We start from the raw sequence: 125,619 nt of genomic DNA, 5'->3' as shown, positions 1-125,619 counted from the left end.
AGACGTTGCTTCTCCAAGAAGCCGATCGACTTTGCTTTTTCAAACTCTTTTGTCAAACAAAGTTAGCCCTACGTTCAGGTTTTCAATCTTTTTATCCACAACTCTCAACTAGCCCTCACATTTCATGCTCAATGTATAGTTGCCTTCCAAACGTGTCCAAATCAAAGCTTTGTATGATTACCAACAAAAAATCTGAATTACATTATTTCAACACAACTCGGCCACTCACGATAACGATAGAAATCTTTTTTGTTTATCTTAATTTAAGGAATTTGTTTAGATTTGAAATTATTCAAATCACTGGTCAATACTAACTCTATAAAATAAAGAAAAGATGTAACGTGTGAATGTAGGCCATAAGCCGAAACTCGTAATTTCTGTATCTTTATAGCTATGCGCGCTTTTCATCTCTTTACTTTGTTATGAAATTCTTAAAGCTTTTAAGCTAATTTGCTAAGGCAATTTGGTGAAAACATACAAAAATTACGCCCATCAGCTTCACTAACTACTATAATAAAAAATATCATTAAATTCATTCTCTCTCTCCATTTTTTTTTTTAATTTTTTAATTTTTTTGTTTTTCTCCCACACAGCCCCTTTCTCTTCGGTCTTCTCCTTTTTCTTTTTCTTCTGCGTTTCTCTCCCACACAACCTCTATTTCTTCGTTCTTCTCCCATTTAATCAATACTTTAACACTCTCTCTTATGTGTGAGCTCAAACTTAAACTCCCTTTTAATAGGTAAGGCCCAGCACGTGGAATATTTGATTGAAATGAGAGGTAAATTAATGAAGTAGACAATGTTCGAACTCAGGACATCTACTCTAATACCATATTAAATTACCACTTATCCCAAAAGCTTAAGCTAATAGGAATAGGTAAATTTAATAATTTAATCAATACTTTAACACTCCCCCTCACAAGTCACGTGTAGTGGAGATTTAACATGGTATCAGAATCAAAGATCCTAAGTTCGAATCTTGACTCTATCAATTTACTCCAATTTCAGTTAAATATTCTACGTGTTGAGCTTCCCCTATTAAAATGGAAATTGAGCCAACACGTAAGAGATACTATTAAAGTATTGATTAAAAAATTAAATTTATTTTTTCCTATTGACTTAAACTTTTAAAATAAGTGATAATTTAACACTGAACAACCAAATGAAAATGTCTTATTTTTGGTAAAGCTACTCAGCATGCTCAAGTCAATTGAGGCTGCCATTGCAGTGGTTTGAGGGGTCACCTTCTTTTAACTTGAAAGCTATTTCAAAATCCATAGCTTAGATTCCGATTACGATTGATAGAAATAATCAACGGGAAATTATTATTTATTTATTTTATTTTTATTTTTTTATAGACGCAAAATACACACAACCACACTATCAATCTATCATGTGAGGTTAAGAACATGTCAAGACTTCAATGGTGCCAACCCTGGAACCATTTCAAAAACCAAAAACAAAGGAAAAACGGCAACTAATTTAAAATTAAAATAACATTTCTATCTTTTTTCAGTTCAGATTGACAAATTTACATTTTGTGTTGAAAAAGAAGAATTTTTTTATTTTTTATTTTTTATTTTTTTTATTTTTTATTTTTAATTTGTGTTCAAAAAAGAAAAGAAAGAAATCTATCGGCAAAGAATATTTCGTTGTTTCCGGAGTTGAGATATGTGAAGGTATAACCAATTAATAAAGATTTAGTGGTGTTTGATAAACTTATTATTAAGATGTGTTTTTTGTGTATTGGTTGACGGTGTTTTGATGCGACGTAAATGTGAAAATAGTTTTGAATTTTTTGTGCGAGAAAAGTTATTTGCTAATATTTTGACTTTTTATGTAAAAGGGAAAAAGGAAAGATAAATGGGTTCGCAAATAATCGTCAAAAATCAAGGGTGACTTCTTCCTTGTGTTCGTTATCAACTATATAAAGACTTTAACATGACATTTTGTCCGCAGAAACTAATATTTCTCTTGGCATCAACATTCTTAAAAATGTGATGCCTGAGAATCTGGATTTTCAAGAATATGACGAAACTCACGTTTGAAAATGATTAAAAATTATGGTAGAATTTTCGAGAATATGAAATTCTCATGTTTGGTTTACTCATAGACATCTTATATCAATTATTTATTCTTCCGAAAATATCTTTATGTTTCTGCTAAATTATGATTGCAAAAATAATTTGGAGGGTAAGTAAAGTTTTCCAGAAAAAAGAAGTAAAAATAAGAAAACGAGAAAATGAAAAACTGGCCATGTTTTTAAAGCATATCGCTAATATGTTATAGTATTTATACAAGCAATAACTATAGCTTAGCCCACCAAGCAAGCAGTCAAAAGTTGCTGGTTTCCTGCTACCATTGATGCATAGGATAAACGAATAAATAGTGAAAATTAAGTATGTTGGTTTCCATTAGGCTACCAAGAAAATTTTGTGTGCTAAATTTTGCTGCAGAACGTTTTAAACTGCTATATGCATGATCAAAATGAACACAACGCTAAAAGGATGAGGGATCTTGGAAAAATCTAAAAATTCATTACCTGACCAACATGAACCCTAGAGAACGTAATGCTAAAAGGGAAACGGATCATCTCCAATTCAATTGAACTAGAGAGTATTCGGTCTTTGAAAAAATAAGGGCATAATTGTCCTTTTAACATTTTGTTGGACAATTATGCCCTTATTTTTTCAAAGACTGGATACTTTCCAGTTTAGCTAAAGATGAACCCTAGAGAAAATAATGCGAAAAGGGAAACGGATCTTCTCCAGTTCAACTGAACTAGAGAGTATTCAGTCTTTGAAAAAACAATGGCATAATTGTCCTTTCACATTTTGTTAGAAAATTATGCCCTTATTTTTTCAAAGACTGTATACTCTCCAATTCAACTGAACTAGAAAGGATCCAAATACTACTAAAATGGGGTTAAAGACTGAGACTAATATAGCATAAAGAGTTGGGCTAGCTAGCGAACCTGTAATATGTTAAGATATATGATTTACTAATTTCTTAATTTTAATTCAAATCGATTATGGGAGGAAACCAACAAAAAGCTGTCTCTAACTACATTAAAGATGCTATTAGTATAAAACATCTGGAAGTTAGAATATATAAAGGTAACCAGAGGTGTAGCACTCCCAAACAAAAACTGCAACATTCACTCTGTAGGCAGGCTTTGATTCCTTTCGGGCTTCCCTAAACAAGATGAAGATGTTCTTTGTCATTGAAGACAAATTTAAGAACTCTCAGCTTTGTAAGATCCTGAAAAGAAAACCAAAGTGTAAGATATTAGATTATTTGAATCTACCATGAACTTAAACATGTATGGGTGTATCATGTATGCTCACCTTAAATGTACAGAGGACTTGTAGAAAAATGTTGTAGAAATCAATGATACTTAGATTTAAGTTGAGTGTCTAATACTATCAACCCTTCTCCTTTTCTTTATATCCCAACTCAAGTAATCTCCACTTTTCTTTATATTCCTATTTTTCTAAAGTTGTAATTTTATTTGATACCAATTTTCAAATCAATTCATCCATGTTCTTAAGCTTTTTCCAGTGTAAATGCCCCAACTGCATGCCCTTCTCTTAACTATGTACTCACCTTGCCAAATAGCTGCATCTGTAACCAAAAAACAAAAAAACAGTTTCAGAACTTAAGCATAGTAAAAACAAGGAGAAAGCTTTCTCTCTAATCATCAAGAAGGACAAATACTACAAACAAGCGGTAGAGGGGGGAGCTGTTCATGCTTTGAAATAAATCAATGATAGATAACTTCAACTTAACCAACGCAAAGGGTATAAGACTAGCATCCCCCCCAAAAAAAGATCTATATCACATGATCACTACAAGGGAAGTAATGTATAAGAAGAAAATATATGTTTTTCTTACATGACCCTCGACTACTGCCTCGACATATGCATTTCTCAGCAACTGGTGCACCTTCTGTCGCATGATGAGACTATGCTTATCAAGTCAGAGTAAGGCAACCTTGATAAAATAAACCTGCAAATAATGACAAGTTTCACAGCATAAGATAGACAAATAAAAACATTTACAGCTGTTAATATTAATTTGTGTATACATGGAGAATAGATTTTGATATTACATGATGAACGCCAAATATTGTGTATTTAGACCACTTAATTTGTATTTACTAGACCTTTAGTTTTGTTATTTTCTAATATTTTTAGTTAGTTTTGGTGTCTTGGTGTTTACAGGTCATTAGGAGAAAATGATGTTATTTTTGTCAAATTACAAAAAAGTGGGGAAAAACAAATTTTTAAAAACCACCTCATCATGACGTAGCCGTGCATGAGTTTGTTTTTATAAATTTCTTTCCAGAAAGGTGCTGTGCCATATAGAGAATTAAGTTGAGAATATTTTATTTGAGCCATGAGTTAGTTTTGGCTTTACACTATTTCTCTCCATTTATGAGACACCGAACAGAACAAAACATGGAAAGTTAGAGACCTGAACGTGTGACGCAAGCTTGAAGAGACACGATTTTTTTTCCATGCACAATGAGACAGCACAGACCTGTGGAGACCGAATCTACTAATTCTTTCCAAGACCTGGGCGGCTATTCAATGAATGCAAGGGTTTTTCTTTCCAAGACAAGCGATCTTCCTTCCATAAAAAAACACGTGTTTCTTTCCATACCTGGTCATTCAATGCATGATCTCCTTCTATAATGGGCAGCAAGTTGGCAACAAAAACGCGCTCTTTAGTTTTTGGAGGCACCGAACCCTAGGACTTGCCTATAAATATCATGCTTTTCTCTTGTAAAAAGGGGGAGGAAGGGAAGAGCCAAGGAGCATAGAAGAGCATAGAGGCGCAGAGTTTGATTTTTTATTTTCTTTGTTTTTAATTTATGTTTAGTGCTTTGATTATGGAATTTATTTTCATAAACATGAGTAGCTAAATCTCTACCTAGGGCTAGAGGTGAAGCCTAGTATTTTTATTATGTCTTTTTGGGACTATTTGTTTTTCATAGATGAATGATTAAATTTTGGGAATGATTTTTATTTGAGAGTAATTTAATGAGACAAGTTTATTTTGATTCCTTATGATTTTTGTTTATATCAAATGCTTACTTTGTTTGATAAAATACTAGGTGGATCCTTGAAACCCTAGTGTTTTTCAATATTATCTTCCAAATCAAATTTATTTATTTTAGTTTCATAGTTTACTTTTTAATTTAAAGGGTTAAATACCTTTAAGGTCCCTGAGTTTTGACAACTTTATTTTTTAATCCCTGAGTTTCAATTCGCATCACAGATGATACATCAATTTTGGGAAATGACCAAATTAGTACCTCGGTTAACTTCTCCGTCCAAAAATTAACGGTCCGCCACGTGTCAACCTCAGAAGTTGACACGTGGCACTATATAAAAAAATAAAAAATCTTTAAAAATTAATTAAAAAATTTTAAAAAAAATTGAAAAAACAAAAAAAAAAGGGGGTGGCCGGCCGGTCTGGGGTGGCCGAACCACCCCCATGTGGTGGTTCGGCCACCCCCTGGACAGAAAAAAAAAAAAAAAAAAATTGGGTTTAGGGTTTTGCCCTTGGGGGTGGCCGAACCACCCCCAAGGGGCACGGGGGTGGTTCGGCCACCCCAAGGGCAAAACGGAAAATTTTTTTTTAGGGTTTATTTTTCCTGTTTTGCCCTTGGGGTGGCCGAACCACCCCCAAGGGCCACGGGGGTGGTTCGGCCACCCCCAAGGGCAAAACCCTAAACCCAATTTTTTTTTTTTTTTTTTTTTTTTTTTTTTTTTTTTTTTTTTTCTGTCCAGGGGGTGGCCGAACCACCACATGGGGGTGGTTCGGCCACCCCAGACCGGCCGGCCACCTCCCTGGCCAAAATGGGGGTGGCCGGCCACCCCTTTTTTTTTTTTTTAGTTTTTTCAATTTTTTTTAAAATTTTTTAATTAATTTTTAAAGATTTTTTATTTTTTATTTTTTTATATAGTGCCACGTGTCAACTTCTGAGGTTGACACGTGGCGAACCGTTAATTTTTGGACGGAGAAGTTAACCGGGGTACTAATTTGGTCATTTCCCAAAATTGATGTATCATCTGTGATGTGAATTGAAACTCAGGGACTAAAAAATAAAGTTGTCAAAACTCAGGGACCTTAAAGGTATTTAACCCTAATTTAAATTATATTCCTTTGCTCCACTTTCAAGTGGAAGCCATAAGCAAAATTCCTATTTTTTTTTTCTTTTCTGCATAATAATAAAAGTTATTCTCTTGTGTCTAATCATTTCTTGTGGATCGACCTCGGACTTACCGTGATTTATTACTTGCGAAAACCTACACTTGGGTTTGAACCCTTTGTGGTCCAACAAGTTTTTGGCGCCGTTGCCGGAGAATGCATTTAAGACACTGAGTTTAATTATTATTATTATTTTTATTTTATTTTTTAAAAAATAATTAATTTTGTTTTATTTATTTATTTTTTACAGGTACCAACTGTCTAATCATTATAGCTGAGAAATTCAAGGGAGATTTATTTCTGGAAAAGTGCGAAGGCATCATAAATTCTTCAGGTGATATTGTTCTACTTTGTAGCATATTGAGTTAATTTTTTGTGTATGAGCGTTTGGCAACGGGATCCAAACGGGATTACACAAAAAGGCTTAGTAGGGTAGAATTTGATATTTTCCCTGTAGAGTTGCATAATTCTGAGTTAGAGTTTTTTTAACAATTTTATAGATATGGCTGATGATGAAGGAAGTAACCATGAGGATGAATTTGAAAACCAAGCTAACCAACCTGTCAAAAGCCTTAAAGATTATTTGCAACCCACTAGGTCAAGTACCCCTTCCTGCGTGGCAGTCCCCGCCAATACATGAAATTTTGACATTAAACTTGGAGTAGTCCAATTGTTACCTAAGTTTCATAGGTTTGATTCTGAAAATCCTTAAATGCGTCTCAAGGAATTTGATATGGTTTGTGCTATGCATCTTAGTAATCTTGATGATGTTGTTAAGCTGACATTGTTCCCATTTTCTTTGACCGAGAAAGCTAGATATTGGCTACACACCATAAGGCCTAGAATAATAGGGACATGGCAAGAGATGACCAGGGAATTTTTAAAAAAGTTTTTTCCGACTCATAAGACTAATACATTGAGAAGGAACATCATCTATTTTGCCATGAAAGAAAATGAACCATTTTTTCAATGTTGGGAACGATTTAAAGAACTTTTACTCTCATGCCCACATCATGGATTTGAAACATGGCGGGTAATAAGTTTTTTTTATGATGGTTTGACTTGCAACATGAGGCAATTTGTGGAAATGATGTGTAATGGTGAGTTTATGAACATAGCACCCGATGAAGCTTGGGATTATTTTGATCTCTTGGCCGAAAATGCCAAAGTCTGGGACACCACAGAGAGGACTGATAAGGCAAAACCTGAACCTAGTTCTAGGGGAGGTTTATATCACATTAAAGCAGATGAGGATATGAGTGCTCGTATTGCTACATTGACAAGGAAGGTGGAGGCATTAGAGCTGAGCAAAGTGGGTGTGACTACGAGTACTAAACCAATTGAGATTAGTTGCGAGATTTGTGAGGCTAATGTGCATTTGACCAAGGATTGTCCCACAATCCCTGCTTTCAAAGAGGTGTTGCTTGAATAGGCCAATGCGGCCAATGCATATCAAAGACCATTCAGTTCACCCTATTCTGAGACGTATAATCCTAACTAGCGGAATCACCCGAATTTTAGTTGGAGAAATGGTTAATCTGCAAATGAACCTCAAGGATCTTCTTCTCATGCGCCTTATGTGCCACCACATAAGCAAACCTTGGAGGAAACATTGCAAGCTTTCATACAAAGCCAAAATCAGATCAACCAAGAAGTAAAAAACTCAATTGGTAGAATTGAGTCTCAATTGAATGTGAGAGAGAAAGGAAAGTTTCCAGCCCAACCTGAACCTAACCCAAGGACTCGAGCTGGGGTAAATGAAGTCAGCAATACTCAAGTGGAACATGCCAAGTCTGTCACTATCCTTAGGAGTGGAAAGGTGGTTAATAAAGAGGTCCGAACAAAAGTTTCACCACCTAAGGGAGATTTCGAAACCAAGGAAGATGGCAAGCCTAATGAGGGTGGAGATGTTGTGGAGAAAGTGTATGAGCCTATTGCCACATTTCCCCAAAGGTTGCTTGCACCTAAAAAGGGAACAGAAAATCAAGATATTTTGGAAGTGTTCAAGTAAGTGAAAATAAACATTCTTTTGTTAGATGCCATCAAACAAATTCCTTCATATGCAAATTTTTTTAAAGATCTCTGCACGGTAAAGCGAAAGCTTTTTGTTCACAAGAAGGCATGTTTAACAGAGCAGGTAAGTGCTATAATTCAGCAGAAAATTCCTTTGAAGCAGAAAGACCCTGGATCACCAACTATCCCATGCATCATTGGCAGTGATAAAGCATTAATGGATTTAGGAGCAGGTGTAAATCTACTACCCTACACAGTTTATGAGCAGTTGGCCCTGGAGAGTTAAAATCCACCAAAGTTGTTCTTCAACTTGCCGACCTATCTGTTGTTATACCGAAAGGGGTAGTAGAGGATGTTTTGGTGCAAGTGGATAAATTTTACTTTCCTGTGGATTTCATTGTTTTAGATACAAAGCCTATTTCACATCTAGCACTGATGTTCCTGTCATTTTGGGACGACCATTTTTGGCTACTTCTAACGCTTTGATTTATTGCAGGAATGGAATCATGAAGCTTACATTTGGAAATATGACCGTTGAGTTGAACATCTTCAACAATTGTAAACAACCTGGCATTGATGATGATACGGAGATTCTTGAGGTGGACATGATCCAAACCTTGGTGGAAGATAAGTTTTCTCACTCTATGTTTTCTGATCCTATAGATGCATGTTTACTAAATCCCATGAGTGATGATATAGAATTGGAAAAAGCTCATGTTGTTCTAGATGTTGATCCAGTGATGGACACTAATGGATGTAACTTATGTTTTAAGGACTTGCATGCACCCATTAAAACTCATTCATCAAGTGTCAAAGCACCCAAAATTGAAAACTCCAAAATTGGTAGTGTTTCTAAAGAAAAATATTTGAAACCATTTTATGAAGATTTTGAGCCGATAGATGAGTTTAGTAATTTGGAGGATCCTGTTTATTGGGATCTGCGAAACACATGAACTCAATTTGTCATTATAATCGAAATGTATGTGTCGTAGTTTAGGTTGTTTTTGTTTTGTTTTGTTTTTTTTTTTTGTGTGTTTTGTTTTTCTGATTTTTGCAGGGAATACGTTTAATTTGTTTTCATTACTTCAAGGTACTCTTCCTAATCTCTACTTCTTTACTTTATTTTGTTACATTAGAGACAATGTAAGTTTTAGGTTGGGGGGAGGAGCTTGATGCTTGATGCTTGTCATTGTTTTTATGTTGTTTTGTTTATTTTATATTTCATAAAAAAAAAATTAAATAAAAAAGTCAAGTTTGAGTTAAATCATAGCTGTGGTTTGCATTTTATTGGCTTGCTTAAAGTTTTGAACACATCATGTCATTAGGAATCTAAGTCTTTTGACTTATTTTTGGGCTAGTAAAACTTTACTTGTTTGAGTTGAATTATCACGAGCACATTAGCATGCAATCTGTGGGGTATGAATTTGTGTTTAATCATTGTGTATTTTGAGAATTGTTGGATGACCTATTGATAAATAACCTTGGCTTGCAAGATATATTTACATTTATTAAAAGAAGAAGAAGAAGAAGAAGAAGAAGATCATTTTGAGTTTTTCATTGAGTGACCGGGCCTCTTGCCTCACTAAGCATTGAATGTTTGCGTCAAAATGTGAAAATTTCAATTTGGTTGATTGTATGACTAGTTTGGCTTTGTAGCTTTTTTGACTTGAGTAATTAAGCCCTTAGGGATGTTTATACATCTAGTGCCCTAAGACCATCTGGTTTGGGTGTCACTGACCCAACACTTGTTACATGGGTCAATTAGAAAGCTTAAGGGAGTCGAGCATTGCACAGCCTAGAAAAAAAAGAAAAGAAAAAGAAAAGAAAAAAAGAATATATATATATATATATATAAAATAAAATAAAATAATATCTTGCCTTGGTTGGTTCATTTGATAGGAATTCCAACGATTTTTGAGGTACTTATCTTGAGATTAAAATGAAACCTCATGATTGTATGTTAACTTCACTCTACACTTTTGAGATTATGTGATGTCTTAATTGTCCATTTATGAGTAATTTGATGTTGGATCCCTTGTTGATATTGATGATGGTGTTTGTCTTTTTAAGCATGCTAATGATGTATGAACCATGGTTTGTGTAAAAATTCTTTCTTGTCGGCAACATAGTGTTTCAATGTTTGTGGGTATCATTTCTGACAAACCCCCACGAGACTTCACTCGTCCTCTAGGGAGTCCTAGGGGTTTAAAAGGCTTGTTGCATACGCTAAATGCAATCATCCCTCCCACGAAAGCAGATTTATGTTTCATGCTTTGATTTTATTTTCTATTTTTAGATTGTTTTGCTAATGGACTAGCAAAATGTAAGTTGGGGGGTATGATGAGCGCCAAATATTGTGTATTTAGACCCCTTAATTTGTATTTACTAGACCTTTAGTTTTGTTATTTTCTAACATTTTTAGTTAGTTTTGGTGTCTTGATGTTTTACAAGTCATTAGGAGAAAATGATGTTCTTTTTGTCAAATTACAAAGAAGTGGGGAAAAACAAATTTTAAAGCCCTCCTCATCATGATGTAGTTGTGCATGAGTTTGTTTTTATAAATTTCTTTACAGGAAGGTGCTGCACCATATAGAGAATTAAGTTGAGAATATTTTATTTAAGCCATGAGTTAGTTTTGGCTTTACACTATTTCTCTTCATTTATGAGACACCGAACAGAACAAAACATGGAAAGTTAGAGACTTGAACGTGTGGCGCAAGCTTGAAGAGACACGATTTTTTTTCCATGCACAATGAGACAGCACAGACCTGTGGAGACCGAATATACTAATTCTTTCCAAGACTTGGGCGGCTATTCAATGAATGCAAGGGTTTTTCTTTCCAAGACAAGCGATCTTCCTTCCATAAAAAAACATGCGTTTCTTTCCATACTTGGGCATTCAATGCATGATCTCCTTCTATAATGGGCAGCAAGTTGGCAACAAAAACGCACTCTTTAGTTTTTGGAGACACCGAACCCTAGGACTTGCCTATAAATATCATGCTTTTCTCTTGTAAAAAGGGGGAGGAAGGGAAGAGCCAAGGAGCATAGAAGAGCATAGAGGCCCCAGAGTTTGATTTTTATTTTCTTTGTTTTTAATTTATGTTTAGTACTTTGATTATGTAATTTATTTTCATAAACATGAGTAGCTAAACCTCTACTTAGGGCTAGAGGTGAAGCCTAGTATTTTTATTATGTCTTCTTGGGACTATTTGTTTTTCATAGATGAATGATTAAATTTTGGGGATGATTTTTATTTGAGAGTAATTTAATGAGACATGTTTATTTTGATTCCTTATGATTTTTGTTTATATCAAATGCTTACTTTATTTGATTTGATATGATTCGAAAATATATGGAATGCTTAATTTATTGTTTCGTGTTTTTGAAATCAAATTCTCAATCAACCCATGTTTGATCTATTTTATATTTTTTTATGTCTCATGAATACGTAATAAAATACTAGGTGGATCCTTGAAACCCTTGTATTTTCCAATATTATCTTCCAAATCAAATTTATTTATTTTAGTTTCATAGTTTACTTTTTAATTTAAATTATATTCCTTTGCTTCACTTTCGAGTGGAAACCATAAGCAAAATTTCTATTTTTTTTTTCTTTTCTGTAATAATAAAAATTATTCTCTCGTGTCTAATCAATACTTGCGAAAACCTACACTTGGGTTTGCACCATTTGTCGTCCAACATTACACATTTACACATCCTACCAACCACATGGAAATTTCAATAAGAGGAGAAGGGCTTAGCGCACCCCCCCCCCCCCCCCCCCCCCCCCCCTTTTTGGGTTTCAATGACACATTTGAGATTTTGACATTGAACTTTGACTTAAATTCTTTTGCAATTCCAAACCCCTTTTTGGTAGCCTGAAATTACAACTTTCATGCCAGTATCTGTGTAAGTCAACAGTAAGTCAGATGATTGGGTGCATCCTAGGGATTTGTCTTCACTCAAATAGGTGATGGATACCTAGTGCATTTCAAAGATTTAAAACAAAAACAAAACAAAACAAAAGGTATATTTGCAATGACTTCAAAACCTTCTGTCTCCCCTGTTTGTTTGTTTTTTATGTAATCGATCAATTTTATAAAAAAGTGAGGCGCCCCTAAGTACACATGGAGCATACAAAATAAAACACCTAACTAGAAAAAGCAAAATACACCCCCAAAACCCCAAGGCAAGTGACACCAACTGAGCCAACCAGCCAAGGCAAAACCCTACAAGAAATATAGCCAAGTAAAACCCCACCCACTCACCTAACTTTGTCCCCACCCTTGCTGAAGCCCCACTAGATGACACCCCCATGAAACAAAAGCATGGTTAGGCCAGACCAAAATATTCTTAGAGCCCCTAAGAATCACCACTGAAAGCCTAAAAGAAAGGGGATCCAAATCCACCACCTCCCTAGCGAAACCTATAGAGAGGGGAGCTGGGATCCCACAAGTCGTCGGTTACAAGACTGGAGTAACTGTCATGGAGACGTTGGGTAGGTTGATCTTTGTTGCTATGAGTGGAGGTTTGTTGTCAAGCTTCTTTGTGGGGACAAAAATTGACATCTCTCACCATCTGTTTGCTAATGATACCTTGATTTTTTTGTGGGACCACCCTAATCAGCTTCATAATCTGTGGGGCTTATTCTTCTGCTTTGAAGCTCTGTCGGGTTTGAAGGCAAATTTAGCCAAGTTAGAATTGGTTCCTGTTGAAAGCGTTGATAATGTGTTTGAGCTAGCTGGGATTCTAGGCTGTGGGGCTGTGTCTTTGCCTTTGAAATATCTTATTCATCTGTTGGGGGCTTCCCATAAGGCCAAGCATATTTGGGATAATGTTATTGAGAAGATAAAACATCGATTGGCTAGTTGGAAAAGGTTGTATCTGTCTAACTGTGGTATGCTTACCCTTATCAGGATCACCATTTTCAATTTACCTATGTACTTTATGTTCCTTTTTCCTATCCCTACGGGTGTTGCAAACCATATTGAGAAGCTTCAACACGATATCTTATGGGAAGGACTAGCTGAAGAGTTCAAATACCACTTGGTGATGGTCTACGATGTGTTTGCCGATCTCTAAGGGAGGGTTGGAGATTAGAAACTTGTTGAGGTTCAATTATGCTCTTAAGTAAATGGCTTTGACACTATGGACTTGAGAGAGAGGCTTCGTGGAGAGTGGTGGTGGACGCTAAATATGGGAGTTCTTGGGGAGGTTCGTGCTCTAGGGAGCCTGTTAAGGTGTATAGGGTGGGAATATGGAAGAATATTATGTGGGTTGGGGGAAGTCTTCAAGTCTTACTAGATTTGAGGTGTGAGATGGCTCTAAGGTTAGATTATGACATGATCTATGGTGTGGGGATATAGGTTTATTTGGTATTGAGTGCACAAAAGATGCTTTTGTTGCGAATCACATGGAATTTCCTGGACGTTTCATTCAGTGGAATGTGAGCTTTGCTAGAGGGGTTCATGACTAGGAGGTGAATGTCTTAGTCTTGTTCTTTTGGTTGTTGTATTTAGGGAGAATGAGATGGGAAGGCGAAGACAAGCTGTGGTGAGTCCCTTCCAAAAGAAGGTTATTTTGTGTTAAATCCTTTTACAGTGTCATGACTTGTAGTGACTGTTTTTGCTTCCCTTGGAAGAGTGTTTGGCAGACTAGGGTTCTGTTTAGGGTGGTCTTTTTCGCTTGGTTGGCGGCCCTACAAAAGATCCTTACTATGGACAATCTCCAGAAATGGCGCGTCATTGCGATGGATAGGTGTTGCCGCCTACACTCAAAATGCTGCTGTGTAATAACCCCGACCCTCTTTTGAGGGTAGAATAGTCTTTACCACCTATGAGAATGGATAACTAGACAGGATTAATAAACACCTGATTTTACATATGAATTTTTATTTCTTGATATTAATTCATATTTCTTAATATTAAATAACCACTCCTATATTTTCTTAAAACACATACTTTTAAATTTAATAAATTTATATCAATTTAAGTTCCACTTTTATATTTTATATTTATATTAAAATATGAGGATCAGATTTTATATTAAAAATATTAGATATCTGATTTATTATTATTAAAATACCTATTTTAGTATATATAAAACCCTACCAGCCAAATAATGAAACCCTACTCCCATAAATAAATATTTGAGCCGTCGCTCTCTTCTCCCGTCTCAGAAGAGTTTTCAAGCCTCCTCTCCCTTGTACAGTTTTCAGCTCTGTGGACAAGGTACCATCTTACCTCCTATTTCTTCTCCTTAGTTCTCTTTTTCTGGTGAAACCGTAGCATTCATTTGTTGATATAACCATTGTTTATTGTATTTTGTCTTGTTGTATATCATGTCAGCATAACAATCAAGAAAAAGGATTGCTACTTTTTCTTTTAGACTCCTTCCTCTCAAAACGTGTGCCTCATGTTCAATATATATATATATATATATATATATATATATATATATATATATATATATATATATATTTTCTTCTCTTTTCTAACCATGAGATGCAGCATCAATTGTCCTTTTTCTCTCTCCTTTGTCTTTCTCCAAATACCAACGTCACATGCCTTATTGTATTGTCTTCCTTTTCTTTTGTTTTTTTTCCCCTATTCTTTCCTTTTTCTAATACCACCAAGAGGTATATAGATATATATATGTATATATTTTTTTTTCTTCTCTTTGTCTTGGCAGAACTCAATTCAGAATTGTTGGATTATGAAATCCTCTTACTTTTCAATTCAGCCAGGCTATTTTGGGAGAAATGATAAATTGTTGTTTATTTTCTTTTGTTTATTTTCTTTTTACTTTTATGTACAGATTTGGGTTTACCCTAAATTCTTCCACAAAAAGATATATAGTCCTAAAAATTCTATTTTTGGTACAAAGTAGTTTAATGTAAACATTCAAACCTTCTTGTAAATTCCTCAAAAATCATGGATCATTTTTATAAATTACTTTATTTAAGGGTATAGTTTGTGATATCGAAATTTATTAAATTCTATAATTATAAAATAAAATATTTAATATGACAATTACCTTATGGAGTCGTATTTCTAATGTCAATAAAAGAAAATGTGTTATTACTTATTTAATGATTTAATTATTATTAGAATAATTAATGTTGTTAAACATATCTAAGGAATCCATTCTCAGTAGGTTAGCAAGACAAATCCTAGTGGTGTTAGTGTGTAGTTTAGTGCATAGCACGAGATATTGATTTATTTAAACCTGTATCAGGTGACTAGTTAGCAGTTGAGATAGTTCAGCGACTTACTGCAATCAGAGAGGTAAGGGACCCTCTACCCCTTCTCAAATTGTTTTATGTCATATTACTTTATCCTTTCTTTTTAAGCATATTTGCAATTAATTGTTCTTGTTCTATATTTCAAATTATATTGATGCAGAAAGGACTGTTTTAAAAATAGTTTTTGAAATGAAAGTTGACGGTATAAATGTTATTCTTGAAATTACAGTTTTTAAGAGAAGCTTTGGGTTATAAAGGATTTTTTAATTATTAGTAAATTGTTTAGTTGATTCCCGAGACGGGAAGTTACAGCTTTTTGAAATTAATGAGAAAAGGAGAGTAAAAACCCTCCCACACGTTGCCTCAAGAGTTATCAAAGCAATAAGAATAATTTATGAGAACGAGATTTTTATAGATGAGACACGTGTGTGGAGGAGATTATTATTTTGGCCCCAAGGATATTCACAGAGATTTACAGATTTTAAGCTCGGTACCGTTGCTTGGATGGAAGTGCAACCGCTCAAGGACTTAGAGAAAGCGGATCCATCCCTATGTCATGCTAAGTGCACTTCAATTAATTAGCTGACGGGGCAGGGCCTGTGGCCACAGTTTACCTGCCTGAGGTCTCAGTAGACCGCGCAACCCTAGTACACAGGGCGTAATAGTGTACATGGGCCATACATATGAGAAATTTATTTATCAACCAATAATTTTATATGTTAAGTAAAATGCCGAATTTTTATTTGTATTCTAGAAATTTAGATTTCAAGTGTATTTTAATAATTGTTTTAAAGAAAATGAAGTTAACTCAACCGTTTTATGGTTGAGGGTTACCTTACTGGGCATTTCTCGCTCACCCTTTATTTTGTTTTGTTTTCAGGATATGATCAGAGAGACCTAGGCGGCCGGGATGGGATCTAGGCTAGCAGTAGGATATTATTTTTCTGTTACCTTAATAAGTGCACTTGCACAATAAATCCAGTTCCTTTGCATTTCAATTATTGTATTAAACATTATTACTCTTTTTAAAATAATCGTTTCCGCATTTATTGAAGCTCTGAGTTTTAAAATTAATTTCTAGTAATTTACTTAATTCAACATATTAGTTAGGTTACCTAGTAGACCTTATGAATCTTTGCGGTTTGGTGTTTGAAAATGGACGAACCTAACCCTTAGCGGTTTGGGGGCGTTACATGCTGTGTGGAAGATGGTACATTTGTGGTTTTTATGGTGTCTTTAGAGAGAAATGAATGATAAAAATTTCAGAAGACCATGAGAGGACTTTGGAAGAGATTAAATCTTTATTTTTCAACATCCTGTATCTTTGGACAGTTGCTTTTGTTTCTCTATTGGTGATTAATTTTCATTAGTTTCTTGTTCTTTTTGCTTCTTCTAGTTAGGTGGCTTTTCTTGTATTCTCCATGTGTACCTATATGCGTCTTACAATTTTAATGATATCTTGATTACTTGTCAAAAATAATTTGGTCCTTTAATTGAGGAATTTTCATAAATTACTAGCAAACCAAGACCAATCATGTGATCTGCATGTGACAATTAGCATTTACTGATGGGGTTCTAGAGTTCTACACCAATAATTTTGTCCTCGATAGTTAAAAAGCCATTATTGATGACTCAACACAATATATATATATATATATATAAACTATATACATGTAAAAGTTGCATGCATATTACATAAGGTCTTGTGTTTATCACAAAGGATTTCAACTAAGTAGCTCAAGGGGGGGGGGGAATCGAGTAATTGACAAAAATTCGTGAAAAACCTTTTAAAGTCAAGAGGGAAATGTAAAGTTCAAAAAGGTGAAATGTAAAACCCCTTTCTTGCACTGAAAAGATTTGAATCTAGGACATTTAACCCTAAACCACCAGTAGTCACTTGAGCCAAAGCGCAAGGGCTAATAAGTTGTCACATTTAGAGATTTTTTTTTTTTCTTCTGTTCGTTTCCATTTAGAAGAATCTGCTCTCAACCCCACCAAAAATCATGTCTACATAGATTCTAGTTTCATGGAGAACATCCATAAATTCTCTATTGTTCTTATAGTATTGAGTTGTGAGACCATAAATAGTTGCCTAAGGTGTCTATACTCTAAAAATAATCAGCAGCCCAACAAAAAATCAGCGGACTTATCTTGTTTAGATCCCAAGTAACTTTAGTTTTTTAAGTAATCAAGCTATCATTAAAAGCCACACAAAAAGTATACTAGAGAAAACACCTAATTAGAAGGAGAAAAAAAGAACAAAGAAATCATGATAACTAAGTATTAAACATCAAAGAAGAAACAAGTGCAGCTGTATAAAGATGCAGAGTATTGAAGAACAAAGACATAAGGTCCTCCAAAGTCTTCTCATAATCTTCAAATTTTTTTTCATTTATTTCCCTTCATAAACACCACAAAAGGCACGAAGGCACCATTTTCTATATAGCAATACTTTTGAGTGTTGACGGCAATCAACCAACAAGCATACAAGTCAATAACTTGTCTATGAATAACCCATGACAGCCAAAAGTAATTGAAAAAAAATTCTATAAGGCAAAAACAACCTCACAGTGGAAAAGAAGATGGTCCATAGACTCCTTATTTCTTCTACACATACAAAACCTATCTATCATAATGACATGCCGCTTCCTAATATTGTCCATAGTAAGAATCTTTCCCAAGGTTGCCGTTTAAGCAAAAAGGCCACCTTCAAAGGAACCTTAGTCCCGCATACATTATTCAAAGGAAAAAGTAAGTCATCATTACAACCCAAGTAACTTAAGCATTTTACTTCAGCAATACATTTAAGTTTCCATAAACTTATCTTGTTTAGATTCAAGTAACTTAAGTATTTCAATTCTCATAGTTGAATTTTAGTTTTGCATTCATCTCTTTTCAGCCTTTCAACCAATGTAAAACAGCGACCAGACAAGAAGTTATGACTCCAATGTGGAATATATGACTCCAATGCTTACTCCTTTCATGCTCAACTAATTAATTCTAATTCAGTCACCATCCCCACTGTGACCTTGTTCTTCTAGGGATGTCCCCCCATTGATGTCAATGCATTTACGCCGAACTAATTCTCTAACATTTAAAAACAAAAAGCAAAAAAAAAAATAAAAATGTTTTATTGGTATGTTGCACATGCACCTAGTCAGTCACCCTCTACTTTTTATTCAGAGAGAAGGTGCCATATTTATATATTGCCTCCAACCAAGTTCATAACAAGCAAGTTCAATTTACTTATTGTGAGCTTGCCCAAGGAAACTTAAGCCTATTGCCAAAAAGTTTACAAAGCAATGAGAAAACTTAAAGGAATTTTTATTACAAACAGTATGGAGAATCAAGCCTACAACATGTGAGAATCTAACCTAAAGGAACTTTTACCACAATTCTCATATGAATTATCCCATTCTTAAATATCATGTACACTGCACAGAATGCCCACAGCCACAGGGATACATGGGGAAGCCAGAATGCAAAAGAAACTCAACTTAAAATTATTTATTTCTATCAATTTGGTTTTCAAAATTCTCATTATACAAACCTAGAACAAGCTATCATATTTAATGGCCCTCATATATTTTAAAGTTGAACTTTTCTCACTAAAATTAAGTAGAGTTCGCACTAGGATTAAAGCCAATGTATCTCCTAATCCTACTCCAAATGGAGGTTTAGGATAAAAACTAAATCAAATGCAGAAGCCTAGTCCACATAAGCAGGATCTGCTTAAACAAACTTTCCTAAACATTCTACAATGTGGTTTACTTTCCTGAAATTTCTTTCTTGGGTTAAATACACTTAAATCCTTTGAACTAACAACCATTTTCAAAAAAGCCCTACGAACTAACATGTGTGACACTTAGATACATCAAACTACAATTTTGTTGTAATTAAGCCACTTTTCTGTCATCCTTTTAAAAAAAAACCTGATTTTCTTTTAAAAAAAATAAAAAAGTAATTGAATTTATATATTATAAAAAAAATGATTAAATACTAAAATACATAGAGTAAGGTTTGATTAGCATAGAAAGAATTCGCATGAAATTTTGATTTTTGATTTTTCGTGTTTTTTTTTTAAAAAAAAAAGAAAAAGAAAAAGAAAAAGAAAATAAAGGTATTTTTGGAAGAATGACACAAAAGTGGCTTAGGGTCCGTTTGGGTTTGCGATTTCAAAAAGCGCGATTTAAAATAACGATTTTAAAATGTGCGATTTGAAAAAAGTGATTTTTAAAAACGCAGTTAAGTGTTTGGCAAAATCGCAATTTAGCCTTTAAAATCGCGAATTTACCTTTAAAATTCTGCGTTTTCAAAAAAGCACCATCTTATCTGCGATTTGAAAAAGCAGATTTTCTGCATTTTCAAATCGCAATTTTTAAAAACGCAGTTCCCAAACGATCTATGTTCTGCGATTTGGTTTAAAATCGCACTTATTGTCTATGAAATCCCAATCCCAAACGCACCCTTAATTGCAACAAAATGATAGTTTGATGTATTTAAGTGTCACATCGGTCAGTACGTGAGGCTTCTTTCAAAATGGTTGCTAGTTGTTTTTTTAAAAAAAAAGAAAAAAAAGAAAAAAAAGTGTATTTTTAGAAGAATGACAAAAAAGTGGCTTTATTGCAACAAAATGATAGTTTGATTTATCAAAGTGTCACACCTATCAATACGTGGGGCTTTTTTCAAAATGGCCGTTTGTTTAGGGGCTTAAGCATATTTAACCCTTCTTTCTTTCTATCTTTTTCTTCTTCTTATTTTCTTTTCCAAAATCTCTATGTTTCTTCCGCAAGCATTTCCTTTCTTCTCTTCACCATATTTCTAACTAAACTATTCAACCGGATCATATTGTGCTTTGAGCTACTAATGTACTTTTCCAATCCCAATTGCCCCATTCAAGAGCGTGTCGACATCGACCACTTGGTAAACAAATCAAATATAAAATGGGTATGGAAGAAAAAACCAAAAGAAGGGCAAAATACCTCCACAATTGAAAAAAAAAAAAAAAAAACACAACCAAAGAAACATACACAATAAGTTGTTCTTCGCACCTTGTCCTTGACATTAGCGAAATTAAGTCTTTTATTGTATATGATATCACCTTTCAGAGCTTCATAAGGCTGGTTCCCAACCTAAGAACATCATTCAAAACCAAAATATCACCCATCAGACCACATTACTAAAGCAAAAGACATAATTTACTAAATCATTAAAGAAAACTAAGAAACAAACATAGCTTAAGACCCAGAAAGTTATTTCCTTCCCCCCCCCCCCCCCCCCCCAAAGAAAAAAAAAAACATACATAGAAGAAAACGAAGGGCTGGAAAGACTGGCGGGGTTCCTTCTTCTTCTCCTTCACCACCCACCTAGGAGGGTCGTTAAATTTGAAGCCCAATATAGCCTTTTCCCTTTCCATCTTGAGATCAAAGCAAGGAATTAATATAGTGGGATTGGCCTAGTCCCTTTCGATCTGGGTTGAGTGGCATAGTGAGGGAGAGGGAGTTGGGGTTTGAGTCGTTGAAGATGAGAGAGGAGGGACGTGCCGTGGTGGGTAAGCGTCGTCAAGCAGCGTCTTGAGGCCAATCCCAATGCCAAAGCCAATGCCAAGCCGGATGAATTGCTTGCGGTTCAAGTGAGAGAGGGGTTTTAATAGAGAGGGTTTATACTTTAAGCAAGGACGGGGCTAAAATTCCTTGCATTCATAGTAGCCTTAACAATTTTTCAAAGCATGCCATCATTCCATCAGTTTCTTCTCAAAATATCCCAAAATCAATTTCTTCTCCCTTACATTTTCAACCCCATCAACACAGAACCCCCAAAGAAAAACTCAAAATAGTTGTTCAAATCGGTCGGGGCGTCCTTCTTGTGGTCATCAAGCTAGAGCTAGTGGGATTTGGAGACATAGCTAAGGAGTTGGAAGGTGGGGGAGCCGTGCTAGATGACGAGCATGTAGGGGCAGAAATTGATGACAGCGGAAGAAATCCCCACCACGTCCCTCACCGTTCCTCTTCTTCTCTAGTACCCACTCTATCTCTCTAATCAAATCGTATTCGTTGGTAAAATATTTAAACTTTAGCGGGACTTGACTGAGCCAATGACGACGGCCTGGTGAACGGCGGAGAGGTTGGTGTGGATGATGCCGAGGTCGCCCAGGGATGCCATGGGGAGGAGAGGACCGGTGACAGTTACTACTAAAATTTCAAGAATTATTGACGGTTTTTTTTAAACCGTTCAAAAAATGTTTAATATGGACGGTTTGATTAAATTGTTTAGAAAATTACAAACGGTTTGAACAGAACCGTCTGAAAATACAAATTTTTAGATTGTTTTATTTAAACCATCTCTAAGTTTATAGACGGTTTGGACCAAACCGTCTAGAAATTTACATTTCCAAACGGTTTGGTTCAAACCGTCTGTAATTTTCTGAACGGTTTAATCAAGCCGTCTGAAAAATTAATTGCAGATCTAATTTAGTACTCCTTTCTTGATCGATTCGGCCACTTTTGCCCTTTCTCTCTCTCTCTCTCTCTCTCTCCTCTCCTTCGACCGGGGACATCGTCTTCCTCCTTTCGAATTTGCTTTTGGCCGGGGACACCAACATACACTGACACCCTCCGACACACACTCTCTCTCTCTCTCTCTCTCTCTCTCTCTCTCTCTCCCCTCTGCTCTGGCCAGCGACATCGACTCCCTTCGTGACTCTGCTCCGACAGCTGACACCGACTCCCTCTAACGACACCATAGCACCGCTGCCCTCATCACCGGTATCTTATTTTTATTTTTTTATTTTTTGGTTTTATTTTTTATTATATTTGAGGTAAATTTCTTATTCGTGCTATAATTATGCTTCCTTTCTTGGGTAATTATGCCTTTTTTACTTATAGAAGAATTTCTTGGGTCCTTGTGTTAGTCTTGGTTATGTTGATTTTTTTTTTTTTTCCTTTGGTTTTAGGAAATTTTAGTTAGAACAATTGTATTTGATGATTTTTTTTTTAGATACCCACTTCCTGGTTTTCTTGTGTAATTTATAATTTGGTTTGTGAAATTTTAATTTGCTCTTTGTTCAATATTCTGTTGAAAATGAACCTAATGATTGCGTCTAACACCCTGAATAAGAAAATAATGCTGCATAAAGTGATTTTGGGCTCAAACTTGGCTCGGGAATTGCTTATGGTTTTCCCATCCATAGGCTTTGCCTGAATTCTATGTGAAGCTAACTAACCAGAGTAAGAATTACCATGACAAAGGACAATTTATGTATGTTTGTTAATGTGATTTGGGAGGTATTTTTTGTTTTTGATTCAAAAAAGTATTTTGATGTAACATAAAGGTAAAAGTTACTTTTAAAAAAGTATTTTGATGTGACATAAAATTGTTTGGTTTGTTAATATGGTTGTTTTGATAACATAAAAAACTGATGTCCCCAAAGAATAGCTCAATTGACTGAGGATCACGCCTCATGAAGCGGGAGTTACTAGTTCAAATTTCTTCTCCCCTCTTGTGCGGACATATCAAAAAAAGAAAAGAAAAGAAAAAATAGATAACATAAAAAATTGGCAAATAACAAAAAGGGGGTATCATCTTTGACAGCCTGCAACTCCTACAAGTGGAAAATGGTAACTAGTTAATGAAAAACTCAGGAGTAGTGCTCATTAAATGACTGAAAATTCAATCCAACCCAGTCATGTGCTGCTTTTTTACTTGCATTTCTTTCCTTCCTTCCAAAATAAAAATAAAAATGGTATTTAATCAACCTAGCAATGGTAAAGAGAATTGTAATAGTTCAGATAGCAATTTTTCAAGTGGCTTCGACTAAAGTGTAATCGTAGCAAAGTGATCGAAATAGCCTTTTTAGTTTTTCATTGAATAATGAATTAACCAATTGAAAAAAATAAAATAAAATAAAGGTTTTAAAGCTATTATATATAAACATGCTCCCTGAAATAGTGTTATTCTTTTCTTAAATAGATGACCTTAGTTGGCGCTTCATGGCTCATGTAGGATCATGAAATCCTACATGATGAAAGAGTAAAAACACCACTTGAAGTAGATTTTAAAAACAATAATAAAAGCTTTAATCAAAGTAGAAATTTTAGAGACTTGGCACAACCAACGAAGAGTAACACATAGATTCCTAATCATGCGACTTAAGCCCTAATTATCCATTTAAAACACTGATTGTTCCTCTATGACCTTCATCTATCGTTTGGCATCTAGGGTCGAGCGTTCGATGATGAACATAATGAATGGTAAACTACATACTTCAATCCCAACCAATTCTCAAGCTTATCCTCGAATCCTAATGATCATCATAAAAGACTTAACAACATAAACCAATGTATTATAACATGCAAAATACAAACAAGCTTAACCCTTTCCAAAAATATACTAACCCATGCATGAATGGGCATAAAATCCTAAGATGGCAAACCTAGATACGTAGATCTACAAGATGATTGCTAAACCACTAAAACAGTACGTAGCTTAACAATAGAATAGAAGGCTAAAAACATCAAAAGAAACGGTATATGGCTTTAGGATTTACCTTCTCTTGAAGTCGAAGTTCCAAGAGTCGCATTATCTCTCCTTAGAATTTTCTCTCTACTTTATTTCAAAATGTGGAGAGAGACAGAAAAGGAGTTACCTTTAAACAAAAAAAAAAAAAAAAAAAATTACCCGACCTAAGGCTCTTAATCTCTTTTTTCTTTTTCTTTTTTCAAATATCCTTTGTTTTTACGATGCGAAAATTGAGATTTACGAGAATTTCACATGACTTTAAAATGTTAATATAAATATTATCGTGTTCTCACACACACACATATATATAAAAGAAAGATTTGTTTAATGTTATTCTCTTTCACATTTTTATTTAAAAATTATTATTAAATTTGTAAAATCTACGTGTAATTTCACATAATTTTACGGTTAATTTTCATAACTATAAACTCTTATATGAAAATGAAAAAAAGACAAAAAGAAAAAAAAAAAGGAAGCAGTCTGACCATAACAGCAACTACGTACGGAAGGCCTAGAATGTTGTGATCAAATCCCATGACTAATGAGATATTTATTCTGCTAAAATTTAAAACAGTGGGCCCGGTTCCGGTGAGAGTGAGTTGACCTTATCCATCGTTGATTGGCCATCCAACAGTTGAGACTTGAGAGGCCATAGAGTTGGTCCAACACTCCAACATCCCACTTTTAGCAATTTCTACAAAATTCGATGCCCTTTTGGCTTGCTTCCCACGTTTGGGTTCTATCTAGGTCATCCCCCCACTCCTCACTTTTGCTTCCCATTTTCCAACTCTACTAACGTAAGATCCGCGGTTCGCATTAGATAAGGAACATTCCATTGTTCCTTAATCTCGGAAACATCGTAGCCGTCAAGTAAATACGGTTTTTTTTTTTTTCTTTCTTGATATTATCTCATTTGATAGGCCCCACTGATGATTAAATAATTATCACCTTTGTGGTCACAAATATAACAAAATATAATATATAGCGAAAGTAAGAGATAAAGAGAATACAAAAAATTTGGGTATACGTCTATTGTTGAAAAAAGTTTGATAGGATTATATCTTTATTAATTAAATGACCTAGATATATATATCATTTTTTTATTATTTTAAAATTACAATTATATCAAAATTTAAATTTAATAATAATTTTAAAGTAAAAAAAAAAATAAGTAGCATTATTCTAATTTTGTGATGAATCCAACAGTTAAAAAAACACAAAAATCATAATGAGTGTGGGATTTAAAACATTGAGAGAGAGGACTTCAATCTTGTAAAAAATGAAAAATGTTAAAAAAAAACTTATTTGATGGAGGGCTTTGATCATGATTGTTCATCACATTTTGTTGAGATGGCAATGTTTCATTGCGGATGCAAGGGTCTGAAGAAGAAGTGACCGTAGAGGAACGAGGCAACTAGATGGATTAACAAATTACAATGACCAGTGGTCGCTTAGAGTAGTCTTGAGAGTGGTAAGATGGAAATTAATGAGCCAAACCGGGGCATTTATTGAGAAGGGCAAAAAACTCCCGGTTTCAGCGTAGCCTATGCTCATCTCCTTGTCAAGGCGCGAAGCCGCAAAGCCAAACTCTCTCTCCAATCAGAAATATCCACGGAGCAGAGAAAAACCAAAATCCATATCTGATTTCGTTTCGAGTCGAGTCGCTGAGCCGCCAGCCATTCTCCAGCGCGCAGTTTCGTCTCTGTCTATAAGAAGCTGATCGATGGAGCCGCCGTCGTTAGCCAAATACCTACCCAAGATTTCCAAGTCTGTGTTTCAGTGTCTCTCTTGCTTTTCACTTTCTTTTTAAAACTCTCCGTCTCCATCTTTCTCTCTCTCTCTCTCAATATTTTAGCCAACTTTCTCTAAGTTTCCCTCAATTTCTCGCTGTCCAAACAGGAAACAAGCGTTATCCGAGAACAGCTCCGCGTTGATGGACCCCGACGTCGTCGAAATTCCGCCCCCGATTTTCCGTTCCTCGAAATTGCGCAGAAAGAAAGAGGTCCAAACAAAGCATATTCCTTTCCTTTACAACTCGATTCTCTGAAATTATTGGTCGATTTAATTTCCTCGATCACATGCCGTAATTTGCACGCTAAACGAATCCTTGAAAAAGAATTAATCTTTTAAGTTTTTCCTTTTCGGTTATTGATCGTACCCTTTGGATTGCTGAAATTTCTTGTTTGGATTAGTGTTCTACTGCAAGAGGTATTAGTTAGCTTAATCTTGCTGTAAGTAGTTTTAAATTGCTTCGAATTGATAAGGTTTGTGCGTCTTGATTGTGAGAGAGTAGAATCCTGCTTGTTTTGCGATATTGGGGATTTAAAATGCCTAACCTAGTGCAATTTTCCGGTTTTAGGTTGTTTTTTTTTGCTAAATTTGTAAGTCTTTTTATTTTTATTTTTTTTTATACTTGTTTTGGAAATTTTCATTTACAAGGAGTTTAGAGGTACTTTAAACAGTTTACTAGTAGTGTTTTGGTATCATATACAATGTACTATAATGAATCTTGGTATAAACTAAAGAAGAGTTTGAGATTGATATGGGTTTTCGCTACTAAAATGATAATTATTTGTATACCATGTTATCCCGTATAAGTTTTATATTTTGTTGTTATTTACCAAATGTTGAAGCCATTGAGGTAGTCAATTAAATTGGATTAACAATCGGAATGGGGTATTTAACTTTCAGTGAATCGCTACACGATCCTTCAGTTGAATCCTACACAATGTTTCGTTGGAAACACCATCCTTTCAGTCAGAATGGTTGCGAATCTATTTGACCAAAATCATGGAGTGTTTTTTTTTTTTTTTTTTTTAATTTTTAATTTTTATTCCCAGCTGGTTTTATGCCCATAATTTTTGAAAGGGAAATGTTTTGCACATTTCATTCAAAATTAAAAGAAATTCTGTTTCTTGATTTGAGGAAGGTACTAGGAAACCCTCCCTCATGCACATCTCTTCACGTTCACAGCAGGACCTCTGTGGTGCAGTGGAATCTGTCTCTGGCTCCACACTTTTACTTCTAGGACTTTGCTGTTGTTTGAGCTAGCTCACTCACCATTTGAGCTTTTGCATGGTTTCTCCATCTGGATTCACTGGACCTTTCCACTCTTTCAAAAGTTGAGAAGAATTAACATATATTTAGCAAATGAAATGTTTCTGCATTTTCTAAACCCAGCTGTCATGGTATCTAGACCCTTATTCTCTTGAGAAAGTTGATTTTTTTTTTTTTAAAGGGGAGTTGGCATCCTTTTTATGTCACCATTTGGTTATGGTTCTAGGCGGAATTCTTATAGTCGTGTGTAAGTACCACATAATCTGGGATCATTGCGCAGTATTTCAACTGACTTTAAAACGTATATAACAAATAACCTTCATACATCTTTGTTTGATACTATCAGGCATGCAGTGATGCATGCTCAGTTAGTAATGACAATTGAGGCGGCAGAGTATCTGCTCTCAAACTAGAGTTGGCACTTTCTGGGGAGTTCATTGCCAATTCACAAATTAAAAAAGTAGAAATTGCAGTTGAGATGCTTATAGCATGAAAACTTGTTCATAAGATGCTGACAGAGATTTTGTATAAAATGTTTGAAAACCTTGGTAAAGGCTCAGACATCCAGATTTTTATGTAAAAAAATGCATGTGAATGTTAATCTTTCCTTTTGAATTTTTTTCTCCTGGTCAAATGCATCTTCACCTGTGAGTATGCTTCTTCCTCTTTCTTTCTTTCTTTTCCTTGCTTAACTTTATTTTCTGTCTCGTTGAACACTTTGAGGCAGATGAAATAGAATAGGATAGCATGTTCATTTAGAACGAAATGTAGTTGTTCTCTCATATGATTTGATTTTTAACGTTCTCTGTCTCTTATAAATTTTCTTCATTATCACTTAATGAAGGTAGTTGGCAATTTGCTTTTGTCCCTTTCTAGGTCATTCTGCATGATGTGATTGATATAGATAAAGATGGAGATTCTGCTGATGTCATATTGATTGATGAAAAAGTTGACACAAGTAACAAAGGGAAGGCAGTAGGAGATGTTTTTGATGATTATGATGATCTTCAACCTCAGGTTTGTGATTAAAATTTTAAATATGAGCTAGCTGTTGACATTTATGAATACAACAAACATCCAAGGTAGCCATGCTGTTTCTGATTCTTGTTCTTAATTTATTTTATTTTACTTATCAGGAAGCTTTGGCCAATTATTTTTTTCCTCCTGGTGTGGAAACCCTTGGATCAGTGAATGGGGTTGAATCCTCTGGGAGTTTTTCCCCAGTCTCACATAATTTAGTCAACCTCGATGGTCATATATCTGATCTCTCTTATGATGATAATAATGAGTATTTTGATAGTTATCCTGATGATTTCATGGATGCTGATGATTATGCCATTGTGCAAGACCATCTTGATAAGATGGACATTCCTCCTGGAATAGAGGCAGCGATTCCTTGGTTGCCAGATTTCACTCAATGTAAGAAAAATCCAATTACTGGAAGTAGTTCACAATATGCGGGGACTGAAATGCACTTGGATGTTGTTGGTCTCCATGGCTTAGACTCATCACTGCCTTCATGGTCATCAAAGCCTGCTCACGTCAGCATGAAGCCAACTTCAGTGGGTAATTCAAGTATGCAAACCCAAATGGATACTGTGATTCACCCTCCTGAAATGGATCTGTCTTCATCTTGTTATCATTCACAAGTTGCCCAAAATAAAAAGAAATCATCTGCTTCAAAGCATAGAGGGAGTGCTCTGAATCTCCCTGTTGGGAAAGAATCATCTAAATCACGATGGTTTTTGGAGCCTTTTAAAAGTAAGAAGAAGCCAGTTGCTTCAAGTGGTTCAACTAATCATAGTTATGTAAATCAATTGGAGCCAGTGCCACCCTCTCATGGAGTTGATTCATCTATTTGGGGACATTCTATTTCCAAGAATGCAAAGAAGCAAGTTGGTGTAAGCAGTACATATTATCCAAATTATACAGATGCATTACATTATCCTCATGGATCAGATCCATCCACGCCCTTGTGGCAGGAGTCTTTTAAAGATAAAATGAAGGCATCTCTCACTAACCATACAATACAAGGTTTTTATGTTCCATTTCATGGTTTACCTGCTGCTGCTGAAGAAGTGGCTGATGTCCCCTGGGCTCAGGATTCTGCCCAAAATGAAAATAATGCAGCTGCTGATGGTAGTTCAACATTCCATGTTGAGGCTTTTGCTGGAGGGGTCAAAGAAGAAATTTTGAGGAAGTTCTGCCTTTTTAAACAGTTTGATACTGTCGAAGATCATTCGGACCATCACTATTCTGGCCATGGTTCCTCTATGAAGCAGGTGACTAGGTTCAGATGATGCATTGCATGCCTTCTTTTTTCAATCTCTAGTTATATACCTATGTAACTACATTTTTGTCACCCTCTTTCTTACAGCCATCAAAGAATTGGGCAAAGAAAATTCAGGAGGAGTGGAAGATCCTGGAGAAGGATTTACCAGGTGAGTTTTCATGATTTCTATTCATGTTATGTAATGGCTATGGCTTTATGAATAACATAGCCTTAATTTTTGTTGAACCTTACAAAAATGAATTTGTTGGTGATAATCGTATCTTGAAATCTTACTTTGCAATTAAAATTTAAAAATGAGTTTGCAGAACATAGCTGTAGAAATGTAGTGTGGGACAATAGTGGATTTGGTTTCTGCCACTCTGGGACCCACCTTTCTTTCCTGCAGGAATATGATTGTTCACTTTTTATTTAATGCATCTTTTTACCCTTTTGACAGAGACAATATTTGTTAGGGTTTATGAAACGAGGATGGATATTCTGCGGGCTGTCATCATTGGAGCAGAGGGCACTCCCTACCATGATGGTCTCTTCTTCTTTGATATTTCCTTCCCCAGTGGCTACCCTAATGTACCACCGGTATGTGATTGAGGCTTTGAATACAAGGCATTGTTTTTAAATCTTCTGCTTTACATCATAGGTTTTACAACTGAGGAACTTGCTTATGCCAGCATGTTTACTACCACTCTGGTGGTCTTCGACTGAATCCTAATTTGTACAATTGTGGGAAAGTATGCCTCAGTCTACTAAACACCTGGTCTGGCAAAAAGAATGAGAAGTGGATCCCAGGTGTATCAACCATTCTACAAGTTCTTGTATCCATCCAAGGGTTGATCTTGAATACAAAGCCCTATTTTAATGAGCCTGGATATGCATCTATGAGTGGCTCAGCCTCTGGTGAAATGAGGTCCCAGCAGTACAACGAAGATACATTTATCCTATCATTGAGGACAATGATCTACACAATGAGGAGGCCACCAAAGGTAAGTTTCCTTTGATGATACCTTGTTCCATCTTTTCATATTTTGAGTATTGTATCAGTTGTCTGCATCCTGAGATTGATATGCAAATTTAAATTTCAAGAAAAAATTTATAACCTCACTGGCTGACTTGCTGACTAAAGTTTCATTGTCGTGGTCCAGTACATCACTTCATGCAGATTCCTTAGTAGCTTTTAATATGCAATTGAATTAACTAAATATCAATGGAATGGAAAAATTCCTGAAGTCCTCGTCTACAACCATGTTATCTATTCAGTACGTAAGAACTTTGTGAAGAAGAATTACAGGGGTTCATAATTAACATTTCCCCAGTCAATATAATATTATGTAGTTCTCAAAATGCACACAAAAAGTGTCTGTTGTGTCTGTATGTGGCAAATGGATGTTAGGCACAAATGCTGTTTCTTCCTTCCTGAGGGTCCAGCAGCTAATTTTGAGTCATGTGGCTGCAGCATTTTGAGGACTTTGTACTGGGGCATTTCAGCAATCGTGCGCATGATATTCTGGTGGCATGTAAAGCATATATGGATGGTGCTCAAGTAGGATCTCTGGTGAAAGGTGGGGTGCAGGATGTCGATGTGGGTGACAAGAGCTGCTCAAAACGGTTTAAGGATTCTTTGGCTGGGTATGTAGATATGCTTGTGAAAGATTTTACCAAAATTGGAGCTGAGAACTGTGAGAAATTCCTATCACCTCCAATGAATGGGAACAAGCGGTTGTCTGATTTGCCTACGGCTGCAACACTCTCTTGCTGAAAGGCTGATTTAGACTTGAAACAAATTGTCTTACATCCATGACATGCAACTTAGGTTTCTGATTTGATTTTGAATAGTACAGAGTTAAATTATAGAGTATCTTATTGGCAGTGGGGACGTATAATTTTGGATGCTGTATATAGCGGTAGATATGGATGGGATTACAAAGTCTACTGATTGTTTAAGGATGGAGACGAACCCGTCTCTGTAAGTTACTTATTGATCTCAGTTTCCATCTTGAATAGACTTCAGTTCTCAAGTTCTGACACTCGATACTCTGAGGAAACTCATAATTTTATTTTTACACGTCTTTATATAGATAGGGCTGTTAAGTATGTCTAATTATCTAATTCTTGACTACTGTCCATGGAGGGTAAAAGATCTGTCACTTTTTTTTTTTTTTTTTTTTTTTTTTCGCGTTATATAACCCTTCAACTCATTTATACAGTTGCAAACTGAGATTGTTGTTTGGTTGTCAAGTCTTGTGTATCACTCGGCGAATTTGGTTCTTTTCATTGAGCTGTAGTTAAATTTGTAGCAACATCACTCTTCTGATTTCTTTCAAGATGTGTAAAAGGATGCGGGAAAGGTAATTTTCATTGACCATTTAATCGCAGTCATCATCCATGCACCTTTTTTATTTTTTATGATATGCTCTTCGAATTGCATCTTCCTCGGCCTGTTGGTCAAGGAACTATGGGATCGGATCTGTTTGGATTATTTTTCATTTTATTTGTAGGTTTTATTTCAAGCACTATAATGGCTATTTGTTGGGTCCCCCACCCCTCCTTTTGTAGTTTTATTTCGTTTTAATGTAAATAATGGTTATGTTGCTCTGAGGGAAAAAAAAGAAACTTTCAAAGATGCGCACTTTCATTTCATAAAGAAGCTTCAAGTCCATTTAGATTTACAAACCTAAGCTTAAAAACATTTTAAGGTGGATGATCAAATACCATTCAAGGGTTCTTTCCTGATATCAAATCCTGGACTCAAAAAAGAAGAAGAAGAAGAAGAAGAAGAATTTGGAATGCTGGATTAGATACTAAAGACAATTTATTCTAGAAACTCTTTACCTCTCTCTCTCTCTCTCTCTCTCTCCCCCCGTCACTTGCAGAGGTGTTGCATGAGGTTCTGGGTGTTGATTCGGCCTTTTCTTCTGCGATTGGGAGGCGATATGTATTAAAGGACCAACCATGGAGGTTGTGACTTGTGGGTGATGTCTTGGCTACCCTTATGAAATCCAGACAGACACTAAATTAGACAATAATTTGAGTTACTCTTACCTTTATTTCAATTCCAAAACTTTCATAAGTATAAGAGAAATACTAGATATTACATTTTTATCTTACAATTATTTTATATTGTTGACGTGACAGTCCAACCAACCCTTGAATTAATCATTATTTTTAAAAAATAAAAAATTCAATGGTTGGCTGAAATTGCCACTTTAGCATTTATAAATATTTAGGGGATAAAAATATGGTTAATAACATTTCTCATATTAAAATTAGCCATCCAAGTCAATAACCCTATCATCTAAACCCTTCAAATTCACGAATTAGTCCACCAATGTTGACTCTCCAAATTTAAAGTTGTCTTTACATTAATGTATATCAAGAGTACTGGACTAAATTTTCAAAACTATATATCACTAATAAAACGTAGAAAATTAGGCAACTAATATATATGACAAATGCTATTTAGCATATTGTTATAGGATTATCATATAACTTAATAATATGGTAATGAAAATTAGCCATTTGATTAGCACTTACAACTCAAAAAAATAAAATCAAAAACTAATTTTTACTTTCACGTTATTTCAATTGTATGGTGGTAGTTTAACAATCTATTAAATAACATTACTCCGTCCCCAAGAGGTATCTCAATCGGCTGGGGACCACGCCTCATGAAGCGGAGGTCACAAATTTGAATCCCTCCTCCCTCTTCCTGTGTGGACATGCAAAAAAAAAAAAAAAAAAACCATTATTCCTATTATATTAGCGCCTCATAACAGTTACATATGAAAAATCATACATAGTCCAGTCTTCATTCATCAGTACTGGTGCCCCCTGGTCTTGTTCATAGTTCTTTAGCACTGTTAGCTAAAGAAATAAAAACAGTAAGCTAAGCTACAAGACTAATAAAAGGTCTAGTAAATGAGTCATTTCTTTATCAAATAAGTCATGAAAGGATAATGATCATTATATCAACATAAGGGAGAATAACATAAGGAAAAAAAAACCAATAATGTTTCACAAAAAAATCCTCTACCACTGAAAATACCTTTTAGACATAATTATCCGCTTCTTTGCATAGGAGTGCCTATTTTCTGTTCTAACATAAACTTTAAACTTTGGTGTTCTATTTTGATGGTAAAGGGATAACCCAACAAATAAGGCCTCCACTTCTTTACTGTTGAAACCAAAGCTACCAATTCCTTCTCATAGGTAGACATTGACAAAAATCTCCCATTGAGAGTTTGGCTGAAAAAGGCTATCGGTCTTTGTTGTTGCATCAAAACTGCTCCAATACAGCAGCCTGAAGTATCACATTCAATTAGAAAGGGTTTAGCAAAATCTGGTAGAATGAGTACTGGAGGATTAATCACAACCCTTTTAAGCTCTGTAAAAGCTTCTTCATCCCCTTCACTCCAACGAAAAGCATTATTCTTTAACAAATTTGTTAAAGGAGCTGTAATTGAGCCATATCACTTGACAAATTTGTGGCAGTACCCTGTAAGACCAAGGAAACCCTGCAAAGCCTTTAAGAACTTAGGTCTAGGCCATTCCACCATATCAATCAACTTATTCCCATCAGCTTTGACTCCTTCGGCTGAAATGAGATGCATCAAGTAATCAATCTCAACACAACCAAACTTGCATTTACTCTTCTCGGCAAATAGCTGATGTGCCCTCAACATGTCTAAAGTGAGCTTGAGATGCTATAAGTGTTCCTACATATTACGACTATACACCAAAATACCATCAAAGAACACCAAAATAAATTTACTTAAGTAGGGCCGAAATATGTCATTCATCTCTAGAAAGTTGACAGAGCATTTGTTAAGCCAAAGGGCACAACTAAAAACTTGTTGTGTCCCTCATGTGTCCTAAATGCTGTCTTAAGAATATCTTCTGGTTTGACACGTATTTGATGATAATCAGATTGTAAATCAAGCTTAGAAAACACTTTAGAGCCATGCAACTCATCTAGGAGTTCATCAATTACCGGAATAGGGAATTTATCTTTTATTGTGAATCCATACACATACGCCATGATCCATCATGTTTCCGGACCAGCAAAACGGGAGAGGAAAATGAGCTTTGAGATGGTTTAATAACTCTTGATTCTAGTAACTCCCAAACAATTCTCTCAATTTCCTCCTTTTCGAAAATAGGGATAACAGTACGGTCGAACACACATTGGTTGTGCATCAGATTGTAACACAATAGCATGGTCATGTAACCTACAAGGAGGTAGACCCGTAGGTTCAGCAAAAGTGTCCGCAAATTCCCCCAAAATTTGTACTAATCCTGTGTCAACAAAGACCTTTGCAGAATCCCCAACATTCTCTAAAAGCTGTAACAATAACCCTTTTTTCCCTTCTAATTTAGAAGTAAAAAATTCAGTCTCCTTCCACAAGTGTGGGGCAACCAACCATTGTAACAGAATCGAACCAAGAGTTACTAACCATTTGAATACCTAAAACCATATCACATTCAGCTAATATGATTACATAAGAATCCACTCTAAAAGACATATTTCTGAGTTGTATTTGAAGTTCACTACACTTGCCTTCACTTAGTACTTCCTCCCCATTAGCTACCTTCACACGGATCTGACACTTTTTGTTAAGTAACAATATAGTTTTTTTACCACTGAGAATCCAGAAAATTATAAGTACTCCTACTGTCAAAGAGTATAACTAGATTCTAATTTTTGACCCTTCCCACTATTTTCATAGTCTTAGGATGGACACTGCCAATAATGGCTTGTAATGAGATTTCTGATTTGGCCTCACTATAACTAAACTCCATGAGGTCGAAACCCTACCCTTCTAACTCCAATTGAGATGACAAATCAAGTTTCTCAATAATCTCTTCACTATTCAGTAAAAACAGCTTAGGACTTTGAAACTTATGGCCAAATTTTTGCTTTGATACCAATTTGTAACAAGTATGTTACTGAGTTAGGTATTTGAGATGAATTTGTAAGAAATAGAGACTGAAAATGAGTGAATTGTATAACAGAAAGACTGATTACACTCTCAGAGATCAATCTGAGTTTGATCTAAACTCCTCTAGAATTATATCTGCTAAGCTAGTTGTATTAAATGAAAATACAATTGCCTAAATGAATGAATATACAAAATAGATTGGGCCTTTTATTCTATATCCCACTTGTATGCCAGCTCAGCCCAAGTGGTTAGTCCAATAGCTTTGACAACTCATTTCAGTTATAACAAACTAACAAAGCCTATGTGATTGAATTATTTGTACTTGCTTCAGATATACCCAAGTGCCTTTCTAGAATAGTCGGCCAATTGTGTGATTACTTGGCTTCTAAAATAGGATCTGACTTATGCGCTGTAGTAAAAGTAAAAACAATCAAAGATTGAGATTTAACCAAAAAAAATAAAATAAAATAAAATCAGACGTTGTCAATCTTAAACGTCCAAGCAAACGTTTGCTCAATCCATGACCTGACTCCATTCTCAATGGAAAATGGTGTAGTTGCTTTTTCGGGGGTTAATTCGTTCCATGCAGCAAGCATATTTTGGGGGAATGAGTTTGGTGGTGTGTTTTTGGAGCCAGGTCAAGTGGGTCAAGTTGGGACCTTTTAGGGTTTGGTGGGTGGTGACTTAGTGCTCGAGAAGGTGGTGACCCAGTCAGTGAAGCCAGACCAGAGTTTGGAAATGGGTGGCCTGAGTTGTGCAAGCTTGAGTTGGTTAATTTGGGGTTTGGGTCTGGTGGGTTGATGAGCGGGAGTACTACGGAGTTTGAGATGAATTGTGCCATTTCAAGGACTTCTACCTGCCCACCCACATTAACCCCAGCGACGTTCGAAGCCAAAGGCAAAGTGTCAGCGCCGGCGAAGAAGATGAGTTATGCCGTTGGGAGAGAGAGAGAGCTTCAAGAAGACGAAGGCAGACAAGGTACTGCAAAACACGGAGGTGGCTGGGCAGGGGCGGACCCATGTTGGTGGGTCCTCCCCCCAAAAATTTTGAAATTTCACCTAAAATATATAAAATTATTAATTTGTCCCCCCAAAATTATTTTTTTGTCTCCCTGAAAATTTTTCTTTATATTATAACCCCATATTTTGTCCCCCCATCCATTTTCTCCCCTCTGCACCAAGCCAGCCTTTTACTTTTTACAGACCCTTTCAGCTTTTTTTTTTTTTTTTTTTTTTTTTTTTTTTTTTTTTTTTTTTCCTTTTTTACCCCTCTCACCTCTAAAATAGCAACTACACCCATCTCTTTTTCCCCCTTTCCCACGCGTGGCATCCTTCCCCCAACGCCTCTCTCTACTAATATATTTTTTTTTACCCCTTTCACCTCTGCTTTGTTCCTTTTTGGGTTTTCTCTGGAAATTTCTCGCCAATACTCATGAAACTATCCTGTGCACTCTCGTGGTGCCAAAGACCCCATCGACACGTCCAAGTACAAGGAAGCTTTCTCTAGGCGAATGACCATGGCCGGCCTTAAAATCCACCACCGAATCGGTCAATCATTTTCTATTTTCATACCTGTTTGGTTCTTGTGAAAATGTAGGGGTAGATGGGAAAAAGATCGATTTTTAATTAAGTTTTTTCATGATAGTCGCTATTTAGGAGGATAGGAAACAAACGAAGGGTCTATTTAGGTTTGCGATTTCAAAAAGTGCGATTTAAAATTACGATTTTAAAATGTGCGATTTTAAAAAAATGATTTTTAAAAGCGTAGTTAAGCGTTTGGCAAAATCGCAGTTTAGTATTTAAAATCGCAAATTAGCCTTTAAAATTTTGCGTTTTTAAAAAAGCATCATCTTACCTGCGATTTGAAAAAGCAAATTTTTTGCGTTTTCAAATCGCAATTTTTAAAAACGCAGTTTCCAAACGATTTATATTCTGCGATTTGGTTTAAAATCGCACTTATTGTCTACGAAATCGCAATCACAAACGCATCCAAAACCCACTTGGTTAAGCTATGCCTTATTCAACCACGTTCCTTGGTTTAGTTATGGTTATAATTTTGACTCTTGGGCTATAATTTGGCCTAGTTAGTGAAATGTATTAATGTTTCTTTCTGTTCAATCTTTGGCCTCAGTTTGTCTTGTTTAGTTGTTTACATCAAGTTTTCCTATCAAAAAGAGAAAAAGGGTTTGTATCTTTTCTTAGTAAATTGTTGAATAAGAAAAAAGAAAACAGTTTTTTTAAATCCTAATTCGGTTTCCATCATTATTAGCATAGGAAGAAAAATCCATTTGACTGGCAGACTGAGAATTTTGTTGAGTGGCTGAAATTTGTTTCGTTGGTGTTTAGTTTTGGGAGTCTCTGGAGGCCCTGACAGTATGACACTGTGTTTTAATTGCTTCTGGAGCATTGAATAATTCTTTGAAAATCTAAAGGGTACTCGTGGTTATGGATGTTTTGGTAGGTGTGTTTTGTTGTATGTTGACAACCAGAGGAGATGAATCTGGGAAAGCTCGTTGAAGCTTTCAAGGCCTAGTGCCCTAAGCCCACTCTAGTGGGTTTGATAACTCTTCAAACCCACTCAAAGGTACTCTTTTTCTTTTTCTTCCACACTATAAATTGTGTTTAATTTATTTTACTAGTACTTTATACTATTGTGTGTTTGTAATGAAAATTTGAAATTATAATTTTGAATCGAATGAGTATTTTGATGTAAAAAAATTATACAAGTTTGTCTCCCTTATCAAAAACCCTGATTCCGCTCCTGTGGCTGGGTGTGTGGCTGGGTGTGTGTGTGCGCGGACGTGCTTTATTCACTTTTCAATACTCCGACCATCTTATTAGTAGTCTATACATGTTTTTATTTTATTCTTTTGATAAGTAAAAGAATGGATAGAAACAAAATAAACTTCTTCCAAATGGATTTTCCATCATGGATTCGGCCACTCCTTCTTAGGCACCTCTATACATCAAGAAACTCCACCTGTCCACCATCACAGAATACCCACTGGATTTCAAAATCCCACTTGCTTCACTGAACGAATTAGCCCATAAAAAAGCAACTGTACCATTTTTCCATTGAAAACGACGTCAAGTCACGGCTCGAGCAAACGTTTGCTTGGACATTTAAGAACGATGACGTTTGGTTAAAATTACTATCGGTAAAATCTCCAATCTTTGTTTGTTTTTACAGCAGATGTGCTATAGTTTTCACTAAAGCACGTTAGCCGGATCATCTAAAATAATCTGCCAGCTGTGAATTGTTTGGCTCAAGACTGCATTCTCCACGTTACATGAAAAGGCTGATGCTCTTTCCCAAGCTCACGCGTGCTCTACAACCAGATCGATCTGATTCTTTCTGATCAGATCTGTGATATAAAATTTTATTTTGCTGATTATTTTACAAACCCACTAAGATTGAATCCAGATTTTCGTCCATCACTCGCTCTCTCTCTCTTTTATTATTATTATTGTTCATCGGGTTTGATGACTCTTTGTTCTTCTATGCCGTGTTCAATGGTCTGAAAATTGTGGGGGAAGTGACTCTTGAGTGCCCAAAGTCTCCATTGACGTTGATTTAGTCTTTTCCACATTTAATCTTGACTTCGATATTCGAAGTCTTTTCGACAATTATGTCGGCAACATTTATGCCCGTGACTTGCTATTCATAAACTAGCAAAGACTTGGACGATGACCTGAGCAACGACTTTCAATTGTAAGGTGGAGAATTTCAGAACCTAATCCAACTTTTGGGGCAGAAGAAAGAGAGCACCAATTAATTTATCCACAAAAAGAAACGAAAGGACAAGGATACATAAATTAATTAATCCATTGAAATTTCACAATGATGTATTATTGTTTTTCTTCCTCTGCAAGACATGATTTTAAAATTATTTTTTAGTTTAATATTTTCTTCTTAAAAAATTTGAGTTACTCTTACCTTTATCGATCTCAATTTCAAAAATACTAAACTGAGAAATGCTATATATATATACTACATTACTATCATATGTTACTGAAATAGCAGCCCCAACAAACTCTTAGACTAATCATTATTTTAAAATAAAAAAATTAATGGTTAATTAAGACCGTTACGTTAGCATTGTAAAATTAAAATGTAATATATATCTTTACTCGTATTAAAATTAGCCATCTATATCAATAATCCTTTGGATTTGGCTTGCATGCTGTAGTTTTTTATAGTACCGTTTTCTATTGAACGGTACCCTTTTTCACTTAAAAAACGTCGTTTTAAAAACTAAATAATAAAAAACTTATTAAAACTTAAAAATTATAAAAAAGTAATTATTAAAAAGAAAAAAATATTAAAAGAAATTTAAGGCCACCTTCTTTTTTTTTTTCTTTTTTTTTTTTTAAGTTTTTAATATTTTTTGCTTTTTAATAATTATTATTTTTATAATTTTTAAGTGTTAATAAATTTTTTATTATTAAGAGGGCATGCTGCAGTGGAAAACACTTACAAGTCAGATCCTAACCATTCAAATTCATAAATTAGCCCACCAATGTTGACTCAAGGAGTCAAGGAGATTAAATGCAAAGGCCATCTTTTTTTTTTTTTTTATTTATTTTTTATATATATAGATAACAAGCCCTTCTTTCTTATTTAACATCTTTCTTTCCCTTACAAAAAAACATCTTCATTTCACCTTCAAGTGAAACAAAAAGAGATTTCTCTCTTCCTCTCACGTCTCTTACTCTCTTTAAAATCAAATATCATACTCTCCTCTTAAGCAAACAACAAAGGCGAAGGCGTGGAGGGTCTAAGGTGAAAGGGGCATTTTTCATATAATATGCTGGATTTCATGTAAGTAAACACTTGAAAACTTTTCTCAAATCCATTTTACTAAGTTTTTTTTATATATATATATATATGTCGGAATTAAATTTTCTAATTGATGCATGTATTTTTAATACTCTTCCGATAGGCGGCCCGAGTGGAATAAGTCCCCCACTAAAAAGGTTTGTAGAAAAAAAAAATATATTAAATAAGGCTTATGCAACTATTTTGACAAAAGACATGTCGTTCATTATCTCTACTTGAAGACTCTTAAATTTCAATAAAAAAACCAATAGTTAGAGACCCAAAAACACAACGATTAATATCATAAAAAAGAAAAAGAAAAAGAAAAAGAAAAAGAAAAGAAAAATCTCATCCTTTCAGAGACTCTAGAATGCCTGTATATATATTCAAACAAACCGTCATACCAAGAAGACATTTTCCTCTTCTTTTTTTATTTTATTTTTATTTTTATTTTTTTATGATAGGGGCTGGGGGAGGTATGTTGAGAGTTCGACCTGGCTGTTTTTATTTTTTATTTTTTTATTTTTCAGTAAGTAGATAATGTCTCTTACCTTGAAGGCAGCACCGCACCAAGAGATTGGCTGTGGAACATTATTTTTTATTTTTATTTTTTTTTCATCACTTATATCAGGTTATCATTTTTTGTCAACAAAAACTAAGTACTATTAAAAAAAAAAAAAACAAACACAAAAACTTATGTAGATCAATTGTGTTGTGCGTCTCAATGTAAGATAAGTCCAAAGAAATTCTCAACCATCAAAAGAAAATACTAAAAAAATCATGTTTTTGTTGAATAAAAAAATTGTAAAATAGTATTATGTTTTTTTTTTATTATTATTTAACTTTGCTTGTGTAGGTTGAGAGAATTAGATAATCTTGTTATTAAGTGAAGCTGAAAAAATATTTGACAAACCAGGTTCTATTCTTCTTTTATATCATAGATAATATTTCTTTTATTTACAAATACAAAATATTTTTTGGAGTTATAAATGTTTGCTAGAAATATGCATTTGAATATGTAAAAAAAATTTAGAAAAGATAAGAATAAACAAATTAATTGAAACTAAAAATAAATTATATAGATTTGATATTAGCAGTAAAACATTGAATTTCAAAAGTGAGAAAAATAATTTTTAAATAAAAATGTAATATAAAAACTAAAATAAAATGTATTTATATTTACTTAATATTTAAATATAAAAAACATTTCATTCAAAATTATCGTCTTTAAGCCCTCAAAATATATAGAGCCAACCTTGGACTCAATGATTTTATGTTTATAAAATATGTATGCGCATTGTGTTTTCCCATGGCACCATTATGATGATGTTATGATTGGTACCGGATATGTTATGAGTCAATTATATGATGTTTATGATGAATTGATAGCATGACAACCACACTTTACTGAATTTTTCCAATTTTTATTTTTTCTCCCCATTTGATTTTTTTTTGTTTCTTTCCTTGATATTACTAATCAGAGTATAGAAGGCCAGAGTAATCAGTAGTCAAGATGAGCCACGACAAGAAATTAAAAAGTGCTTGATGGCATATTAAGTAATTAATGGAATGTTTATTTCTCTGGATTTAATTAAAGACAATTTTATACTATGTATTTGAAAATAGGGGATTGATATTTGCGCAACAGGTTGTGCACAACCTGCAGCAAGCTTTTTCCTTGAAAATATTACAGAATCCATTTTGAAATTGGGGTGTGACAGGTGCCCCTTGGTCTTGTTCACAGGTCTTAGGAACTTGAAAGAAGCTATGGCTAAGGCAGTTCAGAACTCTTCTGCAATGACCACCTCTTCACAAACATGGCTTCTCATGTTTTCCCTCGTTTTCATCACCTTCCATTTGAACTGGGTCTCATCCTTAGCAACTCTACCCCCTTATTACTACGACCAATGTTCATCAACCGTCCCTTCATCAACCCCAGACAAGGGTCCCCCCACAAGCTTTCCTCTTCCGCGATCCCATGAAGGTTACTATGTCGGCGGCGAGCCAGTTCTGGAACCAAACCCCTTTGCGTACTCGTCGACTTTCCTAAACACCATCTTACTTAGCACCTTGTCTGTCTATGGCACTGATGTTCCAGGCTTGTTCAAGCTTGAAGGGCGTCTAACATTTCCAAACGGGAATAAGTACAACGAGATGCAAGATTACTCGTATGGCCGACAGTCGTACTATTCTACTGTCATGTATGCTACGCCGCAAAGAAGTTCGGTAAGTTTTAAGCTGGAGGGGTTCTGGTCAGAATCAAAGGGAAAACTTTGTATGGTTGGATCAGGTTCTGCTTACACTAAAGAAGGTACTTTGCTTAATCTTGCTGTTGTTCTTAAACTCCATAATCTCACAAATTCAAATAGTATTACTAGTTTGATTACTGGAACTATAGAGAGCTTGAGGACTTCTAACGATGATCCAAACTACTTTAAGCCAATTTCTGTAATTATGCTTCCTCAATTGAAGTATAAATACACATCATTTTTGGGAGATTTTAATAATGGAAATGATGATCTTCCACGTGGTTTGTCACTTAGTTCTCTTCCACAAAACAAATTATGCTCAGTAGCCTCAAGGGCAGTCAATCAGTTCAACTTGAGATATTCCAGAGACTGCGATTCTGCAAAGAACTGCAGTCTGTTTGATGCAGACATCGGATTTGTTCCTCGAATCATGTCCATGTATATGATTGGGTGTTCTGAGGAGAAAGAAAAGATGCGCGTTCTCTTGGAGTTTCCTAACACTAGCTACGTTGGTTTTTACCGGAGTTTCAATCCTCAAACGACTCTGGTCGGGGAAGGATCATGGGATGAGACAAAGCATCAGCTCTGCATCGTTGCTTGCCGAATTTCGGGCGTGGCGGTATCTTGGGATAATGCTCGTGTGGGTGATTGTTCAACGAAATTGAGCTTGAGATTTCCTGCAATCTGGTCAATCAAAGATGTTAGTGACATTGTGGGGAAAATTTGGACTAACAAAACCATGCAAGAGTCTGGTTATTTCGACAGAATCATGTTTCGAAGTTCTTGGAATCGTATGGTTGGAGTTCCTGACTTGAAGTATGAGTATACAAAAATTGATACTGCAATAAAGTTATGCCCAAAGTCTGAGAAGCCTGCTAGGAAAAATGGGGAAAGATACCCAAATGGGTCTTCTATTTCCGTCATGCAATTTGATTCCTCAGTGAAAAATTCTAAAGGAAGAATCGCATGGGGTTATTCAGTTCCCATCTCTGTTGATGCTATGCTTTATAAGTACTCGAGCTCCCAAGACTCTGAAGCAACGCCACCAAAATTCAAAAATAGTGGAACAGTCAATATCAGCTACTATATAACCCTTCATCCGTCCAATGGGATCTCTCCGTTTAACGCATCTTCAACATCATATGAGACCTTTGAGATTTTGGCTGAAGGGATATATGATGCTGAAACAGGGAGCTTGTGTATGGTAGGCTGCAGAAATCTTGGCTCTGACGATCAAATGCCAAGAAATAATTCTTGGGATTGTGAGATTCTTGTTAAATTTCAATTCCCTTCATTAAATTCAAGGCGTGGAGGTTACATCAAGGGAAGCATTAATAGCACACGGGACAAATCTCATCCACTTTTCTTTGAACGTTTAGACTTGTCTGCAACTTACGAGGATGGATATTCCATATGGAGGATGGATGTGGAGATTGTCATGGTACTTATCTCCACCACATTGTCATGTGTTTTTGTGGTACTGCAGATCTTTCATGTGAAAAAACACCCTGATGTGCTTCCCTTCATCTCCCTTGTCATGCTATCAGTTCTCACTTTAGGCCAGTTGGTGCCTCTTGTGCTGAACTTTGAAGCCTTGTTCTTGAAAAGTTCTTGGAGTCGGCGGAGCATATTGCGTGAAAGTGCCGGATGGCTTGAAGCAAACGAGGTAATGTTAAATCGTCACTTATTTCAAAAGTTTGCTTTAATACCTTGTTTAATCTCTACTCTTGTTATGACACCATGTTAAATCACTATTTATTCAAGAAGTTTAAGCTAATAAGAAAGAGTAAATTTATTAATTTAATCAATATTCTAACAGGTAATTGTTAGAGTGACTGGAATGGTAGCTTTCTTGCTGCAATTCCGTCTTTTGCAAAAAACGTGGTCAGCAAGATGGAGGGATGGAAATCAAAAGAGCTTGTGGTCTTCTGAGAGGAAGGTCCTCTTTGTGGCTTTACCATTATATCTAGCGGGGGCTTTAGTTCCTGTGGTGGTAAACTTGTGGAACAGTGAAAATGATCATTATGGAATGGTTTCAACTTCCTTTACTAGTTACCAACCACGTTCTCTTTGGGGGGACTTGAAATCTTATGCTGGTTTGGTCTTGGATGGTTTTTTGTTGCCTCAAATACTGCTCAACATGTTCTGGAACTCAAAAAAGAGTAGTCTTTCTCGTTCATTTTACATGGGGAACACTTTTGTCCGATTGCTACCACATGCATATGATCTTTACAGGGCTCACAGGTATGCTCATTACTATGATGGGTCATACATATATGCGAATCCTGGTGCAGATTTTTACTCCTCTACTTGGGATGTTGTTATTCCTCTTGGGGGTTTGCTTTTTGCCTTGATCATTTACTTGCAGCAGAGGTTTGGTGGTCGCTGCATCTTTCCTCGGAGGTTTAGAGAGTTGGGAGTATATGAAAGGGTGCCTATGTCTGTTGATCCATAATTGCCTGAGAAATATTACGCTTAAAAGGTGCCCATGTGTTATTCAGGACTGTTTGCTCGATGCTGATTATATAGAGAAAATGGCATCACTCCCTATTAATTAGTGGCTTTTTACATCGTTTTAGCATGTTGTAAGTTTGTATGTTAGCAGTATGATTTCTATGAATTATCATGCTTGTAATTTGTCCCTCTCTTAATACATGTACTAGGTGATATTTATCTGATGTTATATATCTCTATTTGGCCGGTGTTTTATTCTTCACACCCATTTTACATCCGTGCACGTGACATGTTTAAAGTCGCGTCTTAAGTCAGCAACTTCAAAAAACAAAGGAAAATTCACTCAAAACACGTCACAACAGCCGGCGTTAAACATAGAATTACCAAGTCTTTGCTAAACAGAGTGTTGTTTTGTAATTGGGGGATAATAACTTATGTTATTAGTATGTATGTAGTTAGTGTTATATTGTTGCATTGTGTTTTCATATGTTGAATTGTGGTGCCGTTTGCTGCCTGACTGTTGGTAGCTTGTTGCAGTTGCCTCTACTGTTAGCTTTATCTTTACTTTTTGCAGGTTTGTCCAGAAGTGTTGTGTATATATATATATATATCTGAGTGCATAACTATTAGTTTTTATATTTACCCTTTGGTCTCTATGAAGAATCAAGACACCCAGTCTCTCTACCTTGCTCCTTTTACTTGTATTTGTGATCCAATTAGGATACTTCAGCATGAAAAAACAATTAGCATAACAGGCCCCATGAATAAATAAAATGTTGAAAAAGTTGACTTTGGCAAACGAATTAGGATAGTTGGGATTATTTTCTCGAACAATTGCTGATATTCCTTTTGAAACGCTATTGGCATCTCACTTAGTGGTGTATTAATTTAACCAAAGCCAATCCAAGACTCTGTTGGCATTCTTTGCTGATTGCAGTTGATTGTGTCCCGCCTACCAATCTTGAAAATCTTCACAGGAATATATATATATATAAACCTTTATGGTGATAATGGGTTTTGATATCTACATGTACTAATAACGGTTACGTACAAATAGCATATATATGCGGGCGGTTATTATTCGGCTACATTTTCTCTCCTAGTAGTTTGTAGCATATATATATCCTTTCTACCCCAAATAAAAATTCATTAACTTGAAAAAGTTCGAAGACCGAACAACTAGAATAAAATTTTACGTATCTATGACTATGAGATGATAAATGTAATTAAATTTATAAATTGCCTCCTTTGAAGGGTCAAGCTGAATTTTTGGGTGCATAACCTTCTTGGCATTAAGATTCGATGCTATACAGTAGAGGTATTGTATCGGATCTTTATTTGCTTAGTTCTTGAGATTAGGAGGTTCGTTTACTAAAATTCTTTTTTTTTTTTTTTAATTTTTTTAAAATAATATTAACAAATAATTCAATCACAAAACATTGCTAAAAAACATAATAACAATTTTCACATATTGGAAAATTTACCACATGATTGCTTATACGCAAGACTAATGTTCTCTGCACGACAAATATATATTTTTTAAAATACAAAAAAAAAAAAAAAAAAAAAATTCGACGTGAAAAAAGGTGGTTGTGAGTACAGGGCTAACCCAGTGGCACGCTAGGATTGGGCATCATCACCGGTTGGTGATTTGCATGAGGGGAAATAATTCCCTCCATCTGAGAGTTTTTTGATCTCCTTGATTTGTATGACTACCCACCCATGATGGGCGGGAGATCCCCTGTGACCCCAGGGGGGGCAAGGGGCGTGCGACTCCGGACTTGACACCGGTGGCGGTGAACAAATCAACTGTAACAAATCCCCAACAGTAGGGGTGGGCAGCGGTTCGGTAGGCGGTTAAGTTAATTCGGTTAACCGGCCGGGTCGGTTAAGTTGGTTAATTCACCGACATCTAACCGACTAAGAATATTTTTGAAAAATTCGGTTAAGTCGGCATAGGCGGTTAAGTCGGTCGGTAGGCGGTCGAAATGCGGTTCGGTTAAAGCGGTTGGTATACGGTCGGTTAATTCGGTTAACACTCTTCAAATGGACTGGGCGGCTTGGGCCTAATTTTTTAAATCGGTAAAAAAAATACTTTTAAAAACAATTGGTCTTCATTTTTCAACATTTGCCAGCAGGCCCAACACCACCACAAGTCATTGGATCGTTGGCCTTCTAGCTTCTTCTTCAGTTGTTCTGCTTTTTGACATTTTTGTTCTGCTTCAACATTTGCCGTTCATTAATGCCGCATGATTTAGCATGAAGGCCTGAGACTAACTGCAATTGGCTAAGACAGTAAGTCAGTAACTAAGACTAAGAGAGAGAGAGAGAGAGAGAGCTACCGGACAGGCGGACAGTTTTCGAGTGGGAGGGGACGGCAGCGGTCCGCGGCTTGCGTCGAGTCTTTCGGAGTCCGAACTTCCAGGCCTTAAGGTTTGGTTAGCTGAGGATTGAGGAGAGGGGTAGGACCGTAGGGGAAGGCCGGGAGGCAACATCGGGCCTCAATTGCGTCGGCCGTCGGTGGGAGTCGGCCAGTTAGGGTTAGGGTTCAAGTGATTTGGAAAGAGGAGAGGATGGGTAGGTGGGGAGGCGGTTGGGGTGGGCAGTGCCGCAATGGGCTGGAATTGGTAGCCTGGAGGCTGGAATTGCCGAATAACCTAGGTCTTGAAGCGAATAGAAATGAATGTATAGTCTCAGAAAACGGTGTCGTTTCAAGTGTGATAAAACGACGCCGTTTTGATTTTTTAATAAAAAAAATAAGATGTAATGAAACGACGTCGTTTCGTTTCGACGGTTCGGTTAAAACAGTCAGTTAATTTTCGGTTAAGTGTCGGTTCGGTTCGGTAAGTCGGTTAACAGTACAACCGAACCGACTTTCGGTTAAAAATTCTCTACCGACTACCGAACCGAATTTTGTCGGTAGGCAGTTAATGTCGATTCAGTTGCGGTTGGTAGGCGAATAATTTGCCTACTCCTACCCAACAGGAAAACCCAAGCAACATCCAACCACCTCAGAGTTCAACAATTAGTGCTGTGCGTGCAGGAAGTTATAAGAAAGACAAATTTGTCGCATCTTCTCAGTGTGGGACAATATATAATGAACGCTCAAGTTTTATTTATTTCTTTTGGTCGACTACGTGGCGTGACATCCAGCATCGCAAAGAGGATTTTCATGCATGCTATATATCAGCTATAGCTCAAATATATAGGTTTTAGTCTTTGGCCTAGGCGTGCGCGCGCGCACACACATATATATATATATATATATAGGGGTGTGCAAAACCCGCAATCCCCCACCCCCCCCCCCCCCCCGCCCCGCCCCGCCCCGCAGCACCCATCCCACCCGCCTCGCAGAGGATTGGGTTTTCGAATTTTTTTGCGGGTTAGGATCTTAATTTGAGAAATTTATGTGGGGCGGGGCGGGTTGCGGGTTTAGCCTTTTAAAAAACGCGGGTCCCCGCCCCGCCCCGCCCCGCCCCGCACTGCACAAAGGGGAAGAAAAAAAAAAAAATAGCTCTATGGTTCAATTTCATTGTGTGAGAAATACAATTTTTATGGTTCAATTTCATGGAATATTAAAGTGTACACATTTTTAGTGTATTGTTATTTGAAATAATCTTTTCATTACTTTTGGAAAAGACAAGAAAATTGATTACATGGAATAGTGAAATATTATAACTTTTTATTCTTTACATTTATTCAATTATGCTTTGTTGATGGGAGAAAATAGAAATCATGTTTCTTAGAATTTTATCTTATAATTAATAGGGCTTTTAGTTTAAAAGGCTAATTCCATGAAAAATGTTCTTGAATGAAATATGAATTTAATTTTTTTATTTAAAAAACCATTATTTTTTTGAATTTTTATTTTTTACAAAATAAAATCAAAATTACGTAAATGCCACTCAAAATACCCGCCCCGCCCCACGCGAACCCGCCCTGCACGGTTAGTCTTTATCAAGTGCGGTTTGCGGGATGAAAATTTCCAACTCGCAAAGGTGCGGGGCAGGGCCAAAAAAGGCGGAAACCCGCACCGCCCCGCCATGCACACCCCTATATATAAAATCTGGTTTAAAAATGTCATCATTTGAGGTTGGTAGAAGTGACATCCTATTGTCACCACCTGTCAATGATGAAGAGGATGGTGAGATTTCATCTCACCCTGATGTGGAGTTCAATGAAGTTGACATGGTCAATCCAAATCTGAAGCTTAGAATGAAGTTCGCTAACATTCAACTATTTAGAGAAGCTGTTAAGCAATACAATGTGAGAAGAGGAAATGACATAAGGTTTGAGAAAAATGAAAGAGTCAAGTGTGTAGCAGTGTGTAGAGGTACAGGTTGTGGTTATGAAGTGTATGGTAGACAGATGGCGACTGAGGCATCATTCGAAATAAGGTCCTTAAGACCTAAACATTCTTGTACTCGAGTATACAAGAGCTCAATTGTCAATTTGAGGTGGATAACAGATAAACTTTATGATAAGTTTAAGGTTCAACTAGACATGCCACTGCGAGTGATACAAGATGAAGTCAAGAGGAAATGGAATGTTGAAGTCAGCAAGAGTCAAATATATAAGAGTAGGAAGATGATAGAAAAGAAGATATACAGTGGTCTGAGTGAACAGTATGGCAGGTTGTGGGATTACTGTGAGACTTTAAGGCGTACTAACCCGGGTAGCTGTGTAATGACGAAGGTTGAAAGAACAAACCCTAATTTACCTGCTAAGTTTCAGAGACTCTACTTGTCCCTTGCAGCCATGAAGAAAGGGTTCTTGGAAGGTTGTAAGCCTGTCATAGGCCTAGACGGGTGCTTTCTTAAAGGACCCTACAAGGGAATACTACTGGCTGCAATTCGTCGAGATGCCAACAACAACATGTACCCAATTGCAATCGCCGTTGTAGAATATGAGACAAAAGACAGTTGTACTTGGTTCCTGGAGTGCCTTGTTTCAGATCTTGGACATCATGAGAGGCACACTGCTCCTACATTCATTTCTGATCGGCAAAATGTTAGTTATAATACTTGCATAATTTTACATATTACTTTTTGCTATTTTTTTTTCTACATATAAACTTACCATTTTTTGCACATTGGATTAATGTAGGGTATTGTGCCAAGTTTTGATGTTGTTATACCAATGACGGATCACTGAATCTGTGTAAGGCATTTATATGCCAACTTTTGAGTTAAAGGATTTCGGGGGGTGGCCTTGAAGGAATTGTTGTGAAAGGCAGCATTGTCTTATACTGAGGTCGACTTCAAATTTCAGATGGAAGAGATTAAGAAAGCCAGTCCTGATGCTTTTGACTACCTAGACAAGATTGACCCCAGCGGATGGTCAAGAGCATGGTTCAGCGACTATCCTAAATGTGACTTCCTTGTCAACATGCAATATATGCGCGAGTGTTTCAACTCATACATCTTGAAGGCACGTGACAAGCCAATTCTAACAATTTTTGAGATGAGTAAGAAGCAACTCATGAGAAGGTACCAACTTAAAAGAGATGACATTAACAAATTGAAGGGCAAGTTGTGCCCTAGAATTGTTGAGAAGCTTGAGGACATTGGTGAGGATGCATCGAACTGCCTATCCTGTTTTGTTGGTGATAGCATATTTGAAGTAGAGCAGGGAAGAAGGCAATATGTTATGGATTTGAGGAGGAGGACATGTGGTTGCAGAAAGTGGGAGGTGACTGGGATTCCATGTGCACATGCACATTCTGCCATTACATTTCATAGGCATAAACCGGAAGATGTAGATCCATGTTATAGCATTGAGATGTACAAGAAGGCTTATGCTCCTATCGTATATCCAATGCCTAGTGAGGAACAGTGGGTAAATACTGCGCATGATGTATTGGATCCACCTAGATTGAGATCAATGCCAGGAAGACCTCGAAAGGCCAGAGTAAGAGGTCTTGATGTGTCGAGAGTTCCTCAGAATCCTTATAGAATGAGAAAGTTTGGATTGAAGGGTAGATGTGGGCTTTGCAAGCTGGTTGGACACAACAGCAGGACCTGTCCAAAGAAGAAGGAGCATGCATCTAATTATAGGCAGCCCTCGACAAAGTTGATTTGCCTACTCCACTCCCAGCTAGTTTGCCTACTCCACCCCCAACAAGTGTAAGTTTCACTAACCAATATAGTTGTATAATAGTAACAAGTGCTATTTTACTTGGGTATTGTATTATTTGATGTGTTATTAATGTTGGCCTTCAGACCCAAAGTATTGGATGTAGCAGTAGTACAAGGGGAGGTGTACAACCAGCCCCCAACAGTCGAAAGGGAGGTGCACAACCAGCCCTAAAAAGAGTAGGCAATTCATTACAAGCAAAAAATTCAGGTTAATTACTTACTTGGGGATGATACTGATTAATCACATGTTTGTTTTGGTTCTTAGAAGGATTTAAGGACAATTACTGGTGCTACACTGCAACCTACTGCCCCACCTATTACAACAGTTGAGAGAAATTTGGTACTTATCTTACTTTAGTTTAGTCTTTAAAATGCATCGTATTGTTTATTTATCAATCTCTCATATTTGAAACTTATGGCATGAAAATCCTGTTGAACTTAGACCACCTCCACCTACTGTAACAGTTGAGAGAGATTTGATACTTATATACTTTAAGTTTAATTTTTAAAATGCATCATATTGTTTATTTATCAATCTCTCATAGTTGAAACTTATGGCAGGAAAATCCTGTTGGACATAAAGTGCCCAGCTGGAACAGGTAACCGCCAGCACCCAAACCATGCATACCAGTTAGAAGAGTGTCTAAGCGAATCAGGGTCATGGTGCAGAGTGTTCCAATTGAAAAGGCTCCACCTGCTTGGATTGACCTCACAGCTAGGACTTGTACTGATGGAGGAGGGAGAATATTTAGGTTTACCCCAAGAACTCCACAATTGCAAAACATGGTGCGGCGGCAACATTCTCAACACCGGTGAAAGGAAAAAGGATCGCCCATACCATTGAAAAAGGATTACAAATTATGTAGTCAAAGCCGAAAAGTAAAAGACCAAAATGGAAGCATTGAAGTTTCTGATATTGGTCATGTTTTTGTTTTTTGGAATATAATGGCATTTTGTATATAGGAAAGGGTTGGACATGTAGTTTATGTAAGTTGGACACTTTTGGTTTGGCTTATGAAAATTGGACAGGTTTGGTTTATGGTGTAGTAAATGCATGGTTTTCGTATGTTTGGACATATTTGGTTTATGAATGCATGGTTTTGGTATGTTTGGACATATTTGGTTTATGGTGTAGTAAATTCATGATTTTGGTAAATGGGTTTGGACAGATTTTTGAGTGAATGCATGGTTTTGGTATGTATGGTATTGGTAAATGCATGGTTTTGGTAAATGGGTTTGGACATATTTGGTTTATGGTGTGGTAATTATGTTTAACACAAAATTAAAGTGCATATGCTTGGCTACAATATCATACAACCGAACTCAAATAGGTTCAACACACATACATTTTTCATTTCCAAAAACATCATCCATTACGTACCAATTATGGTCTACATAAAGTAACATTGAACACCACTCTAAACAACAACACCATAAACACATACAAAAAATGGATGATGTGTACAAAACAAAATCACCATAAACATCACCATAAACATCACCATAAACACATCACCCTAAATCTTCATGGTAACAGCATACGATCATGTTTAGAATTGAATACACCCTTCGATTCTGATCCAACCATAAACAGATACACAATCATCAATATCCATGTGCATACAATTATTGTCTTATAAATCTTCTTCATTATTTGGTAATTGATCCCCTGAATCTCGATTTCTTTACGAAGGGCGGCATTTTCAATCTCCATATTTGCCCTCGACTTTGCAACTTCAGCTTCAACTATAAGTCGGCATCGTTCGACTTCTTCTATCCCCATATTCGCCTTCAACTTTGCAACTTCTATTTCAACCATTGTATGACATCGTTCAGCTTCTTGAATCAAACTTACATGCCATTCATGCAAATGACATACCACTCTCTCTCTCTCTCTCTCTCTCTCTCTCTCTATGTGAACACATTTTGGGATCAACTCGTTGCCAAAAACCACAAGCTCGGTTTATCTGCAAAACGATAACAAAAAATAAATAAAAATAATAAAAATAAACAAACAGAAATAAAGGTTATTTCTGGTTTATGTTATTTTAAAATTAATCGTCATAGGTTATTTATGCACTTTTCCATAAAACTCATTGATATTCAGAAAATTATCAAAGGATAATACATGCACAAAAAAAAAATAAAAACAATTGTTTCCATAAATAAATCCTGTAAAAATGTACATTGTATCTCTTAGCAAAGTAACATTTTTAACTAAAAATTTGAAATGTTACTGCCAAATAAAAAACAACCCAATTCATTTTCTTTTTAATTTTTAATTTTTAATTTTTAATTTTTATATAAGTACAGTAAAAGGTAGAATTGAACTAAGCAGCATTGCTCTTCTTAAAAATTGCTGTAGATTTTCGGTTAACAGATATGCGACATACCCAGCTGAAAATATACACTTAAAAGTCTAAACCCTAAATTAACTTGTAATTCTGGCATTTTAGAAACCTTCTACCGAAAAAATTTTCAGTGTAGGAGGTTAACATACAAGCCGGACGCTCGCAATAACAGATCGGCTTTACTGCAGTAGTTGCCCCACTCCTTGTCGAATTCGGCTCCGTAGAAGCAGTGCCTGATGGTTGCATCTCCGGGAAACGGTGCGAAATTGGTCAGAAATGTCGAAAATCGGAAGCTTACTTTGAAAACCCTAGTTCCTAGTTCTTGCAGAGCCGTTGCGAAAACCGGTCCCTCTCATTTCGAAAAGTCTAACATGCATGGGGGTATAAAGGCTGGATGAGGCGGGGGTATTTTGGGGAGGCAATTCGTCTTAAACGGTCACGTGACTTGCAAGTGATCGACTTTCCGTCCAATCGGACGGGCAACTGGACAGAAGGTCGATTTTGTCACATGTTGGCAAGTTCGGGAGGCTCATGTACCAATTTTTGGTAAATCGCCACACCGTGGATAAATCAGGGGGGTTAAGTGTAATTATCCCCAAAAAAAGAAAGAAAAAAAAAAAAGAAAAAAAAAACTAAACCCTAGCCTGCCACTGTGGAGGGCCAGGGGTGGTCGCACCACCCCCGAAATGCCTGGGGGGGGGGGGGGGGGTGGTGCGACCACCCTCAGAGCAACTAGGGGTGGCACAGGCCACACCCAGTTCTCGTTGTGGGTGGCCTCTGGTTCAACAATGGGTGGTCGGCCACCCACCATTTTATTTCTTCTTTTTTTTTTTTGTTTTTTTTTAGTTTGATTTTTTTTTTTTTTAAAAAAAAATAATGTAGGGTTTCTTTAATAATTTTCTTTAAATTTCGATTAAAATGTGTGATTTATTACCAAACAAAAGAATATGAATAGTTATTCCATTCCACCACATTCTATTCACAGGAATAATTATTTATTTTCCTAATAGAATAGTCATTCCACGAACCAAACAAGGATATAAGATATCTACTTTTATGACTTTTATTACTTTTTTTTTTTTTTTTTTGAAACTTTCCTTTAATTTAGGAAAATGAACAAGTTATAGAGTGTCTCCTGGAAATGCTCTAAATCTCTTTTGCTTACAAAGGTTACATAGCCCAATAAGACACCGAAAACACTTTGCAAATTAGAAGCCGAGTTTTTTTCATTTGTGGTTTTTGCTTATAACACTTTTTTCAAAACAAAACACAAAACACTATTTCAGGAAATAAAAAAACTTTTAGAGAACCTCACTCACCTTATAAAATGTTTTGAACACACATGCTTACTTTCTCAGATGTGAAAATAAATAAATAAATTTGGAAGACAACTACAATCTCCAACTTTCATATTGACTATGTGGGCTAGCAAGACTAAAAAGTCAAGTGAATGAGTCATTTCTTTATCAAATTAGTCATGGAAGCATAATGACCAATATAACAAGATAAGGGAGAATACTTTTCAATTTTTCGTTTTGGAAAACACTTTTCAAAACATAAAATATAAAATTCTTTTAGGAAATTTTTCTCACCTTCATATAAGAATATTTTGAAAATACATGTATTGTTTTTAAATACAAGTGAAAACTCAAATTTAAAAATAAGGTTCAATTTTTCATGTACATGAACAAGTGGAGGCCAGCCTCCTTTACTTTAATTAACAAAATAAAAAATAAAGTGAAGATTGGCCTCTACAAGGTGGAGGTTGCCCCTTCACCAAAGATGGAGATGGGATGTGGATATCCTCTCTCCACCACTCACACTAACAAGGGGTGGCTTGTAGCCAACCTTACTGATAGAGGGATGGCTTGCGACTGCTCTTACTGTGAATGGCTAACATGCCAACTCCATTAACATGGTAAACTAGGCAGCACCGGTAAAGACCAAGAAAAATAAATAGAAAATTTTTCATCAAAAACGGCTTCGTCAAGTCACGGCTTGAGCAAACGTTTGCTTGGACATTAAAGAACGACGACGTTTGGTTAAAATTAGTAATGGTTAAATCTCAATCTTTGGTTGTCTGTAGTTTTAGATAAAGCACATTAGCAATAGCCGGACCCTCTAAAATAACCTGCCAGCTGTGAATTGCTTGGCTCATGACTGTCGTTACACGAAAAGGCTGATGCACGTCAGCATTGTGAGATATCTGTGAGATAAAAATATAGTACATAGCATTACTTGTATTAAAATTAGCCTTCTAAATCAATAACCCTTCGGATCTGGCTTGCATGCTCCACTATAAAGTTTTTCACTAAACGGTACCATTTTTCATTTTAAAAACTGAATAATAAAAAAATTATTAAAACTTAAAAATTATAAAAAAAAATTATTATTGAAAAGTAAAAAACATTTTTTTAAAAAAAAATAATATGGGGTGGCATTCCACCTTTTTTTTTTTTTTTTTTTTTTTCAGTTTTTAATATTTTTCTGCTTTTTAATAATTTTGAAGTTTTAACAAATTTTTTATTATTAAAAGGGCATGTTGTATACCATTTTCTACTACAGCATGCATGCGGTAGTTTTTACTACAGCATGCATGCGGTAGTTTTCACTACCGCATGCTTTAATATGGGGTGGTTGGCCACCCCTTTTTTTTTTTCTTTTTTTTTTTTTCTTTTTTTTAAGTTTTTAATATATTTTGCTTTTTAATAATTATTATTTTATATATATATATAATTTTTAAGTTTTGATAAATTTTTTATTATTAAGAAGGCATGCTGTTGGGGCTGATTGCATCTCACGACAAGCCCTTCTTTCTTATTTAACATCTTTCTTTCCCTTTCAAAAAAACATCTTTCTTTCACCTTCAAATGAAACAAAAAGAGATTTCTATCTTCCTCTCACGTCTCTTACTCTCTTTAAAATCAAATATCATATTCTCCTCTTAAGCAAACAACAAAGACGAAGGCATGGAGGGTCTAAGGTGAAAGGGGCATTTTTCATATAATATGCTGGATTTCATGTAAGTAAACACTTGAAAACTTTAATTTGACAAATGCATTTTACTAAGTTATATATATTATAAATGTCGGAAAATTTTCTAATTGATGCATGTATTTTTAATATTCTTCCACTAGGCAGCCCGAGTGGCAATAGTCCTCCACAAAAAAGGTTTGTAGAAAAAAAAGACATGTCGTTCATTATCTCAATTTGGAAACTCTTAAATTTTCATAAAAAAATCAATAGTTAGAAACCTAAAAATACAACGATTAATATCATAAAGAAGAAAAGAAAAGAAAAGAAAAATCTCACCCTTCCAGAGACTCTAGAACGCCCACATATACAAACAAACCGTCAAGCCAAGTCAGCCAAGAAGACACTTTTCTTTTTCTCTGAACCATCTTTCTCCAGAAAATTATCAAAACCACTCCAAATGCTCTAGAATCCTTCGGCAGTCAAGAAGTAGGAGGCCCAAGACAGCTCCTCAGTAAAGACACAACCACTAGTGAGACATACGTACACAAGAACAAAGATGAGGAAGGGAGAAAAAATCCTTTTTTTCTAACCATGGTCCTTCAATACAAGCTAACCTGCACTGCTCAAGGTTTAAGAAATGTGAAAATGGTCCAAGGGGTAAACATGTACACGAGATAAAGATGTTTATGAAAACAGGAACGAAATTTGTTCATGAAAAGCAAAATAAAAGATGTGATTTATTTTCAAGTCATAATGATTAATGATTAATGATTATTATGAAATTATGCTTCCAAAGTTTTTTAATTCTTATTGGAAGTTCCAAAGTAATGATGTTCATGAACTAATATGACTTGTAAATCATAATTTTTCTGCATGCAAATATTTCTTTTCCCAAATTTATTATATTTTTCTCCCCAATTTTATTTTATTATTATTTTTTTTAGTACTAAAAATATGGCTTCTCATGTTTTAGGAACAAGAAAGAATCTATGGCTAAGGCAGTTCTGAACTCTTCTGCAATGACCACCTCTTCACAAACATGGCTTCTCATGTTTTTCCTCCTTTTCATCACCTTCCATTTGAACTGGGTCTCATCCTTAGCAACTCAACCCCCTGACTACTACGATCATTGTTCTTCAACCGTCCCTTCATCCGCCTTAGACAAAACTCCCCTCACAGAGCTTCCTCTTCCGCGATCCCATGACGGTTACTATATCGGCGGCGAGCCAGTTCTGGAGCCAAACCCCTTTGCATACTGGTCGACTTTCTTAAACTCCATCTTACTTCGCACCTTGTCTGTCTATGGCACTGATGTTCCAGGCTTGTTCAGGCTTGAAGGGCGTCTAACATTTCCAAACGGGAATAAGTACAACGAGATGGAACATTTCTCGTATGGCCGACAGTCGTACAATTCTATGCCTCAAAGAAGGTCGGTAAGTTTTAAACTGGTGGGGTTCTGGTCAGAATCAAAGGGAAAACTGTGTATGGTTGGATCAGGTTCTGCTTACACTAAAGAAGGTACTTTGCTCAATCTTGCTGTTGTTCTTAAACTCCATAATCTCACAAATTCAAATAGTATTACTAGTTTGATTACTGGAACTTTAGAGAGCTTGAGTCCTACCGATGATCAAAACTACTTTGAGCCAATTTCTGTAATTATGCTTCCTCAAATGAAGTATAAATACACATCAGTTTTGGGAGATTTAAATAATGGAAATGATGATCTTCCACAAGGTTTATCACTTAGTGCTCTTCCAAAAAACAAATTATGCTCAGTAGCCTCAAGGGCAGTCAATCAGTTCAACTTGAGATATTCCAGAGACTGCGATTCTGCAAAGAACTGCAGTCTGTTTGATGCAGACGTCGGATTTGTTCCTCGTATCATGTCCATGTATATGATTGAGTGTTCTGAGGAGAAAGAAAGGATGCGGGTTCTCTTGGAGTTTCCTAACACTAGCTACGTTGGTTTTTACCGGAGTTTCAATCCTCAAACGACTCTGGTCGGGGAAGGATCATGGGATGAGACAAAGCATCAGCTATGCATCGTTGCTTGCCGAATTTCGGGCGTGGCGGGATCTTGGGATAATGCTCGTGTGGGTGATTGTTCAACAAAATTGAGCTTGAGGTTTCCTGCAATCTGGTCAATCAAAGATGTTAGTGACATTCTGGGGAAAATTTGGACTAACAAAACCATGCAAGAGTCTGGTTATTTCGACAGAATCATGTTTCGAAGTTCTCGGAATCGTATGACTGGAGTTCCTGACTTGAAGTATGAGTATACAAAAATTGATACTGCAATGAAGTCATGCCCCAAGTCTGAGAAGCCTGCTAGGAAAAATGGGTCTTCTATTTCTGTCATGCGATTTGATTCCGTAGTGAAAAATTCTAAAGGAAGAATCGCATGGGGTTATTCAGTTCCCATCTCTGTTGGTGACAAGTTTTATGAGTACTTAAGCTCCCAAGACTCTGAAGCGGCGCCACCAAATTTAAGCAATAGTGGACCAGTCAATATCAGCTACCATATAAGCCTTCAGTCGTACAATGGGATCTCTCCGTTTAACGTATCTTCAACATTATATGAGACCTTTGAGATTTTGGCTGAAGGGATATATGATGCTGAAACAGGGAGCTTGTGTATGGTAGGCTGCAGAAATCTTGGCTCTGACGATCAAATACCAAGAAATAATTCTTGGGATTGTGAGATTCTTGTTAAATTTCAATTCCCTTCATTAAATTCAAGGCGTGGAGGTTACATCAAGGGAAGCATTAATAGCACACGGGACAAATCTCATCCACTTTTCTTTGAACGTTTAGACTTGTCTGCAACTTACGTGGATGGATATTCCATATGGAGGATGGATGTGGAGATTGTCATGGTATTTATCTCCACCACATTGTCATGTGTTTTTGTGGTACTGCAGATCTTTCATGTGAAAAAACACCCTGATGTGCTTCCCTTCATCTCCCCTGTCATGCTATCAGTTCTCACTTTAGGCCAGTTGGGGCCTCTTGTGCTGAACTTTGAAGCCTTGTTCTTGAAAAGTTCTTGGAGTCGGCGGAGCATATCGCGTGAAAGTGCCGGATGGCTTGAAGCAAACGAGGTAATGTTAAATCGTCACTTATTTCAAAAGTTTGCTTTAATACCTTGTTTAATCTCTACTCTTGTTATGACACCATGTTAAATCACTATTTATTCAAGAAGTTTAAGCTAATAAGAAAGAGTAAATTTATTAATTTAATCAATATTCTAACAGGTAATTGTTAGAGTGACTGGAATGGTAGCTTTCTTGCTGCAATTCCGTCTTCTGCAAAAAACGTGGTCAGCAAGGTGGAGGGATGGAAATCAAAAGAGCTTGTGGTCTTCTGAGAGGAAGGTCCTCTTTGTGGCTTTACCATTATATCTAGCGGGGGCTTTAGTTCCTGTGGTGGTAAACTTGTGGAACAGTGAAAATGATCATTATGGGATGGTTTCAGCTTCCTTTACTAGTTACCAACCACGTTCTCTTTGGGGGGACTTGAAATCTTATGCTGGTTTGGTCTTGGATGGTTTTTTGTTGCCTCAAATACTGCTCAACATGTTCTGGAACTCAAAAAAGAGTAGTCTTTCTCGTTCATTCTACATGGGGAACACTTTTGTCCGATTGCTACCACATGCATATGATCTTTACAGGGCTCACAAGTATGCTCATTACTATGATGGGTCATACATATATGCGAATCCTGGTGCGGATTTTTACTCCTCTACTTGGGATGTTGTTATTCCTCTTGGGGGTTTGCTTTTTGCCTTGATCATTTACTTGCAGCAGAGGTTTGGTGGTCGCTGCATCTTTCCTTGGAGGTTTAGAGAGTTGGGAGTATATGAAAAGGTGCCTGTGTCAGTTGATCCATAATTGCCTGAGAAATATTACGCTTAAAAGGTGCCCATGTGTTATTCAGGACTGTTTGCTCGATGCTAATTATATAGAGAAAATGGCATCACTCCCTATTAATTAGTGGCTTTTTACATCGTTTTAGCATGTTGTAAGTTTGTATGTTAGCAGTATGATCTCTATGAATTATCATGCTTGTAATTTGTTCCTCTCTTAATACATGTACTAGGTGATATTTATCTGATGTTATATATCTCTATTTGGCCGGTGTTTTATTCTTCACACCCATTTTACATCCGTGCACGTGACATGTTTAAAGTCGCGTCTTAAGTCAGCAACTTCAAAAAAGAAAGGAAAATTCACTCAAAACACGTCATAACAGTCGGCGTTAAACATAGAATTACCAAGTCTTTGCTAAACAGAGTGTTGTTTTGTAATTGGGGGATAACAACTTATGTTATTAGTATGTATGTAGTTAGTGTTATATTGTTGCATTGTGTTTTCATATGTTGAATTGTGGTGCCGTTTGCTATCTGACTGTTGGTAGCTTGTTGCAGTTGCCTCTACTGTTAGCTTTATCTTTACTTGTTGCAGGTTTGTCCAGAAGTGTTGTGTATATATATATATATATATATATATATATATATATATCTGAGTGCATAACTATTAGTTTTTATATTTACCCTTTGGTCTCTATGAAGAATCAAGACACCCAGTCTCTCTACCTTGCTCCTTTTACTTGTATTTGTGATCCAATTAGGATACTTCAGCATGAAAAAACAATTAGCATAACAGGCCCCATGAATAAATAAAATGTTGAAAAAGTTGACTTTGGCAAACGAATTAGGATAATTGGGATTATTTTCTCGAACAATTGCTGATATTCCTTTTGAAACGCTATCGGCATCTCACTTAGTGGTGTATTAATTTAACCAAAGCCAATCCAAGACTCTGTTGGCATTCTTTGCTGATTGCAGTTGATTGTGTCCCGCCTACCAATCTTGAAAATCTTCAAAGGTATATATATATATAGAGTCTAACCCCTTTACGGGGATAATGGGTTTTGATATCCGCAGGTGCTGATAGCGGTTACGTACGAATAGTATATATATGCGGGCGGTTATTATATGGCTGCATTTTTACCCTTACTAGTTTGTAACATATTACATATATATCCTTTCTACCCCAAATAAAAATTCATGAACTTGAAAAAGTTCAAAGACCAAACAACTATAATAAAATTTTACGTATCTTTGACTATGAGAAGATAAATGTTTAAATGATATTAAATTTATAAACTGCCTCCTTTGAAGAGTCAAGCTGAATTTTTGGGTGCACTGTGGAGAAATAAGGTGTCCAAATATTAGGAACAACCGATTCTCAAGTAGTGCAACAAAGTTACACTAGCCCAAGGACTCACAACCAAAAGTAGAAGAAAGATCAAAACTAAATGGAAAATGTACTTCTTATTTATGAAATAATACAGTAATAGAAAAAACTTGGGTTGGACAACACTTGCACAAGATAGAAGAAAGTTTTGGTGGGATATGATGGAATGAGAGACTTGGAAGCATGCTTAGGGTATATATAAGGGTTAGGGAAGGGTTCTAGAGTATTCTTACACTTAACTTAAGAAGATAAGCATGACTGTTCATGTGACCAAGGAAGAACAACGAATTTGTACATGAAATGATAATAAAGTTCCTTGGGAAAGTATAAGATTGTATTGAAAGATGAAGTGGGTTGAATGAGGGTAGTGATGGTTAGATGACCAAGGTAGAAGATGGTAGGGTAGAAAGGTTAAGAAGGAGAGAATGACATGTGTCATCCATCATGTGCAAGTGAGTCCCTCCACATTTAAAATTACATTAATTCCTCACTACATCACTCAAAATAAGAAAATTAATAACTGTGGATTCTAGAAAATACACTTTAAAATTTAACATGCACAACCTTCTTGGCATTAAGATTCGATGCTATAGAGCAGAGGTCTTGCACCGGATCTTTTTTAATTTGCTTAGTTCTTGAGATTTGGAGGTTCGTTTATTAAAATTCTTATTTTTTATTTTCAAAAAAAAAAAATATTAACAAATAATTCAAACACAAAACATTGCTAAAAACACAATAACAATTTTCACATATTGGAAAATTTACCACATGATTGCTTATATATAGACGAGTAATGTTTGCTGCACAACAAATGTACATACTTTGTACAACAAAATTGACTCTAAAAATTTTTTTAAATATTTTTTTTAATTTTAAAAAAAATCTAATTTCCCCTCCATATCTGATTTGTCCAGATTTTTTTTTTTATTTTTTTTAATTTTCATGTTGACTTTGTTGTACAAAGTGTGTACATTTGTTATGCACCAAACATTACTCATATACAGACTTCTTGCCAAACATGATCTCTGGTCAGCTCAAAAAGATCGTAGAAGTACCAGCTCACATGCTTAACAAGATATGTATTTGCTCATCTGAAAAAAAAAAAAAAAAAAAAAAAAAAAAAAAAAAAAATGTGGTTGGGGGTATTACTGGCCAGCCCATGAGGCTGAAAATAGGATTTTCTATATTTCAAGTAAAACGAAGAAGAAGTCATTTCACTGAAATTATTTAATTACATCTAATGTTAGAGTTGGTAATTCGGGTCGGCGGGTCGGGTTCGTGTCGACCCGACTGACCCGATTACACAATCGGGTTCGACACGAACCCGACCCGATTATTAATCGGGTTGAGTTGCAGAACCTGAACACGACCCGGGTAACACGATTCACTGATTCAGCAATTTCAGGCTTTCAGCCGCTAGGTCTGGCCGTCTGGGACTCTGGGTCTTCCTTCTTCGTTGCCGACTCGCTGACGCTATTACCATCAAGGCTCAAGCACTGGGTCTTCCGTCTTCGTCGCTGTTACCATCAAGTGCTGCTGGGTCAGAGGGTCTTCCGTCAGAGGAAGAAAACTGGAAAAGGCCGAGTGGTTGGCAGTCGCGCCGGTCGGGCGTGCGGAGTGCGGTGGGCGGGCGGGCGGAGAGCGGGCCGACGGGAGTGCTACTGTGCTAGGGTTCCACCGTTTCGAACTTTCGGCCCTCTCTCTGTTTCTCACTTCTCGAATCTCACTTCTCACTTCTCACTGTTCTCAGTTCTCACTTCTCAGGAATCACCGAATCAGAAATTAGAATATCAGAGTCCAGAGATTCAGTTTTGAGTTTTGAGTTTTCTCACTTTTCTGAACTTTTTGATTTCAGGTTAGTCGGGTTAGTCGGGTTAGTCGGGTTAGCCGGGTTAGCGTGTTAGTGTTAGAGTTAGAATAGACTAGTTTTTTTTTTTTTTTAAAAAAAAACTTAACCGGGTCACATTCGTGTCATAATCGGGTTGACCCGATTATGACCCGAACCCGATTACAGTAAACCCTAACCTTATTTTCCCGTGTCGGGTTCGCGGGTCGTGTCAAAAATTGCCAACCCTATCTAATGTGTATACTAATTTTTAAATGATACATATGCGATGTAACTTTTAAAATTAAAATTTAATAATAATAATTATTATTGGGGTTTGGAAAAAGGTGGTTGTGAGTACAGGGGAAACCAGTGGCACGCTGGGATTGGGCGATTGGGCATCATCATCAGTTGATTTGCATGAGGGGAAATAATTCCCCCATCCGAGAGTTTTTTATCCTTGATTTGTATGACTACCCACCCGTGATGGGTGGGAGATCCCCTGTGACCCCAGGGGCAAGGGGCGTGCGACTCCAGACTTCACACCGGTGGTGGTGAACAAATCAACGGTCACCAATTCCCGACAGAGAAACCCAAGCAACGTCCAACCACCTCAGAGTCCCACTTGGTTACAAGCCCACGTTACCGAGCTCGACAATTGGTGTTGTGAGTATAGGAAGTTATAAGAAAGACAAATTTGTCGCATCTTCTCAACGTGGGACAATAGTGAACGCTCGAGTTTTAATTATTTCTTTTGGTCGACTACGTGGCATGACATCCAGCATCGTAAGAGGATTTTCATACATTCTATATATCAGCTATGAGAAATGATCCCTACACTCATTTTTCACAACAGCCCCACAACAAGCTGACGTGGCTGGTAATATTTTATTATTTTTTTACAAAAAGAAAAGAAAAGAAAACAAAAAAAATAATAAAATATTACCAGTCACGTCAGCTTGTTGTTACGCTGTTGTGAGAAATGAGAATAGGGATCATTTCTCATCAGCTATAGCTCAAATATAGTATTACACACACACACACACACACACACACACACACACACATATATATATATATAGGGGAGTGATCCTTACACTCACACTATACAACAATGACACAACACCAAGGCACAATGGAGTGGGGTCCATGTGTGGGCCCCACTCCGTTGTGCCTTAGTGTTGTGTCATTGTTGTGTAGTGTGAGTGTTTTAATCATTTCTCATATATATATAGCATTATCAAGATGTTTTATGTTTATAATTATAATTAATAAGATCTTTGTGGACAATTTAAAAAAGAAAGGAAAAGGAAAAAGGGTTTATCATGAAACACAGTCACATGTATCATTTTCGCATAATTTGGGTTATAGGAATTTCGTTAATTCAATATTTAAAAGTATCATTTGTCTTTTAAATATATAAGAAATACATGTTTTTATTTATTTGTTAATACTATTAAAAAAATATGTGACTTAAAAGGAACGAGGGGTTTCATGGAAGGGCATGGTCGAAGTGCAGTGGTGTCTTATGCCCACTCATTTTTTTTACTAGCTCACGGCTGGGCACTGCTGCGTCCTCTCCTTCGGCCACCCACAACGTACGGTATGCCTCTCTCTCTCTCTCTCTCTCTCTCTCTCTCTCTCTCTATTCGGCCAGCTTCCTCCCCTGTTGGTTTTGCTTCCGCCACCATTACCACCAACACTCCTCCACATTCTTGCCACCATAGTATTTCCATCTAGCTAGTTAAAAAGTTTAAATTGCTATTTTAGGTGTATTTGCATTTTAATTATATTTATGTTTTTGAATAATGTATTGTTGTGCATGCATATAGTATGTAAAATGCATGCATGCATGTTGCAGAAATTTCACATGTTAATTGACCAAAAATATTGCTTGTGTTAGATTGTTATTTTATATGCATGTATATTTGTATATATGTGCAATATAGATGAGGACTATCTAGATGTTAATGGAAAATTATCAAGAGCAAAAAAAAAATCTTGAGCAAGCTTAGAGTTTGTTGTTTAGGGTTTGTGGTTTGAAAAACATTTTTTAGTGTTTAACTCGAATGAAAAACCGCCAAATATTTATTATATTTTTATATAATCAAAGGAGTTACGAGAAACAAAAGACGGCGAAGAGAAGTTACGGAAGGAGAGAGAGTGTGTGTGATAATAAAATGCCTTAATTCGGGAGTGGGATTGAAATCCAGTGTAATTGCATGGTCATATTGCATGCATTTTGGACATGCAATTGTAAGAGAACATGCCAATTATTAGTTCATTTGTAATTGTTTAATATTTGATAATAAATTCATACAAATTATTAATTAATTAATTATTTTTAAGAATTTTTATTTGAGGCAATTAGATGAATTAATTCAAATCTTAAACAATCTAATCTATAGTATATATGTTTATTTGATAGTATGTATAGACAATGACAGAGGAAAGGGCCATGCCCCCCGCCCCCCTCCCCCCCCAAAAAAAAAAAAAAAATTATAAGGTTGCCCAAATTTTATATATATATATATACAAATGAAAAATAAAGAAAGAATAGAATAGACTAATTTGTGGAGAAGTTTTGTTTGGATTTGGGCAACCTGTAGTTGCTGCTATGGAATATTTGGGATAGACTGCCATACGTAATTTATACTAAAGAAGATAATGGCTGAAATTAATTTCTTAAAAAAGTCTAAAATAATAATAATAATAATAATAATAATTTTAAACCGTATGCCCTTCTCAACAAATTATGCTAGCCCTACTAATAAATTTTTTTGGCTATATTCACTAAATATTTTTGGCCTTACCCAATTTCAGCTAAGAATTTTTTTTGGCCCCTTCCCTTTTATCATATCTGCAACTGGTTTCATCTTATTTGGAACGATAGTTTTATTGTCAAAACTTTTTCCTTTAATATTTTATGGGTAGCAACAAACGTGTTTAAGAATGGTAACAATGGAATGAGCTTTACAAAATTATAAAGGTTTTGTTCAAACTAGATGAAATGGGTACTTCAGTAAAGCAGTGTATTGAAAAAAGAAAGGTGTGGACTTGATGAGTCACATGCCTAGCAAAGCTCGATTTTCTAAGGATGCATGACAAAAATATGTAAAATGAGGATTCATTTCAATATAGCCAGATGACATTAGAAAAGTCTAAAAGATATATGTTTCATTTATTTTGTGTTGTGTTTAACAGAATGTGTGTAACGACTTAAGGAAGAGCGCTAGGTACATCTGCGCTACACCCCAAAAGGATTAGTCAATTTAGAGTTCCCTTATAATTCCTTATAAAGCCAATTTCACCTAATAACTAGGCGATGTAGGACGTAGTATTCATGACTATCTTTATAAACCACCTACTCTATGTTGGCTACTTATCTTCCCAAGATGGAACCGGGGTGTTATAAACTCCTCCTCTTAAACTCTTGACGTCATCTCCAAGGTCACGTCATGCAGTACTCCAATACCACATGGCCTGCCATTACTAGGTAGCTCGGATACTATTTGTAACGACCCAAGGAAAAACGCTAGCCACATTTGCGCTATCACCCCAAAATGACTAGTCAATTTGGAGTTCCCTTAAAATTCATTATAAAACCCAATTTTACCTAATAATTAGGCGATGTGGGACTTAGTACTAATGACTATCTTTATAGACCACTCACTCTATGTACGCTACTTATTTTCCCAATATGGGATCGAAGTGTTACAATGTGTTTTGTGTAGAATAGAGTGTGTTTTGTATAACAGTTAGTGGGCTACTGTACGAGTTAGAGTATGGGTGTACAAGCGGTTATAACTGGCGGTTATTGGCTAAAACCGCTAACCGCTTAGCGGTCATTTTATTTTACCAACCGCAACCGCTAACCGCCTAGGCAGAGGCGGTTATTTTTATAACCGCCGGTTAGCGGTTATTTTTATAACCGCCGGTTAGCGGTTATAACCGGCGGTTTAAACCCGCTTTTTAATTCCGGTTTTGGGCCGGGTTTAGATCGATTTTGGGCTATGTTTACACCAGTTTTGGGCTAGGTTTACACCGGTTTTGGGCCGGTTTTTGTACATATTTTAATTTTTTCAAGAAAAATATTTAATACTTTTTGGACTTTTTGTCCTTTGGTACAAAATTAACAAATCTAAATACAAAATTACAAATCCAAAACACAAACATAACCAAATCCAAATCTAATTTTTCAAATCCAAATAACCAAATTCAAAACCAAACAAATCCAAATAACCAAATACTCAAAGACATTACAAATCCAAAACAACCAAATTCAAAACCAAAAAATTACAAAATTTTGGTTTTTTATTTTTATTTTATTTTAATATATATATATATATATATATATATATATATATATATATATATATATATATATATATATATAAGCGATTAGCGGTTATTTATAACCGTTTTTAAAACCCTATAACCGCTAACCGCCTCCGCCTAGGCGGTTAGCGGTTATTTATAACCACTTTTAAAAGCGGTTAGCGGTTATAACCGCTCCGTTTGAACACCCCTAAGTTAGAGTGGGCTGTTATAACAAAAAGAGCAAGAAAATGTTATCTTCAAAAGCCATATCATCCAGGTAAATCTTTACGATAATGCCGTGAAGCATACAATTTATCCAACTAAAACTTCTCGATTTTTTATTTTTTATTTTTCATTTTCTGAATCTTTGAACAACAGTTTTCTTTACTCTTTTTTATTTTTTATTTATTTTTTCCAAAAAAACTCGTTTCAATTTTTCTTATTGATTTTTAATTTGAAGGGAATAATAAAAATATCAAAATTGGGTTATGTTTAATTTACTTAAAATTTGCCTTCATAAATATATATATATTCTTTAACTCATACTTAAATAAATAAATTATTTGGCCCCCTCCCATTAAAATGTCTTGCTCCGTCCCTATGTAAAGATATACATTACACACATATATACATAACCCACTCATATAGACACATACACAAATAACTATATCAAGACTTACAATTTTAATATTTTTTTTTTTGTAAGTACAATTACAATAATTGAAGTATATCTATAACATTATGAAGAGAATATCTTTTTGTCCTTTTAAATACTTCAAATGTTTTCGTTACAAAATTAAAAATAATGCTAAAAAATTAATAAAAGTGAAATTATACAAACTTATACAAGTCGAAACAATTTTTTACAAGTTCTGTTCATCAAATAAACAGGCCTAAAAATTTGTTCAAACTCTATTCAATTAATATATGAACTAATCTCGAATCAATCTAATCCGAAACGAGCCAGAGCTTGTTTGCAAGACAGGCTGGAATCTGACACTAATCTGTTGGAATCCGGCAACCGAATTCCGGCCAATTTGGCCGGAATTCGATAAAAATGATCGGATTCTTGCAAAATTGGCCGAAATCAGACACAAATAAGCGGATTTCGCCGAAGGTTGCCGGAAGAAAGCCAATTTGCTGGAATCTAGTGAAAGTGGCCGGAAAATTACAAACGTGTCTCTTTCTCTGTAGAGTGTGTGTGGATGCATGTACACGCCACCATTTTGTTTGAAACATCATTTATTTTCTAAATAAATGGATATTTGATTTCGAGGATTCTTATTATAAAAAAAAAAAAAAAAAAAAACAAGTTCTTCTGGTTTGAAGAACAGGAACTGTGTCTAAATTTAGTAAAAAGAATAAATTAATTTATAGTAATAGGTATGAGAATTAGGCTTCCAGTTCCAGTTCTCGATTTTTATTAGGCACGTAATTAATGTAGTTGTTTTTGCTGAAATAAGTTGTACACATCAATGAGTTTGAATATACAACTAACTTATTCTTTATCCTATCATTTTTGTTAAGAGTTCTTGGACAGATGATGGGAATGTTTTTTAATATATTCTGGCGGCATTTTTTGTTTATTCTTTTCAAAAAAAAAATGTTTTGATGCGACGTAAAAATAAGAAAAAATAAAACAATAATATGTTTTAAAAAAAGGTTTTTGAAGTGAATTTTGTTTTAAATAATAATAAGAAACGATTGATGGAATTTGTATGAAAATGTGAAAAATGTTTGTTTTGTAGAAAAAAAATTGAAGAGGAATGCAAAATGTGTGCCAAACGCACCCATTAATATTTTTTGATTAGTGCCTAAAAATACAATTTTTAATATGAACGTTTTGCTACCGGTATTTGAGGAAAAATAGTAAAATACTATGCTTCTTAAAAAATTTATCTCAAATTTGTTTCTCAAATTATGTGTCACAATCCTACAATGTAGTGACATATTTTTTTAAAAAATGAATTACATAAGATTGTGACAAATTTAAAAAGTGTAGCATTTTTCATATATGAGATTAAGATGCGCCACTTGATTTGAAGTGGTTGCCTATAAGAGTGTACAAGCGGCGTGGTTATTAACCGCTAATAATCGATAACTGTTAATAACTGCCAACAACTGTTAACTGAAAAATTATTTATAAAATACAAATCCATTTTACTAATATATATATATGTCGGAATTAAATTTTCTAATTGATGCATGTATTTTTAATACTCTTCCGATAGGCGGCCGAGTGGAATAAGTCCCCCACTAAAAAGGTTTGTAGAAAAAAAAAATATATTAAATAAGGCTTATGCAACTATTTTGACAAAAGACATGTCGTTCATTATCTCTACTTGAAGACTCTTAAATTTCAATAAAAAAACCAATAGTTAGAGACCCAAAAACACAACGATTAATATCATAAAAAAGAAAAAGAAAAAGAAAAAGAAAAAGAAAAGAAAAATCTCATCCTTTCAGAGACTCTAGAATGCCTGTATATATATTCAAACAAACCGTCATACCAAGAAGACATTTTCCTCTTCTTTTTTTATTTTTATTTTTATTTTTATTTTTTTATGATAGGGGCTGGGGGAGGTATGTTGAGAGTTCGACCTGGCTGTTTTTATTTTTTATTTTTTTTATTTTTCAGTAAGTAGATAATGTCTCTTACCTTGAAGGCAGCACCGCACCAAGAGATTGGCTGTGGAACATTATTTTTTATTTTTATTTTTTTTTTCATCACTTATATCAGGTTATCATTTTTTGTCAACAAAAACTAAGTACTATTAAAAAAAAAAAAAAACAAACACAAAAACTTAAGTAGATCAATTGTGTTGTGCGTCTCAATCTAAGATAAGTCCGAAGAAATTCTCAACCATCAAAAGAAAATACTAAAAAAATCATGTTTTTGTTGAATAAAAAAATTGTAAAATAGTATTATGTTTTTTTTTTTTTATTATTTAACTTTGCTTGTGTAGGTTGAGAGAATTAGATAATCTTGTTATTAAGTGAAGCTGAAAAAATATTTGACAAACCAGGTTCTATTCTTCTTTTATATCATAGATAATATTTCTTTTATTTACAAATACAAAATATTTTTTGGAGTTATAAATGTTTGCTAGAAATATGCATTTGAATATGTAAAAAAAATTTAGAAAAGATAAGAATAAACAAATTAATTGAAACTAAAAATAAATTATATAGATTTGATATTAGCAGTAAAACATTGAATTTCAAAAGTGAGAAAAATAATTTTTAAATAAAAATATAATATAAAAACTAAAATAAAATGTATTTATATTTACTTAATATTTAAATATAAAAAACATTTCATTCAAAATTATCGTCTTTAAGCCCTCAAAATATATAGAGCCAACCTTGGACTCAATGATTTTATGTTTATAAAATATGTATGCGCATTGTGTTTTCCCATGGCACCATTATGATGATGTTATGATTGGTACCGGATATGTTATGAGTCAATTATATGATGTTTATGATGAATTGATAGCATGACAACCACACTTTACTGAATTTTTCCAATTTTTTTTTTCTCCCCATTTGTTTTTTTTTTGTTTCTTTCCTTGATATTACTAATCAAAGTATAGAAGGCCAGAGTAATCAGTAGTCAAGATGAGCCACGACAAGAAATTAAAAAGTGCTTGATGGCATATTAAGTAATTAATGGAATGTTTATTTCTCTGGATTTAATTAAAGACAATTTTATAAATTTTATACTATGTATTTGAAAATATTACAGAATCCTATTTGAAATTGGGGTGTGACAGGTGCCCCTTGGTCTTGTTCACAGGTCTTAGGAACTTGAAAGAAGCTATGGCTAAGGCAGTTCTGAACTCTTCTGCAATGACCACCTCTTCACAAACATGGCTTCTCATGTTTTCCCTCATTTTCATCACCTTCCATTTGAACTGGGTCTCATCCTTAGCAACTCTACACCCTAATTACTACGATAAATGTTCTTCAACCGTCCCTTCATCAACCCCAGACAAAGGTCCCCTCACAAGCTTTCCTCTTCCGCGATCCCATGACGGTTACTATATCGGCGGCAAGCCACTTCTGGAACCAAACCCCTTTGCATACTCGTCGACTTTCCTAAACTCCATCGTACTTCGCACCTTGTCTGTCTATGGCACTGATGTTCCAGGCTTGTTCAGGCTTGAAGGGCGTCTAACATTTCCAAACGGGAACAAGTACAACGAGATGGAAGATTACTCGTATGGCCGACAGTCGTACTATTCTACTGTCATGTATGCTAGGCCGCAAAGAAGTTCGGTAAGTTTTAAACTGGAGGGGTTCTGGTCAGAATCAAAGGGAAAACTTTGTATGGTTGGATCAGGTTCTGCTTACACTAAAGAAGGTACTTCGCTTAATCTTGCTGTTGTTCTTAAACTCCATAATCTCACAAATTCAAATAATATTACTAGTTTGATTACTGGAACTTTAGAGAGCTTTACTTCTACCGATGATCCAAACTACTTTGAGCCAATTTCTGTAATTATGCTTCCTCAATTGAAGTATAAATACACATCATTTTTGGGAGATTTTAATAATGGAAATGATGATCTTCCACGTGGTTTATCACTTAGTTCTCTTCCAAAAAACAAATTATGCTCAAGGGCAGTCAATCAGTTCAACTTGAGATATTCCAGAGACTGCGATTCTGCAAAGAACTGCAGTCTGTTTGATGCAGACATCGGATTTGTTCCTCGTATCATGTCCATGTATATGATTGGGTGTTCTGAGGAGAATGAAAAGATGCGGGTTCTCTTGGAGTTTCCTAACACTAGCTACGTTGGTTTTTACCGGAGTTTCAATCCTCAAACGACTCTGGTCGGGGAAGGATCATGGGATGAGACAAAGCATCAGCTCTGCATCGTTGCTTACCGAATTTCGGACGTGGCCGTATCTTGGGATAATGCTCGTGTGGGTGATTGTTCAACGAAATTGAGCTTGAGATTTCCTGCAATCTGGTCAATCAAAGATGTTAGTGACATTGTGGGGAAAATTTGGACTAACAAAACCATGCAAGAGTCTGGTTATTTCGACAGAATCATGTTTCGAAGTTCTTGGAATCGTATGGTTGGAGTTCCTGACTTGAAGTATGAGTATACAAAAATTGATACTGCAATAAAGTTATGCCCAAAGTCTGAGAAGCCTGCTAGGAAAAATGGGGAAAGATACCCAAATGGGTCTTCTATTTCCGTCATGCAATTTGATTCCTCAGTGAAAAATTCTAAAGGAAGAATCGCATGGGGTTATTCTGTTCCCATCTCTGTTGATGCTATGCTTTATAAGTACTCGAGCTCCCAAGACTCTGAAGCAACGCCACCAAAATTCAAAAATAGTGGAACAGTCAATATCAGCTACTATATAACCCTTCAACCGTCCAATGGGATCTCTCCGTTTAACGCATCTTCAACATCATATGAGACCTTTGAGATTTTGGCTGAAGGGATATATGATGCTGAAACAGGGAGCTTGTGTATGGTAGGCTGCAGAAATCTTGGCTCTGACGATCAAATGCCAAGAAATAATTCTTGGGATTGTGAGATTCTTGTTAAATTTCAATTCCCTTCATTAAATTCAAGGCGTGGAGGTTACATCAAGGGAAGCATTAATAGCACACGGGACAAATCTCATCCACTTTTCTTTGAACGTTTAGACTTGTCTGCAACTTACGAGGATGGATATTCCATATGGAGGATGGATGTGGAGATTGTCATGGTACTTATCTCCACCACATTGTCATGTGTTTTTGTGGTACTGCAGATCTTTCATGTGAAAAAACACCCTGATGTGCTTCCCTTCATCTCCCTTGTCATGCTATCAGTTCTCACTTTAGGCCAGTTGGTGCCTCTTGTGCTGAACTTTGAAGCCTTGTTCTTGAGAAGTTCTTGGAGTCGGGCGAGCATATTGCGTGAAAGTGCTGGATGGCTTGAAGCAAACGAGGTAATGTTAAATCGTCACTTATTTCAAAAGTTTGCTTTAATACCATGTTTAATCTATACTCTTGTTATGATACTATGTTAAATTACTACTTATTCAAAAAGCTTAAGTTGACAAGAAAGAGTAAATTTATTCATTTAATCAATATTATAACAGGTAATTGTTAGAGTGACTGGAATGGTAGCTTTCTTGCTGCAATTCCTCCTTCTGCAAAAAACGTGGTCAGCAAGATGGAGAGATGGAAATCAAAAGAGCTTGTGGTCTTCTGAGAGGAAGGTTCTCTTTGTGGCTTTACCATTATATCTAGCGGGGGCTTTAGTTCCTGTGGTGGTAAACTTGTGGAACAGCGAAAATGATGATTATGGGATGGTTTCGGCTTCCTTTACTAGTTACCAACCACGTTCTCTTTGGGGGGACTTGAAATCTTATGCTGGTTTGGTTTTGGATGGTTTTTTGTTGCCTCAAATACTGCTCAACATGTTCTGGAACTCAAAAAAGAGTAGTCTTTCTCGTTCATTCTACATGGGGAACACTTTTGTCCGATTGCTACCACATGCATATGATCTTTATAGGGCTCACAGGTATGCTCACCACTATGATGGGTCATACATATATGCGAATCCTGGTGCAGATTTTTACTCCTCTACTTGGGATGTTGTTATTCCTCTTGGGGGTTTGCTTTTTGCCTTGATCATTTACTTGCAGCAGAGGTTTGGTGGTCGCTGCATCTTTTCTCGGAGGTTTAGAGAGTTGGGAGTATATGAAAAGGTGCCTGTGTCAGTTAATCCATAATTGCCTGATAAATATTACACTTAAAAGGTGCCCATATGTTATTTAAGACTGTTTGCTCGATGCTGATTATATAGAGAAAATGGCGTCACTCCCTATTAGTGGCTTTTTACATCGTTTTTAGAATGTTGTAAGTTTGTATGATATCAGTATGATCTCTATGAATTATCATGCTTGTAATTTGTCCCTCTCTTAATACATGTACTAGTTGATATTTAACTGATGTTATTTATCTCTATTTGGCCGGTGTTTTATTCTTCACACCCATTTTACATCCGCGCACGTGACATGTTTAAAGTCGCGTCTTAAGTCAGCAACTTCAAAAAAGAAAGGAAAATTCACTCAAAACACGTCATAACAGCCGGCGTTAAACATAGAATTACCAAGTCTTTGCTAAACAGAGTGTTGTTTTGTAATTGGGGGATAACAACTTATGTTATTAGTATGTATGTAGTTAGTGTTATATTGTTGCATTGTGTTTTCATATGTTGAATTGTGGTGCCGTTTGCTACCTGACTGTTGGTAGCTTGTTGCAGTTGCCTCTACTGTTAGCTTTATCTTTACTTGTTACAGGTTTGTCCAGAAGTGTTGTGTATATATATATATATATCTGAGCGCATAACTATTAGTTTTTATATTTACCCTTTGGTCTCTATGAAGAATCAAGACACCCAGTCTCTCTACCTTGCTCCTTTTACTTGTATTTGTGATCCAATTAGGATACTTCAGCATGAAAAAACAATTAGCATAACAGGCCCCATGAATAAATAAAATGTTGAAAAAGTTGACTTTGGCAAACGAATTAGGATAGTTGGGATTATTTTCTCGAACAATTGCTGATATTCCTTTTGAAACGCTATCGGCATCTCACTTAGTGGTGTATTAATTTAACCAAAGCCAATCCAAGACTCTGTTGGCATTCTTTGCTGATTGCAGTTAGGGGTGTGCAAAACACACCCATACCCGCAAACCCGCCCCACCCCGCACCAACCCGCCCCTTCAATAACGGATATAAGACATTTCTAAAAAAGTGCGGATCCTAAATATGTCAACCCGTGATTTATGGGGCGGGTTGCGGTATTAAATTTTTTCTCACTCGCACACCCGCCCCGCCCCGCAATCTCTTTATACTCGTACCATTAAATTTTTCCCAAAAAAATTATAAAGACTCACGAATTACCCAGATTGTGTACCTTTGATTTCATTCAATTCTGCACTTTCCATTTCATCTCTATTCTTATTCCATTTTTATATACATTTTTATCTCAACATTCTCACATACACATACTCATTCAATTTACAATCACATAAAAGAATAAAAAAGTTATTCACAGTTAGGTTTGTTGGTAATTCTAGTTCTTTCTTCTTGTTATTGTTTGTTGGTGAAGTTTATTCAATAGGGATTTTCAAATTTTGAATTGGGTTAACAAGATTGTGAATTATTTTTTTGGTTTTGGGCCCATAAAAAAAAATAATAAAAAAAATACCCGAACCCGCATGAACCCGTCCCGATCCGCACTATCCAAGGCCCAGCGGGTTGACCATTCACTTTGCGGGTTGCGGATCTTGATTTTCAAATCCGTTCACTGCGGGGCGAGTTGTGGAAAACATGCAAATCCGGCCCAATCCGGCCTGCGCCCACCCCTAATTGCAGTTGATTGTGTCCCGCCTACCAATCTTGAAAATCTTCAAAGGAATATATATATATATATATATGAGTCTAACCCCTTTATGGGGATAATGGGTTTTGATATCCGCATGTGCTGATAGCGGTTACATACGAATAGTATATATATATGCGGGCGGTTATTATCCGGCTATATTTTTACCCCTACTAGTTTGTAACATATTACATATATATCCTTTCTACCCCAAATAAAAATTCATGAACTTGAAAAAGTTCAAAGACCAAACAACTATAATAAAATTTTACGTATCTATGACTATGAGAAGATAAATGTTTAAATGTAATTAAATTTATAAACTCCCTCCTTTGAAGGGTCAAGCTGAATTTTTGGGTGCACAGCCTTCTTGGCATTAAGATCCGATGCTATAGAGCAGAGGGCTTGCACCGGATCTTTATTAATTTGCTTAGTTCTTGAGATTAGGAGGTTCGTTTATTAAAATTCTTATTTTTTATTTTCCAAAAAAGAAAATATTAATAAATAATTCAAACACAAAGCATTGCTAAAAACACAATAACAGTTTTCACATATTAGAAAATTTACCACATGATTGCTTATATTCATACCAGTAATGTTTGTTGCACAACAAATGTACACATTTTGTATAACAAAACTGACTCTAAAAATTTTTTTCAATATTTTTTTTTAATTTAAAAAAAGTTCAAATTTTCCCTCCCCATCTGATTTGTCCAGGTTTTTTTTTTTTTTTTTTTTTTTTTTTTTTTTTTTTTTTTTTTTTTTTTTAATTTTCATGTTGACTTTGTTGTACAAAGTGTGTACATTTGTTATGCACCAAACATTACCATTTACCAAACATTACTCATATACAGACTTCTTGCCAAACATGATACATGATCTCTGGTCAGCTCAAAAAGATCGTAGAAGTACTACCAGCTCACATGCTTAACAAGATATGTATTTGCTCATCTAAAAAAAAAAAAAAAAAGGTGGTTGGGGGTATCACTGGCCAGCCCATGAGGCTGGAAATAGGATTTTCTATATTTCAAGTAAAACGAAGATGAGTCATTTCACTGAAATTATTTAATTACATCTAATGTGTATACTAATTTTTAAATGATATATGTGATGTAACTTTTAAAATTAAAATTTAATAATAATAATAATTATTGGGGTTTGGAAAAAGGTGGTTGTGAGTACAGGGTAAACCAGTGGCACGCTGGGATTGGGCATCATCATCAGTTGATTTGCATGAGGGGAAATAATTCCCCCATCCGAGAGTTTTTGATCCTTGATTTGTATGACTACCCACCCGTGATGGGTGGGAGATCCCCTGTGACCCCAGGGGCGAGGGGCGTGCGACTCCAGACTTCACACCGATGGCGGTGAACAAATCAACGGTCACCAATCCCCGACAGAGAAACCCAAGCAACGTCCAACCACCTCAGAGTCCCACTTGGTTACAAGCCCACGTTACCGAGCTCGACAATTGGTGTTGTGAGTGCAGGAAGTTATAAGAAAGACAAATTTGTCGCATCTTCTCAGTGTGGGACAATAATGAACGCTCGAGTTTTAATAATTTCTTTTGGTCAACTACGTGGCATGACATCCAGCATCGCAAGAGGATTTTCATGCATTCTACATATCAGCTATAACTCAAATATAGTATTACAGGAAAGGGTTTATCATGAAACACAGCCACATATATCATTTTCGCATAATTTGGTTTATAGGAATTTCTTTAATTCAATATTTAAAAGTATCATTTGTCTTTTAAATATATAAGAAATACATGTTTTTATTTATTTGTTAATACTATTAAAAAAAATATGTGACTTAAAGGAACGAGGGGTTTCACGGAAGGGCATGGTCGAAGTGCAGTGCTGTCTCATGCCCACTCATTTTTTTTTACTAGCTCACGGCCGGGCACTGTTGCGTCCTCTCCTTCGGCCATCCACAACGTACGGTATGCCTCTCTCTCTCTCTCTCTCTCTCTCTCTCTATTCGGCCAGCTTCCTCCCCTGTTGGTTTCGCTTCCGCCACCATTACCACCAACACTCCTCCACGTTCTTGCCACCACAGTATTTCCATCTAGCTAGGTAAAAAGTTTAAATTGCTATTTTAGGTGTATTTGCCTTTTAATTATATTTATGTTTTTGAATAATGTATTGTTGTGCATGCATATAGTATGTAAAATGCATGCATGCATGTTGTAGAAATTTCACATGTTAATTGACCAAAAATATTGCTTGTGTTAGATTGTTATTTTATATGCATGTATATTTGTATATATGTGCAATATAGATGAGGACTATCTAGATGTTAAGGGAAAATTATCAAGAGCAAAAAAAAATATTGTGCAAGCTTAGAGTTTGTTGTTTAGGGTTTGTGGTTTGAAAAACAATTTTTGGTGTTTAACTCGAATGAAAAATCGCCAAATATTTCTTATATTTTTATATAATCTAAGGAGTTACGAGAAACAAAGAGACGGCGAAAAGAAGTTACGGAAGGAGAGAGAGTGTGTGTGATAATAAAATGCCTTAATTCGGGGATGGGATTGAAATCCAATGCAATTGCATGGTCATATTGCATGCATTTTGGACATGCAATTGTAAGAGGACATGCCAATTATTATTTCATTTGTAATTGTTTAATATTTGATAATAAATTCATACAAATTATTAATTAATTAATTATTTTTAAGAATTTTTATTTGAGGCAATTAGATGAATTAATTCAAATCTTAAACAATCTAATCTCTTGTATATATGTTTATTTGATAGTATGTATAGACAATGACAGAGGAAAGGGCCATGCCCCCGCCCCCCAAAAAAAAAAAATTATAAGGTTGCCCAAATTTTATATATATATATACAAAAGAAAAAGAAAGAAAGAATAGAATAGACTAATTTGTGGAGAAGTTTTGTTTGGATTTGGGTAACCTGTAGTTGCTGCTATAGAATATTTGGGATAGACTGCCATACGTAATTTATACTAAAGAAGATAATGGCTGAAATTAATTTCTTAAAAAAGTCTAAAATAATAATAATAATAATAATAATAATAATTTTAAACCGTATGCCCTTCTTAACAAATTATGCTAGCCCTACTAATAAATTTTTTGGCTATATTCACTAAATATTTTTGGCCTTACCCAATTTCAGCCAAGAAATTTTTTTGGCCCCTTCCCTTTTATCATATCTTCAACTGGTTTCATCTTATTTGGAACGGTAGTTTTATTGTCAAAACTGTTTCCTTTAATATTTCACGGGTAGCAACAAACGTGTCTAAGAATGGTAACATTGGAAGGAGCTTTACAAAATTATAGAGGTTTTGTTCAAATTAAATGAAATGGGTACTTCAGTAAAGCAGTGTATTGAAAAAAGAAAGGTGTGGACTTGATGAGTCACATGCCTAGCAAAGCTCGATTTCCTAAGGATGCATGGCAAAAATATTTAAAATGAGGATTCATTTCAATATAGCTAGATGACATTAGAAAAGTCTAAAAGATATGTGTTTCATTTGTTTTGTGTTGTGTTTAACAGAAGGTGTGTAACGACTTAAGAAAGAGCGCTAGGTACATCTGCGCTACACCCCAAAAGGATTAGTCAATTTAGAGTTCCCTTATAATTCCTTATAAAGCCAAATTTTACCTAATAACTAGGCGATGTAGGACGTAGTATTCATGACTATCTTTATAAACCACCCACTCTATGTTGGCTACTTATCTTCCCAATATGGAACCGGGGTGTTACAAACTCCCCCTCTTAAACTCCTGACGTCATCTCTAAGGTCACGTCATGCAGTACTCCAATACCACATGGCCTGGCGTTACTAGGTAGCTCGGATACTATTTGTAATGACCCAAGGAAAAACGCTAGCCACATTTGCGCTATCACCCCAAAATGACTAGTCAATTTGGAGTTCTCTTAGAATTCCTTATAAAGCCCAAGTTTCACCTAATAACTAGGCGATGTGGGACTTGGTACTCATGACTATCTTTATAAACCACTCACTCTATGTAGGCTACTTATCTTCCCAATATGGGATCGAGGTGTTACAATGTGTTTTGTGTAGAATAAAGTGTGTTTTGTATAACAGTTAGTGGGCTACTGTATAAGTTAGAGTGGGTTGTTATAACAAAAAGAGCAAGAAAATGTTATCTTCAAAAGCCATGTCATCCAGGTAAATCCTTACGATAACGCCGTGAAGCATACAATTCATCAAACTAAAACTTCTCGATTTTTTATTTTTTATTTTTTATTTTCTGAATCTTTGAACAACAATTTTCTTTACTCTTTTTTATTTTTTATTTATTTTTTCCAAAAAAACCCGTTTCAATTTTTCTTATTGATTTTTAATTTGAAGGGAATAATAAAAATATCAAAACTGGGTTATGTTTAATTTACTTAAAATTTGCCTTTATAAATATATATATACTTTAACTCATACTTAAATAAATAAATTATTTGGCCCCCTCCCATTAAAATGTCTGGCTCCGTCCCTGTGTAAAGATATACATTACACACATATATACATAACCCACTCATATAGACACATACAGAAATAACTATATCAAGACTCACAATTTCAATAAATTTTTTTTTTTTTTTGGTAAGTACAATTACAATAATTGAAGTATATCTATTACATTATGAAGAGAATATCTTTTTGTCCTTTTAAATACTTCATATGCTTTCGTTACAAAATTAAAAATAATGCTAAAAAATTAATAAAAGTGAAATTATACAAACTTATACAAGTCGAAACAATTTTTTACAAGTTCTGTTCATCAAATAAACAAGCCTAAAAATTTGTTCAAACTCTATTCAATTAATATATGAACTAATCTCGAATCGATCTAATCCGAAACGAGCCAGAGCTTGTTTGCAAGACAGGTTGGAATCTGGCAGCCAAATTCCGGCTAATTTGGCCGAAATTCGATAAAAATGATCGGATTCTTGCAAAATTGGCCGAAATTCGACACAAATGGTCAGATTTCGCCGAAGGTCGCCGGAAGAAAGCCAGTTTGCCGGAATCTAGTGAAAGTGGCCGGAATATTGCCGGCCAGTGACGAAATCTCGTTACCGATGATTTTTCGTAATTAATGATTTTTTTGTATGAGCCAAACGGCGGAAAATATTTTTAGAAAAATCATTTTTTTTAAAAAAATAATTTCGCGGAAAATATTTTACAACAGAAAACATTTTGCGTCGAAACAAATGAAACATAAGTTTTCACGCTTATTTTGAAAAACCTCTCATCAATTTTTTTTTTTTTTTAACATTGAATCCTTTAGTTTTTCGCGAATTTGAAACCGGTCCCTCCATGAGTTTTTTTTGTCTATTTTTCTAACTTCTGTTAGGTTAACTCACCATTTGTCCACGTAGGCATTGACACTTGAGCTTAAAAATGACGCCGTTTTATTTTTTTTTTTTTCGTATTTTTTTATTTTTTTAAAAGATAAAAAATAAAAAAGATAGGGGTTTGGGGGACAACCACCCTCCCCTTGGGAGGGGATGGCTTGGCGCCGGCCACCTCTGGGGGTGGCTTGCAGGCCAGCCTCTAGGGCCGGGGGTTGGAAATTCTGACCACCCCAGCCGGCTCCAAGAAATCAAGGAGGCGCACCAGTTGTTCGATGAAATTCCTGAACCCAATGTAGTGTCGCTATCTTCGCTTATGGCGGGGTACGTCGATGCAGGTGAACCCAAACAACAATACCGAATGCTTACCCGCCATCGCACTTCCTCCAGCTTGGCTGGGATAACCAGCCCACCAGAAAGAAGAACCAGAACAACTGGTTTCTTAGCTACACTTGCTACACGATTGATCAGCTCCTGTTGCTTTCCAGGAAGCTCCATAGTGGAAGCAAAATATATTCAGCTTTAAGTAGAAGGCCACCAATTACCCAATCTGATTTTAACGAATTTAGAGGTTGATGAAGTGAAGCAGATGATGGTTGAGCGATGACGATCGGCGGGCCTCTGTAGAGGATCACCTGATTTTAACCAGTACTTCTACAGCTAAAGGAAGAGCAAATCACAGTGTAAATTGCTCTGCTGACATCTCTTATGCAACCATCAGGTCAGTGGTTGATTCGGGCGGACTAACCTGGCACAAAATGAACCAATGGAGAACAAAGAAATCACATCAAAGGCTTAGTTTTGTTCAGTGGAAATAGTTGCTGCGTATTTGTGAAATAGTTACTTTTGTTCAGATTTGGTCTCCTACATGATTTTGTCGACACTTGAAATAGGAGATGACTGCAGTTTAGGTTCCGTTTTTGAGCACTGTAATTTTTGTTTTGGGGGCTGTGTTGTAATTGGGAACCGAGGTCACCCCGCCCTCTCATTCTTCCCTGAAATTCGAGATACAAAAAGCAACTCCCTTCAACTTTATCAAAGGCAAACGGGGGTATTTTAATATTGGCCTATATAGGCCATTTGATCTTTTAACATATGAGGATATTTTTGGTAACTACTTGAGAGAGTGGCCGGGAAGAACCTGAAAAGGATGGCAAGTATGAAGGTGAAAGCTGGCACCAGGTTGCTGATGGCTGAAGCAAGTGTTGGAGCGCTGAAATTGATGCCTGTATACCCCATGATCTGAGATGAACTCCTCCTGCTCCCAACCCAACAAAAAAATTCAGATTGAAAATAGAAACCAGAAGAAACAAACAAGAATGAGAAAATTCTTGGGCTTTTACACTGACATATATAACGAAGATTAAAGCTTGACTGATCCTACAAAAATCATGGGTTTGTTCTGTATACCATCAGAGCTGCATGAGTTTAAAAAACTGAACCCTATGAGCCCAAGAAGGCCAATTTTGGACAGTATGGAAAAAGTAAGTGGAGGAAGCACTCTTGATCAGCAAAGGCATATATGAACAACTAATTTAGTGGTTTAATTAGTTGAAATTTGTAATAATAATAGTAGAGAGAGAGAGAGAGACCTTTGAGACTGAGAATGCTTACCCGCCATTAGTGGAAGCAAAATATATTCAGCTGTAAGTAGAAGGCCACCAATTACCCAATCTGATTTTAACGAGTTTAACAGCAATACCGAATGCTTACCCGCCATCGCACTTCCTCCAGCTTGGCCGGGATAACCAGCCCACAAGATCCTTACGATGTTCTTGTCATTCTTGGCTGAAGATATATCAGGAATTTCATCGAACAACTGGTGCGCATCCTTGATTTCTTGGATCCAGCTGGGGATGGTCAGAATTTCCATCCCCAGCCCGCCCTAGAGGGTGCCACGAGCCACCCCAAAGTGGTACCTTCTTTTTAAATTTTTTTTAAATAATAAAAATTAAAATATGAAAAATAATATAATAAAAAAATAAAACGGTATCATTTTTAAGCTGAAGTGTCGATGCTTATGAGGACAAACGATGACTCAGTCTAACAGAAGTTGCAAAAATAGATGGAAAACTCACGGAGGGATTAATTTCAAATTTGCCGAAAACTGAAGGATCCAATGTTAAAAAAAAAAAAAAAAGTGTGATGTTTTTCAAAATATGCGCTAAAACTCATGGATTTGTTTTATATTTACCCAATAAATAAATATAAAATCAGTCTTTGTGGTTGACTTAAATTATAAATCGTTCAATGTCGTATTAAAGAGAATTTTGTTAAAACATTTAACGGATTCTATTAGGTGCCACATTAACACCAATAAAATGACGACTCATGTCACTCTTTAAAAAAAAAATTTATTTTTTTAGTTTAATATATTTATATTTTTTTATTAAGAGTGATACGCGTTGTCATTTTATTGGTGCTAGCATGGTACCTAACGGAATCCGTTAAATATTTCAACAGAATTTGACTCTAGGGACAAATTAATTTTTTGGTATACCCGACCTTTGAATTCACTTTGATACAATATAAAATAATTTATAATTTAAGCCGCCGTAGATTGATTTTGTAATTATCCTTTTAACAAAAAAAAAAAAAAAAAAAAAAAAAACTCGTTAAGCGAAGAAAAAAAATAAAATAAAATCCCAAAAACCATATAAAAGCCTGCAACCCTCTTCGTTGCCTCTCCGTCCACAGAAAAACTAACCTCTGAACTGAAACACTCAACAGAGAAACGAACCATGATGTCTCTCAAACCCACCACTCTCCACCCTCATCTTCTGCCACTACAGCACACCCATTTCCCTCTTTCACTCCCGCAAAGCCACAAATTCCCAAAGCCACTCTTAACCAACAAGCGCGTGCCCATTCACCGGCTTCTCGTCTTAGCCAAATCTCCCAATTCGGACCGCTCCCCCCGGAAAACAGAGGAAGAGAAACTGACCCACGAAGGGTCAGTCACCGAGTCGCTCCCCAACGGCATGTTTCGGGTTCGCTTGGACAACCAAGACACGCTTATCGGTTACATTTCCGGTGCTATCCGAAAGAATTACATTCGTATACTCCCTGGTGATAGAGTCAGGGTCGAGGTCAGTCGCTACGACTCGTCCCGAGGCCGCATAACCTACAGACTCCGCAACACCAAAGATTAAAAGGTCTTCCTTTTTTGGGGGTTTTTGTATTCTCTTTGGTTTGTATTTATTTACATGCGTGGATTCCTCACTTCGTTATGTTAGCGCTTTTATCAATTCTGTCAATTATTCTCTTGCTGGTTATTGCTGGGTCTCTAATTTCATATAAATATATGTACCCTTCTGAATTTTTCTAGTATAAGCAGTAAGCTGGAAATGGAGAGTGTATTGCATAGGTATTGTGCATAGTTCCCGGTTCCATGGGTGTAGATTTTAATAAAACACTTCAACTTGAGGAAAAAAATGCCGACCCACTATCTCAAAATTCAACCTGATAATTTGAGCTTTGAAAAAATTAGTTGGGTAACATTTTTGGTGACTTAGGACAAAGTTGTCTGAGAATAGGCAGAATGTTTGCTTTTGTTTGAGATATATAGATGTGACATGAATTTCCTTCTGTTAGGGGATTGTTTCTTGTGTAAAATGCGTGAAGGCCAAATTTGGAATTTGGAAATTGGAAAATGATTAATGGTGTTGGAATTTATGAATATATGTGTGTCTGCATTGCTATTGCGTTCTTTTTGTTTTGTTTCCCATTGGTGGTTTACCTAAATTTTGGTCATTTGCCTCCTTAGTTTACTCTGTCCCGTGCATCTCCATTTTAGTAAAATGCTTGAATTTGACGAGAGAAATGAAGAACCACCATCTTATTGGTACATATTTGATGTTTTAAGCATTGAAAAAAGTAGGTGGATAATGTTCTCGGTGATGAAATAGCATAGACTGAATCTTAGCTTGTGTATAAGATATACAGATGCGACATCATCTCTTGTCCAGCTAGCCAAAATCTTTATTTTTTTAAGAAATTGAGGGGTGTTGAGATCGATATACAAAAGCTACAGAGTTGCCGGAAAGTTTGTTGAACTAGGATTGATGCAACTAATACAATGTAACCAATTTGAGTGATCTTATAATTCTTGTCAGTTTTTTTTATTCTGACTGGTTTTGATTTTGCTTTCAATGCCAACAATTATTATTATTATTTTTTAAATGTTTTATTATTAATATATTATACTTGCAGTCAATGGGTTTTGGATCCCCAACCTCACGCTCTACCTCCATTTTTATGGGGAAGGAACTGCCATTTGAAATATAGCTCATTGGTACAATGCAGAAATATATGATGGATTAGCATGTTTTATGATCTTATTTGCATGGTTAGATTAGATACAAGCTAACTTCCCAAGCCTGTTTCTTCATAAATTGTTTCTCATTTGGTTTGAAAGTCTTAAATCACAACTTCATCCAAAGTTTCCTAATTAATGTTATCATGTTATATGTCTGTTGTTCTCTGATTACTATTATGAATCAAGAAGTTAAAGCAGCAGTGTGAATTTGAAAGATTGTAACTTTCTTTTCTTAATGAAAACCTAGAGAAAGTCTTTCAAGTTGCTGTTGGTTCAGGAATCTGAGAATCTACTTAAGCAATTGTACAGTGTATACGTAGGTCTACACTGAAGCGGAACTATGGTACCTTGCATGGTTCCTTGGGAGGCTTTGCATGGTTCACATCTGATTTTCATGCTGTTGTCACCTCAGAACTCTTGAATGGATCATTGAGTTTCCAACTTCAAGGGTTCTGTTTAAATTACTACTATGAGCTTTGCATGGTTGTTTCTGGTTCCCATTGCTTGTAAGAAGGTAAACATTTTTAGTGTTGCACCTGATATTAAGCTAAACAAGGTTGAGAATTTGGGTACTAAAATCTTACCAATTTAGCCAGTGTTAGTTTTTGGAGGTGTTGAGTTCTGTTGATGATACTAACCATTTTGAAACAATTTACCTATTGGTGCTTTCTCAATTGGATTACAACTAGACTATGATTTTGGAAGAATATGATGTTGGGTATGCTGGTGTAGTTAATGCCCTCGAGAGTCTGGCATAGCTTAGAACGCTATGGGAATTAGAGTAGATTATGTGTTGCTTCATGGCTCTTGAACACTATGGATTTCTTTGGGCTAATGCTTGCATCGGAGATTGTTCAATTGGGTGGATCTTGAGATCTCTACAGTCTTGTCAGATTATTGCCAATCTCTAAATTTCTACACTTAATTAAAGAGTAGAGGTGAAGTGGTTTTTTTGTGCACTGTGCTATTTGGATTTTTGTTAGGTTTGGGTCAATTATATGTTTCCCCAAATGGTTTAGTATTAACAAAAAGGAGCTGATGAGCTCTAGTTCAAGGGGATTCCTCTTTGTATCCTTAGTACTCAACATAGTCACTTCACAGCAGATTGGAGAATTATCCAAACCCATCTCTAACACTCTTGGTCTCCTCAACAGCGACCAAGATTGATAGAACACTCACAACTTAGCACGATGGGCTGCTACCACCAAATTCTGTAGCAGCTTTCCCAACTCCATATTCCCGCTTTTGGATCTCCCTTTAAACAGCAGCAAAGACCTTACTTCTAAGAGCATCCCTAATGAGCTCTCCATTTCAAAATTTTCACCAAAATTTAGTGAATATCTCAAAAAAGCCCATTTCAACAAACTCTTTATAATTTCTTTATTTTAGTTCTTGTTAGAATATCTCCTCAAATTTAGCTCACAAATTCCATGAGCTATTCAATTTTTTATTATTTTCACTTTCAATTCTCTCTCTCTTACTCTCCCCTGCTTTTCATCAACCCCGTGAAAAACCTGTTGTTTCTCCATTGTAGCACCCCTAAAGCTGCTCTGTTTCTCCATGATCACCCGCAAAATTCCACTGACCTTACCAGAAAATCTCCATTGTAGCACTCCTAGATTTTTGATGTGCAGAAATAACCCATCTGACACTTCCACTGAATCTGAAAACCCAAAAACTGATTTCCACAAGTGACGGAAAAGGATTCAGCAGATCAGAAGCTCAAAACCAGACTTTTTTTCTGAGACCCACCATGAAGTGAAACTGAGAGAACATCATTATTAGAGAGTTTGTGATTGTGCTTGATCGTGTGTGTGTGATGGGTTGTGCTTTTTAACACACTCTCAAAACCAATAATAAATAATATTTAGTTAAAATAGAAAAATATTTATAGAGAGAGTATAGTGAGACCCTGATTTTTTTTAACAACATTATTTGTCTATCTAGACAAGGGTGGGATAAGAGTGTGATGATAGGGTACAACCAAACATTTTTTTAAATAAAATAATAAAAATAGATTGTTTAGCTAAAATTTAGAAAAAATTTAAAGAGCTCACTTGGAATGCTCCTAGTCAAGATCTTGTGTGGCCTTTAAAATTCTTCTATTAGATAATTATTTTCTGATACGGACTTGTGTTTTCCTTTCTTTCTTTCTTTTTTTTTTTTTTTTACTATTTTTTAAATCATAGAAGGTCGAAAGGGCATAAGAAAAAATAAAAAGGGTTAAATGCTATTTTGGCACCTATGCTTTGGACCATTATCAAATAACTATTTCGGTTTCAAAAAATTATCACATGTTGTACTTGAAATTGTCTAATTATCAGAGTTAGTTCCTTCGTCAATTTTCAATCTAATAACTTAATGACCCGCCACTTCAAATCTGTGAGTGTTGCATGTTCTATATACCAAATTAGCATGATTTAAAAATAAAAATTGGAAATAAAAAAGAGAATGGTATTTATTTTTGTGGGGATCCACCTCGCCACCCATGGGCGTTGGAATTCGCCCCCTGGTGGGTGTCGGGGTGGTTCTTCCCTACCCCCAAATTATCTTTTTTATTTATTTATTTTGTAATACACAATATATCTATATATAAAGACAAGTAACCAGTACTAATAGTTTTGACATCACGACATTAAGTTTTTTTAAAGGTATATATATATATATATATATATATATATATATATATATATATATATATATATATATATATATATATATATATATATATATATATATATAAAGAGTAATGATTCACTATCATCTAAATATTCAATTTTTTACCACTTTGTCTATGTGGCAAGGTGGTCTCTCACTTTAATTTATTTTTAAAAAATAAAAAAATTTAAAAAATAGTGGGGGACCACCTTGCCACATAGGCAAGGTGGTGAAAAGTTGTATATTTGAGTGGCATTGAATCATTATTCATATAAAAAAGACGGTAACAATTACTAATAGTTTTGATGTGACGATGTTAAGTTTTTTAAAGGAAAAATAGAGCGGAGGGATTAGGGTCTGTTTAGGTTTGTGATTTTAAAAAGTGCAATTTAAAAATAGTGATTTTAAAATGTGCGATTTGAAGAAGTGATTTTTTTATAAATGCAATTAAATGTTTAACAAAATCACATGTTAACATTTAAAATTTTGCATTTTTGAAAAAGCATCCCATTGCCTGTGATTTGAAAAAGCAGGTTTTTGAGTTTTCAAATCGCATTTTTTAAAAACGCAATTCTTAAACGATTTATTTTATGCGATTTGATTTAAAATTATATTTTTTGTCTACGAAATCGCAATCCCTAACGCGCTTACCCTAATTCTATTTCAAAACACACCTACAAAAAGTGAAGTTTTTTAAAGGAAAAATATAGTGGAGGGACTAACTCTTTCAAAACACATACACCTACCAAAATTATTTGTCCAAATTCTTTTAAATTTGGAGAAATAATTTGAGAGGAATCTAATTCTACCAAAAGTGATTATTTTATAATGTTCCAAATTAAACACACCTACCAAAATAACATTTTGTTAAAAATATATATATATATTAAAAAAAAAAATTAAAAAAATACGACACTTCACAAATAAACCTAAACCCTCCATTGCCTCTCTTGCAGTCGTGAGAGACATAAGGCGACATGTTGAACTTCTCCGCCGTAGTCAAACCATCGATGATGACAACGCAAGGAGTGGTTTCCTTTCAACACCCAATTTTCCATCCTCGTTCCGGCTCGGCTTCGGCACCAAAGAATCGCAGCTCCTATCATTTCCACGCTTCTCCACGTTATCAATCACTCGCTGCTCATTCGGCTCGTGCGGTTCAACGCGTCACTCCCAAATCTCTCTCAACCGATTTTCTCTGCAGCCCTTCTGAAGATACTACGCACAGGAACCGACGAGATTTGGACTGTCGCTACCTTCAAGAAAAACATCTCGAAGGAAAAAATAGTCATTCTGATGACTACTATGCTGCGTCCGAGCCCCGTTTCAATCAACTGGTCCGCGGTAATTCTGAACACAAGCGCCGTGTTGATGAGGGCGAGCCCGGAGTTGATGATCATGACCTTGTTGACGGCGATTCTGACGACGGCAGTGGCGTTGATGACCGTGATTCTGCAGCCGGCTGGAGTTTTGGCCTTGATGGCGACGATGACGGCCTTCGTCCTGGAAATAAGCCGGAGCCGCAGCCCAGTTTTGACGACCTTCTTGCCTTGTATAAGTTTTCACAATCGAATCTGCACCCTCAGTGATGAAAAGTGAGTGCATGTGGAATTCTTTTTCTTCGTGCTTTTCTGGAGTACAGGGTTTAAGAATATTGCTGATATGGTTTCTATTTGGTGCAACTTAATTTGAATATTCTTGATGCAGTTTTATTTAGATTATTAATTTTATTTGAAATTCAATAATGGGTTGACTTAAAGTTTTAATTTATTTTTGTAATTTAATAATGTGTTTGATCCAAAGTCGGTCATATTAGGGTTATAGTTAGAGTTTAGTCTTCTAGACTATTTAAGCATAATGTTCTATTGTAGTAGACAGTTTATAATGAATGAAAAGACATACGTTTTGTTTGATATTTGCTTTCTTTTCTCTTTTAGTGTTGAGACTGTCAAAGCCAGTAAAACTCTAATTCAACATATTCTTATAGTTATTTTGGTGGGACTCTGAATTAACGTAAGAATTATCTTTATTTTTTTTATTGTTTTACCTTCCGTCATGCTTCAATTCTAGTAGTTTCATTTTTCTCTATATCTCGTTTGTATATATGTGCTATCAAAATGCCGTCATCGAGGGGGTTCAATGGAAAGTGCAAATATATGTTGCCCTTGCTTGTATAGCAATATTCTCTCCTAGCTATTACATGCAAGAGCAGAAAAAAATGAAAATGGAAGGGGTTGTACGTAGCATATTAGGATGTCATTGTGCATGCTAAGCATCTATATGTCCTTCTTAGCCAGAGCATCCGCACATTCATTGGATTGTTGAAAATCATGTTGCATCCTTTCTCACAAGATGAATGCATTAGGGGCCTTCTAATGATTGTTCCATATATTGATATAGAATCTGGATTGTTGTAGAAAAAGAAAGGGCCTAGATTTAACGTAAAACTGTGTCATTCGTTCTTTTACCATACAGAACTCTCTTTTCTTTTTTAAGCAGACGTCGCTTTTTCAGTTAAGATGAAAAAATTGAAGGACAATAAGTATCTTGTTTCAATGAGTTAGGTTGCGCAAGACAAACTGCAGATCGAACGACCAACCGCTGCTCTGCTTGGGCTCTGATTAGCTGCCGATAAGATAGAATCTAGGGTACATGATACTGCTCAGGGCCGGGAGACGTAATCTTGGGTACATGGTCTTGCTTTGGAGCCCTGATACATAGGGGCAGCGTGCTCTTTTTGTTAAAACTTAATTTTTTAATAAAAAGAGCTAACATCAAAAGGACACTTTTTTATTAAAACTCATTTTCCCTTGCTTTGACCAATTGTCCAATGAGATATAATTTAGGGTATATGACCATGCTCTGACCAATGTAGTAAGGTACATGGTACATGACTGTACTCTGGGCAATTGCTCAATGAAGATATAATATAGGATGATACATGGTCATGCTCTGGGCAATTGAATTGCCGAAATGAGATATGATGTGGCGGGGTACAATGTCCATGACCATGTTCTAGCCAATTTCCCATCGAGATGTGATTTGGGGTACATTACCATGCTCCGGTAAATTTCCCAACAATGCTTGATCGGCCTCCAACGGTGGTGCCATGTTGAACAACAGTTTCCTCTGCAATGGCATAGTTGTTATTGGCACGGACCCTTAGCACTGGCACTTCGGGTGGGTTGCAAGTCTCCAACAAATGCATTCAACGGGATTGTGGTTGTTTAATTAGCAACAAACCTTTCAGAATAATGTAATATCAGTTTAGCATCGACCATATTTGTTGATCGACAGTGACGTGGTGAGGCCTTTTCGTTGACCCATTGAAGGGAACCTGGGGTACCTCTTGAATTGGGCCGTGTTGGTTTGCACAGAATGTGGGGTCGACACTCGATCATCGAGCCCCAAAAAATAGTCCTCAATAAATGTCTGCAACTAGAGGCGCCAAAGACGACAAAAAAGGTGATGCTTATAGGGCACATGACAACCCATGATCTAGTTTTGGTGGCAGAGAAAACTGGATTTGGATAAATCATATACTTTGACCCTAGTAATGAGGTTAGTTGGTGGAGAAACCTGTTCTAGTGTTCCAGATCTAGCGGTGACGTTTGGTGTTGGTGAGAGGGTTTTGCGAATTGGATAGCGGTGTGAGCATGTGGATAGTATATTTTTATTTGAAATGCGTGAAATCGAAGTTAGAATCTAGAAGGGGCACGTGTGGTAGTGTGCGACAGCTGGTGATGGCGGCATAAGCATGAGAAAGAAAAAGCTCATAGGAAGTGACTATGATATCATGTAGAATTTTGTGATAAAGTATTAAAGTATACAAAGAATAAGCAGAAGCAAGAGAGAGAAAATGACAATGGAGATTCCTCCCATTCGACTGGCACATTCTCCGTTCAAACGTGGTCACTTGGCTTTGCTTTTTCCTATCGCTACTACGTGTTGTAGATCTCCAATGGAATGGATTTTGACCGGCTATCGTGAACTTCATAGTAATTTGGTCGTAACTTAGGCTATGAGTATAGGAACTGCGCAAACGACCCCATTCCGGAAAGCTCTTTTCTATGCGCACCTCGTGGTCATGCTTGATAAGTGCATTTTCGAGCTCAAAATTCGTCATCCTAACCTCCAAAAGTCAATTTTGTTATGTACTTTATCTTATTTTGACCTTAGTGTATATTTTATGCATTTCGTTATTTCATTAACATTTCAAACACGCATTTTAATCTCTTGGGTGTTACAGGCGGGCACTATGAGCTCTCGATTAATGAATGACATTGGTTGTACATTGGGCTATGTTTGGGCATGGGGAACCTTTGACGTAGACAGGCCTTATGAGCCCATCAAAACTAGGTACACCAACATAAACATTAAAACTTTTATGACTAATTTGGTTCACAGAATGTGTTATTGGAATAGAATAGCTATTCATGTGGAATAGATACTATTTTATTTAGTTGCGTACCATTCTTAGGAGGAAATAATTATTCACATACGAAAAGAGATACCTAAAAGGAGAGGAATAGCTATTCCTTTATAAATAAACTATATTTTACAACAACAAAAATTCCATTATTTTTTTTAAACCTAAATATTAAAAAAAAAAAAAATTAAAACAGAAGAAATATGTGGCACTGCCTCCACCATCCATCATAATCTCCTTTGTCTCTCTCAACATAAACCTTCAATGGCTTCCACAAATTTTACATCAAAACCAATAGAAACCATGTTCCTTTGGGCAAGTTTCGTTGCCCAAAAAAACTGATCAATGATCTTCAGCTAGACGGTTAATTGTTGTTTCTCTCATATCAACAACATTGGTAGCAGCCAGGCCGATCAAAACTAGCTCGAGTTTGACTCATCTTTGGAGAGAGATTCAAGGTTTAGACGACTAGGAAGATCTTGTTCAACCATTGCACCCTCTTCTCCGGCAAGAGATTGTCTGGTATAGGGAGTTTGCCAAGGCATGTTGCAAGGCTTTTGATCTTGATCCCACCTTAAAATGCTACCTGAATTGTAAATACGGCAAAACGAACGTTTTAAGGGAAGTCGAGATGGAGATCTCTGGTTATGACATCACCAAGTACATCTACGCCACCCATGACATCAATTTTTTGATCCAAACTGTTGCTTCATGTGGCCGTTGGATTGGATATGTTGCGATATCCTCTAACGACTCCGTTAGAAAGCTTGGTAGAAAGAGATATACTCATTACTTTCAAAGGAGCAATCACTAATCCTGAATTGATAGGAAACCTAATGAGCTCGAAGTGGTTGCAGCCACACACGACGCTAATTGAGCATAATCTTTTCCACCCCGGGTGCCATTAGGGGTTGTCGCACCACCCTCGGGGTTCTGTTATGGGTGGTCAGTCACCCACAGATTTTCATTCTGTTTTAGTTTTTTAGTGTTTTTTTTTTTTTTTATTATTATTAAAAAGAAGAAGAAGAAGAAGAAAGAAATAGGTTTTTTTAGTAATTTTGGTTCCATTCTAGTGAGTGCATATGTGTTATCACAAAACTAAGGAATAAGAATAGTTATTCCATTCCACTTGCTTCCATTCTTAGTAACAGCTATTCATTTTCCTAATGAAATAGTCATTTTGTGTAACAAACGGGTCATTAGGATTATGGCCAAAAGAGAAATAATACTTCTATGTAGGGTTGTACATGCGGATGCAGTTCTTAGCCAAAGTGATAACTGCATCCGCATTATGTGATAACCGCATCCGCATCTGTAATATGCAATTACTAACTGCTATTTGCACAGTTGTTGTAGTTATTGAATAAGGTTACTAACTGTTCTTTGCAAATTAGGTAATGGGCCTTTTTCGGGTCTCTATTAGGACCTATTTTAAATGATTTTGAAAATGTTTTGGGCCTTTTTTAGTATTATTTTTTTTGCCCTAGCGTTTTAGATGATATAGAATATGCAAATGTTGGTATTAACTGCATTTGCTTACCCTAAAATTGTTATCCGCATAAGATGATAGTGGTTAGTTACGGTTAATAACTGTCTGTTTGTACAACCCTACTCCTATGAGGCCAGCTAGCTCACTAAAAATAAATAAATTAAAAATTCACCACCAATTATTAATATAGTTAAACATGATTTACAGTAAATGGTTCGGAGGAGCCTAAAAAGCGAACAATATTGTATCGTTTGAGTGGGTCGTTACAAATGATCTCACTATATAACAAGTATAAGGGTTAGAATCTTCTCTTACCTTTCTAATGGGGTTAAACTTCACTCATCAAATAATAGGTGTTTAATTTGAATATTTCTGATTAAAACAAATGAAAACTTATGTGATACGTCATTGCCCATACCAAATAAACTTGGTGAATGACTTTAATCAAAAGTCACTTCAACCTTTAATATGATAGAACTAAATAACCCCTTCATGTGAGAATTGGGTTGTATATATACATCTTTAGGCATTTCTAAGGGACGCGTCTATAAAATGGATTGAAGTTTTTGTTTTATGATACTACATATATCTTAGGAATTTCAAATGGAAAAATAATTGGAGCAAATATTCAACTTTTCATGATTATAGTTTGTACCATCATATGTTTTGCCTCAATTTCATATGTTGCCCAAGGGCGACCTTTTACAACATTATATCCATATTCTTGGAAGAGATGGAATACTCTTGGTGCAATTTCTTTAACGAGTCTCATCAAAGAGTCAAATTAGCACACCAAATCTTCTGTATTGGAATGTCATTAGTGCTAGTGGAAGGACGTCTGATTTTTTAAAGGCTGAAAACCCAGAGACTCCTTCCTTTTTTCCTTTTCTTCTTTGGAATGCCATGGACCATTTTTCAAACAAATAAAAACTAAAGGATCACCTTTTTTTCTTAGAATTTAAAATTTAATAATTCTTCTATATTACATTGGTCCCTTATAAATTTCATGTAAACAATATGGACTACTCATCTTCTTGATTATCATCGTTTTTTTGTCATCGCTACTCTTCATGAACCTCACTCTTTTCATGAAGTTCACACTGACCCTCTTTAGCAGAAAGCTATGTCTGAAGAGCTCTATGTTCTCTCCAAAACTCACACTTAAGACTTAGTTGATTTACCTCCGGGGAAAACTACGATGGGGTGCAAGTGGGTATACAAGATTAAGACAAAATCTGATGGGTCTGTTGAGCGATACAAGGCACATCTTGTGGCTAATGGGTTCAATCAGGGGGATGCTATTGATTATGAAGAGACGTTTGCACCAGTAGCTCGACTTACCTCTGTCTGATCTTTTCTTGCAGTTGCCTCTATGCGTCCCTGGGATCTTTTTAGATGGATGTGAAAAATGCATTTCTCAATGGTGATCTCATTTGTAACGCCCCGCTTTTACAAAAAGCGTAAGTGAAAATTTTCGAATTTTCACGTGACATTACTAACTTATCTGAGGTAATTATTGACAACGAAATAAATGTAATATAGATTTGGGAATAGATCGACACCTCAGAGCTATTACTGAAATACCTCAAAATATATAATAAGCCAGTAAGTATAATTATACAAACAGTAATAACAGTCATGCCTCACAGGGCAAGATAGTCATACAAGCCAAATATATACATATAACTGAAGGATCATAAGTAATGTCTTGAGCTAAGTAGGGTGAACTACAATAGGGTAGTCCCAAAAAGAAAGGCTATCCAGCCTTGCAAAAAGATTGACCCAAGGACCATCTATGAGTCGGGATAGTCCTGATATTCTTCTTCCTCTTCATAGCCTGAATCATTACAAGATACCATACAAAGAGAAGACAACAACATAAACACTAAAGTGAGTCCACTGTTTCTAATAATAATTTGAGTGCTGATTTATTTAATTAATGCAACACAATGCAATGGCCATATAATCACATGTATATGCAAAATATAATCTATGATCGCGAATCATAGACATAAAATGAACATAAACGTAATCATAAAGCAATGACAGTTTTAAGTGTAGAGATTTAAATATTTCCCTTTTTCCACTCCTCTGTTGGCCTAGGCACGGTTAGTGTTTTATTTGAAGCCTGGGCTTCCTCCCCTTTAACTTTTAATTATTTTCTTTGGGAGCCTAGGCTCCTGGAAACCTCGGTTTCCCTGGTGACCTAGGTACACCAGTTTTTGTATTTATTAGTCTCTTTTCAGGTACCTCCTCATTCAATGAGAACCTAGGAACTCATGTGAAGCCTCATGTACCCACTGTGGATATAGATCCAACAGCTTGTTATTAGACAGATTATTAAAAATAATAAAATATGAAAAGCCACATGCGCAAACAAGTAAATAAAGCAGTAGACATATATTATAGGAAAAGTCAACCAGCTTCGTCCTCAGTAAGTATAGAGATACTTACTAGTTTCTGCTCCAAATATTTTCCTTTACAACTGCATAATAATCATCATGTGATAATAATAGATTAATAAAGCATTTATGAAAACATTATTATTACCATATCTCTTCCTAGATATTACAACGGCCACAGATTTACACATGATCTCGTATCTATTTATTTATTTTAGTGCTTACTTACCAATTCTTATATTAGTACTACCATAATTATCCATTCTCTAGGGCATCAGTTAACACATAACATACCTTAAAAACAAGAATACAAATGCCATTTAATCAAGTACACATATGAATTTGCCTTCCTTTAATTCACACATCCTTATAACACACACATAAATATTTGAAAACACATTCATTTCTTTAAATACAAATTCATCTCTTTCCTCTTAATATTTACACTCACATATATCTCTTTCTCTCTCTCTCTCTCTCTCTCTCTCTCTCTCTCTCTCTCTCTATATATATATATATATATATATATATATATATATATATATATATATATATCTACACATTATAAGTTAGTAAATCCAAACACACACACACACACACACACACACACACACACACACACACACACATATTCCTACAAAGTTATACACCTATTTCTTATTATATATATATATATATATATTAAAATCTCAACACATATACTCTCACACTTACATTTCTTGATCCATTTTAGAACACAATTTACCCATTCCAAATTACTTATCTCATGTAGTAAACACTCACCCACATGCCTGTTGTGCAAATTATAATACTTGCAAGTACACGAATCGTTTGCAATATAGCGTTATGCAAGTGCGAGGTCGATCCCACAGGGAATTGAGTTGCGAAAAATTAATCCCTATTCAAACTAATCCTATTTTAACCTAGTTCCAAATTTAGGGGTTTTTGATAAAATAAAACATAAACAAAATTAATGAAAATAAAAGGGTCTAGGGTTTTAGAATCCACACTCACCAAATCATAGCAACCTAATCTCATGCTCATCACACATATTTTGAGGTTTTCAAATGCAAATTTTAGGTATGTTCTACTTTTGCTTCAAAAATAGTTTAAATCATTCAATGAATCCATTCTTCCACAAATCACAAAAGATATCTAGTTTCAACTAAATCATCAAATGTATCCATAGAATGAAACACAATGAATATCCAACATACATGAAAACCCAAGCCATCAATTTAATAAAACCATATCAAATCATCACTTGTATCCGGAAATCACAAGAGATATCAAAAAATAATCTCAAAAACCGAAATAGAACAATGAGAAATCAAGCCCATAAACTCAAATAGCATAAACAAGCATGAAACTCAGTTTCTATTCACTGGTGAGGTTTCATCCTCAACCCTAGCTGAAAGTATTAGCTAGACATGAACAAAGAAAGCATAAATAAACTACAAGAATGCATTAAAAATGAATAAACTTACAAAAGATTGAAGTTCTAGGTCAAAATCGACCCAAAAACCCTAAAATACAGAGAAATCGGCCGCTAGGGCACTCCTAAGCGGCCTCCTCCGCGGCTCTGCTTCTAAAAATGAGAAAAGAATGGTATTTAAAGAGTTAGCTAGGGTTTCTGAAATTCCAGCTCCGCATAAATTCGATCGATCTATTTTATAATCGATTGATCGACTTCACAGCAATTCCAAATCTCCAGCTTTTATGCATTTTCACTTGAAAATAACCATTTTTCTCTTTATGTCCTGCAAAAACGTAAAATCACCAAAACTAAACAAAACATCATAAAGTAATAAAGCTAAAGGTTTAACTAATGTAAATTAAGGGGTCCAAATATACACTTTTTGGCACTCATCAATGCCTACACATATACTCATATGTCTATAATATAAGTTAGCCAACTTTTCATACAACATACATATATGTGCATAATTAAAAGCAAGAGCAAATCACAATTTCAAAATAACAATAGGACTACTTGTTCTATGAGAAGTTTAAGGGAGAAAATACTCACCCAAAGTTTTCTAATGTCTTAAAAAGTGGAGGAGAGTTGCTGTCCAAGAGAATTCCACTTGAAAAGCTTGGCTTCTTAGTCTCAAATCAAAGGTGGTTTCTACTCATATTTCACTACTGATTTTGTGGGAGAATGAGGGTGGTTTGGAGCTTAAATTTGGCTTGCTAGTTGCTGGAAAGTGAGGTGAAATGGGAGGATTTTCGTGCTATTTCTACAGCACTAGAACAAGATAGCGTTTAGGCTAAAATTTGGTTTCCTCTTCATGAAAATCAACTCCCCATGCATCCTATATATAGTACTCTTGAAGGGCTGAGATCAAACCAACAAATCAACACCTCAATGGCCGGATTTGAGCCAGCCAATACCTCAAATTCATAGCTCAAATCTCATAGGTGACTATTTCATATCTTAGTCTATGATTACATGATATCCAAGGAAATCTAGTTGGGTTTCGACCAAAATGGATTAACTAGGCTAACTAAATATGGGTATGATCATTTGGCATCAAGTACAATGTGTGGGTCCCAAATTATTAGGTGAAAAAATCAATTTTTGCATTTAACGAAAACTGCACTGCACTTGGTGAAGTCGCTTGATCGATAATAAAGTCGCTCGATCGACTTCGACCTATAATCTCTCGATCGACCAGGAAGTCGCTCGATCGATTTTAACTCCACTGATCCAACTCTCTACATGCATAACTATATAATTTATTAGACTATTAGTAATTCTTAAGCCCTATACTTATGTATGCACATATATCAATGACTTAAGTATGGTGTCTTTTCCGGGCATTACATCCCACCTCTCTTACAAAAATTTCGTCCTCGAAATTTGCAATCCTAATAGACATAATATAATCTAATAAAAATCAAGAAATAATAATTTCTTTCTTGTTACCTAGTCATCGTCGTCATCAATGAAAATATCCATGGGTGGTGCTGCAGGAATCTCTTCCGCCTGATCAAAAGGAGCTTCCTCCTCCGGCTGGTTTTCATCTTCAGGGGCAAAGTTTTCCATCGGAATATCCCATCCCATCTCATGATGTATCTGAGCCATCCTATCAAGTATCATTTCGTTAAGAGCCTGATAATTAAAGTAAGTCTGCTGCAGTAACATGAACTCTCCCACGGGATCAAACACACCCAAAGGAATAGGTCCCAATGCAAACAAGCCTGAGGCTGCTTGCTGTTCCAAAGGAATATCAGCAGGTGCTGGTAGGTCCTCTGGAACGTCAGGAGGCACTAATGGTAAACCAGGTGGCATAGGATTCCCTTCCAGATCCATGCCTGAAAATCAAGACAAATACATAACACAAATGTATGACATTTAAAAACATAGCAAGTATTTTAATCAAATACCGCAAAGAGTTTTCAAACCTCAAAACAAATGTGGATAGTTGTTCCTCATTTCATGTTCAAGTTCCCAAGATGCTTCCTCAACATCGTGGTTTCGCCATAGGACTTTAACTAAAGGAATAGTTTTGGTCCTTAGTTGTTGCTCCTTGTGATCAAGAATTTGAACTGGCAATTCTTCGTATTTGAGATTGTCTTGAACTTGAAGAGGCTCGAAGTCTATGACATGGTGCGGATCATGAACATGTCTTCTCAAAGTAGAAACATGGAAGACGTTATGGATTTCAGATAAAGCTGGCGGTAACTCAACTTTGTATGCCACGGGGCCAATCACTTCTTTAACTTCGAAGGGTCCTACAAATCTTGAACTCAACTTCCCCTTCTTGCCAAACCGCATTACTCCTTTCATCGGCGAGACTTTTAGATAGACAAGGTCACCCACATTGAATTCTAATTGACGATGGTGCTTGTCTGCGTAGTTCTTTTGCCGGCTTTGGGCTGTCAGCATCCATCTCCGAATAATAGAGATCTTGTCCTTCATGTCTTGTATCATTTCTGGCCCGATGAGATATTTTTCACCCATTTCATCCCAATATAGTGGGGATCTACATTTCCGTCCATATAGCGCTTCATACAGTGCCATTCCAATAGTCGCCTGAAAGCTATTGTTGTAGGCAAATTCGAATAAAGGTAAATATTTAATCCACTTACCTTTAAAGTCCAGCACGCACAATCTCAACATGTCTTCCAAAATCTGAATAGTTCTCTCTGATTGTCCATCGGTTTGAGGATGATATGCAGTGCTAATATTTAGCTTAGTTCCCAATGCGTTTTGTAAGCATTTCCAGAACCTAGAAGTAAATCGGGAATCTCTGTCAGATACAATAGAGACTGGCACTCCATGTAATCTGACGATGTCTCTAATATACATTTCAGCTAACTTAGGTACCGGGTCGGTGATATGAAATGGAATGAAACGAGCACTTTTGGTAAGCCTATCAATCACAACCCAAATGGAATCTTGGCCACCGGGTGCCTTTGGTAAGCCTACTACAAAATCCATGGCAATCTGATCCCACTTCCATTCCGGGATACTTAAAGGTTGAAGAGGCCCTGCAGGTCTTTGATGTTCAGCTTTCACTTGTTGACATACATGACACTAGGCCACGTATTCAGCAACATCTCGCTTCATGCCCTGCCACCAGAATTTCTCCTTCAAATCTTGATACATCTTGGTACTCCCCGGATGAACCGTATATCGTGTTTTGTAAGCTTCATCTAAGATATCTCTTCTCAGCTCCACATCGTTAGGTATAACAATCCTAGTGTCACCCATTCTCAACAAACCGTCATCCGTGAAATAAAATCCAGAAGCACTGCTGCGATTAGCCTTCCTCATCAATCCTTGCACTTCAAGATCATTCTCCTGGGCCGATTTGATTCTATCAGAAGTTAGAGGATGAATAACCAGAGTTGCTAAGATTGCTTGCTCCTTCGCAACGTTCAATTGGATCACCTTTACACATTGAGCCAGTTGATCTGGGGTGGTGATAGAATTTAAGATTCTACCGCACGACTTCCTGCTTAATGCATCTGCTACAACGTTTGCTTTCCCTGGATGGTACATAATATTGCAATCATAATCCTTGATTAGCTCAAGCCACCTTCGCTGCCTAATATTCAATTCCTTTTACGTGAAAATGGACTTGAGACTCTTGTGGTCGGTGTAGATTTCCACTGTCTCTTGAAGTAGGTAATGTCTCCAAATCTTCAATGCATAAACGATGGCTGTAAGTTCCAAATCATGCACAAGATAATTTCTCTCGTGGTCCTTTAGTTGTCTTGACGCGTAGGCGATCACCTTGCCTTGCTGCATGAGCACACAACCTAGGCCTTGAAGAGATGCATCGCGAAGGGTCAGGACAGGTGCATATACTAACCTTTGCCTCAGCTCTTGAAAGCATCTTCACATTCATCACTCCAGATGAAATGAGCATTCTTCTTTGTTAAAGCAGTTAAAGGTCTTGAAAGCTTAGAAAAACCTTCAACAAATCTTCGGTAGTATCCCGCAAATCCTAGGAAACTCCGTATCTCATTTACATTCGATGGCCGCTCCCAATTTGTCACTGCTTCAATCTTTCTTGGGTCAACTGCTACTCCATCTTTCGAAATTACGTGACCTAAGAATGAGACCTCCTTCAGCCAAAACTCACACTTCTTGAGCTTAGCAAAAAGCTTCTTCTCTCTCAAGATGCTCAGTACTGTCTTTAGGTGTTCTTCGTGATCTTTGCTATTGGCAGAGTAAACTAAGATATCATCTATGAACACCACCACAAACTGATCAAGGTACTTGTGAAACACTCGATTCATTAGATCCATGAATACAGAAGGTGCATTAATCACTCCAAATGGCATGACTAAGAATTCGTAATGTCCATAACGCGTACGTATTGCCGTCTTTGGAATGTCTGCTTCCTTTACCTTAAGCTGGTGATACCCCGATCGAAGGTCGATCTTGGAGAATATCGCAGCTTCCTTCAATTGGTCAAAGAGATCGTCAATCCTCGGCAACGGATACTTGTTCTTGATTGTTACTCGGTTGAGTTCACGGTAGTCAATGCACATACACAAAGATCCATCTTTCTTCATTACAAACAGAACGGGTGCTCCCCATGGTGAAACGCTAGGGCGAATAAAACCCCGGTCTACCAAGTCTTCAAGTTGCTTCTTTAGCTCCTTTAATTCTGATGGCGCCATACGGTATGGTGCTTTATGAATGGGTTGAGTTCCTGGCATCAGATCGATAGAGAACTCGATTTCTCGATCAGGTGGCAATCCAGTTGTAACTTCGGCGAAAATGTCGGGATAATCGCGCACTACAGGTATATCTTCCAGCTTACGTTCTCCTTCCGGCTCCGCCTTGACATAGGCTAAAAATGCTTGCGCACCACAGCTAATGCTCCGCCTTGCTTGAATTGCAGAAAGAAGAGGTGGAGTGGCTCGTACTCGAGATCCACAAAATTTGAATTCTTCTTCGTTTGGAGAGAGAAAAATAACTTCTTTCTTCCTACAGTCGATATTGGCATAATGCTTTGACAACCAGTCCATTCCTAAAATTACATCAAAACCTAACATTTGAAACACTGCTAGGTTTGCCGGTAGGACTCTATCTCCTATGATGATAGGGCAGTTCTCAATGAATTTCCTACAAGTAACTACATTCCTAGTAGGTGTGGACACAGTTATGTTTTGGTTCAAGGGTCGAGGAGTCATGCTACACAATTTAACGTATGTAGATGATATGAAGGAATGCGTTGCACCTGAGTCAAAAAGAGTGCTTGCTACTTTACCGAATAGAGGAATGCTACATGTTACTACATCCGCATCCTCTTCATCACTTCGACTCCTTCTTCTTCGGGCATAAGAGAATATACCCGCGCCTGTGCTCCGCTTCCTTGAGATTTTGTTCCTTCAGCAGTATTCGTAGGACAGTCCTTCAAGAAATGTCCAGGCTTTCCACATCTAAAGCAAGTGGACGTTCCTTGCCTACAATCTCCTTCGTGGATCCTTGAGCATTTACTACAGATAGTCTTTCGGCCGCTGATCTTTGGCTGGAAGCTCTTACCCATAGTGGGTTTAGAACCATTTCTAATAGCCTGCCTCTTGACTGGGCGAGTCATCTGCTGCTTCGAACGTTTCTTCAATTCGTATGCCGCGGCTGATTCTTGTATTCCTCGTGACTATCTTTATAAATCACCTACTCTATGTGGGCAACTCATCATCCCAATATGGGACCGGGGTGTTACACTCCCCTAAATACATTCATCTGCTGCACAAAGTTTGTCGTCTTCGTCGGGCATTGTACCGGTTGAAATAGGCTCGTCGTGCTTTGTTTACTAAATTCAGCTTTATTATTGCTCAGATTGAGTTTGTTTCTAGCTCCTATGATTCTGCATTGTTCATTCGACGGTCTGATTCTGGGCTTATTCTTCTCCTACTATATGTTGATGATATGATTATTACCGGAGATGATACTGTTGGTATTCGTAATCTTCAAAAAAATTTGTGTCAGCAATTTGAGATGAAGGATCTAGATTCCCTCATTTATTTCCTTGCCCTGGAAGTCTCTTTTGATTCAGATGGCTATTATCTCTCTCAGGCTAAATGTACTTCTGATCCCCTCTCTCGAGCTGGCATTATTGATTATAAAACTGTTGATAGTCCTTTAGAGACAAATGTCAAGCTTTGAGCCACTGATGGTCAGATACATCTCGATGCCACTCTCTATAGACAGTTAGTTGGGAGCCTCATCTATCTTATTGCCACACGACTAGATCTTGCTTATGCAGTTGACAGTTTATGACAGCACCACGCTTAGTTCACTATTCTTCCGTTCTTCGCATCCTTCACTATGTGAAGGGCCCATTATTTCATAGTTTCCATTTTTCATCTCACTCATCATTAGACTTACAAGTGTATTCAGATGCAGATTGGGCAGGTGATCCCATTGATCGTCGTTCCAACACGGGTTATTATTTTTTACTTGGTGATTCTCTCATCTCTTGGCATAGCCAGAAATAATTTGTTGTTGCCCGCTCTAATACTGAGGCAGAGTATCGTGCTCTTGCTGACACCACCTCTGAGCTAGCCTAGCTCCATTCTCCTATAGGATATATGGGTGCAACTCAGACGTTAAGTTCTCCTAAATTTTGTGATAGTCAAAGTGTGATTAAGATTGCGCACAATGATGAATTTCACGAGTGCACTAAACACATTGAGACTGACTGTCATTTTGTGCATCATCATCTTTTGCAGGGAACTCTCCACCTTTGTCCTATTGCTTATGCTGATCAGTTGACTGATGTGTTCACCAAAGCACATCCATCTGGATGTTTCCCTGATCTTGTTTCCAAACTCAAGTTGGCTTCAACATTACCACCTTGAGTTTGCAGGGGAATGTTAGAATATACTCAGAATATACTCTGACATTTATCGTATATGTCTGATTTATCGTATTTGATTTATTTTGTACATTAATTCCCTAGTTTATATTTCCTAGTCTAGGTCAATTTATGTTTCCTTGTATAAGTCAATTTAGGTTTACTTATATAGATCGACTTATTCAAATATAAATAGCCCCCTCTTGTAGACAGTTTAAGACACATAAATATAGTATTCTATTCAGAATTTTCCAGTTATTTTAACAGTTCAATATCACATTGGTTCCATATAAATTTCATATAAACAATATGGGGACTAATTAGCTTGATCCAGATCCGATATTGTTTAGTCTTAAGATATTGTTTATATAATATTCCTCAATAATATTAAATTAAATTTCAAATTATGGTAGTCTTTATCTTGAAAATGATCCAATAATATGGAAGTATAATGCAACATGATCATATTGTTAAAAAACCCCTTCATGTGAGCATTAGGTTGTAAACCCCTTCATGAGTGGGACTTGTTAGGACGCCACTATAAAATGGATTAAACCTTTCATTTTATGAAACTAAATATCTTTAGGAATTTGTAAGAGAAAAAGAATCGGACCAAATATTTAAGTTTTGATTATAGTTGGCACCATAATATGTTTCTCCTCCATTTTGCATGCTAGGCCTGGCGAATGGAAAAATGGGATTGCCACCTTCTACAAACGTCCTTATGTTCGTAAGTATATATATGCTTATATACCATGTATTATTGTATATTTAGATTGTTAATTTTTTTTTTTTTTTTTGAAACAATTCATTCAATCTTATAAATGAGGATAGAAAAAGAGATGATCCAAAGAATCAGGATCTGGGGACAACTTGTTTCCTAGTTACAATATCACAAATACTAATAGGAATGTCTTCCAACCAACTAAGATCATTGCTAGTACTGGCTACGTCCCTTGCAAGAGTGTGAGCCACAAAATTTGCTTCTCTCCGTACGTGGACAACTGAATAGGATCTAAATGTACCTAGCTCTTCTTTAATACCTTATATGAATGGCCTGAGCTGTGCATATAAGAACTATTCGAATTTATGTCTTTAACAATCGATACAGCATCACCTTTTAAGATTATATAAAAAAAAAAACCCACCTCTTTCTGAACAATAATGCATTGAGTGCTGCAATTGCCTCCGCCCCTTTTGGATCCACCACTAGCTGTAGGGAAAAACTACGGGCACCCAGAAAAAAAAAAAAAAATACCATAGCAGTCACAAGCTATGATACCAATGCCAATACAACCCATCATCTTGTCGACCACATCATCCCAATTGATTTTGATCACTCCTAAAGGTGGAGGTTGCCACAAAATCTGTCCCACTGTTGTTGTTTCCCTCTCTGGCAGTATACCTGGTTCTTCATTCAAGTTGCAGATTTTGTATTCTTCATGTGATTTAGATTGTTAATTAAGGGGTTTTATAATTCTAAAAGGGATTGTGCTGGTTTTGTGGTATAAATTCAAAGAGAGTCTTTTCACGTATCAAGTTAGAACAATTTCAGTTTGTAAAAGTGAAAATGCTTATCTCGTTCCTTTTTTATTTGGATTTCGACCTTAAATATTTATACTATTTTAATTAATAATGTTTTATGAGAATTGTAAGAAAAAGAGGAACAATTATTGAGGGGAGGGGAGGGGAGGGGGTGGGGGAGAGAGATAAAACATTCACAATTAGATTAAATTTTTTTAATTAACCGGTCATAACTATTATATCATTTGATGATCGAATATAAAGTCATTTCTAACATGATCAATTTTAATTTTTCTAACCAAGAGGATCATGTATATCTATCCATGAACAACATTAGAACTAAGAATATGTACTTCTACATATGAATTCCGTTCATGCTATAAATGAAATTGAGATTGAAGTTCAAATATTGTTCTCCCAATTTAATTATTGGGAAAAATATAAAAAAGCCCATTGAACTAACAACCGATTTTAAAATAGGCTCCGAATTTTCAAGTGTACTAATGTAACTCATCAAACTACCAAAGTGTGAAAAAATGCCACTTTTATGGATTCCATCAAGACAATTGATGGAGTTTGTTAGTTTGCCACGTTAGTATCAATAAAATAACGACATATGTCACTATTAATAATATATAATATAACAAAAAATTAAAAGAAATTAAAAAATTAAAATTTTTTAATTGGCGCGACTGCCGAGCCACCCCTTTTCTTATTTTTAATTAATTTTTAAGTTTTTAATTTCTTTTTAACTTTTTGGTTTTATATTAATAGTTTTTTAAAATTTCTTCTTCAAAAAACATTTTTTTTATTAATTTTTTTTTTATCTTAGGTTTTAAGAGAATAAGGGTATTATAGAAATATTTCAACAAAAATGGCCGTTTAGACACATTTTGGTAGTTTGATGAGTCATACTAGTGCACTTTGAAATTCAGGAGGCTATTTTAAAATTGGCTATCAGTACAGTGGGCTTTTCTATATTTTCCCTTAATTATTGAATCCAGACCAATCTTGGACTATATTAATATAAAGGATTCAATCACAATTAATGAAAATGTAGTCGAGGAGTTTATCATGTTGTTTTTTATATTTCTCAATTTAATTATTGAATCCAGACCAATATCAAATGATTCATATCTTTTTTGGCTTATACTTAAGCAGAAAATTAATTAGAAAAAGAGACCCCCAACTAGGTCGTGGGTCTTTGGCTGTGGGTCTCCTTCCATAGAGACCCATGGCCGGGTTGTGCGCTCTGGCCATGAATCCGTGAAGACCCATGGCCAAGCTATGGGAATCCTTCTACGTGTTATTTGTTTTGTTTTTTTTTTGTTTTTTTTTGTTTTTTATATCCGATGCATGTATTTTCTTTTCATTTTCAATCATGTGTATCGCACGTGACAAAATTTAACAAAAAAAACCCTACAGAAAGGGGGGTTAAGTAAAAGGGTTTGGTCATTTTAAGAGTTAATCACAACTTTCAAAATTTTGGGGGACAGGGAAAAGTTCGTAGTAGTTTGAGAGAACAAGTGTAATTTTTTCTATATATATACAATGACTTTCAAATATAAAATAGGTATACAATTTGTTTACACATAAATGGGACAAAGCCTGGAAATCTTAAACACACACGTTGGAACATAATTCTTATGTGTATGTTTGATTTAACACTTGTATTTTACCTTATGCTGCTGTATATGTTGAATTACTTGCTTGATTTGCACGGTGGAAACACTATATATGCTTGTGTTTCATAATGAAGTTGTTCTTTTGTTGTTAAATTTATTTTCTGTTTATAGGGATTTGCCTGTAAAATTTAAAATCACTAATAACATAACTTGTACCTCTCATGGGTTTGATTTGTCTACATAAACTCAACTTTAGATCTCAAGAATAACCTAAAGAATGGTATTAGCTACTAGTTAAATAAATCTAGGTCCTAATTTGAGAATTAAACCATCGAAGATTAATTTTCAAAAACTTTTGTCAGCCTCTGTGTGTAATGGATATAAAGATGATGGTGACTTTATAGCCGGAGCAAGTGATGAAATATGGGAGAATAGGGGAGCATGTGGGAAATATTACCTTGTAAAGTGTATTGGTGCCACAAACCTAGCACCACAACCTTGTAAGGTAGACTTCGTTACAGTTAAAATTGTCGATTATTGTCCACCAGGATGCCGCGGAACCATCAATCTTTCTGAAGATACTTTCTCTATAATTGCCCATCCCACTGCTGGAAGAATTAAGATTGAATATTATGAGTAAGTTAAGCTCGAACACTCAAAATTAACATTCTACGACATATGGTGCACAAAGTATGTAGACAATATTATTCATTAGTTACTATTTATGCTTATGATACACAGGTTTAAAGGTGAGAAGATCTACTAAGGGCAAGTTATGATGATAGTGAAGATACCCATACATCAGGAAAAACTTGTTCATAAAAGTTACCAATTTGATGAAACAATATATATGTGATACGTATTGATTGGTGGAAAAAAGGAGGGCTTTTTTCTTTTCTTTTCTTTTTCTTTCTTTCTTCTTCTTCTTTTTTTTTTTTTTTTTTTTTTTTTTTTGTGTAATCTAATTTGGAAGGAGGACCCTTATCATTTAGTTATATCATATGCAATTTGTTAGTTCTCTACTAAAACTATAGATTGAGATTGTGAACAAAACTTTAGTACGAGATGCAATAGTTGTAATCTGGGGCGTTCATTTAAAATGAATAACAACCAACAATTTGATAAGTCATTTATTAGGTAAAAAAAAATTGCATCTCATTTTCAACCACCTTTCAGTCTGTCGTCGTCTCTCCCTTTGCTCCTCCACCACTTCCTTACCACCATCAAGCTCTTATGCTGCCACCTCACTCACCATCGTCCCATAGCGTAGGTTGGCCGAACTAGTCTTTTGCCTAATGAGGTGGTTTGGCCACCCAAAGGTGGTCCAACAAAACTCATATGATAGGACAACGATGAGGGAGGTAGCAGAATAGGATATAGTGGTGGAGGCAGTGGAGGAGGAGAGGGAGAGGCGCAATGCGCAGAAAGGTAGCTAAAAGTTAGATGCAATTTTTTTTTTCTCAATCTAATAGATGAGGATATGTTGTAGGTTTTTGACCGTTCACTAAAGTTATTGCACCCCGGGCAATACACAATACCTCGCCAAAATACGTGGCAAAAATCTTTTGAATTATTAGCTTAGAAACAAAATGATAAAGCCAATATAGATTAATATTGTTTGATTTTCTAAAACACACAAAATAGTTTTAGTAATTTGCACAAGAACACCCAAAATTATGATCGACATAGAAGATTTGGACTATGAAAACTCTTAGAATTTTATGAAAGTCGTCCTAACAGTTTGGGATATTCATCTGAACGGTCGCAGTATTTCATGTGACAATAGTATGTCACAAAGCTTAGAAATTTTAGGGAATGTCTTATTTAAAGGCAGGGAAATCCTAGCAAACCCCCCAGCTCATCACCCACACACATTAAAGTGTGAGAAAGAAGTAAAGAGAGAAAGATAAGGAATTTGCTTGGCTTTGAAAGCTACAGGGCTAAGTTTCAATCTTTGGGCTAAAGTTTCAATCGTTTATGACAGCCACTCTATTGACATTGAACCGATGATAGCACTTTTTCTTTTTCGTGGTTCCACCCATCTATCCATATATATTCAATGATTTAATAGAATGATTATACATAGTACCAAACCATTTTAATTTACTTTATAGGTCGCCTCCTCCGTGACTCGACCTCAAAGTCGCAACCCATTTGATCTCATACTCAACTAATTGCGATCAATCCCATACTAGATATGGTGGCTCACTTTGATACCAAATCATACAATCCTTAGTTAAAATTCATATTGAAAACCGGTTTGCAAGAGGATGTGTCCAAGAGCTTATATACACATGGTTAAGATTATACTTAAGCCAAGTGAGCCATTTAGGATCGTAACAATATGTTTGTTAATGTTTTTGGGGGATATTTGATTGTTTTTTGTTTGAAAAGTATTCTGATGTGACATAAAGGCGAACACAGTTTTGAGTGTTTTGTATTTGTTAATATTTTTATTTTTATTTTGTCTTGAGAACACAAAACAAAAAACGGAAGAAGAAAATTTAAACAAACAAAGCCTTATGTTTTGAAAAGTGTTTAATGTTTTGAATTGTTTATTAATAGTTTTAAGAAAAATAATTTTCTCAAAAAAAGTTTTGAAAACAGAAAACAGTAATAAAAAAGGCCAAAATCTCTGCCTATAAGGACTATGGTAGTGGTTGTTGTACTACCAAACTTGCAAAAATAATGCTCCAATGAGTTGCAAGATAAAGCCAAAAATGATCCAAAAAAAAAAAAAAAAAAAAATAGTGGAAAAAAGCCTAAAGAAAAAGTATGGGTATTTACAGTTCATTTCTTATTTTGGTAATTGTATTTACATGTAGTTCTACTAAAAAAAAAATAGAAAAAGAAAAACACAACATTTAGTGACGTTTAATTAACGACACCTATTAAAATCAAACCCAAGAATTGCAATCTTTTTACCAGATACTATGTTGAAGATTGAGGCAACCACCCAGTTCACAAACTGGGTCTTCTAGTAATCAAGAACTTGTGAGCATGTGGATAGTTTATCTCTATTTGGAATGCGTGAAATCGAAATTAGAATATAGAAGGGGCGCGTGTGGCAGTGTGTGACAACGGGTGATGGCGGCAGAAGCACGAGAAAGACAAAGTTCATAGGAAGTGACTCTGATACCATGTAGAATTTTGTGACAAAATATAAAATTTAGAAATAGGCGGAAGCAAGAGAGAGAAAGGGACAATAGAGATTCCTCCCATTCGAACGGCACATTCTTTATTCAAACATGGTCACTGGGCTTTACTTTTCCCTATCTCTGCTACGTATTGTAGATCTTCGATCGAATGGATTTCGACTGGCTATCGATAGATACGGTTTGATCAAGATTTTTCCTGAGTCTTTTCAATCTCGTTTTTCGTTCCATTTCGTACTATCGCTCCCTGATCCTTCCATACTTAGTTGATCAAGCATTGCACTTCGTAGTAATTTGGTCGTAACTTAGGCTATGAGTGCCAGAACTAGGCGTACGACCCCATTCTGGAAAGCTCTTTTCCGTACCCACCTCTAGTCATGCTTGATGTGCACTTTCAAGGTCAAAATTCGTCATTCTAACCTCCAAAAGTCCATTTTGTTATGCACTTTATCTTATTTTGACCTTTGTGTATTTTATGCATTTCATTATTTCATTAACATTAAAAACACGCATTTTAATATCTTGGGTGTTACAGACGGGCCCTATGAGCTCTGGATTAATAAATGACTTTGGTTGTTCATTGGGTTATGTTTGGGCCTGGGGAACCCTTGAGGTCGACAGGCCTTATGAGCCCATCAAAGCTAGGTACACCAACATAAAAATTAAAACATTTATGACTCATTTAGTTCGTGGAATAGGTCCTTAGAATAGAATAGCAATTCATGTGGAATAGCTACTATTGTATTTGGTTGCGTACCATGTTCATATACGAAGAGAAAAAGGAGAAGAATAGATATTCCTTTAGAAATAAACTATATTGTGCAACAATAAAAAAATCGCATTATTTTTTCAAACCCAAATATTAAAAAAATAAAAATAAAACAAAAGAAATATGTGGTACTGCCTCCACCGTCCACCATAATCTCCGCTCTCTCTCTCTCTCTCTCTCCCTCTCCCTCTCTCAACATAAACCTTCAACGGCTTCCACAAATTTTACATCAAAACCAAAAGAAACCATGTTCCTTTGGGCAAGTTTGGTTGCCCAAAAACACTAATCAAACATCTTCGGGTAAACTGTCAATTGTTGTTTCTCTCATATCAATAGCATTGGTAGCAGCCTAGCCGATCAAAACTAGCTCGAGTTTGACTCATCTTTGGAGAGAGTCTCAAGGTTCAGACGACTAGTGTCACGCCCCCGTTTTGGGAAATAAGGGAAAACGTGAGTTTAAGTGCTAAAAACAAACATTATAAATGAAAGCGTGCATTTACAACTAAAAATTTAAAACTCCTATTTTATTTGAACCTTTCTATTTATAAATCTATACAAAATCATGAATTCCAAAAGGAACAAATCATACTATACAATATTAGGGTTTGGCTGGTTCATCACGAACTATCGCTCTCAGCGAGGTCTACGCCCTTACAAGAAAAAGTCTTCGTCTTACGGTTGTCATCTGGAGAGGGGTGGAGGAAGAAGGGGTGAGTTCGACAACTCAGTAAGGAAAATACAACACCAGGGGAAATAAAACATGCTATAAACCTTTATGCCATAATCTTTAGTCATTTTCATAATGACAGATTTATTCTACTCAATGTTAAGAATTAATTTCACATATGATGAATTGCATAAAGTAAATTGAATTAGAACCTAAACCAATAGTATATTGATTTTAATTTATTTTAGATGATTTAAATGTATTTGAATATATTAAGATTACGACGATGTTTAGAAGTATGAATATGTGATTTTAGATTGAGTATAAGTTGGAGATTCAAGTTATGAAAATTTGTCTGAGAAGTGATATGCTAGCATGATTCATAAAGTGAAATGTATTGTTTTAGGACAGGTGGCATGACATATGAACAATTAAATAGAATTTGAAGAATATAAATAATGGTATAAGAATGACAGTTTATAAATGAGAATGACAGTTTATTATGATCCAGTATACTCTTTTTATCAGTTTTCTCTTTATTCCTTTCTCTGTGGTTTAACCCCTTATAAACTCTACACCGCCAATTCCCGTGAGCGGCGCACGTTGGCTTTGTCCAAAGGACCTATAGACTCAGCCTGTCGTCACAGAGAAGAGTCGCCGGGTTGGGGATCTTCCCTAGGTGAAGGCCAACCTCGGATGGTAGCACACACCGACTTGCGGTATGTTTGCCATGCTACCCTATACGGTACCGACCTAACTGTAGTAGTGCCTCAAGGTTAAACAATTACTGCACATAAACGTTTTCTGTAATACTGTAGGCTCTGCTTTATCTGTAAACTTTATTTCAAAACTGTAAGAGCCGCTTTTATAACTGTAGTCATGTGCAGAATTTAACTTTAGATTTTCTTTTCTTTCAAAACTGTATTCATAAATAGAGTCATTTATTTTGGAATGCTCTATAGTCATAACTTTCAAATGCTCTCTTTTTCATTATTGCATATTTCACAACTTTGAAATGCTCTTAATTATGACTGTAATTATGCATAAATCATAACTTTAAAATATGCTCTTAATCATATCTGTGAGTATGCATAATCCATAATTTTAAAATGCTTATAGTCTTAACTATAATTATGCATAAATCATAATTCTTAAAAATGCTCTTAACCAAAACTGTGATTTATGCTCAAAATTCTTAAACAATATCATATGAGTAATAAAGCTTGGCATTAAAAATCGCATGAGCAACACTTTGTAAAATTCCCCAACACTTTTTCAAAAGATTTATAATAAAATCTTGTTGGGGTTTTTCGGTGTTGTATCCCCTTACCTGCACTAGCCGTTAGCCTCGGAGTCGAGCTTTTACCTAAATAAATTGAAAGAATAAGCTTAGAAGAATATTCTAAAATCCGAATCCTACAATTTTACTAAAGTAAACATAACACACAACAAGAGGCCTCCAAATGGTATTATCCATCAATACGTCACCCACGCTTTGTAAAATTACTATGATCCTCTAAATTAACATTACAGAAACTCCATCACAGTACTTACACTAATCCGAATAATACCTCACATCATAATTGATCAACAACAAAAGCCACCAAAAGTCATAAATTTAGTTAGAAATCCATTAGGACTACATTTATCCCATTTCAATTATGGGATAAATGTATATATATATATATATATATATATATATATATATATATATATATATATCTAGCCAAAAACCTCCAAATAATATTCCAATATCTATTCATTTAAACAACCTAAAACAAATATCCAAATTAACCAACCACAGTGAACACCCAAATCAGTACTTAGCCAAACAGTGCACACACATCACTCAACCCACTGCCAACACCACAAAGAATAACCCTAAACCAAGTACAATACTTCCTCAAATCATCAACACTGTGCACTGATCAAATTAACCAACTCAAATTAGCAGTCTCTTAAAAAGCTATTAATCCTTAATTTAAGCATTAAATCAACCAATCAATAAAACTCATCAATTGATTTAGTTAGAACAATCCAAATACCAACACCTATCTCTCAAATATACTATAACTAAAATAGATACCAAAACAGCTAGCAAAAACCCTCATTACAAAACACATATCTCTACTGACCGAAACCGTAGAACATCCAACATCCAATTTCAATAAGCCATAGCCACTGCCGACACCAACCAGCCAGAACAGGAACACCACACAGGAACTCAACATCCAACAATACCCCATCATTAATCAATAAAACCCCTAATCAATCCATAGAAAACCCCCAAATTATCAAACATAATCCAACCAAACCCTAGGTCCAAAAATAATCACAAATCAGAATACCCAAGCTAAATCATAAGGTTCTTATACCTTGAGGATTTAATCAGAAATCCACCCGAAAAGCTGCTGGTAGTCGCCGGAAATTCGCCGGAATTGCACAAGAAGAACCGGGTCTTCCTCTCGGGTCTTCGGGTCACTGGGTCAGGTTCTGGGTCACGAGGCTTCGGGGTTCGGCTGGGTTGCTGCACACGGGTAACGGCTCACCGGAAAACGCTACAGGGATCGCCGGACATGGAGGATTGATCCTCCGGAAGATTCGGGTCGCACCAGTTCTCCCGGATTCCGACGGGTTTGGCTCGCGGGTCGCTCGGGTCCTCCTCAATCGGCCGGAAATCGGCCTGGGCTCCACCGGAAATCGACTTGTCTCGCCGGAAAACAGCCTCCGCTCTACTGGACGACGCCGTCGGGTTCAACGGTCACGGGTCGTGAGTCACGGGTTTCTCGGATCTCTCGGGTTTTCTTCGGGTTTGATGGGTCGTTCAGGTTTCACGGCCCCTACTCTGCTGGACGACGCTGTCAGCCCGCCGTCGACCCTCCGGAAATCGGGCTTCCGGTCGACTATCGGTGCTGACCCACGGACGTGTGTCTGGGTTGGTCGGGTCTCACCCGGGTTCTCTTCCTCTCGATCAGTCTCTCAATCTCTCTCTCTCGGTCTCTCAATCTCACTCTCTCCCTTGATCTCTCATCTTAGTCTCACTCTCTCCCTCTTGCTGTCTCTGTTTTCGGCAAGAAAAAGAAGAATAGAAGAAGAAAAAAAAAAAAGAGTAACGAAGAAGGAAGGAGAAAGAAGACCAAAAACAAAGAGAAAAGAGAAGAAAATTACAAAGAGATAAATGAACTTGCCGTGCAAGTTCTTCTTTCTATTTTTTTTTTTTTTTTTTTTTTTTTTTACAACTTGTTAAGTAAGTAACTTACTTAATAAGTTATATATATATATATTATTAAAAAAAATTGGGATATTACAACTAGGAAGATGTTGTTCAACCATTGCACCCTCTTCTCCGGCAAGAGATTGTCTGGTACAGGGAGTTTGCCAATGCATGTTGCAAGGCTTTCAATCTCGATCCCACCTTAAAATGCAACATGAATTGTAAATACGGCAAAACGAATGTTTTCAAGGAAGTCGGGATGGAGAACTCTAGTTACGATGTCACCAAGTACATCTACACCACCCATGACATCAATTTTTCGATCCAAACTGTTGTTTCTTGTGGCCGTTGGATAGGATATCTTGCGATATCCTCTAATGACTCCGATAGAAAGCTTGGGAGAAAGAGATATACTCATTACTTTCAAAGGAACAATCACTAATCCCGAATCGTTAGGAAACTTAATGAGCTCGAAGTGGTTGCATCCGCCCTAGATGCTCATCGAGCTTAATCATTTTCACCCCCGATGCCATTGGGGGTTGTTGCACCACCTTTGGGGTTCTGTTATTGGTGGTCGGCCACCCATAGATTTTCATTATGTTTTTTTTTCTTTTTTCTTTTTTCTTTTTTAAAAAAAAAGGAGAGTTTTTTTAGTAATTTTAGTTTCATTCAAGTGAGACCATATGTGTTGTCACCAAACTAAGAAATAAGAATACCTATTTCATTCCACTTGCTTCTGTTCCTAGTAATAGCTATTCATTTTCCTAATGAAATAGTCTTTTTGCGTACCAAACAGGCCCTTGGGATTATGGCCAAAAGAGAAATAATACTTCTATGTAGGGTTGTACATGGGGATGCAGTTCTTGACCAAAGTGATAACTGCATCCGCTTTATGTGATAACTGCATTCGCATTTGCATCATGTGGTTACTAACCGCTACCCACGCAGTTATTGCGGTTACTGAATGTGGTTACTAACAGCTATTCGCAAATCAGGAAATGGGCCTTCTTTGGGCCTCTATTAGACCATATTTTAAACGATTTTGAAAATGTTTTAGGCCTATTTTAAGTACTTTTTTAAGCCCTAGTGTTTGAAAATATAGTAATATGTGGATGTTGTTATTAACTGTATCTACTTACCCTAAAATCGATATCCACATAAGAGGATAGTGATTAGTAGCGATTAGTTACGGTTAATAACCGCTCACTTGTACAACCCTACTCCTACGAGGCCAGCTAATTGATGAAAATAAATAGATAAATAAATAATTCACCACCAATTATTAATGTAGTTAAACATGATTTACAGTAAAAAAAGAATTTGCCTACTTAAGACGATTGTTGAAGGATGATCTCACTATATAACAAGTATTAGGGTTAGAATCTTCTATTACCTTTCTAATGGGGTCAAACTTCACTCATCAAAGAGGTATTTGGTTTGAATATTTCCGATTAAAACAAATGAAAACTTATGTGATACGCCATTGCCCATACCAAATAAACTTGGTGAATGACTTTTAATCAAAAGTCGCTTCACCCTTGAAGCCATCATATTGCACGAAATCACAAAAATTTTGTATCTTAAGATATATTGTTCATATAATATTCTTCAATATTAACAATATATGAAATTTTAAACCATGATAATGTTTATCTTGGAAACAGTCCAATAATGGTGTTAAACTAATTATAAGGAAGTATAATATAACATAATAGTATTAAATAACCCCTTGAGGTGAGAATTGGGTTGTATATATACATCTTTAGGCATTTCTAAGGGATGCTATAAAATGGATTTAAGTTTTTGTTTTATGATGTTACATATATCTTAATTAGGCATTTCAAATGGAAAAATAATTGGAGCAAATATTCAACTTATAATGATTATAGTTTGTAGCATCATATGTTTTGCCTCGGTTTCATATGGTGCGCAAGGGCGACCTTTCACAACATTATATCCATATCCTTGGACGAGATTGAATACTCTTAATTGGTAAAATTTATTTAACGAGTCTCATTAAAGAGTCAAATTAGCACACCAAATCTTCTGTATTGGAATGCCATTAGTGCTGGTGGAAGGACTATTTTTTAAAGGCTGAAAACCCATAGACTCATTCCTTTTTCCTTTCCTTTTTTCTATTTTTTTTTTTGTTGGAATCCCTTGGACCATTTTTTAAACAAATAAAAACTAAAGGATCCCTTTTTTTTCTTTTTTCTTTTTTTTTTTCTTTCTAATAATTGTTCAATATCACATTGGTCCCATATAAATTTCATATAAACAATATGGGGACTAATTAGATTGCATCCAAATCCAATATTTTTTAGTCTTAAGATATTGTTTATATAATATTCCTCAATAATATTATATTAAATTTCAAATTATGGTAGTCTTTATCTTGAAAATGATCCAATAATAAGAAAGTATAATACAACATGATCATAGTGTTAAAAAACCCCTTCATGTAAGCATTAGGTTGTATATACATGCATATGGTGACGAGTAATTTTGAAAGAGATGCATGAGTGGGACTTGTTAGGACACCACTATAAAATGGATTAAACCTTTCATTTTATGAAACTAAATATGTTTAGGAATTTGTAAGGGAAAAAGAATGGGACCAAATATTCAAGTTTTGATTATAGTTGGCACCATAATATGTTTTTCCTCCATTTTGTATGCTGAGCCTGGCAAATGGAAAAATGGGATTGCCACCTTCTACAAACGTCCTTATGTTCGTAAGTGTATATATGCTTATATACCATGTATTATTGTATATTTAGATTGTTAATTAAAGGGTTTGATAATTCTAAAAGGATTTGTGCTGGTTTTGTGGTATAAATTCAAATACATTCTTTTCACATATCAAGTTAAAACAATTTCAGTTTGTAAAAGTGAAATTTTTTTATCTTTTTCCTTTTCTATTTGGATTTATGGGTACAATGGAAGGGATTTGGATTTCAACCTTAAATATTTATACTATTTTAATTAATAATTTTTTATGAGAATTATAAGAAAAAAAGGAACAATTATTGGGCGAGAGAGATAAAACATTCACAATTAGATTAAATTTTTTAATTAACCGGTCATAACTATTATATCATTTGATGATCGAATATAAAGTTATTTCTAACTTGATCAATTTTAATTTTTCTAATCAAGAGGATCATGTATATCTATCCATGAACAACATTAGAACTAAGAATATGTACTTCTATATATGAATTTCGTTCATGCTATAAATGAAATTGAGATTGAAGTTCAAATATTGTTCTCCCAATTTAATTATTGAGAAAAATATAAAAAAGTCCACTGAACTAGCAGCCGATTTTCTAATAGACCCCGAATTTTCAAGTGTACTAATGTGACTTATCAAACTATTAAAGTGTTAAAAAATGCCACTTTTATCAAAATATTCCTATAATACACCTATTCCGTTAAAAACTAAAAACTAAAAAAAAAAAAAAAAAAAAAGAGGAAGAAAAAAGAAGAAGAAGAAGAAGAAGACTAAACTAAACAAAACTATTTTTCTTTTTCTTTTTCTTTTTCTTTTTTTCTTTTTTAAAAAAAAATACAAAATCAATCCTTGTGGTTGGCATAAATTACAAATTGTTCACTAGGGAATAAAAAATAATTCAAAGGTCATCAATATAGGCAAAAAATAACAATTTAGTTATTTTAGTCAAATTCTGTCAAAATACTTAACGTATTCTGTTAATGTCAACGTCAACTATAATAAAATGATGACATGTATCACTCTTACTAAAAAAAATATCAATACATTAAAAATATACATAGATAAAACTAAATTACTCCGTGTAGTAAAATTCCGTCAAAAAACTTGACGGATTCCGTTAGTGTGTCACGTTAGCATCAATAAAATGACGACACATGGCATCATTAATAATATATATATATATAACTAAAATTTTAAATAAATTAAAAAATTAAGGGTGGCTACCGAGCTACCGCTTTTCATCTTTTTTTTTTTCTTTTTTTTCTTTTTTTTTTAATTTTTAATTTCTTTAACTTTAGGGGTAATTACTTTTTTCCCCTATCAACTACTAGCCATTGTCAACATGACCCCATGAACTGACACCTCGACCAAAAGAGAGCATCTAACTACCAACTTTACATACTTTGCCCCCTTTCGTCAGTTTAATTTGTGAAAAGACTTAAATACCCTAACTCAAATTAAAAAATGACATAAATGCCCTCAACGTTTTTAAACATATTAATTTTAATATTTTTTTTTATTAATTACTGTTGGAGGGCATTTTGGTCTTTAAACCAAAATTAACGCCCAAAAATGGAATATTCCGTCCAAGTTAACGGGATTCCCTGACAGAGGGGGGCAAAGTATGTAAAGTTGGTAGTTGGATGCTTTCTTTTGGTCAAGGTGTCAGTTCATGGGGGCATGTTGACAATGGCTGGTAGTTGATGGGGGAAAAAGGTAATTACCCCTTTAACTTTTTAGTTTTATATTAATAGTTTTATTTTTTAATTTCTTCTTAAAAAATATTTGAACAAAAGTGTCATTTTTGACACACTTTGGTAGTTTGATGGGTCACATTAATGCACTTGAAAATTCAATGAGCTATTCTAAAATCGACTATTAGTTTAGTAAGCTTTTTTTATATTTTTCCCTTAATTATTAAATCCAGACCAATCTTAGACTATATTAATATAAAGGATTGAATCACAATTAATGAAAATGTAATCGAGGAGTTTATCACATTGTTTTTTATGATTCTCAATTTAATTATTGAATCTAGACCAATATCAAATGGTTCATATCTTTTTTGGCTTATACTTAAGCAAAAAAGTAATTAGAAAAAGAGACCCCCAGCTAGGTCGTGGGTCTTTGGCTATGGGTCTCATTCCATAGAGACCCATGGCCAGGTCGTGCGTCTCTGGCCACAAATTTGTGAAGACCCATGGCCAAGCTATGGGTATACTCCCACGTGTTTTTTGATTTTTTTTTTTTTTTTCCGATGTGTGTATATTATTTTCATTTTCAATTATGTGTATCGCATATGACAAAATTTAACAAAAAAAAAAAAAAAAAACCTAAAGAAGGGGGTGTTAAGTAAAAGGGTTAGGTCGTTTTAAGAGTTAATCACAACATTTAAAATTTTGAGGGACATTGAAAATTGGATAGTAGTTTGAGAGAACAAGTGTAATTTTTTTTTTTTATATATATACAATATTGACTTTCAAATATAAAATAGGTATACAATCTTTTTACAGATAAACTAGACAAAGTCTGGAAATCTTAAACACCCACATTGGAACATAATTCTTATGTGTGTGTCTAATTTAATAATTGTATTTTACCATATGCCACTGTAGACATTGAATTATTTGCTTGATTTGCACGGTGGAAACACTATATATGCTTGTGTATCATAATGCATGTAGTTGTTCTTTTGTTCTTAAATTTCTTTTCTGTCTATAGGGATTTGCTTGTAAAATTTAAAATCACTAATAACATAATTTGTACCTCTCTCGGGTTTGATTTGTCTGCATAAACTCAAGTTTAGATCTCAAGTATAACCTAAAGAATGGTATTAGCTACTAGTTAAATAAATCTAGGTCCTAATTTGAGAATTAAACTGCCAAAGATTAATTTTCAATAAATTTTGTCAGCCTCTGCGTGTAATGGATATAAAGATGATGGTGACTTTATAGCTGGAGCAAGTGATGAAATATGGGATAATCGGGGAGCATGTGGGAAATATTACCTTGTAAAGTGTATTGGTGCCACAAACCTTGCACCACAACCTTGTAAGGTAGACTTAGTTACAGTTAAAATTGTCGATTATTGTCCACCAGGATGCCGCGGAACCATCAATCTGTCTGAAGATACTTTCTCTAAAATTGCTCATCCTACTGCTGGAAGAATTAAGATTGAATATTATGAGTAAGTGAAGCTTGAACACTCAAAATTAACATTCTAGGACATATGGTGCACAAAGTATGTAGACAATATCATTCATTAGTTGCTATTTATGCTTATGATACACAGGTTTGAAAGTTGAGAAGATCTACTAAGGGCAAGTTATGATGATAGTGAAGATATCCGTACATTAGGAAAAACTTGCTAAAAAAGGTTACCGTCCAATTTGATGAAAAAATATATATGTGATACGTATTGATTGGTGGAATAAATTAGGGCTTTTCTTTCTTTCTTTGTTGGTGTAAGCAAATATGGAAGGAGGACCCTTATCATTTAGTTATATCATATGCAATTTGTTAGTTCTCTACTAATACTATAGATTGAGATTGCGTACACAACTTTTGTACGAGATGCAATAGTTGTAATTTGGGGCATTCATTTAAAATGAATAACAACCCAAAATTTGATAAGTCATTTATTAGGTAAAAAAAAAAAAAAAATTGCATCTCAATTTCAACCACCTTTCAGTCTGTCGTCGTCTCTCCCTCTGTTCCTCCACCACTTCCTTACCACCATCAAGCTCTTATGCTGCCACCTCACTCACCATCGTCCCATGATGTAGGTTGGCCAAACCAGTCTTTTGCCTAATGACGTGTTTTGGCCACCCAAAGGTGGTCCAACAAACCTCATATGATTGGACAACGATAAGGGAGGTGGTGGAATAGGATACAGTGGTGGAGGTGGTGGAGGAGCAGAGGGAGAGGCAGAGAGGTAGCTAAAAATTAGATGCAATTTTTTTTCAACCTAATAGATGATGATATATATGTTGTAGGTTTTAGACCGTTCACTAAAGTTATGAGACCCCGGGCATTATACAATACCTCGCCAAAAAATACGTGGCAAAAATCTTTTGAATTATTAGCTAATAAACAAAATGATAAAGCCAATATAGATTAATATTGTTTGATTTTCTAAAACATCCAAAATAGTTTTAATAATTTGCACATGAACACCCAAAATTAAGAAATAAAAGATTTGGACTTTGTAAAATCCTAGAATTTAGAAATCGGCAGAAATGTCCGGCCGATCTATGAACTATCCGAATGATGTCACGTTAACATTGAAAAAGATCAGACGATGCCACAAAGAAGGTAATGGAATTTGAGGAAAGTTATCCTAACAGTTTGGGATAATCGTCTGAACGGTCGGAGTGTTGCATGTGACAATTGTATGTCACAAAGCTTAGAAATGTTAGGGAATTCCTTATTTAAAGGCAGGGAAATCTTAGCAAACCCCCAACTTGTCACCCACCCACATTAAAGTGTGAGAAAGAAGTAGAGAGAGAAGGATAAGGAATTTGCTTGGCTTTGGAAGCTGCAAGGCTAAAGTTTCAATCTTTGGGGTAAGAGAAGTTAAATTACAAAAAAAAAATAAAAAATAAAAAAAATTTGGAATGTCCCTCAAATGACAAAAATAACCTTACTAAAAATAAATAATAATAATAATAAAAAGAATCACCAAACCCACTGTAGCTGTCATGGGTCTTCACTAGTTTATTTAATTAAGCAAAGTACTATTTATAAAAACGTAATGGCATCTGATCTTGCATGGCTAGCCGAAGTTATTAAGCCATCTGGCAAGTTCCTCAATCTAACTACTAAAGAGAATCATGTTCTTGAGTTTGTCTTTTGTTTCTTACTTTTTTGTTCATTGCTAATTTCCCGAGTTTAATTTACATGTTCTCTTATTTAGTTTTTCCTCCATGAAAGTGAATACAAGATAAGAGAAGAATCTAACAGTCTCCCACCAAACTCATGGCGTCTTGGCGCTTTTTTTTTTTTTTTTTTCCCTAAATTTTCTAAGGATATTTTTTTCTTATTGAAAATTTTTTAAGGGCATTTTTGTCTTTTTAGGAACAAAAGGAGTACATTGCAATTTTTTTGTGTACTTTTCCCTAAAATTTTTTTGGTAGAATCCACATTCATAAAGTGTTTTGGGTATGTGATACAAATCTCCAGTAGAGCACCCCATTAAAAAATGGTTTGCAAGGGGTGGGTGCCCAATAATTCATATACACATGGCTAAGATTAAATTTAATATTCCATGTGAGATACTTAGGATCGTAACATACGATCACACTCACGCTTCATAGCCAACGTTCACGATAGCCCACTCTATTGACATTGATCCGTTAATATCTTTTTTCTTTCTTTTTTTTTTTTTTTTTTTTTTTTTTTTTTGTGGTTCCACTCATCTATCCATATTCAATGATTTAATAGAATGCTCATACATAGTACCAAGCCATTTTAATCTACCTTATAAGTTGCCCCCTCCATGACTCGACCTGAAAGCCACAACCCATTTGATCCCATACTCAACTAATTGCGATAAATCACATACTCAATCTGTTAGCTAACTCTGATACAAAATCGTACAAACCTTAGGTAAAATTCACAATGAAAACCGACTTGAAAGATGAGGTGTTCAAGAGTTTATATACACATGGTTAAGATTATACTTAAGTCAAGTGAGCTATTTTGGATCGTAACAATATGTTTGTTAATGTTTTTTGGGGGATATTTGTTTTTTTTTTTGTTTGAAAAGTATTCTGATGTGACATAAAGGCGAACACAGTTTTGAGTGTTTTGTGTTTGTTAATTTTTTTTTTTTTAATTTTTTTTTGTCTTGAGAACATAAAACAAAAGGCGGAAGAAGAAAAGTTAAACAAACGAAGCCTTATGTTTTGAATAGTGTTAAATGTTTATTAATAGTTTTGAGAGAAATATTTTTTTTTAGAAAGTTTTGAAAACAGAAAACAGTAATAAAAAAATAAAAAATAAAAGAGGCCAAAATCTCTGCCTATAAGGACTATGATAGTGGTTGTTGTACTACCAAACTTGTAAAAATAATGCTCCAATGAGTTGCAAGATAAAGCAAAAACTAACCAAAAACATAAAAATAGTGGAAAACGCCTAAAGAATAAGTATGGGTATTTACAGTTCATTTCTTATTTCAGTAACCATATTTACGTGCAATTCTACTAAAAAAAAATACCATGACTTTTAGTGACATTTAATTAACAACCCTTATTAAAATCAAACCCAAGAATTGCAATCTTTTTACCAAATACTATGTTGAACATTGAGGCAACCACCCGATTCACAAACCGTGTCTTCTGGTAATCAAGAACTTGTGAGCATGTGGATAGTATATATCTATTTCGGATGCGTGAAATCGAAATTAGAATCTAGAAGGGGCGCATGTGGCAGTGTGTGACAGTGGGTGATGGCGGCATAAGCACGAGAAAGACAAAGTTTACAGGAAGTGACTTTGATACCATGTAAAATTTTGTGACAAAATATAAAGTATACAAAGAATAAGTGGAAGGAAGAGAGAGAAAGGGACAATGGAGATTCCTCCCATTCGAACGGCACATTCTCTATTTGAGCGTGGTCACTTGGCTTTGCTTTTCCCTATCATTGCTATGTGTTGTAGATCTCCGATTGAATGGATTTCGACCGGTTATCAACCGATACGGTTTGATAGAGATTTTTCTAAGTCTTTTCAATCTCTTTTTTCGTTCCATTTTGTACTATCTCTCCCTGATCCTTCCATACTTAGTTGATCGGGCGATATCGTGCACTTCGTAGTAATTTGGTCGTAACTTAAGCTATGAGTACCGAAACTGCGCAAAGGACCCCCTTTCGGAAAGCTCTTTCCGTGCGCACCTCGTG

The 125,619-nt window shown here is 35.6% G+C and overlaps 7 protein-coding genes across 11 annotated transcripts; all 7 read left to right on the top strand.

The window, feature by feature from the left end:
- The first annotated feature begins 12,719 nt into the window (after nt 1–12,719).
- On the top strand, nt 12,720–13,316 carry LOC133876241 (uncharacterized). The gene has a single exon (XM_062314526.1). It carries the CDS (start codon nt 12,720–12,722, stop codon nt 13,314–13,316), a length of 597 nt encoding a protein of 198 aa, XP_062170510.1.
- Nucleotides 13,317–25,746: 12,430 nt separating this feature from the next.
- Nucleotides 25,747–31,401, top strand: LOC133875147 (probable ubiquitin-conjugating enzyme E2 25). The gene is made up of 7 exons (XM_062313164.1): nt 25,747–25,996; nt 27,928–28,068; nt 28,188–29,333; nt 29,429–29,492; nt 29,781–29,920; nt 30,013–30,324; nt 30,795–31,401. Exons 1-7 carry the CDS (start codon nt 25,928–25,930, stop codon nt 31,095–31,097), a joined length of 2,175 nt encoding a protein of 724 aa, XP_062169148.1. The 5' UTR covers nt 25,747–25,927; the 3' UTR covers nt 31,098–31,401.
- An 8,508-nt stretch (nt 31,402–39,909) lies between these two features.
- On the top strand, nt 39,910–45,060 carry LOC133875145 (uncharacterized). The gene is made up of 3 exons (XM_062313163.1): nt 39,910–40,098; nt 41,817–44,010; nt 44,164–45,060. The coding sequence occupies exons 1-3, from the start codon at nt 40,085–40,087 to the stop codon at nt 44,797–44,799; spliced, it is 2,844 nt and encodes a 947-aa protein (XP_062169147.1). The 5' UTR covers nt 39,910–40,084; the 3' UTR covers nt 44,800–45,060.
- A 3,815-nt stretch (nt 45,061–48,875) lies between these two features.
- LOC133876240 (uncharacterized) lies at nt 48,876–50,927 on the top strand. Its single transcript, XM_062314525.1, has 2 exons — nt 48,876–49,808; nt 50,070–50,927. Exons 1-2 carry the CDS (start codon nt 48,876–48,878, stop codon nt 50,925–50,927), a joined length of 1,791 nt encoding a protein of 596 aa, XP_062170509.1.
- A 5,194-nt stretch (nt 50,928–56,121) lies between these two features.
- Nucleotides 56,122–74,632, top strand: LOC133876547 (uncharacterized). Of its 5 annotated transcripts, none has more exons than XM_062314845.1 (3): nt 56,122–56,308; nt 71,465–73,623; nt 73,777–74,632. In XM_062314845.1, exons 2-3 carry the CDS (start codon nt 71,488–71,490, stop codon nt 74,410–74,412), a joined length of 2,772 nt encoding a protein of 923 aa, XP_062170829.1. In that variant the 5' UTR covers nt 56,122–56,308; nt 71,465–71,487; the 3' UTR covers nt 74,413–74,632. The 5 variants fall into 5 exon arrangements, with proteins under 5 accessions (XP_062170829.1, XP_062170827.1, XP_062170828.1 ...); XM_062314843.1 differs by having other exon boundaries at nt 71,442–73,623; XM_062314844.1 differs by lacking the exons at nt 71,465–73,623; nt 73,777–74,632 and adding exons at nt 57,236–59,363; nt 59,517–60,378 and having other exon boundaries at nt 56,128–56,308.
- Nucleotides 74,633–84,156: 9,524 nt separating this feature from the next.
- Nucleotides 84,157–84,567, top strand: LOC133876238 (translation initiation factor IF-1, chloroplastic). The gene has a single exon (XM_062314524.1). It carries the CDS (start codon nt 84,157–84,159, stop codon nt 84,565–84,567), a length of 411 nt encoding a protein of 136 aa, XP_062170508.1.
- Nucleotides 84,568–94,912: 10,345 nt separating this feature from the next.
- On the top strand, nt 94,913–109,076 carry LOC133876027 (EG45-like domain containing protein). The gene is made up of 3 exons (XM_062314331.1): nt 94,913–95,056; nt 105,713–105,765; nt 108,547–109,076. The coding sequence occupies exons 1-3, from the start codon at nt 94,971–94,973 to the stop codon at nt 108,822–108,824; spliced, it is 417 nt and encodes a 138-aa protein (XP_062170315.1). The 5' UTR covers nt 94,913–94,970; the 3' UTR covers nt 108,825–109,076.
- The last annotated feature ends 16,543 nt before the right edge of the window (nt 109,077–125,619 follow it).

This window comes from Alnus glutinosa, chromosome 8 (genome assembly GCF_958979055.1).
Source record: "Alnus glutinosa chromosome 8, dhAlnGlut1.1, whole genome shotgun sequence".
Classification (NCBI taxonomy): domain Eukaryota; kingdom Viridiplantae; phylum Streptophyta; class Magnoliopsida; order Fagales; family Betulaceae; genus Alnus; species Alnus glutinosa.
Note: the sequence above shows the minus strand (reverse complement) of the source record. Positions and strands in the feature narration are given on the sequence as shown.

What these genes read in the sequence shown, in the direction of transcription:
- LOC133875147 (XM_062313164.1), top strand. Translation starts at nt 25,928, where the DNA reads ATGGACCCCGACGTCGTCGAAATTCCGCCCCCGATTTTCCGTTCCTCG. An exon ending in AATTGCGCAGAAAGAAAGAG is followed by an intron (nt 25,997 to 27,927) that starts GTCCAAACAAAG and finishes GTCCCTTTCTAG; the next exon opens with GTCATTCTGCATGATGTGAT. An exon ending in CAATGAGGAGGCCACCAAAG is followed by an intron (nt 30,325 to 30,794) that starts GTAAGTTTCCTT and finishes ATGTGGCTGCAG; the next exon opens with CATTTTGAGGACTTTGTACT.
- LOC133876241 (XM_062314526.1), top strand. Translation starts at nt 12,720, where the DNA reads ATGGAGACGTTGGGTAGGTTGATCTTTGTTGCTATGAGTGGAGGTTTG.
- LOC133876240 (XM_062314525.1), top strand. Translation starts at nt 48,876, where the DNA reads ATGTCATCATTTGAGGTTGGTAGAAGTGACATCCTATTGTCACCACCT. An exon ending in TCATTTCTGATCGGCAAAAT is followed by an intron (nt 49,809 to 50,069) that starts GTTAGTTATAAT and finishes TTCAAATTTCAG; the next exon opens with ATGGAAGAGATTAAGAAAGC.
- LOC133876238 (XM_062314524.1), top strand. Translation starts at nt 84,157, where the DNA reads ATGATGTCTCTCAAACCCACCACTCTCCACCCTCATCTTCTGCCACTA.
- LOC133875145 (XM_062313163.1), top strand. An exon ending in GATGGCTTGAAGCAAACGAG is followed by an intron (nt 44,011 to 44,163) that starts GTAATGTTAAAT and finishes ATATTCTAACAG; the next exon opens with GTAATTGTTAGAGTGACTGG.
- LOC133876027 (XM_062314331.1), top strand. Translation starts at nt 94,971, where the DNA reads ATGTTTTGCCTCAATTTCATATGTTGCCCAAGGGCGACCTTTTACAAC. An exon ending in GAAGAGATGGAATACTCTTG is followed by an intron (nt 95,057 to 105,712) that starts GTGCAATTTCTT and finishes TTTGCATGCTAG; the next exon opens with GCCTGGCGAATGGAAAAATG. An exon ending in CTACAAACGTCCTTATGTTC is followed by an intron (nt 105,766 to 108,546) that starts GTAAGTATATAT and finishes AACTTTTGTCAG; the next exon opens with CCTCTGTGTGTAATGGATAT.
- LOC133876547 (XM_062314843.1), top strand. An exon ending in GATGGCTTGAAGCAAACGAG is followed by an intron (nt 73,624 to 73,776) that starts GTAATGTTAAAT and finishes ATATTATAACAG; the next exon opens with GTAATTGTTAGAGTGACTGG.